Raw genomic sequence first — 128616 nt, 5'->3', positions numbered from 1 at the left:
GAAGGATGCATGAGAGGAAAGACAGTGTGTGTGTGTGTGTGTGTGTGTGTGTGTGTTTGCTCAGGGACAGTCAGTCTTGCGCCCTCTGACCACATTATCCACCTATTAAAGTGGTGCCAGTGTTTACCGTCCTCCTCTGCAGGGACGAGCCGCGTCCGGCTGATAAAAGGCCGCAGACTCGGCTTTACTCCAGAGACGATGACGACTACAGGCACTGGCTGTTGGCAGAGCAAACACCCCTGAGCACACAGGATCACACACGCGCACACACACACACACACACACACACACACACAAAACACACATTACACGCACGCGATGCTAATGAAAGACACACTTAGATACTGATAACCTAGAGAATTGCACTGCAAACTGAAGAAATACAAGAGTCAGAAAACTCTTTCAAACTCTATACAATTCAATTCCACAACACACCCACGCACACACACCCACGCACACACACACACAAAGAGAAGGATATCCATGGTTGCTGCGACGTCGTCTAATTCGGACAAACAAACCAAAACCCTGCCTGACTGCCCGACTGACAGACAGGTTGGATGTTTGTCATCCAGAGAGGAGGCGTGTGGAGGCAGCAGGAGGTCAGGGGGTCAGCGGGGCAGAGGTTTGACCTCTCAGCCCAGATACCAATGACCAGCAGGTGAGCAAACAGAGAGGAGGACACGCAGGATGATGACAGGGACGGAGGCCTCAAAGCTGGAGTTTGGTTTGATCCTAGAAATGAACAAAAAAAAACACTGAAACTGAATCCGTGATGCGTTCATGGTCGCCTTGTAAGTTCAGCCATCCAGTTTGGGTTCTGAGCAGGAATAAAGACACCCGGAACAATGAAAGGAAGTAATTAGACTCAAAGGAAATATGGAGAACTGCAGAATAATGCTGTATTAAAGTTAAAAAGAAAAATTGTTGAGCAATTACATCACAAAATGCAGCGCCACAGTTTTGCTGCTTCGTGAAACCAACTTAAGACAACATGAGGTCAAAGGTGATTATTGTACCGTTTGTTCATGTGTCTCGTATTCTCAACACGTCCTCTGATCTGCATGAGCAAAGTTCCACCACGTCTTCCTCACAGACGTCACCTCCGTCTTCATTCAGCTCCAGACTTTCCCGACTTCCCATCCTAATCTCATTTTCCTAATTAGTTTGTTATGCGTGAAACAGGGATTCCTGATCAGGCCCTGATATGTAACATGGTGACGCAGTTGTGGTGCTGTTGTGTGATTTCTGTGTGACTCTGAGGATTCTGGGTAAAATAGCACAGATCTATTCATGTCACTCTAAGCTTGTTTCGCCGCTTTTCTCCTACAAACTCATGTAAGACAGCACAAGCTCAACGTGCAAATCTAATTAAAGGTGGAAATCAGCTCAAACTTGATCGCTTTACCAGGCCGCTTGTCACTTGTGCGACGCCGCTGCTATGCGAGAGACCGCAAAGCCTCCGAGTCAACATCCACACTCGGCTCGCCCGCGTGTTTGCCTTTAGTTTCCCCACCTTCTTACTGACTATTGACAGGCAGTCAAGTAAAGTCACCAGACTGTTTTTTGGTCCGTCTTCACTGTGGTACTCAGACGGTGAAAGACGGTCCTCAGTGTCTCTCTCTCTCTCTCTCCTCCCCCCGTCGGCGGGCAGATGAGCCTGACTGACGTAAGTAGCTCGGGACAGAAACACTTTCAGCCTGGCAACGCAGCCTGGATCTGGCAACCCTTCTGTCTGTTTACCTAAAGGCTGAAGCGGCTCAGCACAGACCTCACCTGCTGGCCTCATTCGGTTGCCATGAATGACACACATAATCCCCCCCCTAAGTCCATGCAAAACCAGGGCCGCTTCTGCCGCTAAAAGCTCCCAGTCCCCCCCCAACCCCCTGGACCCCCCCGATCCCGCCCCCCCTTCTTACCAAGACCACGACTCGATTAAGAAACAGTTTGTGCCACGATCCGGTTTTCCATGGTAACGCTGAATATCTCCATTCTGCAATTAAAGTCTCTCACTTACACACACAGACACACACAGACACACAGACACACATACACACACACACACACACACACATACACAGCACTTTCGCTTCTCTACTGTTTCAATTTGTGCTGATAAACTTGAGGGCAAAGGTGTAAAGTCGTAATCATCAGACAATTTTGAGGTTGTCGTACTAAAATCTCCATTTCACTTTCACTTCTTTGTATTTGATTGTTATTTGACAGATTTGTGTTTCTTCTTTCCTTCCCTTCATTCTTCCTTTCCTCTTTCCTCTGTTGCTTTCTTGATTGTTTCATTTCCTTTTTCATACTTTCCTACATTTTCATATTTTCCTTCCTTTTCTTCCTTTGTTTTATCCCCTTGTTCTTCCCTTCCTTCCTTTTCTCCTTTCCTTAATTCTGTGATTATTTCCTTTCCTTTCCTTTCCTTTCCTTCTCTCAGACACAGTTTTCATCGGGTGAAAAACCTTAAAAATTCTGTTATTTCCTCATTATTTCATATAAAATAATGAAACTGACACAAACACTCACTTGATACATTCTTTACTGTTATAAATGTATGGACTCTTATCTAGAATAACACCTTTTGATGCTTTTCTCCACATATTAACTCTGGATAAATCATACTGCTTGTGTTCAGGCTATCAGATCCTCACACACTCCTGAGTAAAAACACAAATCCACTCCAGCTTCTGTTCCTATTGGACATCTTCTGCTGTGATGGCCTTTGTTTATCCAAAAATTCTCCTATTGTGTGTGTGTGTGTGTGAACGGATACTCTTACATCTGGAGGGATTAGTAGAAAAAAAACATAGATTGACCATCGGGGATTTATTAATGGAGGCCGTTTCCCTCCACAAAGGCCTGATTCATTTATGACGTCCTCGTGCAGAGAGGCGCTGAGGTCACTTTATGGATTCTTTCGGGGCTGGACGTCGGAATGAATGGTGAGAACATGAAGTGGTGCTCTGCCCCGCAACCCCTGTGGTATCATCGGCTGAGTCACACACACCCACACACACACACACACACACACGCACACACAAACACACACACGCATATATATATATATATATAGAAGAACCAGCACGGGATTCACACGGTCGAGCCTCCATCCAGTTGCTAAAATTTAACTACTGAGTAATTTTATAGTTCACACAGGACCAGAACAGAGGTCTGTGTATGTATGTGCATGTGTGTGTTGGGGGTGTGATAAAGAAGGGCGCTGACCTCTGTGACTTGGCTAAAATCCCCATGGGCCTAATTCAGCATTGGAATGGACCCCACAACGCAATGGGAAGATGCCTCCAACATAATGAACACAAAGGGCGATTGTGAGTCTTTTCTGTGCGGGGCAGAAAGCAGCAGGGCCCCGGGGACAGTAGGAGGGTTTGTTTGGGCTGGAAACGGAGAAGGAAGCCTGTTGCTCCGACACGACTCTGATAAGATTCAGACGCAGTGGTTGAAACGGTGGCAGTTTGTCTGTTTGATTTACATCCAGCCGTGTTTATCTGAGCTGGTTGGCTAGAAGTGTGGCTAAGTGACTCAGGTTTGTCTTTACATGACATGAGAGGGGGGGGGGACAGGGTGGGCGCGTGTTTGACTCCTGTGTTTTTATAGGTTGGTCCCATAATTCACCAGCTGAGAAATATAAAAGAATATGAGGGGAACAGGTTGGAAAAGAAGAAGAGGAAACAGGAAAACCAAATGCATCAAAACAGGAAACCAAAAAAGTTGAATGAAAAGTCAAATAAATGATTAAAATATTCAAAAGAAAAATAGAAATTGAATTAGATACAGGGAATAAATAATGGCAATAATATATGGAACTAAATAATGAAATAATCTGAATAAATGGCAGGAAAAACAAGGATTTCTGTCTAATTTTTTCAGCCAAAGCAACAACTAAGCCCTGATTCAAAACATTAATATAAGAATAAATATTCTTCTCAAACAAAACAAAAAAGCAGCTAAATTATTCAACATTCTGCTGCAAAGATTCACAGATCCTGATTAAATTTTCTTATAAATCATATTTTCATCTTTTTTTTTACCCATCATGCTTCATAATTTAACTCTTCACAGCCTAACGAGATGCATCCTGACAAACTCTCTGACTCCTGAGCACAATCTGTGTTTTCAGGGCCGACCCGAGGCTCTTTAAAGCAGCCGCCGCCGCCGTGCCAGCGGGTCAGCCTGAGCCAGGATCCCATCGGTTCCCAGCCTGAGCTTTCACGCTGCTGCCAGAGTCTTTCGCGGCTCCCACAACCTCAGACCCAACAGCTCCGCAACAGAGGAGACAGAGAGAGGAGGACAAAGCCAACGCGGCGGACAAGCAGGCGAACAAATGCCAACACGGCTGCAACCGCCAAAAAACACCCATCCCCACAATTTATTGCCTTTTCTAAAAGCTATTCAATGTTTTCATCATATACCGACGCGCCACGCCTCCTCAGATCCATCCTCCTCCTCCTCCTCTTCCTCCTCCTGCATGAAGGCCAGGAATGAATCCGTGAGATGAGGTGGGGGATCTCGACGCAACAAGATTGGATCCTTTCTTTATTTTTTGTTGAGGAGAGACTAGAAATGAAGCTTTGTGCACGTCTGCTGCTGCGGTGGCACATTTGACAGGTCGGGCCCGGCCGCCTTTGTGTCGGCCGTATAATGGAGTTTGAGGGAAAACACAAACTGAGCCACTGTGCCCGTTGTGGCTCTGGCTATTAGTCAACGTGACGGCCTTTGCAGATGCTAATGGGGTATAGTGTGTCCCGGCTGGCCTCCCTCCTCCCTGAACGTGGCTATCTGATAGCACAAAGGCCTTCTGCTGGAGCTTGACTTCTCCCCCATTCTTTACACGCCTGCTACAAAGTCATTAGGCCTTTTTCACTCCTTTCACCTGTTTTTCTTAAAAACAGGAGGATATAATAGCCGCACAGAAAACAGCGTGTTGACGTGAGGTCGCCCCCTCTCTCTCGCTCTCTCTCTCTCTGCGTGTGTGTGTGTGTGTGTGGAGCCTCAGGTGATGGCTATAAGCAGGGGCCTCACCCCCTCACCCGCCCCTCCACACTGCGGCTCCCTTTGAGCCATGTGGAGATGCAGTAACAACCAGGTCCTTGTGAAAGGAGAGAGGATGCCCAGGAGTGGAGGACCTCTGGACCCTGACTGATTAATCAGCCGGGGCCCTCGGCCGCCTGCCTGCCTGCCTGCCTGCCTGCCTGCCTGCCTGAACGTCCACCCGCCCGCCTGCCCGCCCCGGGGCTGCACGGCGTCTGCAGCCCGGTCTGGGATAACAGCCTGCAGAGAGATGAACCCTCTGATGGGTTTGGCCCAGAGCTGCAGCAGACGCCTGACCACATCAGCACACAGGTCACTGTAACCAGCGGCAACAGGCTTCGGGATAACGGTGCCGTGTGTAATGGAGACACTCAGATACGCGACTGTTAAGGATGAGAGCAACACCATGAATCTTCATCACCACAGGCTGAAGGTCAATGTTAAGAACTCTTCTGCCTGCAGGGGAAACTAACAACACATTATGAAGTACTTGACACGAGTGTGAGGTTCATCTGAGTATTTCAATTACATATTTGGTACTTTCTGCTTTTACTAATCTGCATTTGGCAGCTGTACCGACTTTCTCCATTATAACATTAAAATCACCATGAGATAAAATGCTGTTGTGCAGTAAATATCTCACATCTCCACCTTCATTTTACCCAATTTAAACATTCAGCTTCAGAAATGAAAAGAGCAAATTAACATCCATATATAATCCTTCACCTGACCTGTAAGCACATTTTTATAGTATGTATGAACGTTTTTGCTCTTGTTACCTCGTGTGTGTGTGGGTGAAAGACTTCCATCTTCAATATTTCAAGCATATTCTTTATTTCCACAATTTCCATGATTTCATTCCACAACCTGGAGTTCTTATTTGCATTATTGATGGAGCAGATACACATTAGAGCATTAATGATGTCACACTAACAGGGAACCACAGCTCACCGGACTGAAGTGAACAATTCAATTTACATTTATGCAAATAGACCTTAATTACAGAAACATCGTTGGTATTTGCACTTTGACTTCTTCTTCTTCTTCACGTGCTATGAAAGGTTTCTCAGTCATCTCTTCTCTTCTCACGGTTCAGTAAAACAAAGTCTGAGGTTGACACACGATGAAAAACAGCTTTTTTATTCATGTCAACTTTATTTGAACATTGTTTTTTCCCATTTAAACACAATAGTAATAAATAAAGCACATGTGATGAGCTACACCATGCAAACAGAATATTCTACAACATAAAACATTTGAACCGTCGCACTGATTTGCTGTTCCAGTGTCCAGCTCAGCATTCAGGTGCGTGGATCTGTGCCGTCTCACTTGTTTGGCCTCTAGATGAAGAGCCGCCGTGGATTATATATATATATGACCCTTACACATGAACATGAACAGGGCTAACACTCTAACAGACCATCTCACACTCCTACCAGTCAGTTAGGGACACACACACACACACACCCAGCTGGGGAGAGTGGGTGGATGGAGAGACGGGTGAGGGAGAGAGGAAAGACGGTGCAAACATGAGAGCAAACTCAAAAGTAGAGACAGCAATTTTTTGTTCATAGTTATTTCGATGAGCAATGTTTTCTTTGTCGGACCCTAAACCTTCTGTTCATCTGATTTCCCTGTGTGTGTGTGTGTGTGTGTGTGTGTGTGTGTGTGTGTGTGTGTGTGTTTGATCTCACGCCTGATCACAATCAACCCCTGTAATATGCACGTAAACACACCGAGCGACCAAATGCCACATAGATCTTGGAGCAGAGAGGGGAAACACACTGATGGGACCAGAAACCACGGCAACTGGACCGCCTGGGACAAGATCAGGATCAGGACCGACCCTGGACCAGTAAACACTGAAGCAAAGAAGTGAAGTGCAGGACAATACAGATAAGGTCTACATGTTGTTAAATGATGTGATTAAGTGCTCGTATACTTGCTGGATGACGTAATGACATAAAGAGTGATGTCACATTTTGATGGTGTGACGTATTAAGGGTCCTAAGTGATTCTGAAGGTGTTTCCGCTGCAGGTCAGGGCTGATTCATGTTTCTGCGCCCTGGTGGATGTACAGTAGCCTACAAAGTGACATGAAGCACAACAAGTGTGTGTGTGTGTGTGTGTGTGTGTGAGTAGGAAGCGTGGGAGGAGAGAAGTGTACAGTGAAGACGGCGAAGAACTTCTTATATCATCTGTTAAAAGCCACTTCCCCCGCCTGATAGAAACGGAGTGAATCTACTCAGAGGTGCGAGATTGGTCTTTAGCAAAATCTAATATTAATTTGTAGATTAAAGCTGAGATGTGGACTCACACACACACACACAGACGGACGGACGGACGGACGGGGGGGAAAGCTTGAGTTTTAGGTGTGAAAAGGGCGGTGAGTTATTTGGCAGAAATCTTTCAGGGATCACACAAAGGTCGCTTCTTCATCCGGTGCGAGAACATCCTCTGGAGCTAAACACACACTCACACACACGCAGCGTGAAGAGTGAGTCTACAATAGAGCTTTACTGAGGTTAACAAAGTGCTTAAGATACTATGTGAGGCGGAACGTGAAGTCGAGGCTCAAACTGTTCCAGGCAAGGCCGAGATATGAAGCCCGAGGCCTCATCAACCATCGGTTACCGTGCCTGTGGTGTTTCCTCTCTACACACACACACACACACACACACACACACGTGCATGCTCGCTCGCATCATCAGCAGCAAAAGGGAAAAAAGAAAAACATTAGGGGAGATAAACAAGTCCACATGCCTCATTTATTGGAAATGAGGGAGAAGAGGGAGAAGGAAAGGAGAGGAGAGGAGGAGGAGAGGAGGAGAGGAGGTCAGATGTTTGCAAAGCTTCTCCTCTCTGTGTTCATCAGTGTGTTTGCACTCCGGAGCACGAACCGATCTGACTCCACCGGAGAGTTACGAGAAACAAAACAGAAAATAAAAAATTGAAGCGAAAGTCTGGCGAAAAAAATAGTAAGCCCCTCTTCTTCTTCATCGTTCCGTTCAGATCCTCCTTCCCTTCTGCTTCCCGAGTGACAGGAAGTGAAGCGGGCGGCGTTTAGAAATCTGGTGTCGGTGGAGCCGGGCGGGGGGGAGATTGATCATTTACAGGGGGCGGGGCTGATTTAGTTTGTCTTAGTTCAGTGCTTTGCTGTGATCCATAATTTTGTTTTCAGCGATCCTGGAAAAAGGGAAAAACCAAACCATGAATCTGTTCAGAAGCTGAGATGTTTGTGGCTTACAGACACACACAAAAAAACATGAATACTGCAAACACGTGATGCGTTTACAGTTCATGGATGTGGAGATGAATACCTGCTTCTCCTACTTCTCCTTGTGTAGAGCTTCTATGAAGGATTCAAGTTTCTCCTGGATCTCCCGCACTTTCTCTGCAGACACACAAAACAGTTTGATCCGTCAATAACAAACAATACACAAGATAAGACTTCATGTATTACATCATTTGTGTGTTTTATCATAATAACCATCAACTTATCACCATGTTCTCTTTTAAAAACACACTTAAACCTGAAGTACATCAACAGAAATGAGCCTCTTCTAAGTTGAGATGTAAGAAATGAACCCTGGAGGCTCTGGAGGCTCTGGAGGCTCTGGAGGCTCTGCCCCAATCCTCACACTCAGTACTCAAGAGTATTTTTTTATTATTGCAATTAAAAAGGCACAAATGCAACTGAGCCGTACGGGTCAATCAGGGGGAGGGGCTTCATCACCATCATGGCGCACTTCCCTCTCACAAATCAATTAAGCGTTCATGTCCAGATTAAGCGAGTTTATGTAAATTCAATAAGGCGGCGGAGTGGAACAGAGGTCTGCTGAACGTCTCCTGTCTCCTGTAACCACGATGACATAAATACAAAACAGCAACACAAGCTGCAGCTCAACACACACAGAGCTTCAGACAGCAGCAGGTCTCGTCTGAGTAGAGAGAGCAGAGACCTCAGGCTGAGCTTCCTCACACATGTGACGGCGAGCGCTTGTGGACCGCCGCCAGGGCTGCGGCGACCACATCAAGGCCCTCACCCCCGCCTCGTCATGGTACGCTCCTGGCAGGCACATTGCTAATGGACAGAGGAAGATACCATAACAACAACATTTCCCATGAAAAGAGAAATGTACTGGAGGAACAGTCAGTCACTCCTCTCTGTGATTAAGCCTCCTTTGTGCTCCGCCTGCCTGAGAGGAGCAAACATGTCCCGTCACACGAGACGAGCCAGACGCAGAAAGCGCTCTTAATCGCTGATTAAACACTGGCTGGGAGGAAGTTTGTGGAGCAGTGCTGAGGAAAGGAAGCCCCCCCCCCGTCCCCCCAGCTGCACCTTGAGGTCCTGGCTGGATCTCCTGCCTGCGTCCCCCTGTCACCCTCGCTAATCTGTCTGGATCTTCCCCAAGCACAAACTCAAACAGAAAGCTCTGCAGAACAAACCGTGGCCAGCTCCATCTTGATCAATCGGCCACACGAGATGGACGGGCCACCTATTGTTGATTGTTTTCCTACACGGAGGCCCAGAGAGCTTAGAAACAGCTTTAAGGGGAAAAAAGGGAGAAAAGGGGACTGGACTGCATTTGTGGGGAATAAATCACAGAGGTTTAGACCTCAGAGCAACAGTGTCCCAAGTGTCTGTTTCAGGTCGGCACAAAGGTGAGAGCAGCGTGTGTGTGTGTGTGTGTGTGTGTGTGCTTCAGTGTGAAACAGGAGACGGCAGCACTGAGGGGCTGGTGTGTGTGTGTGTGTGTGCAGACGCTTTGATGGGAGCGGTGCAGCAGCAGAGCTCTCCTGTTCCTGAAGGATGAAAAGCTGGGAGAGGTGCAGGCACGCCTCCGCACACACACACATACAGACTCACACACCTCAAACACACACACACACGAACACTTGAAATACAAGCAGAACCGAGGAAAGCTGATTGACAAGAAGAAAAGCCTCGGCCCTGAAACACACACACACACACACACGCACAAGCACACGCACATGAAAACACCTCAATGTCGTGGAAACCAGCGCTGCTCACGCCGCCGTGCAGCCCCCGCCTCCGTCTGATCCACACTTACCACTGGCAGGTGGCAAACAATAATCCCCAGCCTTTGATACTCTGTTAACACACCGGGGTGAGATGGAAAGACGCGAGGCGGAGATTACAACACCTAATGGAGGCATTAAGGGGGCCTGAAGAGGGGCAACGCTGACAAGTCACTGCAGCAGGTGTGGGGCTGAAACATGAGCCTGCGGTGCACCCTTCCAACACACACACACACACACGCACACACACCCAACCGCAGGCCACGGCTCAGAGTTCAGCCGCGTGGGCTGCGTGCCTCCACCGCAGGACAACATAATTCAATCCAAGCCAATCAGAGCAGGATTACCAACATCTGTCTGAACTCAAGTTTGAAAAAAAGAATAAAGTGTGGAGAGGTGTGGGGTTGTGAGGAGGGGGGAGGGGGGAAGAGGGGGGGGGGCTGTCAGATCATCAAAACATGGGAAAGCCCCTGGCTCAGGCTTCAAAGCTTAGACTGGGTTTAGATGTGGCTGCAGATAAGCTCGCCTATGGAGCCTCACAGTTTTCGAATGCGGGCCGCTTAACACGGGTCAACAAATACGGATCCTGCCAACTGTCGGGGCAGAGACGCCGCGTTCGGCTCCATCACCGGTCACAGAGGTCAGAGGTTAGATAACGAGGCCCGGGATGAGAAGATGGCCGTTTGACGACAGATTGACGGACGACCGCACGTTCAGGTCGCTGAGGAACATCACAGCCTTCCTTCCTTTAAGGATCTGGACCTCAAAGTTCTTACAAATCATTGACGCATGAACATGAGGCTCCCACGTAACCTCTCTCTCTCTGACAGCACACACAGAGCCACACTAAGGTACCAAGAGCGGCAAAATCTTTCGCAAATGACACCCAGGAGCTTCCAGGAGAGACAAAAAACCCTGAGATGCTGCGGATAAAGAAAGCAGCAGAAACAGATATTTATTCTCCTCCGACACCAGCTGTGTTTCCTTCGTAACACAGCCGGGGAAGAAAAGGCCACAATAAGGGTTTTCTGTTCTGCGTCCCATAGAAATGCTACAGAAAACATTGGGCCGAGCACCGGCGCCTGTAGCTCACTGAGCGGTGGGAGTAGCCGTCTAAAACTCCATTTACAGCCTGTTTACCTAAGAGATGAGCCCCAAAACACAGTCATTCAACCGCTCGCCCCTTTATCTGGTCATGAATATTCCCATAATCCTCTGGCTTCTATCCCAGAGGCCCCCTTCTTTAAGGCGCTGGGTGTTGTGCAGGTCGCCGAGGGTGGAGAGAGACTCTCGCCTATTGAGGCGGGGGAAGACGGGGGAGCCTTTCCCCTCGCAATCCTCTCTTTCAAGGCCTCTCTCTCTCTCTATCGCTCTCTCTCGGCTGATCTCCACATGAAATGATATCTCATTCTCCGCTGCGCCGCCGAGTCGCCTGAGCCCGCTGTGGCCGGAGCGCCGACAGAGAAGTCTTTAATTGACCTGTAATTAGACTGAGCAACGGCGAGGCCACGGTGGAGCGGCAGGAGAGAGAGAGGGAGAGAGAGAGGAGATAAGAGGGAGAGGGAGGCCTGCAGGAGTCACAGAGGAGGAGGGGGGGGGGAGATAACTAATCCTCTTCATATGGGAGATGGCCGCTCTTCTTCACCGGCTGTGAAAGGGAGGCGACGGTAAAGGAAGAGTGGAGGTTATTAACAAAAAAAGTGGCAACAGCGAGATTTCAGCGCATGATGTTCGGTGCCAAGGTTGAAGCGGCTTCATCACGCTACTCTGACAAGAGTTCACAGCATGGTCACGAGAGAGAGAGAGAGAGAGAGAGAGAGAGAGAGGGGTGGAGGGAGGGAGGGTGGGGTTCCTGTCCCGACCTATCATCGTTGTGGAAGGAGCTTTTTATATCTCAACACCATCGCCAAGGTCGCGGCGTGGATGGAGGCGGCCCGGCGTTTCAGCGCTCTGGCGTTTCATGCTCTGAAAGCCGATCTCTTAATGTAACAAACAGAGAAGCCTTTTCCTCGGCGCGCTGCTTGATTTGTCACTATATCCAGATTGTCACGCTATAAAAAAGCGGGCCACGGGAGGCGGACGCAGCCGGAGCGCAGGGATGTCGACGGGCCCAACGCCGCGTCGGTGACACGGCAATGAATCAGGCCCCCGCACCGGTCTGGTTGCTCTTATCTAGAAACCAGATGGCGGAGAGACAGCGGCCCAACCTGAGGACAGGCACAGGTCTGAGCAGGTCAGACCTCGGGGTCGCTCAGGGGGCAGACTAAACATAAACAGCAAAATAGCGAGACAAATCCTTTGAAAGTGCAATTTGACGCGATGTTTCTTCGGCTTTGTGTCGCCTGTTGTGCATGGGTCAGACGTCTAAGCCTTTTAGTGCAGGCGGCTGTAAAGATGAGGGCTGTGGTCGCTGCTGTGGTAAGAATGCAGCTGGGACCCTGCAGGGCTCAGGTACACGCAGGAATACCTCCACCAAGGCCTGAGGGTCCATCCATTATGACTCCACATCTCTCTATGATGAAACTGAACAGGGTATCTAACATGAACAACAAACAGATCCTCTCATCATCATTACATCGTGTGATCCAGTCAGACTCAGCGTTTGCACTCACATGGAGTCTGAGCTGGTGTGTTGTGAGGCTAAGTGGTGATCAATCTGCAGCGGCCACAGTGAGCCCGGGGATGTGGGGCTGACAGGACCGCTCTAAGCCCAGGTTCCTGTCATAATCCCTCTGAGAAACTCCCTCACTCCCAGCTGTGCATGGACAACATCAACCGCTGCTGAACTCTGGCACCAGAACCCCCGAGGTGACGCTCACGAAGGCCAGCGTGGAAACGCAGCCGACACGTGACACGGCAACATGGAGCTGAACCCCCAACCGCTCCAGCAAACAAGACAAGCAGCAGAGAGAGAGAGAGATAAGGGAGTGGGGCTGAGGCGTACCTCCTCTGCACTCCTCTTCCCCCCCTCTGCCCTCAGGTAAACACAAACCTCCAGCTGCTCTGGATCCCACACACACACACACACCGTCACATCCATATAACGCAGAGGAGACGGCAAACGCACCTGGAATTCCTTTGAGCCACTTCATGAAAGCCTGCCCAGACCCATAGGATGGAGGATGCAGATAGACTGCAGGTGTGTGTTGCTCGCAAATACAACACACACACAGACGTTAGCGAGATGTGCATCTGCTCAAAGTAACCCTGGCCTCGACAAAAAAGGTCACACACACACACACACACACACACACACACACACACACACACACACGCGCACACGCACACGCACACGCACACGGTAGAGGCGTGAGAAAGCTCCATCCCTACATCTTGAACTATTGCCGGGGGGAGTGTGTGGTTTTCCTATTACCTCATCTCAACCGGCACCTGATGTCAGCTCTTTTGTGTGTGTGTGTGTGTGTGTGTGTGAGTGACAGGAGGTTCAGTGGGGATGGGTCCCTGAGGGTGGGTGCACGCTGTGTTGGAAACCTTTACACAGAAGCCTCGCTGAAGTTCCCTTCCCTTCCCCTCCTTCTCTTTTCCTATTTTCCCATGCTCGCCGCCGTCTTTCCCCCTTGCCAAGGAGAATGAAAGATGTGTCCACGCTCCCTTTCATCATTGCGTTTCCTCTTCACTGCTTCCTTCATCGCCTCTACACTGTTCCTGATCTGAAACACTTGCCCAATGTTGATGTAGTCCACTGGTTCCTCTCCTACGTCGGTACCAAGGGAGAGCGTTAAGAAGCCACAGAGGCAATGACCTTTTTAATGGATCGGTTTGGGCTGTATAATGCCCGATCCATCTCTGATCCTTTGTTTATTGTAGCCCATCCCTCCCTGGGTAGACCAGGAGTCAATAATAAAATAGGAAAAATACACCGTGAAGCTGTAGAGACGGAAACTTCAACAAAACATCCATCCATCAATCCAAACAACATGGGGCACCAAAGCAAACTGAGACTCCTCCTCTCTAATCTTTGTATACACATAAGTATTCAGGCACAATAGCAAGGATGGTAGGATCTCATCCAGAGGTAGACAGACTGGAGAGACTGCACTTATTACCGACTGGAGAGAGGAGAAGGACAGACATGTGGAGTGAAGGGAGGAAGTAAAGTGAGTGGGAGAGACGGGATGATGGGAAAGTGACAAGAGAAGCAGGTCAGGACTGGAGCAGAGAAGGGACAGGTGCCTGTTGGGGGGCTGCTACAAATGAGGTGGAGGAGGAAGAAGATGAGGAGGAGGAGGAGGAAAATGAGACTCCTGTCTGTTGTGTTTAGGGGGAAGAGATATTCCGATGGTGTGTGGCAGGAGAGAGAGAGAGAGAGAATAAACAGGAACGAAGGGAAACTGGGAGAGAGGGAGGGAGCAGAAACAATGGAGAGACAAAGAACTAAACCATTAGAAACTCGCAATAATGATAATAACCCATGTTATCTTTTAATCATAAGGGAAATACTATGAAACCTCTGAACACACCCACACACACACACACCACTTTAAGGCGATACGTCATCTCTTACAGCAGCGGAGAACAGAGGAGCACTTCTCACTGAGCTCCCACTAATCACTCCGGAGGAAGCTGCCCAAAGGAGGAGGAGGAGGAGGAGGAGATGAAAGGAAATGAAGTGAGCGTGAGGCTGGGAAGGCATTCCGGTGAGCAAGCCCAGACAACCAGGGCGTTATTGTATTCTGCTTCCACACAAGCATGAAGGAACAAAGTGCATCTACATGCAAACACTTTAGCCATTATCATTATCCTCAGGAGCATCTACTATTGATCCCATTAATTCCTTAAATCCATAACTTTCCTCACGTCGTCGCCGCCTGTAGCAGCGAGGACGGCACACTTGTGGACGAGCATGGAGGCCGAGTGCAAACACAAACTAGGCCTGCGCTGTTTGGCACGGGGACCAGGTAGCTTTTACGTCTCACAGCAGCAATTCAGAACATGTGACCTTTCCTTGTTAGTTCCTTCTCCTTTGTGTGTGATTGTATTATTAGTTGTGAGCGTACACAACCTGTAACACAAACACAAACAACACTCTTTGGCGTCTACAGAGACCTGTGGTTGAACGCTGCTTGTTCCAGAGATGGCACCGAGCCATACAGCTGGCCTGGCACACGCTGACACACACACACACACCAGCACAAGCGCACACCTAGGGCACGCTGTACCCCCCCCGACTTATGCTGGCTTCACATGCTTAACACGCTAACACGCCGACACACACCTGACCTGCATGTGTAACCCGAGCAGCTCAGGGTCTGTTTGCGAGTCGGGGCAAATAGCTCTTAACACCACACTGCCTCTGGGAACACATTTCTGCCTTTGTTAAGGGAAGTGCATTTATCCTTTCTCCTCCCCTCCTGCCTCTTCCTCTCTGCTTCCCTCACTTCCCTTTTCTCTCATAGGAACAGGCGGCCAGGTGAAAGTAGGGTAGGGCTTCCTCCCTGTTACCCCTTTCCTCTCTCTCCCTCCATCAAGGTTAGATGAGAGAGAGAGAGAGAGAGAGAGAGAGAGAGAGAGAGAGAGAGAGAGAGAGAGACGGAGCTGGACAGAGTTTTACATGGAAAAGAAAGCAGCTGGATCAAGTAGCCGGTGGTATTAGTTGGTTGACCTGTGGGGTCAAGCATAGTTTGAGCCTGAGGCACGCTGACCTGTGGTCTCTAAAAAGGGCTGGAGAGAGAGAGAGAGAGAAAGAGAGAGAAAGAGAGAGAGAGAGAGAGAGAGTGTGGGGGAACAACGGCTCAGAGGTGAGACGGTTTCATGATACATCAAGTGAAGTCGCTCGCCATGGAGACAAGAGACAAATCCATCTTCCCACCCATACAGTTTTAGCCCGCCAGTTGAAAACCAAAAACAAATAATCAAATTGTCAATCATCTAACATATTGTGAGTCCAAAACACTGCAATAGTGATTAAAAGGAGAGTGAAACTGCATTTTGGAGTGAGTGACAGCTGTTAGACTACCGCATCGACGGCTCCTATCATTTGTCTCGTGCAGCACTCCTTACACAAACTGTCTCTCTTTAACAACATTGCAGCTTCTTACAGTTTGGCGATCGAATGTGGCAAAATTGCGATTTGGATTTGAATGGGATTTCTTGTGCGTCCCTGGCTGTGAGGCGGTGTGAGGAGCTGCAGAGACCAAAGTCCTCCCACTGAAAGGGCACAGGCTGACACACAGTCCACCGCTGAAATATCTTTAAATGACCTTCAGAAAAACACAGGGACAGGGCGGCATAATGTCCACACTCAAGTCCTTGAGGGTGTTTGAATTGTTTTGAGACATCTCTATATGCGTTAGAATTTAGAAAATATAGATGGAAATAACGAAGCTCTCCTCTTATACCAATGGGAGCCATTTTAGACGGCCTGTGGGCTTCTGCTCCACAGTGCAGCAACTGGTCATGCCAACGCAGAGCTGAACGGAATGAGGCTACAAAACCTGCAACAGGATCTCAGCAATATCCACACACACTTTTATTCACCAACCGAGTGAAGAAAGTAGAAGCACGTCAAACTTTTTTGTTTCAAACTTTGCGCTTTGAGCGGAGTTACAGAGTGGACACAGAGTTAAAGAATCAGCCCATCAGCCATGAAGTTCAGCCAAGAGTGATGGATCCACATACCCACGCCCCACACACACACACACACAGACACACACACAGGTCTCGGCTGAATTATACAGGGAGGCCTGTACAGAGTGTCAGAGAGCTAATGATCCAGAGCCTCCACTTCACCCACTAACTCACACTGACCGAGTGGCATAACTGCAACTTTACAGCATTAAAGTTGGAAAAACTCTGACATCGCTATAAGATCAGTGCTAAGTGTTATGGACATGGCAAGTTTCAGTCTCAAAATGTTGTAAAATTAGATTTATGAATGACAAATAACTGTCGTTGAGTGGTTTTACCATTTGTTTACAATTCATCTTTTCTCTTAAACTCCTATTTCTTTTCTAAACATTTCAAAGCCCAAAAACCTCAGGTTGATAGTTTCCAGTTTTGATCTGCTTTGCTTTAGCCTGTGAAAACATGTGTGGGTGCACATACAGGTGTGTTTCCCTTCTGTAGATCTCAGCACTGATTCCCACATTCCCACATCTATTAATGAGCGGAGTCGAAGGTGGTGGGAAGTGGGAATGTAATGCTTCTTTGGGAAAGTTTGGGATCGGCTTGCCTTATAGGATTTGCAAGGCGAGGCAGGTCTAGGCATTGTTGACAAATGTATGGAATGGAAAGACCGGGAAAAAGGAAGCGAGAGAAAGACTGAGAGCAAGGAAAAGAGGTTAGTGTCAGAGGAAACCTACACAGAGGAAGAAGTAAAGCCTCTCTTAACCATAACCAGATTACCTCTCTCTCTCTTTGTGTGTCGCCCCGTTTTAGACTGGGCGGCCATGTGATTTGGCATTCTTCTGAAAATGTCAGTGTATGCAAATGTACATGACTCTGTGCATGTGTGTTTACACTGTTTAAATAAATGTAGTGGACTATCAGTTTGCATGTTTGAAGGCCTAGAAACGCTCATCAGTTGGACCGTAAAAAAAAAAAAGGAGAGAATATCTGGCAGCAGGATGTAGAAAGCAGGATGAGCTCTCTCGTGGCCAAAGTGCAAAGCTTTGGCAAATACTTTTGTGTCTACATTATGCATATAAAATTTATAGCCAAGGGAGATAGGGCCCATATTCTGTACAAGTGCACAGCTGCAGACAAGATATTACTATACAAACACCACATACTCACACACACACACACACACACACACACACACACACACACACACACACACACACACACACACACACACACACACACACACACACACACACACACACACACACACACACACACACACACACACACACACACACACACACACACCTCAATGCCCAGTGCTAATGTGAAATAGTCAGAAAGCTGTACATTTAAGATTGGCTTAAATTCTGCACCAGTCAGAGAAAAGAAGACGAAACGTTATATAAAATATGACGCAATAAGTCCTTGCATGAAGCCAGCAGATCGATGTCCACAAAAATAAGACTATAGCGGCAAAGATACAATATCAATATGTGTGACGCAACCCGTGTGCCACAGCCAACTCTGGTTTAATATTCAGTGAAAGTCCTTTAAGGTCCAGTAGTCAAGACTTGAGCCTAACAAACATCAGCCAAGATGCACAGGTCTGGACTTGCCACGTTTGGCACAGCACTTGACTAACATTGTCAGTAACTGAGGGGACAGTTGGTGTGCGTGTGTGAGTGTGTGTGCTGCCACAAACACAGAAAACATCTCCTAGGTTTCCGCTGGCATAAGAGCCAAGCTGGAACTGAGGCTGTAGCCGTCCTGGGTGTTTGACTCATGGTAGTTTCATCTAACTCATATACACAATAGATGAATCCCATCAGGCATCAGGGCTGTGAGTATGGATCTGGCCTATGGCCTTTGAAATGCAAAAGAGGTTTCACTCCAAATCACAATGACACAAGGGAGCTAAACCTTTTCCAGGTTTTCTTGCTCAACGGCTCTTTGGAAAACATTTGCCATGGAATGGAATGCAGCTTGTTTTGGAGTGTAGTAAAACCATACAGGCAGTTGTTATAATGCATCTTCACTGAATCAGAAACTCCCAACCTGCACTGATGCATACATACAGTACGTGTGCATACAGTGAGACCGAGCAAGCCTCAGCTCGTCTTACAGGCCTGTGGGATCCCTGCAAATTGTGCTGTGTTTAATCAGCAGGGTTGTGTTAACAGGGAGCAGGGCTGGTGGATCGACCTGACAGGCAGACAGCCGGCATACCGCTGCTACCAACCAGAAGCGCAAGCATACACACTCATCCCTGCCCTCTATGTGCCAATTAGATCTCCCAGTTAGTTTATGAATTATGTATGTGTATGTTGGACTCCAGTTGTTATCCAACTTATTTCAACTTGACTCTACTCGATCAGTTTAGTATACTGATTGGATTCTGCCGGTCCCTCTCCTTAAGCACCACTGCCACCTACTGACACGTTTGAGGCGCCTTACAATGAAGCCAAACTGCAGGCTTCTTGTAACTAAAATCATGCTTATCATCACAATACACTGCCTACTCTCCCCTTTTCAGAATGGAGTCACTGTCTTGGGCCACTTAAGTGTACACGTTTGTGTCGGATGTGGTTGTGTGCTTGTCTTACTGAGATCCTCGGCCAGCTGCACTCTGCGCCCTGTGATGAGCTGGATTTTCCTCTCCATGTCCTCACCAAAGTCCTCCAGTACTTCCTTCACATTCTTCTCCAGCCGGCGCACTGAGGGGATGAATGAGGGGATGAGTGAGCAGAAATATGCAGCACTCCAACATGCATCTGTCAGTGTTGTGATTGAATTATGTCACAAAAATGGTGGTGCATGGACTCACTGATGATTTTGATTCAAAATAAATAGTAAATGATGAAAATGTACTATTCAACAATGATCTATAACCACAAGTTACTTACCCTCTGTGTTTGTGAGCTGCTGTCGGAGAGTGTTTGCTGTGATGCCCAGCATTCTCTGGATCCTCCAGAACAGTACCACATCATTGCACTCCAGCTAGAAACACAAGCAGGCACCCAAGTTCACACAATGGTCTTTGATACAGTTCAGAAAAAGGTTGTAAAAAGAAAAACACAAATGAAGATCTAGTCTAGTCTATCCTCCCAGCTTACCTCAGAGTCAACAAAGTGTCTCTGGTAGTAGTAGAATCCTCTCTTGCAGAGGCTGCAGTGGGCCAGAGCCTTCTGCAGGAAGTGTCTGCGATACAGCTGGTGCCACGTGTCCTTGATCTGACCGAGCAAGGATGTAAACAATCAGACAGTTAATGGATGATACACAGTCACAAACATAAATGTCAGAGGAAGGCAAATATCGGCAGTGTTTGGAGCTCACCAGCACAGGATCAACTTCTACCCCTCGAGACTCTAGGTTCTTCCGGACTGTTGTGACCTCGTCGTTGGCCAAGTAGGCTGTGTGATCCTCATGGATCTTCAACAACCGCTCCAGCTCTTTTTTTGTTTCGTTACGGATGTGCTACAAGAAGAGAAGCAAATAAGCACCGTCTTAAGAGCAATGTTTACATGTGATTATTTACTGCATTTCCCTGCTGCTGCTGCTACTGTGGCAACTGCTATTAAAATGTAAGTGGGTCCATTCTTCTTACTAATACCAGGGTGTGACCAGGGTGGAGAAATTAACAGCAACATTTAAACGCAAGTGTATTCTTCTGTAGACTATAACTGCACCATTATACTCAAGTGCAGCACCATGAGTTGCTTCTTTTAAAGTGATGATCTCGTCAGACCCAGGAATTCTACTGCGACCCTTGGAACTCTAACCTGATCTGGTGTGCGGTTCAGCCAGTTAAGCCACCTCTGCTTCCAGTCTGGACCAACCATGTCGCTGATTACTGATTCAGCTACACAGAATGAGAACAGATAAAGGAGACAAAAGGGGGAGGAAATTGCATATATTAGCTGTTTCCTTCCATACTATGTATTTTACACTTTGAATGTGCAAAGCTTATGACGATGCACTTATGAACATCCTGACTATGAAATATAAGTCATCATAGAGTCTAGAGAGTGGGAGGTTGAGTTAAGAGAGTTTAACATACTGTCTTTGAGGCGTGACTGCAGGGTGTCTTCCATGAAATGAATGGCTGCATCCCACTGGGGCTTGTCTGTGATGGAGCGATCTTCAAGAGCATTGTGCTGGATCACCCTCTGACAAATAAACACACACACACACACACACACACACACACACACGTAGCAGGAAAAAGAAGAAAATAATCATGTACAAGGAGCTTTGACATGTCCATGCAAGTAACAACAATATTTTCTCTCTTGTCAAACCAAAAGCTACACACACTGCACATCTAGAACATCTTCCTCAGAACATTAAAGTGCAATGTCCATTGACTAAATTGGTAGTGGCAGAGGAAGTGTTCAGTCTATGTGTGCATTCTGTCTCTCTGCTCTGGGAGAGTGGCTTTGCTGTGTGTTTACCAGGCTGTCCATGGCCCTCTCATTCCACTTGTGCCTCTTAATGCTCTCATCCTTCACGGCCTCCTTTAGTTTGTCAAAAATGTCGTCCTGATCTTTGCCTTTGTATTCAGCCATGAAGCGAGCAAACTCCTCCTGCAGTGTCTCCCAGGCAACCTGATGGGGGAGCAGAGGAACAGAGGGGATAACTCACGTCATTGGAATTCAGCACCAACTAATCTATTTACAACTACATTTAGGCAATATCAGAAGGTAAAGCTTTAACATAGACATTTAGCTGTACCTCCAGAGCTTTGTGTGGTAGCTGCTTGTCCGTCCACTGTTTGAGCTTGATGTCTACAGTGGTGTTAAAGGTACCAGAGTCCATGGTCTGGGCAGCAGGCAGGTAGATGTTCTCAATGACATGGGTGGAAACACGCTCCCAGAGCTTCTTCTGCAGAATGGCCTCCCTGGGACAGTCAAAGATAAAACACGTCAGTTCTAGAGTTTGGAGTTCTCGTAAATGAATGATTGGCAACCTCACATTAGACTGGGATGTTAATCTAGATATCACAAATAATGTAAAAGAAGTTGCTTAGTGTGTATATTTAGTCAGGTCAGCTGGCTGGGTAGGAAAGCAATGACTGTGGAGGGTTTGCTCTTGGCCGAGAAGCTTTCACTCGTATAGTGAACTGCACCTGACTGTAGATTCCAATACAGCTCCTGCATGAGCCTGTTAGCAGCTAACAGCCTACGCACTCTCACTCCATCTCACCAGGACAGTGTGACAATGGGACAAAATCTTCCCCAATTCCCCATGAGACCACAGCAGAGTTGTGCCTCTCATTTATCATAAACACACGCTCATATTTCATTAGGCTCCCCTTTTGTTCAGGCCAGCACTCCTTGCTGTCAATAAGCAGCATCTCCAATAGACTGGCTAGCTGGCTGGCTGGCTGGCTGGCTGCCTGGCTAACAGGGCCACCCTGTTCCCATCCTTGGGCCATTCATCAGAGTATTGATCTGTGAGAGGTGATGGTGTGCACACTAGGGATGGCTACATCATGCATGCATCTCATTTAGCGAGGTTTTCCTCTTAGGGGTGAGGTATAAACTATACCTTCACACACAGAGAAATTCATTTGGCTCTAAAAATAGACTCCTACCTATTGTGAGGTGAGGGACTGACATGCTATAATTGCATTCACGTACAGGACCAAATAAGTTCTGAATGATGTTACACAGCTCAGTTTCTGCGGTTGCATCCCAGCAACTACCCATTACAAATAGAGGTAATGTTAAAATGCTGAACTACATTTTCATTTGAGACATTTGGTTGGTCTCTTTAAAAGGGGGTCAATTTCATCCTTGTTGCCATCAGCCTGTATGCTTTTCTGTAGGCATTATAAATGGCACTTGGCAGTAGAAATGCCGAGGCCTGTTTAGTCTTCAACCAGCTTTTGTTTCAACTACAGCCGCTAATGAACTCAAAATGTCACAGTTGACAAGCAGCAATAGTTCCACTCAGGACAGGTGTTATAGCACAACAAGCTGCAGCATACATAATGAACTCACCAGTGTTGGGGAGTTACTTGACTCAAACTAATGACTTCATCCAAGATTTCATTTTTGGCCTTCTCAAACAGTTCATTCTGTAAAAACAAACAAATAAACACAAGTCCTATTATACATAAAAGCCATTTGTGCTTAAAGTCTTTGTATAAAACACAACTGTCAAAGAACTGGAAAGAAAATACTTGATACAGGTTTGAAAGAGAAGGGTGTGTTTGTGTTTCTCACCCTGTCCAGCTCTCTCAGACGCGGGTAGTTGTTCTTCCATTCCGTCTCTAAGTTGAAGCGGGATGCTGGGGTGTGATGGGGGAAAGGTCATAATGAATGCATGATCTAAACAAACCTTTTCAACATGAAGATGAATAATAAAGTAAATATTTTCTGAATGTAAAATATAATTGAATAAATCCTGACAGGAACACACGACAAACGATTCAATCTAAGCCCCTATTACTTCTTCATAGTTTCACAACACTATACTGTTCGGCAGGTGGTCATCCTCAAGTCTGCTGGAAAGTCGATGAAAGTCCCTTTTGTTTTTTCATGCTTCATCAAACAATAATCATCCATAATCATCAGGTGATGACCGTACAGGAACAAGGCCAGCTTTGTTTTAGATTGGTTTGATATAAAGGAGGCAATCACAGCGGTAATGGTGCCCATCTTTTAATAAAAGTGGATCTTGTACACACACACACACACACTCTTAACTGGTCCCTTAGACGCAGAGCAGAGAGCCCTGATCACACACTATTTTATCGAAAGACTTTTGGTTCTCGCACACACACATGCAGACACTGAGACATGTGCGGATATGCACACCAGGCGTCCACAGTAGTGATTAGGCTAATTGCTGGTTTGTGGGGCCACAGCGGCATCAAGCAGGGAGGATAGGGGCCAGTTGTGTGTGTTTTTGATGGACTATGGATCAATATACAACACAATAGGCCGATGGGACCTGCAGTCGCAGGGCAATAAATCTCCTGCGCTGTTAGCAATGGGTCTGTGGTTGTCTAAGCTAATTGTCGATGGAAGGCAGGACTGAGGAAGCGAAAAAGCGTGGCAGTGTGGACTAACTACAACCAAGCACAAGAAGATAGGTGAGTCCAGAGCAGAGGAGTTCTAGCACCTGCTCTCTGTGCAGCCTAATGGATATACGCAGGTGCTGTCAAACACGCAGTGAATGGACATCAACATCCAACCGCAGCAATTCAAAGCTTCAATTAATGCTTGGCACAGGAAGGGCCTCTTTATGAACTAATTATTAACTCAAGTCCTGCACGTGTGTTTACCTTTGAAGACGTCAGCCTGCTGCTCAACAGATTCCCTCACCATCTTCCAGAAGCAGTCAGAGACAGCCAGACTCAAGTTCTTTGTGGTCACTTGGTGGGCTTTCAGCATGCCATCCCTATTTGGATACAGACATTATTTGTCTATTTGCAATGTATATGTTTGATAAAGCTGTTCAAGTTTGATGAGTGAACTTAAACCTGCCTCAGTAATCTGGAGTTCTGGAAGAATTCCTCCTCGTAGTCTTTAATGGAGTCTATACTTTCACTACTGCTTCCTGCAGAAGAGAGGACAACATGACAAGATGATGAAGTAAATGACATTCAGACTTTTGTTTGTTAGTTAGTTATGCTACAATTCATAAGGAAATAGTGGTAACAGTAAGTAAGGCATGCCACATGTACAGACATACTAATACATCACTAATGAAGCTGGCAAAGCTTGATTTACTAATTATTATTAGCTAAGTAAATGTTACCTCTTCCTGTCACAACTGCAAAGTAACCCAGAGCCTTCATGGGGAACAGCTTGCCTTCAACTATCTGCTGGATCTGAAAAAGAAAGACTTATCTTCTCAGGCTACTTCACAGCAGAACAAAAGACATTGCATGTTGAAATGAAAGCTGAGTGACCTCTTGTGGAGTAACTGCATATTACAATTTCTCAAAGTTGTGGTTTGGTACCTCTTCTGCTGATGTGTAAAGGTTTGCATAAGCAGCTATTTGTTGTTTAAACTGTTCACATCACCTTCGCTCACTAAGTGTGAGATTTCACCAATTTGTAACGTGGCTGTCAAGACAGAGCTGTGCCTTCATGTTACATAACACACTGAGCCATCTTACTCTGTTTGGGCTGGCCAGGTTCTTCTCAGCCAAGTCCACCTTGGTGAGGACAAAGATGGTCCTCTTCCCATGGGGGTCCATCTGGCTGACCAAGTCTGTTACAATGCTTCGCTCTGCATCCACACTGCCATCTAACCGGAGAAAGAAAATGTCACAGTCAGAAACGGATTACCATCTGTGAATATCTGACAAATTAAAATGATATGTACAAAGATAATAATGGTAAATAGAAGTAGGAAAGGTTTGCAAATAGCTCACCCTGAATGCACAGGATGATTGCGTTGGGGTTCTGCATGTAGGCTTTGCTGATGCTGAAGATGGTATCCTTTGTGTCTGCTGCCATGCCTGAAGTAACCGTCTGTGAAAGACACATAATAACAGCTTTCAGATTGTTAAACACCTTTAGGTTTTCAAGATGTCCTGGATTATTGGAGGTCAACGATCACACCTTTGACCATATAAAGCACTCTGGCTCTGTGTGTGTGTGTTTATTGCAGTTGCACTTGTAATATCTTCTTGCAGCTTAAATCAAATTTCAGCAGTGGCTGTCTTATTATACAGTATAAACTATGAGCTATTGGTTTGGAAATGTGGTGGCTGCATGAAGCACTCCACTCCACGCAAGTGTTTAAAAGTCTATAAAATATATTAAAATGTACATTAAAATGTGCCATGTCAGTAATTCCAATGATATCACTGAGTGTTTACTCACGCTGATGACACCTGGGAGATCCACGAGCACCATCCTCTGGATGCCAGGACCTTTTACACTCAGGGAAATTGTCTAACAAAAAAAACACATGTCATAATTCAGTCACAGCCTACAGCAGTGCAACAGCAAAGAGCAGTTTTGTTACCAGTGTCCAACCTCAGAGCTAACTGTCTGGCCCTCCTTCACACTCTTCCTCATCCTTAGCTCGATCTCATGCCTGAGGGCAGCAAGCTGCAGAAGGGAGGGAGGCAGAACAACTGTAAAAATACTGTAGGTTGTGTTGAGTTGTCATTTTAGACAGAGGGAATACATGACTTTTTGACTTACATCCTCCTCCTTAGTGAGGTCAAACTCTCGGCCACTGTCCTTGAACATGGCCACATGGTGGGGGCCTTCACTTAGTGTTACCTGGGGAGAGAAGGAGAATTGTCAAGGGCACCAGTGTACAGGAAAAGCCCATAAAAATTGGTTGCTACACATTTGTTTCCTCAAACCTTGACAGGAGAGCGAGTCATCATCTCTCCAGAGCCCCGGGGGAAGATCCTAGCCTGGGCTATCATCTCCAGCACACTTGTTTTCCCAGCACTCTGATCCCCGACCACAACGACCTGAGAGATAAGTGTGTGTGAGACATCGAACCCAGTACAAAGATGCAGTAACATGAGGCCAGACAAAACTGACAAAAAAAAGAATTAGAACATAATTTACACAAGAGGTTTTGTGATTTGTGAAAGCAAAAAACAACATCCTGCTCAAAAGCACTTTTAAAAACAGCATGTTGACATTTACTGAGACATGAGATAAATAAAAGTAGAAGTATCTTTGACTGTTCCTACCCTGGGTAAGTGGTCCTGGGTGTTGTAGTTGGCATCATAGTCCGACAAGATGTCCAGGACTTCAGAATACAAGTCAATAAGGGATTTCTACATGAAGGGATACAATGAGAAATTCAAACTCAATGAAATTCTGAAGTTTTTTCATGTACACTCTCACTGTGACAAAGACTGAAAGGGCAATATTTTTTGTTCAATTCATGAGTACAATAAAATGTGTGTGTGCGTGTGTCAGACCCACCTTCACTTTCCTCTGGTGAATCCCCTTATCATCCTTTTGCAGCACCACTTTTCTTAATTCTTTATTCTCCTTCTCCAGCCTCTCCAGCATGCGCTGATACTTCATCTATGGGACACACACCAGCAGCCAATCAACAATCAATACTCATACTAATTATTAAAAAAGTAAAATGTCAATTATTATGATTTGCTGCAAACAATAATCATCCATAATCATGTAATTTGATTACAAGTCTATGATTGATAAAACCTGAACTGAGCGTATATATATATATATATATATATATAAGATGTAGCTGAACAAACGACAGTAAATGTAAGTGGCTTTAACTCACACTTTTAAAAGACTCCAATATCCCTCTATTTTAAAGTATTGATCTTACAACCAATCTACTGTACCTGGGTACGGAGGAGTTCTTCCTGAAGCTGGTCTAGCCTTTCTTTGTCTGATGACTAAAGGTCAAATCAGAAAAGAATGAGAAAAACAGCAACAAAGTGGGTTAACACTCTTTTTCTAAAAGGATGATTTCCCTGTACCCTCCTTGTACAACTCCACAAGCATGAAATCCAACCAGCACCTGGGAGAGTAGATGCACACTCAGCATTGAAGAGAAATCGAATTGAGAGACGACAAGTTAATGTTATAGTAGTAGGACAAAAATCCGATCCTATCATAATACTCATTGGTCTTAGCTTAAATCACCAGGCTACGATTCATACACATGCACAAATCACAAAGTGAGGAACATACAGCTGAATTAAAACACAAAATCTAGTCACAATCAGTCATTGCAGTTTGATTTTTCATGATTTGTCAAACCTATCAAATTAGTTCTTGACTTCAGATGTCTGCAACACATTTGTCAGAATGTAAGAAAGGACAAACAGAAACAAGACATACATGAGCAAATGGGATTGGCAACAAGAAAAGGAAGTTACGACACAAACACACCAAAATGCTTTATCCTCAGCCAGATCTTCACTACATGGACAGGGACAGGAAGTGTCTGGTACCGTAGGCTTTCTATACGTGTAAAATGTAGCAATCTCAATGCCTTTCAGCTTTCGAAAAATTGGGTCCATTGAAGTGTGGCTTACAGCATGCAGTGGGGGTCCACTCCACTCCATGCACTGTCCATACAGTACTAACGCAGGAACAAGGCCGGGGGTCCATGCATGGCCTGCGATAGCTCACTAGCAAGCAATCTCAGCAAAGCCTAACACGGTGACTATGGAATGGAGTGATAAACGGAGAATAGTGTTTGGTATTGTTGGAGGTAGTGGCTTGGCAATGTGTAACAAATTACAATCTATTGGTAAAGAACCAACAAAAGAACTTGAAAATGATTGAAAACCCCTGATGCCATTGTTTAAAGTGAAGGGCAGACGCACAACACAGACACTTGGCAAATGTAATGCAAAGCTCATGCAGTAAAAGCAACCTCGTGGACAACTTATCTTCAATGTCTATTGATTAGTAGTGGTTTTAAATGGCGTATCGTTTTACTATGAGAGGTTTCTGTTATTTTATAAGCCAGGAGGGCAAAGTAACAGACAGACCTTACAGCTAAAACAACACCTCAGTGCTGACTTAACATAATAAGCACTGATCTCGTAACAAAGGTTTTAGTTATTGCATGGCGAGTATTGCATTACACTCTACAGCTGTTCATGTTGCTGTTTTAACCCCTTTACGGTCATCATACGATACTTTGTTTACTCTCAGCTGTAACAGACGGTAATTATTATTATTATAATTGAAATCTCTATTCTGTTTTGTCAAGGCAGCAGGTTGACCTTAAAGGGGGCAGGGGTCTAAAAGGTCCTTTAGTGTCATTCCATTTGTCATATAGAGCTATGGTCAGGTTGGAGGCGTTGTTGGAGTTGGGGAGGGATGTCTACGTGGGGTGGCACCTTCACCTTGCGTTTCTGCTGAGGGGGGTCGGGGTTCGGAGGCGGACTGGGAGCAGGCGGTGGTGGTGGGGGACGCGCACTAGCGGCTGTGGCAGCCCGTCGGACCTCCTCCTCGTGCCGCTGGATCTGCTGCTGAATAAGAACGAGCTCCCCGAGCAGACCCTGCTGGGGTACGTCATAGTGAGAGAGAGGCATGGAGCAGCAACAACAGTAACAACCACCCACTGCTGGGCTGGTCTGCCATCCAGGCCAGGGCTGCATCCACACACACCCACACACAGGACCAAACCAGAGGCCTGTGTGTACAATCACTGGCTAGTCACTATTCGGTCAAAGCTAGAGATGAACACAATCTAAGTCTAAGATACATTTCTGCTTATCTTGCCACCATCATCAGTGCTACACAGCAAAGTCTGTCTCTCTCAAACATAAAGGGGAGATGCAAAACTTTGCCAGCCTGACAGCAGAAGAGGCAACTGATACCACAAACAGTGCCTCTCGGCTAGTGGCAACCACAGTGGCTACGTTCTGTTCCCTCACCATCATGCATCACTGTGGATAAAGGTGTGCTTGGAGTCTGGTAACAGTATCCACTTGTGTTTCATGCAATATCATATACATTAACAGACGTAGTTCATCGATTTCATTTCCATAATTATCAATTCTTACACGACGTTTGCGTATTCTAACAGGGCCACAATATTGTGAATGTTGTAATATTTGACAGTTCTCATAATCGGTGTGGGTAATTGTGCAGAAGGTGAAGATGATAATGAAATGAGCAAAGCAGGCTCTGGAGTACAGCGAGGGTGAAGCAGAAAGCACATAGCAGGGAATTCATCTTTAGTCCAGTGGCCCCCGACATGAAGCAGTCCGTCTAAACAGAATACATCAAATAGTATGTATTCAACGTAGACATCCATATATTCATATATAGCATCTGATGTATATGTGTTGATTACATTTCTTGATTAACATTCTCATGTTGTTGTTGTTGTGTGTATTTTGGTATATTCTTTAAATTACTTTATACTTCATGTTTGTATTTCAAGCTGGGGACAAGTTTGGCCTAAAAGCAAAGCATAAGGGAAGAAAGCAGTTATTTGATGGAGCCCTTCTTAAAAGCACTTTGTCCAATGTTTATATACATTTTGGGAATGCTCACGTTTGGGAAAAGGACAAAAAACAAAAAGAACATGAAATCCAGACAGAAGAAGACAGAGAGACAGAACAAATGAATGTGACAGCTGGTCCCCGTGAATGAGGCTTCTGGAAAAAATGTGGATAAGCATGACAAAGGTAAAGGAAAAGCAAACATCTGTGTGTGTGTCTACAATAAGCCCCCTCTCTCAGAATGAGTCGTGTGTGGGATCAAACCTGATAACTTGTAGAAAAGCTCACTTGAGAGAGAGAGACTGAATGACCTTACATCATACTATTGTGAGACAAAGGTAAGAACCATTTTCGGACCATAGTATGTCATTTTACATGACAAGCATGTCATGTTCAGCTATGTTTATACTGAGTATGAGCTACTCTAACAACAGTATGAAGCTTACTTTAGCGATTCAGTGGAATTGAATGAATCAAAACACATGCTGATTTTAAGTGCTTTACAGTACGATGTGGGAATTCAAAGCCCAACTCTGATAATGTTTGCACAATTTGAACAATAGGTCATATTTTACTTTCCGATTCTTTGATTGAATTTTGATTCATTCGCCAATTCTGCTCACTGAGGTGACAATGAGCCAAGCTACAGACATGGGCTGAGTAAGACCAAGCTGTGGCCCAACAGAAAGGACAAAGTAAAGCTAAAGGAATCGGGACGCCGTGCAGACTCGGACTTGCCTTCTTGTATTGCTTGTCACTGCCATCTTGTGTGGCCGCAGCAGACGGATCCACCGCGCTCAGTGGAGGATCTCCTGAGGTTTCTACCGGAGGAAGCCCAACAAGGCAGAAACACAGTTAGCCACAGAAACACATTGCTAAATATGGAAGTTTAGAGACGCAACAGTTCCCACAGTTAAAAAAAAAAGTGCCAAAAGAGGGAGCAGTCATCTACTGGTTGCTACGGTGAGAGAGAGCAACACCCATGTGATTAAAATTCAAATGTGTGGAAAATCTTTGCACCATAAGCAGTTTTGACTACTACTGCCCAATTTCAAACACACACAGAAATATATAAGGTACAACACATTTAACATTTTAGGGCTAAAAGCTTAGAAGAGGCTGCCAATTACATCACTACATAATGTGTATCCACTATTCATTTCCATTACAAATGCAGGTAAATCATTGTGGATGCTGTTATGTGTTATCCGTGCATTTTCCAAACATTTGCGTTACAATTAGTAGTTGGGGACAAAGGGACAACACCAAATGTGAGAGAAATTAAGGAAAGCAGGGTACGGGTGAGAGAGGGAGAGGGAGGAAGTCAAAGGAGGCAAAAACCACACGGGGGCAGCCAAAGACACTCAGGTAAAAGAAAGAACAAGAATCACAGAGGACATACTAAAGACTGCTTAAGACGTCACATGTGACCTGCTCCTAAAAGCACCGCAGGTCAGGTGCAGGGGCATTCACCCCACTGGAGAATTACACTTCCTGCTTTTGTGCTATGATATGGACTATGAAAGAAACAACAAAGGTATAAGTTGAAATTTGAATGCAGTCATAAAGGGGAGTGTAAGGGAAGAAAACTCAAGAGAGACATAAGAAATAAACTTGTATCTTCTGGAGAAGACAGAGTCACCATTGTATTGACAGGTCATACACTTAACACAATAACAAGACCTGGGTTCTTCACCAACATTGGTATCGTTGAGAGCAGCGCCGGTCTGCAACCTGCGAAAAACTGCGGAGGATGCCGTGCCACGACCTCTAAGCGCCGAGATCGTGGCCACCGCTCTGCAAGCAGGACTACCAGCACAAACGGGCAACCATCGTAGGATGATGGCGCTCTAACAGTGGCAGAAAGAAAAAGGGGAGTGGAAGGAAGGAGCGCGGCACTAACTGAGTGCAGGGTTTACACACCTAACAACAGATGCAGACCGGAAGCTCCTTTGACTTCACTACCCAAATTCCCACCTGTAAAGAATGTGGAGGACAGGAGGGCGGGGGAGGGGGAGAAAGGAAGAACAACACAAGGTGAAAATCATAAAAGACCCAAGCAGAGGGATGATGGACAAGCAGGGACACGGCTGGATCATGTGCGTTAACCTAAAGCTGCTCTACCACGCTGTGCTCTGCAAGTCCAGAGTGAAATTCTGTAATTATGGACTATCTGTGTTTTTATACGCAAAATCAGCGACTCCATGGAGGTTTTTTGCTCCATTTTTGTCACTTGCTAAACTGTAATTATAATCTGGGCTGTCCTCAACACAGGCAGACCATGTTCACTGCAAATTAGACAACACAGCAAAGGTTCCATGGCAGCAGGAAACACATCAAATTTTTGGATGCAAAATTGCATAAAATCATGGTTTAATCTTGGCAGCAGAGAGGAAAGCCAGCCGACGATGCAGATAAAAGCTAAACCAAAACATAATCTCAAACTTGCTCCTGCACTTATTTTCAATTGGTTATTGGTGCATTTCTGGTTACACTACACTCGGTGAAGTCACAGCAGGTATTCTGCCTATGACAGTGTCATTAAAAAGGCAATACAAATCCAATTTTCATGTAAAGTGAAATGTTATCATGATCTCATTGCAACCACAGGCAGAAAAGCTGCAGCAGGAAAGAGGCAAAATAGAGTGAAGCAGCAGCATTTTCTGTTATTCTGCTGAGGTCGCTGTGAGGTGTGTGCAAAGGCAGACACCATATTACATCATAATGTATATGGAGATAGATGAAGATGTGGGAGACAGATTTGCTGGTGTGTCTAAAATTAATGTGGCCACTGGCCTGTCTGGAAATGACATAAACTCAAACTCGAGACACATTTATTAAGGCATTGTTGGTGTGTAACGGATGTGTACATACCAGGGGACAAGATGCTTTTCAGGAAGGTGAAGTTCTCTCCTATCTTATCAAAGTCAGGCATTAGTTTGGCTATTTCCTCCATCTCGGGCAGAGCTTTGGCCAGCTTCTCTGTGGTCAAAAGACACAACATGGTTAAGAGGATCAGAATGAAAGAAACAAATCTATTACAAGTAAGGTCTTGAGATGTGTAAGTTCATTGGGTTTCTGTTCCTTCGCGAGGCTAAAATGAAACACTTACCGAAATCAATTTGGTCGGCGAGTTCCCACACAAAATCAGGAACGACCCAGTTGTATTCACTAAAATCAGGCAGCATGTCTTTCCACTCCTCGTAGGTCTGCAGGTATGATTACAAGCTTCAGTTGGACGTACACCAGGTCAATTAACTAGATAACTACCTCTAGGTTAATGGAAAATCTTATTTAGTGAGACCAAGCAGTATTAAAGGTAAACATCCACCGATTCCCACCTTTTTAGCTGTGTAACCTCCTCCCACTGCCGAGCCCAGCAGGATGTATCTGAGCTTGAGCAGCCTGGCAGCGAGGCGGGCTACCCAGAAGTTCCGCTGCTGCTGGTAGCCATGGCCACCACCACCACCTGACCCCGGGGGAGGCTTGGGCGGCCGCATGGGCAACCTGGACATGGAGGTGAAGTAGCGGGCTGCGGTGCGGTGAGGGGGTCGCTGGGGGTTCGTGTTCCCCGAGTAGCGGTGGTGAATGGCCCGGGACAGAGGGTGCAGCTTCTGCAATGGCACCCGGAATCTCACTCCCATGTTCGAATTCGAAGCAACCAGGCTCCTGCACGCAATGCTGGGATGGAGTCAGAGAGAGAGGAAGGTGACTAACACTCACCATGACACTCTGATGGTTTGTTATGAAGCTTCAACATGAAACAGCTCCGGGTTGTTAACACATTGTAGGAAAACGACTCAACCAGTGCGTCAACAAGCCATTTATAAGAGCAAACACTTCTTAAATTTACACCTAGGAGCGTACAATTAGGATTTTCCTGAATGACGTTAGAGCTGTAACCTGGTCCCCGGTTTACCTGGAACGCTAGCTCGTTAGCTAGGTAAGATCGTTACAATTACTCCAGGAAACACTGACACACAGGCCAGTTCCTTCCGGCGGCCGTGTGTGGATAAAGTGTGTAAGTAGAGTAGATTAGCCTTCATTCTAGGTGTAATATGGCGCTTTTTAACGTATGTCGAGGTGTTACCTGTCTAAGCTGTCAAACAGACCTCCGTTACCTGCGCTTTCCTCCTAAGCTAACGTTAACGCTATCTTTGTTAAACGGAACTTACCAGGCAGCTCTGCTCCCGACACGCAACATGGCGCTGTTATCGACAAAATCTCTCGGAAATTCACACTTCAGGCGCTCTTTAATCCATCTTTACAAATGGTACACATCTGCTTGTCTTGTTTGCAGGCTAACAAGCTCGTTAGCTCACAAGGACACAGCGAGTCTCCAGAATGACAGTCCACTTCCTGTAAGGCAGTGCTACATTCAAATCAGTACGGAGCAAACAACCGTCAGTGAAAGTTCCTAGCGCTTCCTTTCAGTTTCTGTTAACCAAAGGCGGCCAGGGTACACAGTTTCATTACTTAAGTAAAAGTACAGATACCGCTTGTTAAATTGTATTCCAATACAAGTAAAAGTACTACAGTCAGATGTTTACTTAAGTAAAAGTACCAAAGTACTTGTTTTTAAAAGTACTTAAGTATCAAGAGTACATTTTTATAAATATTGTATTATTACTGCCACAGTGCTTACCTTTACCTATAGAAAGCTCCTGGATGGAGTTTTTTTTAATGTTGATACCTTGAAGAATGTAACAAATTTAGAAAATAAAATCATTGACAAAAAAGTCATTTTCATATTTTTTAAATGTTACTTTATTCAACATTCCAACTTGCTCTGATGATTTAATTAATAACTTTGTGATTTAAAAAGACCAATCTAGGCCTTCAGGTAAAGTACATCGTACGTAAAAGACATCACCAGTGGTCAAATGGGGATTATAGTATTCTTTGTGATGTTGTCATAAGAATAGCGTTCCCCCACTTAAATATGCACATGTACACAAATAAAGCCATATTCGGATGGGATTAGTTTGACGTGAGGTAAAATAATTTAACTCAGGACGTCTGACTGCAATATAAATGACCAATTCGCACGGGATTAAGAAATCCCTGTAGTCTACCAGAAATGGGAGGGGTAATTTGATTTACGCACTGCTGTCGCCATGAGCGTGTTACATTGCTTCCTTATATCGTGTTCAAAAATTCATCAGCAGGAGGATAATAATAGCAAAGAATATGCATATAGGGACTTCTATACACGCTGATAATAATTAATGAAGACAAATCTTACCCATCAACAGTGGTAGTAAAGTCTCGGCCTCTGATAAATTTGACTTTCTTTTTTTATCGGTGTTCGTATGTCCAGAACACTTCGGTTTTGCCCCAGGCTATTATATTTCGACTGCCAACGATACCGAGGGCTTCTTTAAGTGCCTCCATGCACGAGAAACAGTGAAAACTAAGTTTAAACAGGGCATGACGGACTACCTACATACGTTTTTACAGGGTCGTATTCGCACGGGACTTTTATTATCTGAGGCCGTTTTTCCGAACCGTTTTACAGAAGGTAAAAGTCCCCGTAATTTTTTCTGATATTCTCCAGAATATCTACTGTCCGATAGTGATGGGAGTATCGATTACGTGGTTATGTTAAAGAATAGAATAAAAGTTCAAATTTTAATAAGTGCAACAGTAAAAAATGAAAGTTGAAAAAAGTTTGGATAATTCTAAGTTCTAAATTCTAAAAAAAAAATTCTAAATTCGATGTTCGCAAGTATTGACTTGTCTCTTGTTTTGACTGAAACTCTCTGTGATTCCTTTTGTTTGCAGATTTATTCTATGTATCTTATTCTATGTTAATGAGGCACCATTTATATTTCATTTCACAAATTACTGTTGTTACATTCAGCGTAACAAGCTTCCTGAATCTAATCAAGGCTATGGTTTAAAAGACGGGGCTCTTCTATTATGACTGGCGCCGCTTTCACAGTTTTTACGGTAATGGCTTAGCGAGGAAACCGCAGAGACCAATTGCATGCGAGTTTAAACCATCCCAGGTGATAGTACTCAAGCCAATCAGGTTTGTGCCTTTTAACGGTAAAAAATGAGACTCTCCACGCAGACAGGTGACGTCTACGGTAATAGTTCAGCGAGGAAAAACTCAACGAGTTAAGCCATCCCACGTGATACTCCTCAAGCCAATCAGGTTTATGTCTTTTGGCGGGAAAAATTGTGGCGCGCCAAGCAGACAGGTGAAGTCTACGGTAATGGTTTAGCGAGGAAAAACTCAGAGACCAATTGCATGCGCGTTAAGCCATCCCACGTGATACTACTCAAGCCAATCAGGTTTGTGCCTTTTGGCGGTAAAAAGTGTGACGCTCCACGCAGACAGGTGATTGCTGAGTCAGAGCCAAGTTGACGGAAGCGGAAAAAGAAAGAGCGACACAGGTAAGTGAAAATGCTGTTGTGCTTTAGCTTGTAATTCTCTGCTTTAGCATAAAGTCGGAACATTTTGCTGACGTGTGTTAAAACTAAGAGACGACTGAGCCGGAGAAAGTTGAGAAATAGGAGTGTGGCGGAGAAAGGGAGACAAAATTGTGTAGTCGACATACTTGTTCAGAATCGGTGTTCCGTATTAAAAGTGCCAATGTGAAACAGCATTATGAGACAAAACATTAGGGTTTTGAACAAATATAGCCGCTAAAATCTGAAGTGAGATCGTAGAAAACAAGTGGTCTTAGAGCCCAATATGAGCAGAGTCCACCGGGATCCGCACATTCAATGTTCCCTCAGAGCTGCTGGTATTATTCTTTCCTCGTTTTGTGTTGCGATTTATTATCTGTGAAATTAGTTGAGTCAAGATGTGAAACAGAAAATGGGAGATTCAAGCATTTGCTTCCTTTATTTTATATAAGTTGAGCATTTTGTTTGAACATGCTGAATTATATTTTGAAATGCAGCCCTGCTTTAACTACTTTGACTACTTTGAATCGTACTAAAATTCATTTGATTTGACAGTCAGGTATTGATTACAAGCAGATGTGGATACAGCGGGCTACTTAAATATCACACTACATAGTTAGATTATGATTATGATCTTTCAGACCTTTGCTCCGAGAATTTTTCTCTACTGGCGCTCTTTAAATTGTTGTTGAATCCCCCTGCTCCGTGACGGAGCCGAATCCAAACGATTTTATTGCATTGTTTTATTTTTCATTTTGTTTTATTAATATATTTATAACTTTACTTATATGTAGTTTAATGTATTTTGTATTTTATTGTATTGACTTGTGTTAACTTAAATGTCTTTTATTAGATTAAATTACATTTAAATTACTTTATTTTCATTTAATTAATTTCATTTCATGTGGCATGTTGAGCTTGAAATTCTCTGCTTTAGCATAAAGCCGGATCATTTTGCTGACATCTGTCTGTTTTCTTCACATTTTCCAGGGTTGGTGGTTCGGTGACCCAGGGACTGAGCGGCCGTACATCGGTGTGATGATGCTGACGCTGACACAGAGGTAAATGCTTAGAAGTCATGACGTCTGGTGGCTAAGCTGCACCATATCTCACCATCAGCTTTGACACGTTTTCTGTGTCTGTCATTTCACTCCAGCATTGTTGCCGAGCTAAAGCCGAGAGACCCGATGTCCCCGGACGTGGCTCACAGCATCCTGATCCACAGGGTCATGATGGGCTCTCCAGCCAACAGGTTAGCATGTTCACAGATTTGTTTACATTGTTTAGATTGTTTACAGATTTGTTAACGTATTAATTTGTTAACGTGTGCATCTCTGCCCTTTAGGCCGACAGGACCTCTGCTTCCCCATGCTCAGATTTCAAACTAGACTTGGTTGAGAAGCTGTTTGCCATTGATACACAACCCAGGACGCCAGTCACCACACAGGTATGTTACGGTTAAGACGACTGTACTGAGGACATCCTTGATCTAATGTAGGGAAGGTTTCCTCATCCCCCATTCACTCATTGTATCTTTGTCTGTGTCTCAAAGGCAATGGGAGGCTTGGACCTGGACATGTTGGCTCCCTACATCCCCATGGACGATGATTTCCAGCTGCGCAGCCTGACACCGGAGGAGCCCATGTCGTGTGGATCCCTCACATCTATTGAAAGCTCTTCTGCTCACAGCACACAGGAGGTGCACAGCTCCTTTCCCAGCTCGCCATTCAGCGGACAAAGCAGTCGTGCAGCATCACCGGCCAGGCGCCGCCCGAGTCGATGAATGCTCCCGATCCAGCCGCAATGATCGCTAAGAGGTAAAGTAGGTGTCAACAAACTTTACTGCATTTCCTGAGGCAGATCTAATTTATGTTGCCAAGTCACTGTTACTGTGTTGCAGGGTGTCACCGTTAAACAAAGAAGCGTCACTCAGGACCTTGGCAGCTCAGAACCTACAGCGCAAAAGAAAACTGTCTGTCTGTTCTTGGACAGGTGAGCCAGACATTGTTCACACATCAGGCTTTACATCTACACATGCAGGTTTGAGCCTCTGTGTTTGATGTTATCCCCAGGGAGCATTGCTCAACGACCAACAAGAGCAGAAGAAGATTTTGAAGGTCTCCGAGTCAGAGGCACCGGCTGCAGTCTCCCATCGGACCATGCTTCTACTGCCCACAGGTGAAGTAACCCATCGTCCTGACAACGCTTTACATGTTTCAGCAAAGCTCTGAAGAATCACAGTGATGATCTGTGTTTTCATCTCTTTCAGATTGGGCGAGTCGTCTGCTGGGCAGCACGTCAGAGAGCAGCTCCCTCTTCACTTGGCCGCACCTCGACCAACAAAGACTAAATTAAGTAAATAATTCGTGTCTAAGTTCGGTGTGTTATTAACATTTAGATGTAGTTATTTATAGTAATATTGTTGTTAATGTTATGAAAGCTATTGGCACCATAAGAACAAATGTGTGTGCTTTGAATGAGCCCCTCGCCTGCCCCTCTACAGTTGTAATTGTAATCCGGGATGCCCATCCCCTTCCCTGAAAGAAGAATAGTAATAATAACAACAATATTAATAATTCAGACGTCACTTCCGAACCTGCGCAGACGCGGATTTGACTTCTGCGCAGGTCCGGGTTTTTTTTCCTTTAGAGAAGGGAATGGGCATCCTGGCTTCCAATGACAACTGTAATGGGGCAGGCAAGGAGGTTATTCAAAGCACACTTCTTTATTTCCCAGCCTTTATAGACCATAATACATCTCTACGCTCAGGAAGTTCCCGTTTCTATAGGTTAGACCCATTTTCAGATTGTGTGACAGTTTTTGTGTGAGGCAGTTGTTGGGACAGGTGGTTTCAGGCATTTTCTGCCTTCAGACTGCTCGGCTCTGTCTCTCTACTTAATTTCTGCACCTGTTGGTTATAAATAATCGGCAGCTTCAGAGGATTTGAGTTTTAACATGTCACTCAAACTGCTTGCCACTTCTCCACACTTTTAGATGCAGTAAGCACTCCAGGCTTCATTCTTTTTCTAGCATTTTAACATATTTCATGGTTGTGTCGGATAACGCCAGTGTAGAATACTTCTGATTTTTGAGATTTTGCATCCATTTCCAAATAAAACACATACATTTCTTCTTCCAACTCAAATATTTTTCAGGCCGTCAATCTTTCAGGAACTTATTCAGCAACATTTTTAGCAATTGCAATCACAACACCTTTTATTCAGGAACTGATGATAGATAATTTAGCTTTAGTCTTTATTTGAATTGTTTTGTTACCTGTCATGTGTTTGATGTCTTGTTTTAAATGCATGGCCTGAGCATTGAGGCCAAAGCCAATTTTCCTGAGTGTGGACATTGATGTGTGTGTACTGTTGTGTTGTATACTAGCATTCAATAGGGGGCATTGTAGGGTGCATAGCTTTGTTTATGTCTGTACACAGTTCCACACTAAAGAGAAGAGTTAACAAAGCAAACTGCCGACTTGTGTTTTTGTATCATAACCTTCTACAGGTTATTGGGTTTCATATTGGACCTAAAGGATGTGCACAAGAATGTATTATCTTAAAACTACCTGAAGACTTTGAAAGGCATTCATGAATCAGAGCTTTCAGTTTTCAATATAGTTACATATAGCTCTATTTGTGGAACAGGACAAGGCCCGTCTCATCTTATTATGCACCTTCTTGGTTGAAGCCCGAACAATGAATGACACAGGCATTTGCTCCATGTTTTACTACCACCGTCTCAATTTTGTACTTTGACTCTTATGGAACACGAGGATCTCTGGCTCTTACAATTCAATTTGCTGCAAAATCAGTTGTAAAGTTTGTTGAAAGCACATTTATTGAAAAAGAAAAATCAAGCCAAATCAGATATACAACCTCCAGGGGGAAGAAATGAAAATAAATAAAAAACATAAATTATGAAGTACAAAAATTTGCAGAAAATGTACAATCTTTGCTTGTAATAAAAAAAGTACATAGACCCCAGATTAGCCTATTGCTGAGGTGTGGGAGACGCAGATTTAAAGCACGCCAAAGGTTTACCAATAGTATAATTTCATTCAGTTTAGGTATCAACTTTCAACAGATTTTTCTATTCATTATAAATACACACATTTCCCTGAGGAAATACTCACATACTCACTGGCTGACTCAATCTTTCTGCTGTTCAATGGTTTATTTTGAATAAGTGGCTGGATAATAGGCAAAGTTGTACCTGTAGAAACACAGATGCTTCAGCATAAATCCCTCGCTTTTGCTTTCTGTGCCAGAATAAAAGGCAGAACTGGAGCATAGGAAGGAAGAAAGCATCAGTATTTACAGTTAGGAACTATGGGGACTTTCTGTACAGAGGTGCACAGTTATGACACACAGCTCTGAATCCTTTTGTCCAAAATAGAATCACTTCTACAAGAGACCACTGACATAGAACAGCAATGAACATTCCTTTTGCCAATTATGTTTTCATTTTATATGGATTCAAAAAAAAAAAACCCCACCTCAGAATGTAAAATATGTACAGAGGATGATGAGACAGAACAAAGCAAAGAAATCATAAGATTGTCAGACATTGCAGCTCAAAATCAGAATTACTATGATGAATACACTTACAGAAGTTCAATTCCCTTTTTGTGTGCGATTCTTGGTTTGATGCACAGCGATGAGGAAAAAAAAAACCCAAAATGAATCTGAACCGGTTTTTGGGAGGCAGAGGAATCACAAAAAGAAAAAGAAATCACCTTTCCACTCAAAAATGATAGTTTGAGTAGCAGTAGACAGAAAGGAGGTATTTGCTGCATTTTGCTGAACCAAGATAAAACAACCATAGATCCAAGTGCCCTGATTACAATAAACGCTTTAGATTTTTAAATAATTGCCCAAATCAGGAAGAACCAACTTATTCCAAAAAAAAGGAGAGAATGTACAAACAAACCCAGAAAGAACAAACAAAAGTTGACAAGACAACCAATTGTGACACAGTACCAAAATAGTAGAAAAAGACACACCAGCCCTTTGATAATTAAAAAAAAAAAGAAGACATTTCCTAAATCTTTCTCTAATGCCATTTTTATACACACATCCTGGAAGTGTACACTACAAATATACAGATAGAATCCAACATCTAATATTATTATCAATTATAATCTATTATATTACTTCGTCAGATCACAAGTCGGGAGGTTTTCATATAACTGAATGGGCGACCCCTCCCTTCCCCTCCCCCTCTCTCCTCTCCCCCCACCACAAAAAAATAACGACTATGCTTATGATAAAATGTCTTTGGAAATCTAAATTGTTAATCTTTGTCCAAAATCAACGACAACAATATTGCAAACTGCTGTGTTTGTTCTTCACACAACATTCAACTTTAGCTCCAGCAGGAATCTCGACAAAAATGAAACCTTAAGCAAAGGAGAGAGAGAGAGAAAAAAAAAGAAAGAAATGCTTTTGACGAATGAGAAGCAAAACCATGAAATCCTGCTTGGTCACACAAGCAAGACTTAACTGGAAAATGTCGGAATATCAGTACTGCGATTTGGCACAAGACTGTCCATGTGAGCTACCTTCAGTATTAGCCAGAATACTTTCTCAGCTCTGCTCTGATACTTTTGACTGTTGACAAAATCCCAATACAAAACATCATCGATAAGTCATCTTAATGAAATATAAAGTGTAATGTCACATTTGAGGTTTGTCTAATCTCTCTTTTCTCTCTTCTCAACTGTATTTGTAATCCGACAGACAATTGCATATGATTGCTAAATGATCACTAAACATTAATAATCAAATCAATACACCAAATGTGTTTTTGTAATGACAGTCCTGTGCGTTACACTGACTGGCAAATAACAGATTGTGCCGTTACTACAATGTTTTTGGTTTACGATTACAAATGACAACGACAAAGCAACCAAGTGAAGCAAAAGTTTGTTCCTACCCCCGACCTTCACTTCACACTTGAATCTAAACACTACCTGCCAAGTCTCCTGCTTGATATTGTCATTGTGATATCCAGTCTGCAAAGACTTTGAAACAGGCAACAGGTTTGAAATGAATACCTTATGACACAATGTTTTCTGTTATGATGAAAATGTGAGCTAGTTGTGTTGCTGAACACAAAATATAGCCCTTAAACCTTCTCTCGTCTATGCAGGTTGCCCGTGCATAACACAAAAGAATACTGTTAGCGTCCATATTATGCAGTGTGTGCCTACAGCTGATACCACTCACAATGTCTAGACTTAGTTTGCTATCACACTGTCGGTCTTCCACAGGAAGAAATGCATTATACAGACGAGGACCACAGGATGTTGAAATATAAAAATGATAAAGAAAAGCTTTCAGATGTACAGTAAGATGCTTTGATTTGCATGCGTGTCTGTTCTATGCAGTCAGATAGTGGCATGCTGCCTCTTGAATCACTTTCCTTTCAAAGTACAGTATTTCTTTAGTAATGTTGAATTTGTAGTGCTTAAGCTCTCATTAAATGCTGATAGGACATGGCTCATTGGTGCAAAAATGGATTTCCTTTTTTCTTTTTTAAACATCTATTTTTTTCCTAAATAAGTTTCTTCGGTAAAAAGTTTCTAAGCTAAGTCTTAGCTTGTTAAAAAATGTGCATCAGGCAGAGACAAACACTCAATGAAACGCCCGCCACAGGTCCCAGCCTATGGTCACCACGCAGATGAGTACAGAGCTGTGATTGTGTGTGTGTGTGTAGGTGGGTGTCAGCCTCCATCTCCTTTTCCATATTCTTTGCCCAATATATCATAATTTCATACTTTTGACAAACTCCTGGTTGATTAATGAAAGTTCTAATATAACTCTCTTGTGAGAAATCAATTCTTCTCTTTTGTCCCTAAACCTGCCATGCCTACTTTGAGGTCATCAACAATTCCCTACATCTCTGAGAGACTGTTCCATAAGTTATGTGTGGGTCTGAAAAACAACGGCCAAGACTGAGGAAAAGAGCAACAGATAGTTAGAACAGTGTTAAAACCCAATATTTGCACAATAGCCGCATTAATGCCTGGAGTCGATTGGTAAGATTGCCTAGTTGTGATCGACAGGTTGCTGTGTTACCTCATTGAAATTACACTTTAATATTATAATACCAGAGTGGCAAAACTACGTTTGCTTATTCAAAACAGCAATGAATACAGCAGCGATCCAACCCTCTCCATACCGGTTAGCATGGGACAGTTGAGGGTGAAGTAGAGTGAGGTGGTTGAGGGCTGTGTGGGCACTCGGACATAAGATTGGACGCGTTTACCTGGAGTGACTTTATCCACCTTCAAACCCATCTGTAATTCTGCTGGAAGAAAAAAAAACGTTTTAATCTCTGTCTTAATATGGAATCTTTCTTTTTTGCTGTATACATTAACCCATTCTAGACTCTCGTTGTCACACAATCCTCCTACCTTCTTCCAATTCCAGGCCATGTTTGCACCCGGTGATGTGTTCGCCCCACAATCCATCATAAATTCATTTCTTATATAATGATAAAAACTTGACACCTCATATATCTTAACAGGTATAACACCAAGTGTTGTGTAGCAGCTAAACCTGCCATGACATTGGAACAGTGTGACATATTAAACAATAGCTCATAGATGGCGTAGGAGTGTGAGAGTCTCTATTAAAATGCTGGCTGCGGCAATGTAGGATTGCTAGGAGATCATGATTTGAAAGTTGGAGCCGTTTTCTGGGAGGGGCTTGGCTTCGGTGGTGGTGGTGGGCTTGGGCGGCCAGTCGGGGTCAACGCTGAGCTCCTGGGCCAGATGCATGTAGCGAGCCTGGGGTGTTTTGTGTGGGCAGCAAGGACAGGAAAGGAACTTGTTGGAGCCCTGCAGGTCAATACCCCCCTAGAAATACCATGGTGACACACACATATGAGAACATGAGCAGAAAAAGGGAGGGTGGGGAGGAATGGAAGGTGACAAGAAGCGGTGCCTTCACTTGCTACGTATATACAGGTTCCCTAAAACACTTAAGGCAAATTAGACTGTGGCATGCACGACTACTTTGTGCTTCAGCAGGCACATCTTGCTTTACAATGGCCAATTGCTACAAGTGGGCATGCAAGTCATTTCAAACAAAATTTAGCATGTTAACAGTTTGATGGGGTTGGTGATCGCTTACCAAGTGAACATGATGATCATGGAGTCAAAGATGAACAAACAAATAATGGATTCCATTGCAAACATTTTCACAAATTCCATTTCCAGTTGCACTGAAGGGGAAAGCCGTCTAAGGCTGAACGGCTTGGAGTACGTTAACATACTGCACTTGATTGGAACTACTGAGGGTCAGGGTCATGGAGATACAAAGAGACACGTGCAGCATAGAGTAGAGTGGAAGCGAGTGAGTGAAAAGTGGAGGTGCAGTTGATGTTTGATTGGAAGAAGAGCGATGAAGTGGCAAGCGACCACGCATCCAGAGGAAAGCAGTCACAGATATCCAAGGCTTAGACATTTGAAATAAAGAAATATCACATGTAAAAAAGGGAAAAACAAGTAATAATTGGCCAAAAGAGTGGAATTTCAACTGATTCATGTTGATAACGTTTTTGTCACCCAGGTCCTTTCTATGCATTTGCCATTAGACACACTTCACACACTTTACATTTCTATCTGGCACAAACTGAGCCCGTTGAAGCAAAGAGGCTTGTGTGAAAATTATGAAATTAATTAAATAATTTTTTAGATTTGAAAGCATTAATGCACATGATGAAGTTTTACGATACACTGTACATTTGTGCAAGGGCTGTACTTTACACAAAGTGATGTGCGCTTTCTTAAGTATTTAACTGAAAACCTTTCGTCTACTGAAATTTGACAGATTTTCTTTCCTTTCCTCCCTGGCAAATAAAAATGCATGACAGCTGAGTGTTTGATTTTAAAATTCTAAATGAAGACCATTTTGGTGATCAACATCACAACGGTGGCCATCAGTAGCTCTAACTGTAGTGAACCCTATGGAAAAGAACGTTACCAACCACAGCACTTCGTTCAAAGGCAGTATAGAAGAAAGAATAACTTATGAAGCCCCGAAGAGTGTGCCCCCATCCGGGTGACATATGAAGAAAGATCAGAATGAGACGGACGTCTGGCGCATGCGAGAAAGCAAGGTGGAATGGAGAGAGGGAACACCACAAAAGAAGGAAAATCAAAAGGCTTAAGAAGAGGTGTCAGATTTTCCCAACCTGTGGTGTAGGGGCGGTAGGTGTGACGCCAATGCTGCCATGTTTGTCTCGGCTGAACACAAGCTTCCATAAGACGATGTCAAGGATGAAGGTCTACGGAATAGCGAAGTGGGCAGGAAGCAAAGAATGACAGTGAGGCTAACTTGATTTCACAAAACTGCTGGTGGTTTTGTGCACAGATACCAAAGATCAGGGTTTCTGCGAATAGATTCTTCCATTAGTGTGTGAGTTGATCATCGACTGAGGGGACATTTTTGATTTATAGCAGGAAGAAGGTGCGATTAACATCATTAGTGACGGCTGGGTTACATTTAGGTGTCGTCTGCATGAACCACTCCAAGACACTGGCTACATGGGAAGCAGCCATTGTTAATAAGGCAGTTCATTATAATCAAGTTTTATCTATCAATCTACACACAATGATACTAAAATAATTTCACATTAAACTGAACACAAATAAACACACATTAACATCAATAATTTCATATAATCAATAATAATATTAGTTATACATAAGTGTCCCTACTACTGTCTGGCATAAGGGAAATGATCTGACAATAATAATATTATAACAACAACGATGTCATCATGGCGTCACTGGAAAAAACGTAAAGGTTATTAAACGGTCAAATGTCCCTAATTAGAAGGTGTATTGTGTGTGTGTCTGTGTTTTTTCATCCATTTAATTTCAACGGAGAGGTGAAAAAGTTTGCTGTTGTGGGAAATAGTGCCATCTGAAGTTTGTGCTAAGTACTGCGTGTATGCGATAGAGCAGTCTAATAGTTAGACAAAGGCGTCACGATTCTGTGGAGAGACGGTGCAAACTCCCTGCTGTCAGTGGGTTGAACAGCAATGGATGAATTTGTGAAAAACAACATCTCATCCATCTGTTCACAAGTACAAATCAATGCAAATGTGTGATGCGTTTAGATGGGTCAACAAAAAAGATTTCAGTGAAAAACTCCTATTCTGCCTCTTTACGGAGAGGAATTTGGCCGAAGTACATGATTCTCACAACACAAGCTTGATCCAGCTGTCCGGCTTAATGAGACACAGATGAGCACACTGCATGAGGGTGGAGAGAAACACTCAACGCGAGACAAAGGCGATCTGTCGACGTGTGTTTGTGTGTCTTACCTCCACCAAAACAGACAAGGCAGCGTTGGCCAACGTGATGAGTATGAGTTTAAGCCTCCAATCAACTGGGATACACACAATCTGGATGGAGAGAGAGAGAGACACATTCAAGCGTAAACCGCCGTTATAGTTTGTCTAGTTTCACCGTTTGTCCTTTCATAAAAATATTAAACTAATATCTAGTTCACATAGAGTATTGAGTTCTGATGTTGCCTTACCTCTAGAAATTCATCAATGGCTTCAACAGGGTAGAACAGGATGAACAGCAGAAATACATACAAGCTAAAGGCAGACACCATGAAGGGCCCTGGAAAGAAAATATACACAAAACACACACACACACACACACACACACACACACACACACACACACACAAACAAGAGCCGTTAACTGCATCGAACGCTAAGCAAGCATCTGCTCCTGGCCATCAGATCTTTACTGTGAGGTTTGCCGGACAGACACTTACAGTTCTTGTAGCTGGGCTGCCTAAAAGGTTTGCCCTTTGAGAAGACGATGGCAACGATGAGATACTGGAAGGAGGAGACGTAGAAGAGGCTGGTGTTCTCATAGTTTTGGATGTTGTGGTCATCCAGCTCGGTGGAGTTGAGGTCAGAGATGTTTACGTGCAACGACATGTTGCAGGCACTGGGCAAGGGCAGATAGTATAGTGTATGGACAAATTAGACAATCAGAAACAAGTGTGTAACTAAATGACATTGCTTATCGCGGCAGGCACTTACTTGGAGAGCGGCGTCCAGGGCTCGTACCAGGGCTGCTGTTTAACCCAAAGGAATGTAAAGATCTGGAAGCCAAAGCAGATGAGGATTTGGGTCATCACAGAGAACAGTAGAGGCCCCGAGATCAGACCTGGTGGGGGGCGACGTGACACCAGCTCCTTCCAGGCTGGGTTCAGACTCACTGAAGAAGAGCAGAAGCAGGAGAGACAACAATGGTCGGAGGTTAGGAGGACAGTTAGGCAATCAGGCTTTCCCAATGTTTCCATATCACGTCATCCTCCAGAGTCCTCTTTTACTTACTGGTGAAGACGATGATAAGGATGATGGCAATGTCGATGAAGAGGAACTGGAAGTCGCCAAGGTTACTAAGGATCTATTAATAAAAAAACAGGCGAGGCGGGTGTTAGAGCCAGCTTGAATGACGAGGCTATTCAGTGTGTCTCATTAATGGAGTCTTGCATGCAGGGGATACGTACAGAGTAGAGGAGAGTGACGCTGATGTACTGGATGATGCTGTAGAGGGCCATGAACTTGAACACACAGAAGGAGGTGATGAGAGCAGCACGTCCCTCCCTGTAGAGCACAAGGCCAAACTGTCACGCATACTCCATCACTTTGTCATTTCATTTATTCCTTCCATTGATTTATAAATACAAACGAATGAGGAAAGGAACCTGATGAGGCTGGGCACGCAAGAGATATTGGGGGTCTTTGAGGTAAAGGGGGAGGCGACAGAGGCCTCCAGCTCAGACAGAGAGATGCCGCCGTGAGCCCGTTTCAGAGCCTGAGTAGCAAAGAGATGGCTTATGAGCAAACTGGCTTCACATCATCTTATTGTTGCACCAAGATATGCAGTACACATCAAGTGGCTCTACGTACCCCACAGTCGTTCGCTCCGTCTCCACACATCCCCACAAAGTAGCTGTGTGCAAATGATGAAGAGCAGTAATTACAAAGTTCCCACATGGTTAAAGCAAAAACTTACAGGCTCGTTCTCATCATTGTTTGTTGTGGGTGTAGGCTGACACTACTGCTGATACAATCCTGACTTAACAGACTTTATCATTGGTAAAAGGTTCATGCTGTTGACATTAGCGCTCACTCACTCTACGTCCTGCAGTGCTTCAATGAGTTGGGTCTTCTGGTTTGGGGCCATTCTTGCAAACACAGTCCCATGCAGCACCAGCTGTAAGACAGACAGAAAACACTCATTAAATGTGACAGGGCTATTGTGATGTCCATTTTGGGAAAAAAACAAAACCTCTCATACCTTTTGAAGCATGTCAGGGAAGTGCTCATCGATGACAGCAAAGGACTTGCCGCTCATAGCAAAGTGGTACATCTCCCGAGTCTCAGGCCCGTCATCATGACCCACATCGTCCAAGTTGATGTCAATGTGCTGTGTGTATCAGAGCATTAGTGTGGATTAGAGCCAAATCAATACAGACAGTTTTTTGACAACAGTCCAAACCTGCACGTTTCTAATGATTCTCTCTATTCAGGAGCTGATCTCATCCATTAACTTACAGATATGATGACTACTGCTAATTACCTAATATCTATCAATAAAACATCACTTAGTGTAAGCTGACATGGTTGAATCACCTCACCTCCAGCCGTGACGTCTTGCTGGGCTTGTCAGCGTATCTCCAGGAGATTTTGGCAGAGTGACCATCATGGGGAGGTAGAGCATCAGCGATGATGACCGTGTCCTGGGGTGGGATCATCCCACAGTCCCTGGCCACTGAGATGGCTGTCAGCATGTTGTCGCCTGTATACAGAAGGGACTTGTATCTTGATAACGGTTGTTTCAGAGAAGGGGGAATGTCCGTTTCCCACACTGAATTTTTTACATTTTTTACTCAAACTATCAGCCATCATGAAAAATCACAAGACTTCGATTATTTTAAGTTGTTACTTCTTTCGAGTTGTAAGTTTCTTTTAAACATTTAGTTTCATGTTGCTTTGCTCCCTTTTTCATCCACTCTCCCTCTCAAACCTACTTTTATAATTACAAGCATATCGATCAAAGCTTAGAATATTGTCCAATGCGTGGCCCAGACATGTGTAATCTCTCCTGATGACTATTCTGACTATTATAGGAATGATAATGACTGTGTGTGTTCTCACCAGTAACCATGACAGTACGAATGTTTGCCTGGCGGAGGTCCTGCAGCACCCCTGGTGTTTCAGCCTTCAGCTTGTTCTGCATGATGATCAGACCCAGGAACTCCATGTTTACTTCTATGTGATCCCTAGATCCAAACACACACACACACACAAAAACATGCATCTTTGCTTGAGTGCTCCAAAAATGGCATCTAAACCACAAACAAGTCATAGGTTCCAGTACTATTCCAAGCCTTCAATGGCCCTTTGTTAGACAAAAAAGTACAGCTGTTCAGTCTGTTTAATTACGACTTGATGAGTTCTGACAGTCTTAAAATAAGACAGGAACACCTGCACCACTTAATTTCCTTTGTGCTGAAACAAAGAGCCCTTGTGGGCTTGAAACACAGGTTTAATTAAAAACTTCATGGAGCACTAGTGTGCAATTCCTTAAAATACAAGTCTTGAGAGTGACTAATATTATATTTTAGGCATTCAGAAAGCCTGTAAAAACAAGCAAGTAGAAGTGAAGCAGCTGAGGTATCAGTTTTCTTGAGAGCCTTTTTGGACTAGCTGCGGAATGGACAAGCCAATACTGCCATCCCCAGGGCTTAAGCGCGGCTACAAAGTACATTTAAAGAAGCAACAACAGGCGATATATAAATGATGCATGCACATTACCTGCTAATGTTTTGGACTTTGTGCCAGGTGAGTTTGGATTCAAGGCGGCGGCGGGCCAGAGCAATGACCCGGAAACCCTGTTTGGTGAAGTCCTCCAAAACCTCTGCAAAATTTTCTGGTACTGCAAGTGTGTTAGTTAGAAAGAAGGAGAGAGAGAGAATGTAAGAATTACAAATACAGTCAAACAACGCGTATTATAACTATTATCTTCCATTAACACCAGAGGTGGGCTAAGATAAAGAATTATCCGGTGCTGGTCACCATAGTGGTTAACTTGACAGCTCACCTGTCTCTTTCTTGCAGAGACTAGCCACCACCTCTGGTGCTCCCTTCATGTAGGCATCCATCCGTTTTTCCCCCAGCAGACGAGCAACCACACTCATTCGCTGGAGTGCCGAAGAAAATGGGAACTGCCGTACAATACCTATCTCATATGCTGACTAAATAAACACAGAACAGAGGGCTGCAGGTTTATGTTAATGCATAATCAACTCTACAGTTGCTGAGTTATTTGAAGAAAGCTTCTGAAGAAGTTGATGAGATGTTCAAAAAAGAAGCAGGTCACTTACCGACAGTTCATAGAGTTCCTAAAATGAGACAAGAGCAGAGAGGAATGAGTAAGTGACTACATTAAATAACCCAACTGACTGAATAATGTTTTCTAACTGTAACATTGCTTTGTGTAGATTTGGCTATAATTAAATGCTCTATACTCTTTCACTTATGAACATGAATGGACCAGGTTGTATGGCCCTTTTAGAACATTGTACATACCATGTCCTGTTCTGGTGATATTGCAGGCTCAGGGGGCAACAGTTGCTTAGGGGGTTTAACCACAGTGGGCATGATACGGTTGTGGAGAGATGTCTCCTCCTCAGTGGCCTCTTCCAGGATCTGGACAGACAAAAGAATGGGATGAGAAAAATGACAAAGGACCGACTGACAGAATATTCTCCAAATGCGAGATCTGGGCCTCAGTGTCATCTTCACCAATCAGGCAAACATTTGGACACAATACATAAATTAAAAGTGTTAAAAGTTTGTTTATTTAATTTATATAAAAAGCACATCCAGGCAATGGCACGATTGTCATTCACCTAAATGAGACGGAAATTTAACACAAAAAAGGAGCTGCCAACAGGGGTCGCTATATCAAACTAAATTGGCTAAAGAGTAAAAGTCTGGTTCCCTGTGGTCAACTGAGTTGCTGTGTTGGGGCTGAGGAGTCAAATGTCCATTTTTTTAAGGTTGAGGATCCAAGAGCTATTTGGAAGGAGGCCATTTGAATGTATTGGCACACAAAAGATAAACAAAGGTTAGGAAGAATCTAACAAGTAAACAAACGACTGAGTACATGACATATTAAAATCTTGGTCAACTGTATTGCATTGTGGGGAAGGCGCTTCACTTTTGCCCTGGACACAGAGGACTCTAATTAATCACCCCTATTTAAGCATTTCTTCAAGTTTAAGAGTGGTCGGCTGTCTAACTTTTGTTCTATAGTGCCTGGTTTCACGTTGTGGCATTGGGATAGATATGCAATAACTCACCCAGCCTGTAGCTTCAAACATTTTGAGGTCCAGAGGGTCTCCAGACAGCTGGCCCTCTATTTTGGTAAGTGAGTGGCAGGTGGCCATGCAAGCCACAAACTGGGACTTGACAAGACTCTCCTTATAGGCATTTTCTTCTGACAGGTGGAAACTAGAGAGGTGGGAGATATAGAGAGGTGCAGGAAGAAAGACGTACATTTCAGTCAGACAGAAAACTGTGAAAAAAAAGTGTTGCATCTGTGATGCCGACCAGCAAAATGGTGTTCTTCCATATTTGCTATTTTAGCATCTTACCGGCCATTCTCTACTCTTTGGACTCCCCACAGGTCTAATCCATCTTCTGTTAGAGTTCCAGTCTAAACATAGAAAGTAGTAGAGAACAGAATAGCAATTTTACAGCAATATCAATAACAATGTATCTTTTTACAAAGCCTGAGCACCACCTCTAATACATCTTAAAACAGACAGAAATCTCAATTTAATCCCCATGTTACACACTATGAGATGGTGCTATAACTTGTCCAACCTCTTGCTATTATTGCATTTTTTTCATTATCAGTGTTATAGCTTTTATTTTCTTTGTATGTATTATATTATTTACGTGTGTACTCTGTTTTAAGCTTAGTATAAATCATCATCAGCTTATCCCTAAGGGCAAACGGATGTTGAACTTGACCAGTAAAACACAGCAGTCACTCCCCTAGTACCCACCTTATCAAAGCACACCAGATTTATCTGCCCACAGATATTGATCCTCTGTGGGCTGATGCAGAAAATGCCTGCACTCTTGAGACGCCTCTGGGCATACACGATGCCAGCTGTCAGGGCGGCTGGCAGCGCTGGTGGCACAGTGATAGTGATGATGTCCAGGGACTCGATGATGATGGTCTTAACTTCCACCTGGGGCAAGTGGATAGAATACATTTTGAGCAAACCTTGCACTTTGGCATTTGTTAATTGCTTCTCTTCTGCCTGCCATTCTTCCTGGGCACACTTGTCAATATTTTCCCTCAGAAACACTATTTTGAGTCCTGTCACTACACTGTGGCGTTGGATTACCTCATTCATGACACTCAGAACGATTGAGTAGACGAAGCCGATTCCAGCCACGGCTACCAGACACAGCAGGAAGAGATAGGCATCACGGTACAGCTTAAAGTCGGTGGGTTTGGGGTAAAGGATGGAGCGCACCAGCTGCCCTTTGGCTGTGCTGAAACCTGGATGAGAAAGGGGAGACATTTATTTGAAAATGATTCAAAAGCCCATAATCAAACTGACCCACAATTATGCATGTACGCCACTAAACAGGCACACCTACCTGTACAGACCACAACAGCCTTCACAAGTTCCCCAGTGTAGAAGCGAGTCTGGATGACGTGAGTGCCACAGAAGAGTGTGTGTCTCTTGTGCTCTTCTGTATCGTAGGCACCATCGTCCTCGTCCCTTGCCCCTGGTGATGGGTTTGGGAGGTTGGTCTTCGTTACTGGAACACTTTCACCTGATTGAGCCGAGAATAGGGTAAAAATATGTCCAGGTGCACCGTGGTTTTAGTTTGTTTGTGCAGGAAACTATCAGGAACATGCTGTACATTTTGGTTGTGGAGGGAAGGTTTGCCTTGTTTTGCAGATTCTAACATCTAAAGCTTTTCATCAGACTTCATCTCTAACCTGTGAGCATGCTTTCATTGACGATGCACGTGCCGCTGACCAGCACTGCGTCACACGGCATGATGGTCCCATTGCTGGGGATGATCATTACGTCACCAGGCACCAAATCAGTGGACAGAACTTCTTCGATTTCTGTCGGGAGTGAGGTGCAATGAAAGTGTAGGGGAAGACAAAAATGAGCATTAAACATAGACGAGTAGAATGCTGACACTTGTACACAAATGAGAAACTGACAAGTGAGCGAGTGCAAAGAGAAGCGTGAGAAGTGTGAGAAGTATAGCAGATGGTATGGGGCGTTGTGGAGGGAGGGAGGGAGGAAAAAGCAGGCATTGGAGTCTTATTCAGCAGATCTCTTATTACCCATAGAGACTAGGCAGCAGGGGGAGAGCTGAGGCATCACAAGTATGGGACTTCGTAGCAAATGGATATATAAACACACACGTATAAGGCTGCTCATAGTTAATGTGTCGCCAAAGCAAAAAAAAAAAAAAAAGGTATGCGAAGACACATACAAGGACAAGCACTGAACCAGAACCCACTGCCTAACGCACAAAGTCCCTCTCTCATCCAACCCTCCACTCTCTCTCGCTAACACTGCAGTGTCCCATCACAGCAGCCACCTGGAGGACAGCCAAAGCAGTGGGGTGACTATGGTATGCAACTGGGTCTGGACCAGCACAGAGGCGGAAAAATGTCTACAGTCAGTGCGAGTCATGCCGCAAGAGACACTACACAAAGGCAAAACTGCAAGAAGTGAAACAGACCGAAACATAACGGAGGAAATGAAGGCAAAGACGAACCGTTGTTGGATCGGCATACGGACACTCGGACAATACTGTGAGCTGCCACCATGTCGTGAAGCATGATGTATTGCTAAAGGACACAGGAACACAAGGTCGTGAAGAACATACAAACTTCTGACAAACATTAATCCACTTTTTTGCACAGTGCTTATGACTTGTGCACAGATGAACCTTGATGTAGTTCAAGGTTCCTTGATTTCTTGTGACCTGAAGTTCTTTTATCTACCTTTGTTGAACACACTTATTGTAAGTCGCTTTGGATAAAAGCGTCTGCTAAATGACCGTAATGTAATGTAGTTGGCAGTGGAGAAAGGGTCAGGGTTGTAAATTATACACAGTATGCAAGTGTCTCGGCCTTTCCCATAGCTCACCTTTTTGATGGTGTACAGAGAGGTAGCTATGGATATGACTGACATGAAGACAATGGCCATAGCATAGTAGTAATACTCGTCGGCACTCCACAGGATCACACTGAACAACTGGAAGATGTAGAAAGGGTTGAGGACCTGCAGGAGGAGGCACAATCAGGGACACATCAGAGAGGTGAGACATCAAGCCCACAGGGTCCCCGTGGGTCAGGCTCAGTCAGTCTGTTTCATCTGGGGCCAACTGTGCTGTGTCAAACTGGAGCCTACCTCTTTGATAAGCAGCTTGAAAACAGAAGGCACTTTCACTGCAATTTCATTCACGCCAAAGAACAGTCTCCTGAGAAGGGAAGACGACAAGAACGTGAGGCAAACTGCCCCATGTCACACACCCAAAGTCATCCTTCAGACAGAGACGTTACCTGTACTCCTGCTGGTTCCTGGTCAGGCCTGCACTGTGCTCCATATGTAGGGTGGAGCAGCTGACCTGCAGATCCTCCAGTCCACTGTGGGGGGAAAGAAGAGATCCATCACTCCAGCTGACAAAGCAAACGCTCACTTTGATTTCCTTCAGTTATATAGTCGTAAACAAATCCTGCAATCATTGCTGCCATTTGTTACACATGCCATCTGATAAAACCCACGCTCAATTTCACTTTTTATATGCACAGCTTTCAGTGATTGAGTGACTAACTGAGCTGTAAAAACTTGTGCACCACCAGTTTACTAATCAAACAATACTTACTTTAAAACTTCAAAGTTCTGCAGTTCGTCATTCCAGAAATACTTTGTGCTGTGGAGGGTAAAATAGCGAATCTGAAGAGAGAAGAGGAGGGGGGGGGGGGAGGTTCAAGGGGACAGGTACAGTGTGTAAGTGTGTATTATCCATAAGCACTGCTGATGACGCATGTCTAGGTGTCTTGCTGACCTGTGTGGGCTGGTAGTCGGCATATCTCATGATGAGCTCTTGATCGGGGCTGCTGTCCGAGGGGTGCGGTGTGTGTCCGTTGGCCAGAGACGGGGGGGAGAGGGGGCTGTGGAAGGGGCATGAGGAGGAGGAAGGGGAGGAGGGGGAGGTGGTCTGGGTTTCCAGGCTGTGGAAGGGGTTGCTACCCGGTGCCAGCATCACTCGTACCTTAGCAAGGAACCAGCGCCGAAACTCGTCCTAGTGGAAGAAGGAAAACAAATTCTTGTACGAGTCGAATATTTCATACTCAAATTGGGTAAAAACCTGTGTGTGACCTCCCGATAAGCTTATATCACACGGGCTTGTGCAAGGGCTTCACATCTCACTTAGGCACAGTAGAGACCAAGCTGTGCTATAGGCCACTAGAGAGTGTTCTGATACCATCTGCAACAGTTTAACTGGCTGAAATCTCTTCATAAGAAATAACAACTGGACAGGAGCTGCTAAATTAAGAGTTTGTAAGTGTAGTGCTTGAATACAAAGTGTTATTTTATTAAAAGATTAAAAGGCCAGTGCATCAACTGGTCCTTATGTGTCAGGAAGTAGCATCTAGTGCTTGACTGGAATCATTTTCCAACCAAGCCAAACATTACCTTATCTCCTTCCTCAATCAAATGCCTTCTAAATTAGTCCTTTAAAGAATAGGCAATGGCTAAATGTTTTAGTTTTAACATTTTCCTTTTACAATTATCAGGCAACATTTATAAACGACACTTCTGCAATACAACACACAGGGAAATAGACACATGCACACAAATGTCTCCGTGTGCATCCGCGTTCCAATTTCTTCCCCGAGCTTTTGCATATATCCATAGCCCCAAGCAGCGTCTGACAACACTTCAAGTTAGTTTGGTTACCTGAGTGTTTATTGAAACAGAGCAGCCCTTCCCATTCAGTGTGTTCACACATCTCAAACATGCAAATGTTTTGTTCCACTAGACAAAGTGGATGGTGAGTCATCTAAATGATTACATTTTGCACATGTATAAGGGCAAACAGATTTTGCAGTTTGTACCCTGAGCCTTAAAAGAAGATGTCCATCAGGTGAACTTTTGTCTGGTTAACCTGCTATAGATCTCCCTGATAATAGTTTGTGAAAATGCATATTGGCTATTTAATAGTTGGTGTTCTAAAAAAGGTTGAGCTCGGGTTACTGCTCACCGTGGAGCGCAGCAACACCACTTCGGCATCACGGGCTGTGGTGCGGGTGCAGGTGGATTTGACACACCACTCTGGCATCCAGTAGAGCAGCAGGAGGAGGAAGCCCCCTGTACACAGCACCCCGAAGCCCACCAGGGCCAGCCGCCAACGGCACACACGGTAGCCCTGCAACTCCTGTATGGCGGGGGAAGATTAGATTAGTTCAGGTCACATTCATCTTCACTGACATTGTACAGACTACAGGCACAGAAGCCAATGGAATGCAATAATAATAATTCAATAATTGAGGAATATATACGAAATAAACAACAGCGCAGGCACAAGGACAATCTCTCAAGGGTAGGAATAAGATGAAGTATACCATTTCATCCTCTTCCCCCTTGTTGAGGACCTTCAGGTCTTCCTTCTCCATGCTGCAGAACAGTTTGCAAAGCTCTGTCCAGTCACTGCAAATGCAAGAGACAGAATGTCAGGAAAGGCACAAAGGTAGAAAGAAAAAGACAAGAAAACTGTGTGACAGCCACACAGTCCACCACAAGCATCCACATAGCTCTACACCCAAGAGATACTTCAGGCAGGATCACAAAATGCTTCCTGGGGATAGGATGCAAAAAAATGTGATAAGAGACCACCCAGGAACAGAAGATCTGTAGTTCCCAAATCATCTTGAAGGTTCTCTGAAACAGACATCCTGTTCAAATGTCTCATTTCAAAAATCTAAATGTTTATATTTGTCAGTCTTGTTGATTTAACTGCTTTGAAAATATCCACAACTTTGTTTTGCGCAAATTTGTCTCAGGTAAAACAGATAAGAACCAGAGAAAGTATTGCTGTAGATATAGCATGCAGAGACAGCTATCCAGAGCTCAGTCATCCATTCGGTTGGCACAGCACGGCTCTCCAGCCACAAGCAAGCGCAGCAATTTTCGGACAGCAGCTTGACCTCAGAACACCTGAGATTACAGTATCTCCTCAATGTGTGTACACGGGCATACACACAGAAACAACTGAGTCATCAGATGCGTGTGTTACCTAATATCAAGCATGTCCCCTCTCTCCTCCTCTCAGCTGTCCCCTAAGACTAACCAGCTGCCAAGGAAGGCAGATTGTGTGAGCGTGCTGGTGAATTCTGCACTGACAGTGACGGAGAGGTGCACCTGGGTCAGAGAAGTGACGCGGCCCGTGGAAATATCGATGACATTTGTCTGTTAAATTTGTCAGATGCTCAACACTTCATCGTTGACAAAATACAGCACATTTTGGCATCTCTGTGCACATCCGGGATTAGATTCCATCTTTGGCTGAGAGCCAGAGCAACACTACCTTCAGCAACCGAACATGTGAGCACACACACACACATTCAGTCACACCAGAGCCAAGAGTTTGTACAACACTCGACAAGTCCTACTGCAATTATGTACACTGGTAATGGAATATACACACCTCTAGAATGCATGGACACATTATACACCAGGATATATCTTTGTAACTCAGCTTGAGTTTCCTTACATGTGCCATACATGTGCCGATGCAAACTATGAGCTGTGTATGGTCACCTCTCCCACAGGGCCGCCCTGGTACTGCCACCACATCCCAGCAGCCCCTCATCCTGTGTCACAGCCCTCTGATCTTATCTGTCCGCTGCACCCGGCTGGACTGATTCCCTGGCATACAGCAGAATATTTTGCTTGGGGCCAAGCCCTTCCTAGTATTTTACAATAGCTGCCGTCTGAATACTGCTAGGCACTGTGTGACAAGAAACCTCTCCATTCTCGGAAATGCTGTACATTATGCATACAGACCTTTATAAGAAAACTGTCCTGGTCTGGTGGGTCAGACAGACAAACCAGACAATCTGACTCAGTCTGTTATTTAAGGATCAGATAACAGAGGGCTTTCCATAATTATAGACTCCAAGGGAGCAAGAGGTTAAAGTTGAAAGTTTGTTGCTCACTAGCCACACATTATACTCCTTGGTGTTCAAATGCCAAAGTTAAGTATTAACTGGGGAACACAGACAAGTAAGTCTCATACAAGGGTGGGGATCGTGTTTTGATCCACTGAATGAAAACAAGATATGTCGCAGGTTGGTAACTTGCTTGAACATGCTATTCTGTGCATTTGTGCGTGTGTGTGCGTGTGTGTGTGTGTGTAATTGCAAGAAGTTGGCAAACACTTTGCAATAACATGGAGCTCGGCATGATTTACTCACAACTAGATCTGATCTTCATTCAAATAACAATTGTAGACAAACAAAAATTGCACCCACCTTAAGAGCCAGGGACACAATGTCCCAGGCGGTCTTCCTCCCCACAATTAGCTTGCTCTCTCACCACCCCAACCTGGAACCCTGGAAAGAAAGAAGAAGAAGCACAGGCAGCATAAGGCAAAAGCTTTCAGTCTACTCACAAAATCACAAAGTTAACAGCCATGGTGGAGACGACGGTAACTACAGAGGAATCAGTAACTTTTCACATAGGAAAACTGCATACTATGGTTAATGTGTAAAATATTGTGTGCTAAAAAAAAATCTTAAAGCTAAAATGAAATTACGCTATCGCTCAAAGTCGAGCCTGACAAATGGATTGGTGATTATCAGCTGATACCGGCTCATCAAAGTAACAGAGGTTACTGTAATCTTTTATGATGCCGTTTAATATACAACAATAAATGACGTATTTTTCCCCCTGCAACGGAGAATGACCGCTTCCTATTCTGGACCTCTACATTTATTTTCTATAAAACTATTAGGACTTAAATTCTCTGACTTATTCATTATAAAAAGCAATCGTCAGCTGCTTCCTCTACAGTCTGTTGGCTTTTTCCTCCCATCCAGATGTCAATGATGCAATGTAACGTTGAGTGCCCATGGTACTGCGATGTGGATGTTTTTTTAATCTTTTTATTACATCTGTGCAATCAAATCTGAACCATTCATATGCAGTAAACCAAAGCGCAAGGTGTCAGCACTCTGTCACTGTGGGTTAGAGTTAAGTTTCACATTAAATGTATAACAGCACGCTCATTGTTACGTCATCTGATACTGTCTTCAATAAAAATACTCTTAATACCAAAGTTCACATTTCACTTCATTCATCTATTATTCATCAGTCAACAACGGTGAACAACATTAAACAGCTAGGGGAAGTGCTGCAAAGTCACCGTTGATACGTTGTTGGCCCATCAAACATTGACATTTTTGTGTTTTCTGTCAGTGGATTGATTTAAGAGGGGAATAAAGGGTAACAGCACTGATATTCCAAATTCCAACCCTTTCTAGCTGGACACTGTAGTCAATAAGCAAGAAAGAAAAAAAAAGAGCAGTCACTTGCATAACAATGCTTCACAGATTGTCCACCATGGTCTTGAAACCGCCTGACAGGATTTTAATGAAAACCTGGAAGGCAAAGCAGGATAATAAACAGGAGAGGGTGGATGCCCTGTTCACTTCGCCATTCTTCTTAAGCACAAGGAACAGCTGCCGGTGTATTCTTATTTGTTCATTGTACCCTTTCTAATCTCTAAATGCTGATGCTTTAACAAAGCATGAGGGCCTTTTGTGAGATTAGAATCAAAATGTGTAAACAAACGATTATTATCATATGTTTTTGCTTGTGGTTGATAAGGCTCTGCCAGTCTCTTTGGCAACTGAACACCTCTCATAGAAAGTTAAATAAAGATAAATTGACGAGGGATAAAAGTGAAATGTTAACCTGTCCTGATTATGAAGATGACACGAAAAGCCAATATGGTTGTCGGGACACAGAAGACCCCGTTTGAGGCCTCTGGGAGTCGGCATGACCTCAGAAATATTTATAGACTCCTCCATCACAGTCTAAACCCACATTGTTGTCTGTCATTTGATTAGTCGGCTATTGTGTCTCACACTGGCTATTCTGTGTCAGGAGAAGGGGAAAAAAAAACAGCTGCTGCAGCTGTTGACCTCAGCTCAAACCACAGACTCAGAAACAACAATCTCCAGGAAAACACTGGACGCAAGTCGCCGTCAGACGAGAAACTCTGGTTGAAAGCAAGGTGGACAGTGAGCGCTATTTAAGTGGTCAATCTATTACCTGTGCTACTGACATATCCGAAAGATGACGAAATCAAACCCCAAATCTGATCTGGCTGTATGATTAATACAGACAATAGCACATTAGTGGAGACAGTATATAGAGATAGATCTATAGTGATGTACAGATCTAGTTTTCTATTCAGCACTCTCTAATTCTTCATCCCTTTTCATTCTATATTGGGCAATAAATTTACTTAATTCTATTTCTCATGTACTTTTGTAAGCTAAAGGACATTCACAACAAAGACATATTCTGCATTTCAGAGTTGTGGAGAAGCCAGTGCCTCAAAAGATCATCTAATAAATGGTCATGGTGGTAAAAGTAAATTTTGCTTGCGTTCAAAAGAACGTGGACATAAACAAAACAAAAAGTTGGAAAAATGACAGCTACGAAAAGACATTTGTCTTTCTGTCCTGTTCTTCGACACGCAAACAAATAGGAAAAGGTGAACAATGAGCCATGACCTACGGACAGAGGTCCATAATTCATGGAAGTATTTGGAGGAAAAGTGTTTTGTTGTCATCGTGCTCTCCACTCATTGTGCTTTCTTTATCACTTCCTCTCCTACTCAGGGGGTATTATAGCCAATCAAACAAATCTATGACCACTTGCCCTTCCTCTCTTGGCTGAACAGCCCGGGAACAACCTCTTCCTCAGGCAGCTTTTAAAAAGGTCCCCACTGTCCCCAAACAATTCCCTAAACAGCCTAGAGAAACCAGACGTAACTGTTTTATTTTCTCTTGCACAACTACATACAGTATACTGAACAGCTCACACAACACGTTTAGTCATTGATGTGATGTTTTCTGATGGCAAAAGGTCTCGGCAAGCTTCCAAAGCCCAGGCTTAACAGGGCTGCAAAGGGCAAAGACCTACATGACCCAAGTGTCTTTCATGTGAACTTCACACTCGCTTGGAGCAAAGTGAAACATGATGCAGCCACACAAACCGGGTAACTGACAACAACCCGAATCCAAGTCTATGAGATTATACACAACTTTGGGCACGTGCAGGCGTTAGATATCAACCCAATCCGGATAACGAGGCATTATAGGCAATTAGCCACCCGGTGAGAAAGAATGGTCAACATTGGTGAGATCCTGCAGTGGAGTTGGGGGCTTAGGGGCTCTACAAGGACACAGATGTCACAATGGATAGAGACATCCCAACTGTGGGCAACGTGCCGAGAAAAACCTGGAAGGAAAACGCTGGAGAAAAAACAAGAATCCCCAAGATCAAATACAGTAATTGAAGTTTTAAATCCGACCACATGCTTGTGGATTAACAGGAGTTGTGTCATACCACTGCCCAAGAGATTAAAACCAAGCTGCTTCATGGCACTAAACCACCTCGGCGTGGGTTTAGTAGATTCTGATGGCTGTCATCATCCACACAATTAGAAATATTAAAAACAAAAGAGAGTTTTTCAGGCCAGTCACTTGAAACTAGTTCTGCCACAGAACTCATAATCATTCTAGACGTTCCTGTCTCAGAGCCTCAGGCTGTGCAGAGGTTCATTACGAATAAACTATACAGAGACAAGCGAGCAATGCAACGCAAGCATGCAAAGCCTTAGAATTACCTAGACAAAATGTTATCAATTAAATATAAAACAGTTGATTGTATAGTGAGTGTCTAGAGGTGTGTTATTGCTTCAAATGTCAGTTTGTTCTATTTAAATTCAAAGCACTAAATCATAGAGTAATTGATGCAGGCGGTTTCGGTTGTGTGGTTGAAGGCAAACCACTGCTCTGTAACCAGACAGACCAGTAGAAATGTCGTTCTGTTGCTGCTCTAAAGCTGAGAAACAGAGACTTTTACTTGTCAGGATATTTTTCACTTAAACTCTGAATCAACACATCCCGGCCTTCCAACATACTACTGCTGTCTTCGAGCTAAACTGTGAAAAGTCTTCAGGCACTGGCTCAAAGGCTCGTGGAACACCTGTGCCTCGCTTATTACACCGAGACTGAACTGCTTCCAAATCGACAGTCTGAGCAGTATCAACGTTCAAAAGGTCACAAAGACAGTGTGACTTTAGCCCTGGTGTTTCACTTCCTCCCACTCCAAGTTACACTTCACCCTCAAAGAGGTAAATCTGACTCACTCGCTGATCACAACAAGGGCGTCTTTTATTAAAAAAGAAAAATGCTCTCAGTGGCTTACCCAAGTCAAATGATCAAAGTCCTTATGTAACTCACACTAAGTGCTATATTGATCTTTCATACTGTAATTATACAGTGTGTTTCTCCTGCATGATAGAGACAGTCTAACCCATCTGAGGGAAAGTGGATAACCAAAAACCCTTTAAGCTACGTTCAAAAACTAAACAATAATCAAAGGCTGCAAGCATTCAGGCTGGCAAATCTGTCAAGACTTCCAACCAACAGGAGCACTTATCAATGATTATTCAACAGTCTTATGCTTGTTGTTGGTTACTTTTAATACATTACCAAGTCTCTTAACAAACGTTGAAAGTCATGATGAGTAAGGGATTTTGTTGCGATATCGGCCTTCATATCTGCAGATACGGTGTGAAAGCAAGTCTTTAGTCTCTGTAACAGACTTTGACAACTGAAGCTCAGGTGAGGTTTGTGAACCATCAGGGCTGAATCCCACCACCTGGTCAAATCACACAGCTATCCGTTAAATCCAGAGAGATCTAATTCAAGCAGAGGTTTCTACTTCCCAGTCTGGTGTATTCTCTGGGTGAGATTAATAGGGAGAACCTTCAGATCTATGCCCATATTACATCTTAAACCTACGGTATAATAAGAGGGTTTCTTTCATTTCAATCCTGCGCCAGAAAGAAGAAAGCACGACTGAGTGGATATCATTCTGTGCTTTTAACTGAAAGGTCAAGTTCTCATTAAAAGTCACACAAACTAATTATCTCCTTGGCCTCACAGCAGCAACCTAAGGGAGAAACACACAGCCCAGGCGCCCATGCAGTGTGCTCATATTTCTGAAATCACTAAGAGAGAGAAAAAAAAGGGGTAAAAATACTGTTTCTAATAAAAACAAAGTTTCTCAAATTCCAAAAATCAATTCTTGTACATCTATAATGAAATGGTTTGTCCTTGTGTACACACATTATGTAGAGAAAAATGGCAGAGACACATCTTATATTATTGACTATGGCTCCTGAAGCAGCACCAGTACTCCCAACTCCTCAGACTGACGAAGAACAGCGGGGTTGACTTGGCACCGGCCCTGACAGTGCAGGAGTCGGGGGTACTGGTGCCGCTTCCCGAGTCGCTTTGTTTATTCTCAGCCTTTGCCACCTTAAAACACACAATCCAAAAGAGAAAGCATAGTTTGTAGCTCATTGGTTTCATTAACAGACAGAAACACCGAAGTCTTGTGAAATACTGCTGAGTGTTTAAAAGCGGTGACACTAATACTGGGTCACAAGTTATTGGAGCAAAGGAGCAGGATACAAACGTATACTGGTGTGGGAGGTAAGAATGAGGAAGAATAGACTAGTCACACTTTATTCGGATGTGTGCTGATTCATGCTTTTAGTGCTATTTGGTGTCATGGCAGTGTGTATCATTTTCTACAGAGCCAGTCAATGGAGCTTCATGCTGACACCGGTACACAGTCTGCAGCCTCCATCCTACTCTTAAATGCAACGTACTGTACCTGCAGGGCCTCGGACTGGTAGATGCTCTAGTCTAGTAGTAGATCCACTAGATCAGTGTGCAATGTGTGTGTGCTTCAATAATCCCTACAACTAAAGCCGTCTGTGCAATGTTGACACACTAATCAGAGTGCTACCTACTGCACATTTACCACTGACATGCAATCTATCAGAAAGCATTCAATCAAGGCAAAATAACAACAATTAAGTCAGAGGGGTTGCATTGTACAGCTCTCAAACAGGGACGCCTGTCAACTTACGTCACATTACTCGCTTTATAATGTTACTACTAGCCGAGTAGCTAGCTAACGTTAGCGACGCTTCATTGTTAGCCGTTATTCTGAGAGCAGTTTGCCGACATGCCGACATGTGCGAACCGCTGCCCGTCTTCCTTTCGCTTTCAGACACCCAGGGAGTCAAACCACATCCCCGCTACAACCGCGGCTCGATTCCCCACACCAGCAGGACGGCTGCACCTAGCTGAAGTTACCCGTTTAGCTCGTAGCCCCGGCTAGTTAGCGGCTGACACATGGGTGATGAGAGCAGCGACTCTTGAGGAGACATTTGTGAATCAAAACACTCACCCAGAACCACCGGGATACTCTGAAGATCACCTCCGAGTCATGGTGAAGCCTGGGCAGCTGTTATCTGAAGGGAAACGTCGCTGAAAAGGGGGGGAAAATCCGTTGGTTTCGAGGGGACGTGTCGGTGACGGAGCGGAGGAGCGGGAGTGTGTTGACAGCTCGCGGGGCAAAGTGAGTGGCGGCGGAGCGGTGAACTGGCCTGAACTGGATGTGTGACGGCAGGAAATGACACAAGGACGACGTAAGGTGAGTAGCAACACCTACTCATCCGGGAATCATCATCAATGTCATCCCAAAGCTAATGATACGCTGTTTGATGTCCAATCATGAGCTCTTATTTACACCTAAATATGTAAGATCCGCTTGTATTGACTTCATATTTACAGTGAACTAAATGGCAAAAGTCATCACAATAAGTACTACTACAGAAATGTTTGAGACATGATTATAATACTGTATCTATATTCATGCATAAAGTCAGCCAAAGTCCAAATTAGAGGGGCTGTCATGATTGCATACCTCTGCCAAGGCTGAAAAGAAGAAGAGGAAGAAGAAGACCCTTTATTTTATCCCAGCAGGTTGGAAAATTTCAAATTCAACTACATGCATTTACATTTCATGCAGTTTATACAAACATGCTTCACACAATGTTTCACACTGTTTCCTACACTAATCACACACATCTGAAAGTTTGTGCCCCTTCCCACACACACACATATGCACTGGAGGGGGCACCAGGGCAGCCAGCGCCCGTGGAGCAGGTTGGGGGTTCGGTGCCTTGCTCAAGGGCCCTGGAGGCAAACTGGCAACTCTTCTACCCTTTACCCTCTGCCGCCCCCCCAAAAGCTCTCTGTTACCAATGTGGCCCCAAGCTGGGACCGGATTAGTTTGTTCCAGTAATATAAGTGAATGATAATCGATCCAATACTTCCATGGTCCCATGCAGGAGACTGAATCCAGGAATATTAACCTGATTCAAACACGTGTTCTTTAATAGTGGGAGAGGGTGGGGATGAAAGAAGAATTACTATCATAATAAGAGGTCTTTTGTCTTATTTGGCAGAAGACAGTAGTTATTTGTCCAGAAACCAGAGCAGATTACACCTGTAAATAGTCTGTGACAAATATTCCTGATTATCTTTTCTAGGTTAGATGCACCCCCGCAGTCCGTTTGAAGAACCTGACAAAAGTATGGAAAAATGTCCTGTTTCTGCAATGTTTACAATTCATTTTCAAAAATTCCTGGATCCACTTTGACACTATATTCCGTATTCTTAAAGAGGTGTCAAAGTCATATAACATTTGTAAAGGGTTTGTAAGGATAGAACATAATTTTACTAGAAAAGATGAAACCCTTACAGGATGTTTTGGATAGTTAGCTGAACTACAAATTGCTGAACGATGTCTTCGTTCAGATATCTGCATTACTCTCACAGGCCGTATAGCTTGAAACGATTCCTGAACAGCATGTCCCCTCACTCCTCTGTCCAACCGGCAAAGTGGCCAAATTGTCCCGTCAGCTTAAAGTGTGTCCGACATCTTCCGTGTCCTCTGCAGTGGAGTGATCGCTGACGCACAGGCCAAAGAACACAAAAGGCCCATTTGTCACTGCTGCTTCAGATGTCCTAATCCTCCCTCTTCATCACTTCTGAAAACAGAATTCCTCCTATTTATGTGGGGCCGGACTGTTTGCTTTCCCTTGGCCTGGTCTCAGATGGGACATGGACCAGGCAGAGCAGTGCTGGCTCAGCATTCATCCAGACATCGACGGACGTCATATTTTTCTGGTTTATTCTGCATCTGACAAATGTATTGGTTTAAAAAAAAAAAGGCATATTGAGAAGTTATTTCAGATAAATAATGACCACAAAAAAGCTTCAAATGACAAAAGTTTAATGTCTATTTATGTATCACAGTTAAATTGCTATTCAGGATTTTCTCATATCAAAGCATCTCATTACCAGAATGCACACCAAGGAGTTTCTGTTCATCCATCAGCTACATTGTTTGGCCACAAAGGTATTAAAGACTCAGACACCAACCTAAATTAACTGGTCACAGATCTGTCATCATAAATGACATTTTATATCAGAACTATATGCCACATCAGGTCAAGTAACACTAATTTCTTGTGTCAGTATGAGCTTGAATACTTGTTTCGCACTCATTTGTCTGAGGCAGGCATGTCACGAGAGGAAATGTTACAGGGAGGAGACAAATATGCTTCAAAACATTGTGCTTATCTGTCTATTGTCCTATTATCAGAAGTCGGGAAGTCCCTCTATTGCCCCTCAGTTAAAAATGCCCTGGGTTGTTGCTCCAACATCACTGTCAATGCTCTGAAGTAGACAGATGGAGAGGAGACTAAGGGGATGATGGAGAGGACCGAGGAGACCTGGTCATCTAGTCTGGTGCTTATCAGCTCCACTGGCCCTTTTCCCAGTCCAGCCCTGATAACCCAGGCGGACTAGCAAAATACAGGATATGACCCAATAACCTCACAAGGCAGCTGGGGAGCAATATTGGTTTATGAGGAGAGAGCTTTGCTAAACAGCCATGATGATTTTTAGTTGTCGGACGGTTGTGGAGTGCCGACAGTCACTGTATTCCTCATAAAACCAAGAGAATAAGAGAACAGGGTCAGAGCTGCGCTATGGACCCGAGATACAAGCGATAACAAGTCAGTCATTGCAGTTTTTATTACATTTCAAATATAAACACTGGGCGTATTTTGGAAACATCATCAACTTCATTTATCCAAGCTTACAACACAGCCACTGGTGTTCTCCAGGTCAGACACGGGCTTCTGTAGGGGTCCAGATGTGGCACAGGTGCAGGTGTTTAAGGGATTCGGGCTACTTGTCCACTCCTGCAGGGGAAAATCATTCCTTTCTTTTTGCTTTGATGTTGTGGCTCTGCTCTGTGAAGTTGGATCTTCAAAATCCCACTGAAACATTGAACAGGTTGAGATAGTATGATAAACCGCAACAGGTATATTACCATCATCATATTGTACAACATTTACATAAGAGGAAACCTGCCTATACGTCTCTCAGTGTTTGTTAGTTTACAGGAATCTCAAGTTATTGAAGCTCAGCTAAGGTTTCACCCGACTGCCTACATTTGCATTTCCAAACATAACCTTACACGTTACATCACCACAAACATACAGTATGTCTTAGTTTCTGCCATTCACTCAGGTTATTATCGTTATAAGACAATTCTTTATCATACTCTTTATCCTGTTATCTAGGATGACCATTTGAACTGGTTGTACGTGATATTAGACATCCTGGAGTTAATGGTGAGCCTACTGCTACAATGATTTAAAGGTATATGGTAAAAAACCATCAGCTAAATCCCTGGAATGTGAAAGGTTGAGCAATGTTCAAACACAGGTTGAAATCCCTGACCAGCAGGCATCACACAGGAGCCCATAAACATCTCTCAAAATAGCAGCGTGAAGCACAAATCCCCTATAGACAAGGCAACCATTTTGTACTACTTCCTAGGCAGACAGGCCCAACCCAGTTTGAGTCCTTAATCAAAAATCTTTTACAGCAGAACAATCGGGCGACAGGCAAATCTCAAACAATCCCCCTTACACCCCCTCAACCTCCACCTCAGCCTCACCCCAGCAGAGAACCGGCTCTCAGCAGAAATGAGCACCGAGCTCACAGCACAATGGACATTCCAAGCAGCCGGCTGCTCTGACGGCTCAGTTTAGTCAGGCAGTAAAATGCAGACGACCCTGTGGTTTTCTCACGGAACTCACCAGTGCAGAAATGTGATTATAGCGATACGGCAAGCAGCCAATCTTTATATTTGTGTACAAATGCTTCTGAACTAATGCCATGACCTTTGTTTCTGTGCTCAACTTCCTTGAAACATTCCACTCCTCAAGGTTTGAATGTTGCAACCACAAAAACGTAACATTTTTCCACTACAAGTCCAGTATTCATCACTGAGTGTTGGGATTAAACATTAGACACAATGCCAACAGTGTCAGGAACAATCTGAACTTGTGCCACTGAGTAAACAGCCACTGTTAATTCTAACTTGCATGTGGAGGAGGAGCGCCAGAGAGGGAGAGGCTAACCCTAAATTACCCATCATGCTCTTCGCCATCCACAGCACATGGTTTAACACTGATATCACCGAGCTTATCAGCCATCGTTGCATCATATTTTCCAATCAGCCATCTACCTTAACTGGAAAAGTATTTAGTAGTGCTAGCTAAAAGCCTGATAAAAATACAATTCTATTCAATTGAAACTCTTTATTATACATAAAACTTATTGCGATTCCTTTTGTCGTGATACAGCAGGATGAAACATAATTTCAAAAACAATGCCAGCTTACTAGGAAACCAGAGAAGATTGCGGAACATGACTAACTTGATTACTTAAGATATGTATTGGCACTAATATCATGCTCCATTTTGAACACTGACAACATTCCTTCTCTCCTCGCATAAAAGCTTGCAGACAGCATTCAAGTCATTTGCCCTATCCTGTTCAGGCAGTAGTATTACATTTCAATTGTCTGCACTCACAGCATTTGCCTTTGTTTCTGATTAAATGGCATCCTGAGTAACTTAGCTTTCTGCAGCAGCCAGAGAAAGAGAGTTTCTCCCCATGGCTGTGAGACTAAAAAGGAAAAAAGCTGAAAAAGCTGCTGATGTCCCGTTCGGAAAGCTGCAATACACCTTAAATAAGAGGGAGATTTATAAAAATGTCATCACTTTCCTTAATGAGAATCATTTTGCTACATGGCCAATATGAGACGCTGGGAACAACTGCTGACTGTAGGGTGAAGCCAGAGCCTAACAAAGTGAATACTGCTTCTTATATAAACCTTTGTACCCCTTCACACAAACATACTCCTCGTGTACCTTTACTCCAACACATGCATGCAGACACAGTATCTGTCTTGTGTCTCTCTGGGTTTGGAATGTACACACACTGTACATTTTCTCAGCCGCTGGACTGAATGCGTTCTTTGTTGCCCATAAAGGTCCCATATAATATTGCATCCGTAGTGACATTAGATCGTCCTGCTCTGGTTTGCTGTGACACTTAGACCGATCCTAAAACAACATGCCGACAGTTGACTTTGCACAAGAAGCTTGCATTGGCTGTCCGACTTACTTCCCTCAGTCATGCATGAAAAGCGCAGAGATTGGCGTGCAGCATTCCACTGCCCTCACAGCTACACAATTATAACTCCTAACGTTATAAACAGTGCTATGTACAGTTATATGCTTCAGAAAAAAACTGTCTCCACACTCAGAATGACTGTGAAAAGTATCAATTTTAAAAAGTCAGACCAACGTTTTGGAAGAACACAATTTCATGTTATTATCTATACAGATGGAGATTTTCCTACAACTTCTTCTTGGTTTGATCAACAAGGGAGGAAAAAGCAGCCACATGTGAAAACAGCAACGCTCTTTCAGCAGACAACACAGCTTTGTTGGGTCCATATAGGAAGTTCATACGAGGTGTCAGTTACTTTACAATGGTCATCAAGTTACCCATTCCGAAACAGTCATGGGCCAGCCAACGCCAATATGTCAGTATGATATCGCCACCTAGTGGTACACTGCAGGACTGACACTTGATGCACTCACAAGCGCAGTGGATTTGGGGTCAGAGGTCAGAATGGAGGCCAGTCATTCCTAAAAGTATTTCAGATTTTTAATTTTTTTTACAGATAAACTGCATAGAGTAATCACAGACATTGGCCTGGATAAAAACCAATGATAACTCCTTGTTTGTACTTTAATACACTTACAACAGCTCAGTGATGGAGGCTAGCACTATAAATAAGCACACAACACCTCAAGACACAATCACAGACACTACTACAAGTATGTCACAGTGTTATTTATTGCCTCTTTGCTGTTGGATCATTAACATGGACGTGTGATGAATTAAAGGTTCTACCCACCTCGAGATCTTCAGAGTCGCAGGATGAATCTGAAGAACGAAAGCCTTGAAGTCTGACCACTTTCACCATCCTGTTTAGAGCTTGTTTCTCTGTCGTGCTCCCACACACTGTCACCTCCTGCCGGCAGACACAGAGAACAAGATCCTGCTAATCAATATTTCATACTGCGGTTGAAATCATCATTTCATAGATTTCATTACTTTGGTTTAAGTGCAACAACGGATGATTTGCTTACTTTTCTTGAAGGTTGAACAGTGACGTCCATATAATCGCCCATCTCTATCATCTTCTGGACATGTTTCTTCTTTTAAGATATCAACAAACAGTATCATCTTCAGACTCACAATAGTGAAATGTGAAGAAAAACAGATATTACAATGTATTTTCAGGAATTAGGGAGAGAAATAAGACTTAAAATGCTAAATTATAAATAATTACCTTTATGTTAATCGGTAATCGAGCTTGCGGTTCTTGTTGCCTCCTGGAGGAAGCGTCCCAGTCCTCTAACAGGTTCTCCGTGTCTGGGAAAAAGCGCTCAGGCGTCTCCTTGGTTCCTCTCATGCACCAGTGGATGACTAGAATCTGATCATACTGGGTTAAAGGTCATCAGATGGTGGTTTTCAGAGTGTGTAATATACAACATGACCCTTACCAGTACCAGGCTCTCCAGTTCCTTTTCATAAGGATACAAGAAGGTCCAGGGTGGCAGCACAAATTGCTGACAGCAGCCAAGGCAAGACCCTCAGAACAAACGTAAAGCCAGTGTTGTAGAGCAGTATGGCTGAAGCGAAGAGGGCGCTGGACAGGGACCATAACACTCTGGAGAACACGCCGACCCTCGTCATCGCATCTCCCCTGAAACACTGAACACGTATTCAGCGCTTAATACAGTTTCGGGGGAGCGAGGAGAACGTGGAGCTGAGGGAAGTGAGTGGTTCATGCGCGTCACTTACAGATCTGTTTAGCGAGGGGAACTTGGAGGTGCAGGTAATGACAAATGAGAGCAGGCCGAGTGTGTAACCCAGGATTTCTGTCTTGTCCTGGAAGAAGACAGAGAGTCCTGCAGTATTCATCATTCATTACATTGCTGGGCTGGAAAGGTTCACACTCACCAATTTAATGCAGTCGATTGTGAATTAAGTACCTGCATGGGGATTTGCAGCAGTCTCCTATCCCTGACAGGCCTCTCTGATGGGATGGGATCTAACCCGGAGTTCAGAAAGCCTGCGAGGACCATCAGCACGCACACGCCAAGCAGCTGCTGTCTCCTCCTGCCCTTCCTCATCGTCATCATCACCCGCCGCCGCCTCTCTGAGGAGAGAGGCCATTGAGAGAGAACTCATTTGCTTGGTTATCTATGGAACTCTTCAGATAAGAGCTTGGTCTCCTCACAGTTTCACCTGCAGCCTTTAACCAGCTGAAGCAGAGTTAGAATCAAACCTAAGTAAAACAAAACATTGCATTGTCATTTTCCTTTACCTCACCTTTCTCTGACCTCCAGCAGACAGGGAAGAAGGAAACATAAATGACCCCATCCAAGGCTGCTGCAAATGCTCCCATGACAACCTGCAGACAAGAGAGACAAAGGCCTGAGCTGGGTGGATACCACTGCTTACTGAAGTTGGGCAATATTTTGAGTTTAAACGTGATACCAGGATGTGCAGCTGTTTGGACAGAACGGCCCCGACTGTGCTGCACAAGTGTCCCAGGAAACAGTACAACCAAGTGCTGCTGTCTCCTGGATCCTCCGCCCGCGTTCTGCACCTCTGATACGTAATCAGGCTTAAACAATAAACAATAAAGTTATAAATGTTACTAATGCGCATCTACACACTGATATGATCAATGGAAAAACTACTTACACGACATTTGAAAGCAGAAGGAGCAGCGCAGAGACGCAGCCGAGCGCGATGGAGACGCAACGTTGATCTGTGCCATTAGAGAAACAGGCGGAAAATGAGTCGAGGGTGAAATCTAAAGTGCTGGCGATGTGACCGTCCGAGCTCTGTGTGTGTTCGGACATATTAACACGAGATACGTTCACATCCCGCGGCGTTGGAAGTATGTCCGCTCACGCAGCTGTTACCTGTGTGAGGAATAGTGGGAGGGACTGATGCGTTCAGGGACTCAGATCACCTGTTCACTCTGCTAAACACTGTGTGGGGTTGAACTTTGGCGATTGTTTCGAAATCTTTCAACTCCTTTTCATCAGTGTAATCAACCATATATTCTGTTTGAGGTTGAATTTGACAAAATATCCTGAATCAGAATTTGTCCTTAACTGACCAAAACAAACATCTACTTATGTTCACCCACAGTTGGATCTGTTCTGGGACAGATTTATTGAAATGCATAATTAGAACATTGGTACAGCAAATATTTAGTTTTATAATATATAACACAAGCTGTTCCTATGAAGAAGGTGGCAGCTAGAAGCGAGAGCTGAAGAAAAGTCATTTTGTAAGCAGGAACTTCCATGGGTGGATTATTTAACTAACCAACCAGGCAAAGGCCCAGGAGCCCAAGGATGCATGATGTCATTCATTTCACAATTTCACCCACAATGCACTTTTGAAGCCAGAGTGTTTTAGAAGCTGGACCAACATGTAGCCTGAATCTTAAAGTAAACTTTTAAAAGTTAGAAAGAACTGCTGACCATTAAGCAACGACAGCAGTAATACAGAAAAGCAGCAACACAGACTTTCATTAGATTCAACAATCAAATTTAATGTATGTGGTTGATGGCAGTATAGAGATTATCTGGTTTCTGGTTGGTGAAGATTTTGTGTTGTGCCTTTTCAAAAACCTCAGCCTTAAAATAAATTCTTTCCAATGACTGAATTACTTCTATTACAGAATACTTGATTATGAGCTGATGCACAGCTGATGATCCAGTTTATGGAATGCATTGCACAACGACCTTCAACCGTGTAAATCAAGGGACACTGCATGTAAACTGTCCGTCAGGGTTTCTCCATTCCAGGTGAAAAGCTCCTTGATTGTTAAGAGTTCTTTACTTCAGAAGAGTTCAGATCCTCATCAGGCATCGAGATGCTTGGTTAACCGGCGCACTTTCTCCTTCTTATTCTTGTTGCCGTGTTTCTTCCAGGGTTTCCCTTCCACCATCTCTGCGTTGGCTTTTCCTGGGCCAACAGGTCCGCTGCCAGGTTTGTAGCCCATGAAGGACTGAACTCCTTTAGAGAGCGCCCGCACGTTTTCCTACAAAAGACATTAAAGCAAACTCATTAACCGATAGTGTCTAACCACTTTTCACCTCTTTCATTTCCTCACTATTAGGATTATAGTAGATGTACCTGATGGAAGAAATTCTTGTCAACCGTGTTTTCGATTCTTCTGACTTTGTGTTGCGTGTTTGTTGCGCCGGAGAGGTCGCCGTCCATTTCGTCGTCTCTCTGGAACTTGCTGTGTTGCGGCTGGAAGTCCTCTGCATTAATGTGAGGAGGAGGGTGGCAGTACAGAAGTTTCCCCTACAATGAATCCGCAATGGCAGTAGTAAAAGGTGAGGGTGAGCAGAGATACATAATGTGCTTAAAACTGCAATCTGTCAAATCTGAACTAGGTATCAAACTTACGCAGACGTAATCCTTCAGGATGTAACGGGCTGACCTGGACTGATCAGGCTGACCGTGTGACGTCATGAAGCCTCTCATGTCTGAAAACACACAGGAAACGTTATGGAGCTTTGATCTTTACTCAGATCAATGCAGTGCAGTAAAGCATCCAGACTATTGGTGTTTCTCTATCAACAGAACAAACAAACAACTCACATCCGTAGGCCATCAGCACTTCCTCGTAGGTGGGGGTCCTGTCGGGGTCTTCGTCCTCTCGCGGCCTGATGATGTTGATGCCGTAGGTGCCTTCCAACACATGCCGAGGGACCGTCTGACACACGTGACCAAGACTGTTAAGGACCGTGCACACATGCAAATACAGCAGCCCCGCCATGCAAATACATGCTCTCGACTCAGTGTTAAACACATGGCAAATATTAACAATGGGGCAGATTGGCTTTAACCAATGGAGACGATGGTCGGGCGCCTGTATTTGTTAGGTAGGTGTGAAGATATTTGCTAAAGGCACATCTATAAATCCTTAAGCCAACTCTTAAACAGTATCTATGAAACTAAAGATCAGATTTCCCATAATTCCCCGTTGCTACTGCTGCAATTGTTGGTAGGATATGAGGGAGACAGCAGGTACATGGTCTCTCATCTGGTCAATGGGCAGAATCCCACAACAGATCATCTCAGCTTTGGTGGACACAAAAGAAGGCATGACCAGACCCGGGCAGTCGCAGAGGCACAGGCCCGGCTCCACGTACAGAGTCTGCAGGTGGGAAACAACAAGGCTGGTTTAAGGCGTGCTGATGAAATGCATGTTGGGAATTCATATGGAGGGATTTGGAGAGCAGATCTGAACCTGAAAGTGCTTGGTGTGTCCTGGGGTGGCTGAGACAGACACCTTCTTGTTCCGTAGAATGGTGTTGATGGTGGAGCTTTTCCCCACATTGGGATACCCAACCTGTTAAATGCATACATGGCAAAGTCATTAAGAGTAGTGATACACACACACGGGTAACTGAATGTGGCAGCGTGTCTGTGTTTTACCCACCAGCCCCACTGTGAGCTCTCCTTCTTTACACTTGGAGCCGCTGTGTGCAGCTTTAAACACGGACAGCAGCTCATCCATGTGTAGCAGACGGCTGGAGTTGCGGAAGGAGGGTCCGTTACATGGACCAACGGCCCCTTTCTCTCCCTCTCCCTCTTCCTCTTCCTCTTCCTCTGAGCAGGACTGCCAGTCCTCTTCCTCCACGATTACCTCTGGCCGCTGATCTTCTTCATTACCGCTCTCCTCTTTCTCTGCCTTCGCCTCTCCATCTGCTCCTTTTTGGCTGAAGTCTTCACTGGCTGGCTCCTCTTCTTCCTCTGGGTCACTCTCGGGGGGTTCCTGATCCTGATCCTGATCCTCCATTTCCATGCCCTGTTGGAAGAGACCATTTCCAGCTTAGAAACTATTTTCATTTGGGCGTCAGGCAGAGTCATAGTATGTTCATGTTCATAGAATTAACACGTATGACTCAGAGGTGATGATTTGGATACATGTCTTTGTTAGATGGAGCCTCCTCACCTTCTCTTCCGCGTCCAGCCTGTCGGCCTCGGCGAGGGCGGACCAGAACACAGTCCTCACCCCCTCCTTCTGGAAGTGTCTGGCCCAGACTCTCCTCTGCTCTTTGGTCAGCAGGTCTGCCTTGTTCACCAGCAGCATGTTCACCTTGTCGCTTGACACCTCCTTCACATACAACTCCTGAAACAGCATGCAAAGGCAGCGGTGAAAAATAGCAATAGCAGACATTTAATGTTTTTGCCGCTTGTGTAGTTGTGGGAATTTTACCCCACATTATACCTGCAATACAAGTAAAACATATGTATTTACCAGGTCAGGACATCGGAAGAGCAAAGGGTTTCTGGCATCAACAATCTGAACCACAACGTCACTGGAGAAAGGAGAAGAAAACCGGTATGATCAATCATCACGTACGGAGAAGACAATCACCATAACAGTCATGTGTGAAGTAAAGAGGTGTGCAGCGTTTCTACCTCCTCTCGATCACTCTCCACAGTTGTCTCCAGAACTCCAGGTTCCTCTCAAATGGGGTGAGGATCAACTTCTGCTCCTCCTCCAGTCTTCAGGGAATTATAGCATAAGAAAAGGAAAATGAAGAAAAATGCTGAATTACTGATGTGAACTGTAGGAAATGTGTATCAAATGAGCAAAAACATGCAACACCACAAGCACTTCCTGTTAAGATCATCCTTAACAACACTGATAACTTTCAGACTTCAGAAGAACATCTACACACTCTGCAAGTTCTCGTCTCCACTCCAGGAAGCTGTCTCTCTCTGTTTGCTGAAGAGCTTCTGGACTGGTGCTTTCATCCCAATGGGGTCTTGACATAAAGGGAGACATAACATCAGGATACCAAAATAATGCACAAAAGAAATAAATAGCCGTTTCGTTAAATCGGTAAGATGCTTTCATCTTACCGTCGAGGAATTCTGAGGAAATGCTGGTTTTCTTCATGCAGCTTCTTCAGCCTGATTTGCTCCTCAGCAGTTAACAAGCCTGCTCGAGCTTCCGCTGGCACAAACTTGATGTTGAGCTTCTCTAAGGAAACAATGCAGGAAACAGTCAGAGAAAAAATACAAGAATAAGACAAAATTGATGAAAGAAGAAAGTTAAAATGTGTCAAATGAGATAATCACGTACCTGCTACAAACTCTGTTCCTGCCAGTTCAGCAGTGGCCAGAAAGTCATCCATGGAACTCTGCTCAGTCACTGACTGCAGGTTCAGCCGTCCCCAGTCATAGCCGTCATTCAGTTCACTGGTGTGGAGCTGGACATTGACAAAAACAAAGGTTAATTCAACCTGCATCAATGCCATGTTCCAGAAAATAGCCTGTTCCAATCATTTGCCAGTTCCAGTTTCTAAATTTGTGAAACTTTAATCTGTTTTAAGGGTAATTCAGTCGAAATAAGCAATTTGATTATGTTACCTTGGGATTTGGGAACTTGTACCAGGCATTTTGTCACTATTTTAGGGCATTATGTGGAGCTAATCGGTTTCTACGGCTAAATGTACGCAATAAACAGTGTCATTACTGTAACTGAGCTTCCTAATGTGTTTAGTTCATGTTTAGATATCTACATATTCCCTAAATGATCATCAACAGGTTTTAGAGATACTTATCGTGTCTTACCCACGAGTCTCCCCTCCTGCTTCCTCGGCCTGCCTGGAGTCTTTCCTTGATCAAAGATCTGCCGAGTGCGCCTCCTCCGCCGGCCTTTTTCTTACCCATGTTAACGTTGGGTGTCTCTTCAGACAAATCACAATGTAACGATTAGAAATGACGATGTAATAACTATTTCAGCTCGCATTCGCTGTTTCACATGTGGGGTAGGTTGTTGTCGTAAAAACCGGAAGTGGAACAAACGATTGCTCTCAGAGCACATAATACATTAGTGAGAGGGGTTTTGCTGATTAAAACGTTTAAGTTAAGTAATAAAATTTCATAACATTATATTACGACTAAAACAATAGGTAATGTTTTTTTATTTGCTTTGTTTGCCTTTATTTGTTGGTTTCTATGGCAATACAAAATGGTACATTCCACTTTTTGTGTCCAGCTATCAAATGTGCCTTGAAGGAAACAGCGCAGTGCAATGTGTTCCTAATGCACGGTAGGTAAATTTAGTCTATTACTTCAGTAACTTAAAAATTAAATATGCGTGTTATGCAAAATAAGAATAAATCCTATGTTAAAAGTCTATTTGCGCGAGCAAAGTAACGGGTATATTCTCTTTCACCGACCAACTAACACTCAATGCACGCGTGACTTTAAAGAAGCGATAGATGGCAGTATAAAACAACATGAGGGTGGCCACAGCAGCCAACCTCTCATTTCTTCCTAAACCAATATAATCATTTGTCATATGTCGGCTGTCGGCTGTCTACCCCCCATTGAAAGACAAAGTAGGTCAACAGTCCGGTGTTTTATTTATGGATCATTTTACACTTTTCTCGGTTATTTCAAAGGGATGAACACACGAGGACCTTTGTTATGAAAATATGGGGTGTCAATATATTTAACACCTTGATCAGTATGGACTGATGATGTTCAAAATATCAAAGAAGAGCTTTAAAATATACCGATACTACTACTCTTTTCTTTTATAATGTCTCGTATGAAATCACAATTTTTATGTTGCTATGGTCGTAGTTTACATAATTATGTTCATTCTCCCTGAAAGTTTTTCTACCACACAACACGAACTGTCTGTAATTACTACATTAATTAATGTATATCACCCCCTTGATTTATTTGTTCATTAATTTTATTTAAATTTAGCAGTAAAGCAGTGGTCAGATACAGTTTTGGTATAATTCATTTGGTCTGTTTTCCTACAGACATGTGAAAGCTCCTCACGAGTACACAGTTTTTCTCATTTGGTTCAGTCCCCCCTTCAGCCGCACTGAATGGTTTTCTCCAGTATATAAACCACGCTCACCGTCCCGTCCATCAGCAGACTGACTGTAATCAGTACTTCCAGTGCAATAGAATGGGAAGTCACTACAATGGAACAGAGCACTTTAACAACTGGACAGACCAAGTACGAACTCTTTACCTTGACTTATCTCAGAGAAGCTCATAAATGACTTGAGTGTAGTGACTTTTTATAGAGTTTTATTTGTAATAAAACACTTTTATTCTCTTTCTTTTCCTCTCAGAAGTCTTTGTTGCTGTTGAGCAGGAACAGCAATAAAATGCTGCCGTGGAAGAAGAACAAGTTCGACCTTATTGAGGAAGACAAGCAGTCCAAACAGAAGGGCTATGCGGTGAGCCTCAACTACTCGGCGCTCACCTCCTTCGCCAAGTCCTGCCCGGAGAGCGCGCTCAACCGGGTGGGCAGCATGTTTAAGTCTAAGAGGAAAAAGGTGAAGATCACCAGCGAAGACCCCACGTACACGGTCCTCTACCTGGGGAACGCCACCACCATCCAGTCCAAGGGGGACGGCTGCACGGACGTGGCGGTGAGCAAGATCTGGGGCAAGAGCGACATGGGCAAGAACGGCACCAAGATGCGGCTGACCATCAGCTCGCAGGGCATCCGGATGGTTCACGTGGACGACAAGGCGAGGAGGCCGGGACACTTGTACCTGCTGCACCGGATAACGTACTGCGTGGCCGATCCGAGGCTACCGAGGATTTTCGCGTGGATTTACAGACACGAGATGAAGCACAAAGCCGTGATGTTGCGCTGTCACGCCGTGTTGGTGTCCAAGCCGGAGAAGGCGAAAGCCATGGCGCTGCTGCTGTACCAGACCTCCGCCACGGCACTGGCCGAGTTCAAGAGACTTAAACGGAGGGACGACGCCCGTCACCAACAGCAGCAGCTCATCGGGGAACAGACCATCCCGCTGGTGCCGCTCCGGAAGCTCCTCAACGGACAGTGTTACTACAAACCACCGGTGGAGCGCAGCCGGAGCGCGCCCAAGCTCGGCTCCATCACGGAGGACTCGGTCGGGGAGGAGGAGGAGGAGAAATCGATGCACTTTGAGTGTGAGGACATTCTAGACACTGACGATGATTGTGTGAACGGCAAACAGGAGTTGACTCAGATCATTAACGACTTGGGAGAGATGAGCATAGGGAACGATGTGCAGACACTGAAAGCGGACCTGAGGGTGACCAGGCTCCTGTCGGGAGAGAGCACAGGGAGCGAGTCCTCCATAGAGAGCAACCAGGAGCCCGCGGTGCTCTGTAACGGATTCGAGGAGAGTAAGATGCAAGAAATCTCCTGAAGAATACTGACTTTTTATAGACATTATCCCGTTGAGCCAAGAGGTCAATGAGAGAAACATTTCCTCTGTTGTTTACTTTGTTTTTGGAGCGTGTTTGTCTACTTTGTGCCTCCATGCAGACTTGAAAGGGCCCCCAGAATAAAGAACCTCAAAGGTTCTGGGACAATAGTCAACCTCTGGGGACACACTATTAATGAGTGTTGCGTTTAAGTGCATGGCCAGGACCCTCAGCTCTAATTCCATCGCTTTTATTTAAGAGGATTCATATGTTTACCCACGTTTGTCTGTCGCCATTCAAAAATGATTCCGTTTTCAAGCACGTCACCGAAATGGTTCAGTGGGTCGAAACAAACATCCTTCATTTTCCCTTCAGGTCTCATTTGTAGTCGCCGACTCCTTTTATTTTTATTTTGCACTGTTGTGGAATTCTTTTAGAGTATTATGTTGACTGCCATGTACATATTACATTTGTGATTATGTTGTCTAAAACATAAATGTCATATCTTTGCTGTGCAAAAGAAAACAACCTTTATGTAGGAAGATGTACAGAAAGTAAGATGCTTTAAATATAAGTATACAAATATTCGTTATTTTTCAACAAAAAATGGAAAATGTGGTTTGTTATGTGACATTGCCAATAAAAAAAACAACAACAAGAAAGTGATACATGTGTCATACTTCATGTTTTCATGTGGGGGAGTTGTGTTGGAAAAAAAGCAGGAGCATTTTTCCATCAACAAAAATTGAGGTCAGACTTCTGTTCACTGATAAGATATAGGGAAAAAAATCACACAGGTTGAAAACAGACACACACATTTCCAGCTTTATCAGTGAGACCACCTGAGCTCCTGTGTTGTCGCCTTATTTTGTGTATTTATATCCCCTTTTCACCTGAATCACTCTGGGGAATTGGCTGTGGCGTTTATTTATTTAAGTTAAACTAAAAGGCTCATTCATTCTGCCCGGCCTGAGGAAAGGAAGGCCACACAGGACGACGTCACCACAGGCAGTCAACAACATCACAGGGGTCTTTAATGACGAGGCAGCAGCGCCGCCGGAGACCCTTTAACAAGCCGCTGTGTTTGTTTGCTAGCATATCTGCCCTCAAGTCACATAACGCAACATCTGAAGAATCACACGTAAGCAACATACATAAGTTTTGACCCATCTTGGATGTGAGGTCAGTACACATGTAACAGCTGCACAATAACAAAACTGAAGACATTAACTTGTAAACGGCAGTAAAATAAGAAAACAAGATCATTCGTCACCTAAGTTTTTCTTCTATAATGTTAAAGGCCGGTTGTTCAGAGGCCCAATTGGAACTCATTTTTTCCAATTGGGCCTCTAAACAACCGCAGTTAAGACTTGACACAGTCATCCCAGCACACGAGGCCTGTGGTCAGTGAGTCGGCAGTGACAACACTTCTTCTGCCGCTCTTGTGTGGAGGTATGTCACTGTCTACTCCCTCTTCTGTTGCTGTCAAATCTCCCCTAGCAACAGGCCTACGCAGGTGTCAAAAACAGCACGCACCTCTCCCCGGTTTGAATGCTGAAATAGATACAGCAGCTTTGATTGATAAGTTCCGAGCAGAGCTTACAGTGACAGAACAGAGGTGTCTTTGTCCTTTTTCATCCATCCGTAGCAAAAAATATCCTCCCGTGGTGCTGGAAGGACTTTAGCCTAGTCCAGTCAATCTCAAATAAATAAGTACAACACTGTGCCCTAGTTTGTCCATCTTGTTCACTTCTCAGAGTCGCTAAAGCGTACGATCGCAAAAAAACTATCAGGCTCATAACTTATCAATCAACACGTTTATGACAATTCGATTTCATAACAACTGTCCTTCAATCCTCAACCATTCTTCCTTCTTAGGCTCATTGTTGAGTTTGTGATGTCATCGCCTGTGAGATGTCCAAAGTCCAGTGGATGTGTGGGAGTTTGTGTATTGAAATAAGCATTAGCATTATTCCCCTGACTGCCTGGGCCACACCCCACACACACACACACACACACACACATATGCAGCCACTATCACTGGCACAAGCAAACTGGCACTGCACACTAACAGGGGCTGAATTAGACATGAGGGGTAAAAAGTCAGCTAGGAGGGAATATGGGCAGTGAGATGACATGTTCACTGACAGCACAAACTGTCTCCTTTCATGGATTCTGAGTGAAATCCAGAGACGGAATGTGAATATAGTTCAGCCAGTGGTTAGTGTGTCCTATGAAAAGCTTCACAGCAGCCTGTTATGAATCGATGTGCTCCCAGACACACACACACACAAAAACCCAGAGAGAGACAGAGAAAGAGAGATGGACACAAACCACACACACACACACAGAAAGAGACAGAGACTCTCTCGCTGTTTTCAAGGTTTGCCAAATTGAGATCATGCATGGGGGTGGAAACAGAAGCAGAGCACTGAAACCCACACAGCTACTCTCTGTTCCTAATGTGGTGAGATGCCCTGTCTGCACCCGGCTGTAACCACACACACACACACACACACACACACACACGCGCAAGCTACCCTGACTATAACTCCAGAACCAAGATGACATCATCAGCATGAGCTCTGTATCACAAGGAGAAATGACAGTGTAATGTAATTAGAGGACAAGCAGTGCAGCCACATATTGACAGAGGAGCGGCCCGCTTGTCTGCTGTTTCTCCTCCCTTGATCAATAGTTGAATAATTCTGACTGACCTACATTTCTTGTAGCCTCTCGTGTCCCACCAGTGCAAAAGCAATCACAGCCCTGCCTCCTCCCGAGGTGGTGTGTGTGTGTGAGTGTGTGTGTGGGTGCCACATGGGCAGCGTGCCTTTTCACACAATTAATGCTTCGATTGGTTTGTTGACAATAAGTGCTGGCGGAACACGTTTCAAGCTGCCAAGGGCAAGAGTGGAGTTCCTGCCTGATACAGAGAATTAAAAAAAAGGAACCTTTCTGATATTCACACGTCACCTTCACTTTTCCCTTGAACAAATAGTAACGTGTTTGCTCAACCTACTGTCAGGCATGTGTGAGTCAGAGAGGAGAAAGTGTTGCTCGTCATAGAAGCCAGGGGCATCATTGTTTTCCTTGCTCTGTTCTCAGTGAAGAAGCTGCTAAGTGTTTGTCAGGAATGAATCAACTATGTTCTCAATGCTTAACATTGTATTTTGATCCAAATTTATCAGGTTTTTCCTTGTAAATACGATTTGATTGACGTTGAGAGTAGAATGCTTTCATGTGACTAATTTATACTGTATTTTTTTATTTCTAACACCATCAAAATGTGTTTTTAAATGACTTAAGTACCACCGAGGCCCCCTGACCATCACTTAACAGCTGCTTATGTTGCTTAATATGTAGAGCGTCTCTGTAACAATACACAGTGGGTGCATCAGAAAACACTGGAGCACAATTTGCCACCAAACTAGCTCTGAATATTTGAATATTTGAATAGTTGAATATGTGACAATGAAGCAGGAGAACAGGGTTTCCTCATTATCTGCTGATAGAACACAGCTTCAGGCCACAGCAGCAGCGAATCATCCCCTGCGTTGGATACACGGCTTTATTTTGCATTAAGCAACAGAATCTGTTCTTCTATAATGCATGAAGCTAACTAGGGAAGCACCAGAGCCATTAGAGTCCTGGTGGCAGGCAGGCGGGATCTTGTTACTTGTGCGGCACCAGAGACATCCGAAAGGTTGAATCAGAGCACAGGGGGACAGAGACCTTCCCTTGGCTGTCAAAATTATAAATATACATCTATAGGGACAGTAGCGGAGTCGGACCTGTCCCAGCATGCACATGGATAATAATTAGATGCCCTGAATAAACAATTCCTCAGGACTCGTGGCAGGGTGGGGACCAGCGTTTGATGATCCAGGTCTACTATTTAAAATACGAAGGTGTATTATAAACACACCCTTCAATTATAGAAACCATGCCTTAGGTTAATCTCACACACACACAACCTCGAATTAGAAGTAGAGCAAATCACATAGGCCAAGTCTGTGTTGCATTCGGTCCTTTCTTCAGACGCTGGCACAGAGTCCATCTTTCATTTTCCCAGGATGCTGAGGGAGAGAGAGAGACACAAAGAGACAGATATGCATTATGACACCAACATCAACATTGTTTAGTTTGACATTGATAGCTGGATGTCAGAGTTGTGTGCTTGTTTTGCATTTTTAAAACACTTTTCGTTTGCCTCTTCCTCTAAAGTTAAATTGGAGAAACAACACCACAGACAGAAGAGTCGTTTTAATTCATTACTGAGAATTCATCGAACCATATCAGTCCGATTTTACGCAACAGCTGAATGTGTTGGATTATGGAATCTGAGATTAACCACTTGAATGAATTAAATATCCGTGTGATAAAAGCTTTACATCAGCTTGGACTCGTCCCCTCTGTGCTTCCTCAGTTCACCGTAAACACAGTTGCAGGTGCTTACAGAATATTTCATCACTTTGCACTCAGCTGTCATTCAGCCTCAGACAAGAGTCTCACCTACATTTTCCCCTGTGAATCATAGATGCTGAGAGTCTCACACAGCCCCTTCTCAGTCGGTTTCCATAATGTCTGCTCATGTAATGAGCTGCGCCTGTCTATGAACCGAAACCCCAGGAACCTGTGAAACTCTAGATATCTCAGTGTCCTATTCAGCCACCGCTGCTCTTGTTTTCCAGTTGCTCTGACACAAAAGCTTTGCCCCTGGAGAGCCATAGATTTCAGCAGGGTTATTTCGGTCTTTCCGTTCACGGGGAGGAAATGGAATAATAACAGAGGAGAGAGAGAAAATCACGGGGTGACCGTCAGACAGGCCGTCTATGCACCGGGCAGGATGCAACATGGAAACCCTCCACCACGCTTTTAATGTTTTTAATGAGATATCAGTCAGCATGTTTTGTGTGAGGGGGGATTTGGGATACACTGACGTCTCCAAAATGATTTGCTTTTCTTTTTTTCTCTGGTGGGAAGAAGATCATGAGAGTGAGATTTGTGCAACTTTATTAACCACATACTGTGGTCTATTTTCCCAAGGTCGGATAGGAGAAGTCTAAGTATGAGAGGACTACAGTGAGATCCACATGTGTTTCCCCCTGTTTGGAACACAGGCAGGAAACAGATGCAATGCTCAACACCTCACTTATTAAGGTTGCCTCATAGGATTAGTTTGTGTTCAATAAAGCAGAGAGGAATATAACAAAATATAAACAAAACCCTTTCCCAGAAGTTTAACTCCAACACACAAATTCAACTAAAACCATCAGTCCTAGATTTTCCATTGGCGGGATGATGTGACAGACCTTATGATTGATCCCCACCGTCTGTGTTCTGATCAATGGTGGGCAGTGCCACTGTGTTCCTGTCTGTTATTGACAGAATGTTCAGTCAGGGTCCCAGTTTTGATAGAGCACATATTCGATTAGTCACATTTTCCCACCATGTCGTCTACCGTCATCCATGGGCTGGAGTCCTATTGATAGCCCGGTTCAAAGCTGCCTGGCTGGGGTGCAGTCACCTTTGAAATGGTGGAGGAGGCAGTTTTTCCAACTACTTTGGTCTGGTGAAGTGTTCCAGCTGGAGAGGATGGGAAGATAATGCTGTCGTAAAAAAGTGACAAGAGCCTTTTTAATGCTTTGCCATTTATCATTGCTGTATGTAAAGCATATGCTTTGTTATATTTTATCCATTTAGGTTTAAAGGCTAAGTCAAGATATGGGATCATTTCTCAGCCCACAGAAAACTATGAAATCCCTCAGCTGCAGTAAAAGCATGAGAACTCATGGAAATCAGATTGACTGTGTTTTCACATGACACAGTTATGTCCCGTGGCAAGGATACACAGAATCCCATCTATTACTGACCACAACTGGGAGATGAGTGCCTTGCTCACGGGCAGGGGTTAATGCATTACAGGGCCTTCATTCTCTCTGTCTGTTTTGAATGAGAAGCTGACGTCTCTTGGCTTGAAGTTGACTGAGTTCTGCGGCGCTTTTCAACGATCAGGAGGTTTCAGGTCAAAAAGAAATTTACATGAAGAGCGTAAAGCCTCATGAGTCTGTGCTGCAGGCAGGCCGGCTGATGCTGCTGCTGCTGCTGCTGCCCAACAAGGAATGTAAACAAAACAGTCTTTTGTCCACAGAAATGGTTGCAGTGTTTATGTGTTCACACTCCATCCCAGAGGCATTCCTCAGAATCTCACGAAAACCAAACCACGGGTAAGAATCTGACTGATTGCACACAAATGGAGACGATTGGTCGTGTTTACACTGTGCTTTACTTTGTTTGTTTGTAAGTCTACTTTTCAATCAACTAGTACATTCATCAAATTGGTTTATGTCCCTCAGTCATTCCTCCATTCAACCTTAAATGATGTTTGTTACAATGCATGATTGACCGACCAGAGAGAGCTGGATTTAGTGTGCAGATTTGCTTTTGTGCGTGTGTGTGTGTGTATGTGTGAGAGCTGTAATTGTCTAGGCTGTAACAGATGAAAGAGCTTTGACAGAGTGAGATGAAGCAAAGTGTCTCACGGCCCTCAGTAGACTGGTTGGGTAAAGGCGGCGTGCCAACGCGTTCACTCCCCCGAAGGGTTTGTTCCTTGGGTGACACAGATGTGATGTGTGTGATGGCATTAATGTGTGTCTGTGCACAGGCTCTTAATATGGGTGACCTGCTTCACATGCTAACATCCAGCCAGGGCCACACCTGCCACATGGTTTCGTTCACGCCTGCGGCAGGAATTCTTTTTCAATAACAAACCTAACACAAACGCTACATCTTCCTTCTGTAGGGAGCAAATGTATTATCTCCTTCTCTGTCGTCTTTGCCTTCTTAATTGCTAAATAAACTTGAACTCATGCCAGCTGTTCTCTCCTGTTTGTCAGCCACAGGGACCTCAGCAACCCTCCAGATCTACTGCATACAGTGTTCCAGGATGTGTTCACTGGCCTGTTCTAATTTTTGTCTTACATCTTTTGAAGTATTTACATGTACAACCATATATCTCTGACACTTAAAAACTATTCTGACATCACCCTTTCAGAATTGTGATTTATTTATGAATGGAAAAAAGCCTGGGCGCCTGTAAAATCTGCAAGTGTTACGTTAACTCCTCGGTTAAGGTCAGTAAGTCTATTAACACCTGTGTTTAGAGAGCACATACATGTTTATGTGTTGTAAACAGCTAAAAGGCTCAAAGTCAGCATTAACTGAACTCCTCAGATGATTCTACCTTCTTCAGACCCTGGAGCATGTGTGGCTGACTGACTGTTACAGATTTAGCAAGGTGGCAGCTCAGCTCGTGCAAGCCTCTTAAAGCCTCTTAAGACTCAGATCAGGAACATCAAGAAACAACAGAGCAACCTTACTGGACTGCAACTGCTGCTAGACTTTGATCTCAAACTCCCACAACTCCATCCGCCTCCTCGGTTTCAGCCATCAGTCCTCCTGTGTCCATCTACACCAACTAGGAAGTGTCTGGTGCCTGTTGCTATACACACTTTGTTGCCTGGCTTCAGGCTGTGGTGCGTTTCATCCGGTGGAGGTGGAAACCCCCTTTTCCATCCGGCGATTTGGGAGAGACTGCATCCGACAAAATCTGTGACTTCCCACTCCAACAGGCCTGAAGTGTGAAAATCAGGAGGGGCGACGTTTGTCTCAAAGCGCTTTGTTTTCTTGTGTCTGCGCTCCTCTGAGAGAAGTGAAAGTGAAACTGTGTGCTGGTGTATGGATTTGTAGTAGAGTGGAGAGGATGGAAACAAACACAAGACACAGTTACTGTCAACAACCTCTCCTCTCGCCAAACATTTGTGCTGTTTTCCCAATTTACACGATTAATTGGGTTGAGATTACACACAAAGGCACACACACTCACACACACACACACACACACACACACACACACACACAACCTCCTCCCCTTTCTGTGACAGCATCCTTTTCACGCCATATTCTTGTGTGAGCATCTGTCAAAGGTGTTTTTCTTCAATATATTTCCCACAAACACAGGCTACAGAGACACATTGTCTACTTGATTTTCTGCTGATGAAGTCGGTGTTGAGCAACAGTTGGCGCGCACTGCAATTCTTCTTCAGTTTATCCCAAACAGAAACGTGTTGCTGCCAGGAACATAAAACACACTGTATCCTTTTCACCCGAGGAGGTTTCCTGGTTAAGTGCTACCTTACACTGCTTGTTTAGAATGTGGGAAACATGGAAGCCATAAAAATCCTTTTCATAAAATGTAAATAATTGCTAACTACTAAGTGTGACATTAATGGCGATATGATTTATGTTGCAGATTTTGGAATGTGTTGTTTATAAGACAACACAAGACAGAGAGAGAGAGAGAAAGAGAGAGGTATGGGTCACAGAGTTCATTTCATTCCTTTTAGAGCCATTCATCGCACATTGAACGCAACTACAACAACAACAGTAACACAATTACACCAAGGCTTTGTTTACATGCAATTGTGTTTGTTCTCAACTTTATGTTTCTCTATTCAAATATGAACCAGAACATAAAGTGCCAGATCTGATCAAAAGACACACCTGCTTGTTTGTCTGAAGTGAGGCACCTGTATAACACCCTCATTAGCTGACGGTCCAGATTCTTTTCATTGTTGTGAGCAAAGCGGCTGCTCAGCTAGGCTTCAGTGTTTAGGTTGTTTCCTAACAGTGAAGCATTTGCTCAATGTCAAAGTCAAATTATGTCATCAGGCTAGGAATTTAATATTTTCAAGGTTCCAAATGTTTCTGAAACTCAGATAATTACTGTCAGACCAGGATTCAAACACACACACACATTCACACACACACACACCCGCTTAGCTACACGTCTGTGTGCAAATATGCAACAACAAAGACTCTGATGACATTCCTGTGCTGACCTTTGACCTTCCCTCGGCATTCCTTCCCTGTTATTTTTGTTGTTGTTTTCCCCTCGAAAACCGAAAAAAGGGTCCCTCAATTGATTAAAGCTGCCTGCTTGTGCACGTTTTATCATGTAAACATTCTGCTTCTGCGACCGCCGCCCATCTGGCAGCGCACGCCGGGGTTAGAATAAACGTTGGGAAAACATCATCTGATCCTGTTTGATCCGCTCCTGATGTTGTGGCGGTGGTGATGTTTGTGTCGCTCCTCCAGCTTTCTGCCCTGCGGGTTATCAGCCTGGGAAAACTGGTTTCCTCTTCTGCATAACTCCTCAGCTCGATGCTTCATCTGAGCACAATCACGTCTTGATCACGATGGATTTATCGCTCTGAGGCTTCTTTTTAAAGATGACCGCCATCTTCTTGTTTTGCATGTGTTGTTTGGTAGATTTTGTTGTTTCTTTTACAGGCATTCTTGTAGCGTCACACCCCCTCCTCTTTCTCCCCCCGTTTCTCTTCCCTGAAATCCACTCTTTACTATCCTGTGTCGAAGATCCTGTGTACTGCATTTTTCAAAACAATTACAACAACAAACAGTCCGTGCATGTGTGTGTGTGTCTGACTTTCCGTACATGATGACAAAGGGAGAGTGGCAGTGTTGTGGTGCCAGAGAACGAGCCTTCGTCATTTCCTTCCCGTTTCCTTCATTTCATTCTCCGCTCCCCTGCTGCCAACTGCCCTCTCTTTCCTCCACCTGAACACACACAGACACGACACACACACACACAAACACGATGGCACACATGCCTTGAAAAGCACATCCACTGCAAGCACAAAAGATTTTTTGCAGGTGCGCAGAGAGGATATGAACAAAAGCAAAGCCAACAACAACCTATTGTGTTAAACACTGTGTAGCATTTCATTCATATTCTTACACATACTTATTAATCTAATCATTAATGTTAGTCTAAATCTGAGTCATAAGCATTTAATTAACAATTATTGCATACCATACTAGACACATCACACACTGATCCTTGATTACCAGTCTGTGTGTGTGTGTGTGTGTGTGTGTGTGTGTGTGTGTCTGTGTATGTGTGTGTGTGTGTGTGTTTATGGGTGGAGTGCAAATGCTTTCACTAACAGCCTTCAGACACCTTTTGTAAAATATGTGTGAATGCGACTGTCGGTAATTTCTCATGGGATTCATCGGATCAAATGAGCAGCAAGTTGTTAGAATAACAGAGCGACGCAGACTTTGTCACACGAGAGCAAAACAGAGGACGTGAATACTGGCTCGTGTCTTAACCCTTAACTGTCTCTTGCCCACGAGGACGGTGAGACCCATCTTCTAGCAGGCCGTGTGAGAAATGGAGCAACCAGAGTGACAGAAACCATGGTGCATCTCAGACGTGGGAAAGCAGAAGAGCTGCAGAACTGCAGAGCTAGAGCTGCAGAGCTTGGTTGTGTGTACAGAGGCTAAGCACGCTGTTATCTTTCAGCTTATGAAAATGAAATGGACAGATACCATTGTTTGCTCTAATGAGTGAATCCTGCTCACTCAGGAATGCTCCCAGTCAGGATCCTTTGGACATGGGACATGACCTTGTGACTGTGTGTGCGTGTGTTTGGGTGTGTGTGTGTATGTGTGTAGAGGGTTGCCATGTGTCCACGCCTAAAAGCCCGAAGGTGTGTGTTTTGATCTATTGCATTCGACTGCAGAATATCATGAGGCTGAAGTGTCATCAATAAATTAACCAATCATAGTCTACAGATCTGTAATCACACAGCTGACTGACACGCAAGGATCACAACCTTTTATTCCTCACACAATCATTCTGCAGCCATTAGAAGTATCAACATGAGTGTAACCTTTGTGATTTTGCAATTGGTTACATGCATTATTTCTTCTGCATAAATATATGATGGAGTGTGTGTGTGTGTGTGTGTGTGTGTGGTGGGAGGGTGTCAAAGGTGGATTTCTGGGCTTCCATCTGTCACCAGTGGAGTCGATTGCTAGTGCCTGGCTGTCTAACCTGTCCACCTCTGCATTCCAGATCAGACTGGAATGCAAAACCTCTCATATCTGACCTCGGCATTCCTCCCATAGCTCAGGAGAAAAGAGGATGAAAGAGGAGACAGAGAGGAGAAGAGACTGAAAGAGAGGGAGGAGTTCAGATAAAGAGCAAGATAATGCTGACAGGTTTAAAATATTAAAAGTTTTGAGTGAAAAGGAGTTGTTTTTGAACCATCGATACAGAGCTGGTAGAAAATCAATAAACCAGGGTTTATAGGGTCAAGGAGTTAAGAAATTGTGTTTTCCAGTCTGGAAAAGTCAAAGCCATAGAATCATGAAAGATATTGTTGTATTTGTTCATATTCTGATTTAAAAAAAAACGGTATTTATATAAGCCATTTAATTTAACTAGACTATTAGACTATAATTGGATGAAAATCCAGATAGGCTTAGGCCATCTCTGGAGTCTGTCACCATAGCAACGTAGTCTCGGCTCATCTGTCAGCCATGGGTTGATGCAAACTCATTTCGTTCACAGACGGTATGAAGGAGACGACGCTGTCTCGCACAATTAGGCCTGGAGTACGTATGGAAACATCACACACGTGTCCGGCTGAACCAGCTGCCTTACTGAAACAAAGACAAAGAGGTTATTTCACCTAAACATACGTAACTTTGTGCAGCACTGAGGTCTACAGCAAATATATAATGAGTGCTTGGCTGTTTTGTTTATTCGATTCAGCAACTTCAAAACCTGGAAAAAGTGCAAGCTGGTGAAATGTGACGCTGCTGGTCTGATGTTTGACATCACTTTGTGAAAGTACAAAACACTGTGAGAAATTTGCCTCTTTACTGACATCACATTATACACAAACACACACACACACACACACACACACACACACACACACACACACACACACACACACACACACACACACACACAGCTCATTTGACATAATGTGATGAGGCAGATACTTACTGCCCCTCTCTCTAACATTCTGATGTCAGCAGAACAAAATGCTCACACAACGACAAGGACGCCGCGTTGTCACGACGAGGAGCGTGACTGCGGTTCAAGCAAAGGGCACGAGTTCAATCCCTGATTCTAGTCAGGCGAGGACACTTTGACCCATCACTCTCCAAGCGTCTGACACAGAGTATCAGAAGTATCAGCTTCTCTGCTGTGACCTCAGATGAGAGGTTCTCAAAGTGCGGTACATGTGCCGTTTAACCGAGTGCCCTCTGGTAGTACACCACATGCCTCTGAGAGAATTTAGTAGGCAAACAGACTTCTTAGATGCAGATCTAATTTGTAGCTGTAAATGTATATTATTGCAGGTAAACACACATCTCTGCTTTTCTTTTTACCTGAATGTGTTTGCATCCTTGTTTGTGTCAGCATGTATAAGGATGGGTAACACATTTGTATCCTTGTATGGTTCCTTGGCAACCACATTCACAGGTGACCATTTGTTGGTGTCACAGGTGTACACATGTGCAAGTGTGTGTTTGTTTGTTCATCCTCTCAGTTCCTCTCGACAGGCGATAAAAATGTACAAACAATGCAGCCTCCCGGGTCTGCACTGACACGTTCACAATGCTGTGATTTATCAGCTGGAATGTGTGTGTAAGTGTGTGTGTGTAAGTGTGTGTGTGTTTTTCCGTACATAGAAGTGAGGGAACAAGAAGTGTGTTGGTGTATTTATATGTGAGAGAGCAAAACAAGGAAAAAGTGGTAAAGGTAACAGCAATGTCTTCACACACTCACACACACACACACTCAGGCAGACACAGGAAGTGTGAAGGATAAACAGGCGTCATGGCGGATGGAAGTGGGGCCAGTGCGGAACGCTGCAGCGACTGTTTTCCCTGATTCACTGACCTGCACTCACTGCAGCCTCCCTCTCCACCTCTGACCCAACACCAAATATAGAGACCCAATGTTTTCCTTTCTTCTCTTTTTAACAATGTCTGCTGCTCGCCTGCTGCATTGTTAGCTACAGACACAGATGAATACAAAATAGACGACAGGAGCAAAGCACACACACACACACACACACACACACACACACGCACCAGTTTAGGAGCAAAGTAAAGAATGCGTTTGATGGGTCTTCAAGGTTTGGTCGTCTCTATTGCAGCGCTCTTTACTTAGCACCTCATTCTATTGTTACCATGTGGAGGGTCTGAGTTCAAACCTGTGGCGGACAAAAATAGCAATCGCAACGCCGTAAACAGGAAACAGGACAGAGTGGTGTGTTTGTGTGTGGGTATGTGTGTGTGTAAGCCTCATTGGAATCGCTCTCTTTTTGTCTCATGTTTTCCACCCTTGTCTGTCTCTCGCTCCCTGTGCTGTGTTGCTTTGTCCCAGTTTTTTCAGTCCATGCCTTCCTCACGCGCTAACTGCCCTGTGTGGGTGTGTGCGTGTTGTGTGTGTGTGTGTGAAACTGGGAGTATAATTCACCCATTTTCTGGATTATTACTGGGGCCACCACTGAAAATATTTGTATAAAGCTTTACATAGAGTCGGTGACACTGGAGGACAGCCAGTGAGGAAGTGCGAAGGAGCTGTAAACACTGGCCCTCTCTGTTTACATTTCATCGCTTAGCTGACAGTCTTATCCAGAATGATTTACAGCCAACCCTGCGGTGGAATAAACTTCAATTCCTAGATAACACCAACATGAGTCACATAGAGAAACGAGTATTAAGAGTGAAACCACAGTACGGTCAAATAAGAGAAGGAGGCAGAACAAATCACCTCTCGCCTTGTTTTGACCTTTAGTTATATGATGTAGATAACTTAGTTTGGATACAACAAATCTAAAGTCTCGAAGCAAATTTGCCATATTTTCCAAAACTTTTACTAAAAGAAAATGTTAACTTTGCATAGAGACATAGAGCCTGGCTGCCAAAACCAGAATTATTGGAATCTGGTGTTGGCAGCAGGTAACAGCAGGTAAAAGCTGCACAAGAGCCTCAAAAGCCCTTGCAGACATTTAGCAATTCTGCGAAACTGCACAGAATCCAAGCAAATATCCTCAACCAACACATCCAGTTACATTATTATAGTTATACTTTTATTATTAAACATGTCTCTCCTCTCCAGTTTGACCTCTGATGTCCTCATGTTAATGCATCAGGTTTGCGTTCTGACTGATCCTTTACAAACTTGATTGGTTGCAATAGCTGATACGGTGGAATGATGTCACCCTGTAATACAAGCAACACTGATGTCATTTGAGTCTCCACGGGTACATTGTCTTGTCATTTCAACATCTGTTTGCTGGTTGTGGTTGGCTGCTGTCGCTCTTTTTGTCGTTCTGTTTGTCCCTTTGCCTTCCTTCACACGTGCGTCTCACACCATTGCTCTCTTCACTGCGTTCGTTCTCGCCTCTGTTCTTCCCTTCTGCACGTATAAAATAATCTAACAAAACCCATAACTGGATGCTCATTGTAATGCTAGATGCTTTCGTCAATACAAATATTCAGCAAAGTCCTCTGGTAAAAAAATAAAGGTCTTCATTTCCAAACAAAGCGGAAAGTTCACGTTGAAACCGGCGGCATTGAGACTTCAGTGTTCTGCCTTCTGAGAGTAAAGGTCAGGCAGGGTTCAGCTAAAATCCTAATCTTTATGGACAGATCACGTTTGTGGACTAAAACGTTTCTATCAAACCTGCAAGTGCCTGCAGGTGTTAGAAAGAGGAACTGAACAGGATCCAAAACAAGCTTGAATAAATTTCCTTATCATCAACATGTCATCGTATGTCAACACATCTATGCGCCTTTGCTAATCCTTCTGTTTGATCATGCTGCTGTTTGCTCTGAAGGCATGGGCGGAGAAGCCCAGAGTCAAATCTCATCTGATCAGTTGTTCAAATTAAGGAGCAGTTGGAAAGTGTTTGTGGTTTGATTGCTTGAGAAGTAAGAACATCACATGCTTCATCACATGGATTTCATATACCTGCAAACCTGTCGCCTATTGGTGAGTTTCGTCATTTTGAAATATCAAATAAACAGTGAATTTTATTGATCTGAAGAGAGAGAGGGATAGCCCAAGACCCCCAAGGTAGACTGAATTTAAGGTGGATTTAAAAAAAGAAAAGAAAAGAAGTTCAGTTTGTGTGTCATACTGATTTAAGGTGGACCACATTTAAGGTGGATATGAAAAAAAGCGATGGTTTGTTTGCAATATGGCTTGTGGGAGGTGAAAGGGCCCCAGCTGACTCCCTGCCCCTTCTGTACAATCACACGTGCAGTCATGATGCACGCACATTGGTTAGCATGCACGCACATAAGCTGCACATAAGCCCAAACCCAAATTTACACTCTTGCAGACAACCACATAGACACACACACTCCTGTCGCCTACTCCACCCTGAATAGTTTGAACTATTTGGCTTCTGTCTTGCATCCTCCTCCATCTCAGCTGATTAGCAGGGGGGGAAGTCTTACAGCCGACGACACCAGCAGTCGTCTGCTCACTTGGCCCGTATGTTTGGTTTATTTCCAGACCTCGCCTTGTCTCAGGATATGGCCTCAAACAAGAAGAAAGGAGGCAGAGGATCTGGACTCCTATCAAGCCCTGGTTCTGGCTCCGGAAAAACCCTCTAGACGTGTTTAAATCATCACAGCCTCTGAAGACGACAGCCTGGTCATGAACCTCAGGGCTTTGTTTCAAACAGGAAAATAAAGGCTCACATTTCTGATCAAATTCAACACAAAGAGCCATTGACGTTACTCAGGATGTTGTGCGTTCTAATACTGTTGGCAGTGTAGCTGAGTCAGCATCTTAGTTCCTATTATGGAGACAGTGTTACTGCCAATATGTTTGTTTAATTTCACAATAGAGTACACATAATTGGGAGTAGTTAGTGAGGTAATGCTGCATACTTTATTTAGTTGGACTGTGGAACTGGACTGTGGAATCTTTCAATTAACAATGGAACACAAATATGAACAGAGAATATTACATCCATAGACAAATCCAATTCACTGCTTTACTGAATAGAGCTGAAGTGGAAAGTAATGGTGTGGTAATCATGACATAAAGGAGCATTCCTATAAATAACTTCATAGAGGCTTCCACCCACGGTTGATCTGTAAGTGGGGTGGCCCACTTTATGGCAAGCATTATGCTATTATTATCTGAACACCTTCAAAAATAACTTCCAGTTTCAGAGATGGAGATGATACACAACACACGTACATGAATACTGCCATGATTCATCAATCGTCAATCTTCTGGTTGTCATGGATACTGCCCTAGTTGATGTTTTTGCTGCCAGGATTTTTGAGTTTTCAAATGGACTCATTATAAATACCTGGGACTCTTCACTTTAGTCACTCTTTGTGGGACATTGACTTGCGTCTCATTTGTGTGTGTGGTCCCTGACAGACCAACAAGCAGATCCTAGTTATTAAGTCATTCTGTTGTGGCTGCAGACACTTAACTTCCTTATCAAACTATTACTCATGGTCACACGGTGTCACAAGGGTGTCAAAGGATATTTACAGGCACTTAATGTCTCACTTACTGTCCCAACCCATAATTGTGTCATGGGGTTGAAGAATCAAACTGGCAACAGGCCACACAATGAGCGTCACTGAGGTGTTGCCCTGTTGCTGTTATGAGTGGTTTCAGTACACAGACACTAAAACATCAATTCATTTCCTGATGTCAGATCACTCATCACAGGAAAAAGGTGTAACGTGCAGTTTCACCAGCATCTCTTATTATCTCCAGTGCAGTGTGTGTGTGTGTGTGTGTGGCAGTGGCAGTGTGTCCCTAGGGAGTGTGTGCGTGGTATTTTTAGCGGCAGAGAGCCGTAAGATAAGCACAGGGGTCGTGACACCTCGTGCTGCCTCTTGCTCTTAACCTGAGCTGGAGGAATAAACCTCTAGAGACGTGGAAAGAGCTCCGGCCCCTGAGGGAAGTGGCCTGACTTAAACCTGAGAGTGAAACGTGAAGGGTTATCTTCTTCCAGCAGAACGTGACGTTTTATGAGGCTTTCGCACTCGTCACGTATGACACTGGGGGAATAGTGATCTCTTCTTTGATTTCCCCGCAGGGATTCAACAGCCGCATGCTAATGAGTGAACCTGCAGGTGGAGTTCAGCGTCGGCGGTTGTGGACGCTCCATTAGGTCACTTAGCACCGGATGACCACATTGGATATATCCAGGGTCAAACACGTGCTGTTTCAGTTACTGCTACATTGTGTTGTATGTGCTATGTCACGCTACCCTTCCTGAAGAATGTCCGCTATGAATAGAAGGAATTTTCACTTAGATAAGGATGCCATGATGCGTCTCTTGGCATAAAGTCGAACCATAACTCACACCTAATGAGAGTTTCTTCTATTTAGAACTTTTTCCTATTTTTCCTCCTCCAATTATGGTTCAATTTCCTCATGTGCAATATTATGACAGTATGTACAGTATAATATTTTCTGTTAATGAAACTACATGACACATTATTGAGTTCTCCGTCTTATATTTAATTCCAGATATTCAACATAATGAAAGAAAGTCTCTAAAATAATTCTAAATAAAATCAAGAAAGTTGGATATCAAACTCAGAAGGTGTGTGTGCTTGCGTGTGTGTGTTGGGGTTTTAGTTATTTTTCGAGTTTGGAAGTCTTATCATATGTGTCCAGGCAGATTTTGGCTGTTTATTATGTTGGTGGGGGCCACAGATCCACGGGTCAGCTCTGAAAGCAGCAGATGCAATTTCACCTGCTGGTTGTGAGTGTGTGTGTGTGTGTATGTGTGTGTATGTGTGGGCTGTCCTCCAATTACAACCTCCCCCCCCCCTGTGCCTGCATGTTGCTATGCAGTTTGCTGATATATCTTGCACCTGTGTTGCCGAATTCCAACACATATATTTTACTTGGACAAGCCGTAGTCGAAATTCTTCTGTCACGCCAATCCGGTAAATGTAATACTTTCATAACTTTGGCTCTTACACATAGTGAATAATGCTAATGCGAAGCCCTGCCTGCTGCTGTGAATCTTATTAAAATGACTCATTCTAGCGCCGCTGAATAAAGTTCTCATATGTTTGGAGTCAGCGCTGAACTCCTGCCGTTCACCAGGAGGTTTTGCTGACGGACTGAAAACTTCTGGACGCAACGTGACCGGCTTCGTTCTCTGTCAGCAGGGTGTCGATATACTACACGGCAACACACACACACACACACACACACACACACAGTAACAATGGACAATGTTTGTTAAAAACTCTATTAATGTGGAGAATGTTCACTGAGTTTAAACTTCTTACCCAATCTTCTTACCCACACCCACACCCACACACACACACCTAGAAGCCGCCGAGTGCAATTTAAACGCTGGCCACTCAGCATTTCCAGAGCAGTTAGGGGTTAGATATCGTGCTCATGGGCACCTCAGCACTCCCGTGACGCCGGTTTTTAATTGAGAAACGGAGAAACTGCAAGAGCAAGTGTGTGTTAAGAGAACTGAAAATGAGTGTGACTGACCAGAGCTCGACCTGTGACACAGTGATCACATGAATGGGTGGAAGGCAAGTTGAACGTATGCTGAGCAGAATGCGTCATACAAGGGCTTCCTGTGAGAAAGCGATGTCATTTATTTAGAGCACTAACACAGTTTCAGTTAAATAGGTTACACACACACACACTCGCAGACACACGCACACATGCACACACACACACACACACACACACACACACACACACACACACACACACAGGCAGTTTGCATTTAAAGGGTGAATCCATGAGTCACTGTCTTAGTAGTGGAGTTCTCTGTAAAGTGCAGCTCCTCTGAGTAACAACACATTCACAGGAATTAGGACGTTTACGTTTGCTGATCACCAATTTGCTCCGACGTGGATTTAAGTTAAGATTTATTATTTTGTTCAGATGCGTTCAGGTACACAAAAGTCAAAACCAGTGAGGACCTCAGGGTCAGTTGAGTGTGGATTCGGGATGTGATCCATATCTGACACATTTCCTTCGTGTCCTTCCCCCGTATGTTCATTCCACCATCTGGAGGAATTCAGTTGAACTCTTTGTTATACTGATAAAGTTGACCTTTTAACCCTTTCATTCCTCGTGAGCCTGTGTTCTCCTTCACCCTTTGACCCTTTTGTGGTTTTGTTGTTGCTTACGCTGTCTTTGTTCCTCTCAACCTTCCTCGTGATTCTCTCCGATACGACCACACAGCAACAAGGCCTCCTTCATTCTATACTTCCTGCTTTATTATAATTCCTTTTACAATATCGATCTAGTTGCTTCGGCTCCACACAAACTCAGTCACGTCCTCACTTCCTCGCATAGATTTCTGAGACAATCCACCGGTGAAAACACGTCCCCACAAAATTCCTATTTTTGTCCTAAGCGGATCCAGAACAACAACAACAACAACAAGGACTTAGCCGCCGTCCCGCCAGTGTCATTTGGATTAACGGTGATTATGTAATGGCGAACCAACCAGGCAGAGTCTCTGTCCTCAGGCTCTCACAGGAGGCCACTGCTGTAATTGCTTGAGAGGTGATTTAATGGTCCTTCACTGCCGTCCATCCGCAGGGCTTACAAAGAAACGGTGTCATTTATAGGCGAAGGTGAGTGAGACAAAGGATGTTGGAGAAGAAAAAGAGAAATTTTGGGGTGATTGCTACAGAAAAATACGATGATAGAAAACTCAAGTCTTCCATTGCAAGCAACTTAATCAAACATTCAGCTTTTGAACGCAGAACCGACAGGCTTTGAGATCACATCAGACTTGCGGGGGCCGTGTTTTGCGGGGCTTCTCGCTCTGATCTGATCGCTCTCATCTCATCAGTGCCTTGCCCCTGAGCAGCGGGTAAGCCTGGGACAAAGTGTGACAGTAGTAGCGAGGCTTTGTTAATCTGCGGCCGTTTTATCGCCCATATCTTTACGATACCGACAAGCGGCAGTGTGGGAGGAGGGGAGCATCTGCGGCCACACCTAAATCCATTTTACTGCATCGACGATCCGCCAGCAGTCGCACGTGGGTAACGTTGCCCGAGGGAGAGGGACGTCAACTCCCGGTAAGATGGAACGTTTGAGGTCTGCCTTTTATGGGGTCGATCTTACAGTAGGAGAGGCACCGCTAGCATCTCCCTTTGATAGTCACGCTTTTGTAGTCACACTTAAGTTTTTTTGTTTTTCACACTCCTGTCTCTACGTCTCATTATATGGAGGTAATAAACACCCTGACAGGACAATAAGAGAGAGGGAAAGTGTCACGCAGAGGAACAGTGAACACTCTCTCTCTCTTCCTCTCTCTCTTCCTCTCTCTCTCTCGCTCCCTACACGTGAGAGTCATATCACAGGTTCATATGATCTGCCACTAAGTGTACGGCGAGCAGGGATTTGAAGGTTATCGCTGCAGGTGATAAAGAAGTAGGAAGCAGCCAGAGGAAGAGAACAAGGACAAAGCTACTCTGATGCTGATCTACAGTGTCTTCACCGGCAACAGCACTCCGGTTCCTCCTCTCACACTGTTTATGTACATTTATGGAGAAAAATAGACGGCAACGAAAACATGGAGGTGTGAACTGAGCTGTGAGCTGTAATGAAAACGATACTTCAATGGGATAAGGATGGAGCCAAAAACAGCAAATGTAAAGTATTTGACAGCAATCTGCTCGTTTAAATCCGATCGGAAAGGTCACCAAATATAAACTCTCTGTAGTAGACATAGTCTCAGCATGTGGCGCTGTAATCCCAGCAATCAACCCACGGCGTCTGTAGGTGCCATCCACACAACACATGGCGGCGCAAACAGATCACACTGACACACACACACACACACACACACTGTCTGCGTCTGATGCAATCTGGGGAAACCTACTGTTTATACTTTACCTGAGCAACCACAGCAGGTGCAGATATGGCAACAAAACAAAAGGCAGAATTTTTGGGAGGTGAGTCAGAATCCATGGGATATTCATCTGTGAGAACATAGGAGAAGAAAATGGGAATAATTTTGCTTTGTAGAAAATAAAAACACAATAAAAAAGCTAAATAAATGACTGTGGCGTGTGGACGATTTGTTATTGACAAGTAATGATGCGATGCTCAGTTGAAGGTCTCCTATTAAAACATCTTCTGACTTGTGTAACTACCAACAAGTCCCCTGGTGGCTGTGTGTGTGTCCATCTATCATGAGAGTGGACACCTCTCTGCTGTGGGGTTAAGCAGTTCGGCGGCTGTAAATCCAAACACACAGCTGTGTCATATCAAAATGGGAGATAAACAACGGAGAGAAACGGAGCAGAAAATAACCAAAGCTCAGCAGGAAGCCTTGAGGCACGCCGAGAACCAAAGAAGAGTCGCTCGTTTCATCTCGCGTCTGCAAATCTTGCTTCTAAATGAAACAATTTCATATTCACAAGATTTGTCTGGAGGATGAATTTGTCAGAAAGCTCCTCAAGAGGATTTTTCAGGCTTTTTTTTGTTGCATGCGTTGGCTGGCTGATAGAGAATGACAGGAAACAAGAGAAGAGAGAGTGGGATGTGATTAAAGTCTCCAGCTATAAGGGACCAAGGATGTCACGGTTATGCAGTGTGTATGTGTGTGTGTGTGTGTGTGTGTGGACGCATCTTTCCGGTATTTTATCGAGCTTCAGTCTTTCCTCTGCATCAAATGTGAACCCGATGAACTGAGCTCATTATAAGTAGCCCACTGCTGAACCCCCGAGTCAGCGTAAGTATCTCAGCATTACAACGCGACCTTCACATTTTATTAGCGCATTAGTTTGCAATACACTCGATAGTTCTCAATACACTCTTGTGGATTAAGTGGCACCTGGGCTGTCGTTCACTCCTCCAGGGGCTCGTGGGCATTACTAACAAGCATTTTTTTTATATGGGAAAATTCTCATATACCGAGCCAAATGAAGAAATTTGGGATGAAATACATTCTTTCGTAAAACTTCCACAGGCAATTATACACTGCATTATTTTTGTTAATGCATACTTGCAGTAAGAAAAAGCGAAAGATGATACTTTGACTTCCCTCAGGATTTTATAACTATCTATGAAAATGACATCATATTGCCGTCTCTATTGTGTCCTTTACTTTTGTGTGCTGTGATTGTGTGGTTACTTTGTCTCCAGGCTGTGTGAATAAATAATAAAAATGGTGGACGGATAAAGACAAATAGAGTGCATACATAATTCACACTCCAGGTTTTAATATTTGGTCTGGGAACTTCAGCTAATTTCTCTAACCTTTCAGCAACTTCAACCACCTGTCCGTATGTGAGGCTGATGTTTGGTGTGAACGTGTCAGTGGATTGTGCAGAATGCCCGCTGGGGGTGTAGAAAGTGCAGCAAAACAGCACAATGCACCGCTTAGTTGCAGTATGTCTTCACATGGGGTCCCAAACATGTGGCCCAGGGCCATGTTCTGCTAAAGACTACACTTATATAACTCTCTCACACAAACACACACACACACACACACACACACAAACACACACGCACACGCACACACACACACACACACACACTCATTTAGTACATACAGAAATCTTCTTCCAGACACTATGTAAGCTCTAACTGCCCATAGCTGAAGGCTGAATCAAAAGCTATGGCTCCTCAAATACGTAGTGATGGCAGCATCACACAAAGAGAGTATTGAACTGATTGGAAACCCCCAATGTCTCAGGAAATACAATGTACATTTTTTCCATATGTCACTTTGGTTTCCTCTGCAAATTTGTGTCTGGTAGTGTTTTACTTCATTTCATTGGTTACATGCTTAGATTTAGATTTTAGATGTAAATCTAAAGAGAAGTATGCATGAGTGTCACCATATGTAATGTAAATGCTTTGTATAACAAGTCAAAGCATTAGCAGTGGGTGTGAACTTGAATTATGGTCTAGCAGCCGTTTTAATAATTCATCTATTCTTTAACTGTGCATGGCAGTCATCAATTCAAGACCTGGAACGGGAAATAAAAATGTGAATTTTCAGTAATGTTATATGGCAGAGAAAGTCTGTTGGCAGTTTGTCATCGAGGAACATTTCCTCTGTGCCCTGGAGCAAGGCACAGAAACCTCCCACAGTATCATGTGTGAAAAAAAGTGCTTAGTAAAGAGAAAATGGGAAATGTGCAATAAATGTTTTCTGTTTGGTGAGCTCAAAGTTTAGTCTTTCTAAAACATTTGTATTTATTGCAGTGCTAATCCATCCTCATGTCAAGATGAAAAGATGTTCATTAGACATCTCTGGTGATCTGCACTCTGGGGACGCACTCCATCTTCACGGTGAGAGCACATTCTTCTCTTTTTTCTTTCCTTTCTTACGTGCGTCATTGTCTGCCCTCATGCAACCCATTGTCTAACCCCAGACAATGGGACTGTTTTTAAGTGTTATTGTCTGGAAGAATTGGCAGTAATGTCGTCTGATGATCAGGGTCTGATTAGGATGAGTCTTCTTTCAGAGGCTCAGCAGGAATCTCCAGTTTGAAGACGTGTGCTGGCACACGTGTCAGACTACCAGAGGTCTTGTGATGAGCTTTCTATTGATCTGCTCATTTCCTGCAGAGTCCAAAAACGTGTGCAGGGAGCCCCACTGAGCACAGGGCTGGAGTCTTCTAGTTCACAGTAAAAACAAAGCCAAGTCCAAAATGTAAACACTCTCACAATATGAGCCCGCCCTCCTACTCGGCTGATGTAAGAGAAGCCCAGATACCTCCACTGCAGATGATCAGTCTTGAATTGAGGAGGTGTTCCAGCTAACAATAATAACAGCAATGCTGTTCTGCATCAGCATGCTTCTGAAACATTCTCTGAATAACAGCTGAATATTGGGGCGACTTATACTGGAAATCTGGACCCAATGTGAAATTGTTTTACTTCAGTATGTCACTTTTCAAAAATACTTAATTTCTATAAATTGCTGAAACCCTATATCCCTGAATTTCCCTTTTTTTTTATATAGAAATCCATAAATGGAGTGCTCTATGATTACTATAATGTCTCTGTAGCGCATCCTACTGACGGAATCTGATTTGGAGCAAAAAATATACCTGCATTTCCCACAGCCAGATAGTCCTCTGTAGGAGAGGCTGTGGAGGCAGAACTTGAGAACTAGACTATTTACTCAACCGAAATATAATCATTGCATCCAGGGGAAAGTTGTTTAGTGGCATATCCAACACCATGAAACAATTCTCCCTTGTAGTGGTGCTGTTGTGTGCAGCTACACAAACACTCTCTATTTGCTTTTCAGGCTTGCAATCACATCACGTGCCACTGATCTCATTTAATACAACTTTACTGGGTCTATCCACAGAATTAAATAAAAGAATGATGAGGAAATGATGAATGACGACGATAGCGTTCAATTTCAGAGACGTGTAAAACATCTCTGGGATGGCTGGTCCCGGTACGAGGTGTTACATCTATAAAGTCTAACTCAACTTCTCACAACAGAATAGTTCATATTTCAAACAGGTACTGGTTGAGTGAGAAATATCCCACATATCCCATAGTGGGATCCCAGTGGGCCTGTTTGTAGGTGTGATTCAGAGCACCTCATTACTCAAGCAGACTTGGTGTTTCCTATCTTTAGACACTGCCCCTCTGCTTTGAGTGCTGCAGGTAGAGAATCATTCATATAAATACCTGAAGCTGGCTAAATGACTCCACAGAGACAGGTTTAAATCCAGAGACATACTGAGCCTCATTATAGCGGCACACTTAGGCACAAGACCCGCTGTGCTCCATGCACATGCACGTGATATTTAAAAGGTGAGACGGCGAAAGGCCACGACGTCCTTTCCACGGGAATCGCACATGCAGACACACACACGCACTTTCATATACATGAGCGCACACACACGCATCACATGAGAGGTCAGGATAATGCCCCAAGATCTGTCCTAGATTTTTAGAAAGAGGTGTGCGTCGACAACGATGAAGAACGAAGGTCATTTCAGCCCCAGTCTCCAGAGCCATAACTCAAAATAATAGATTTGATTAATGATATCACTGGACCCCTCGGTTGGTATTCCCTTTTAGAACATCGACAGCAAAGACTGATTTTAATGAAGTAGAAGTGCATTTCCTGGAGAAACTACACTGTGATCGCAACTGCTGAAATTGGTGCCGAATGCTCTAGTGTGAAGGGTGAAGGGCTGAAAAATGCTTGAACGGTGCCTGTAGCATGATGAAGACGTTCAAATAGACTGAAAGTATGAAGGGCCTGAAGGAAATTTTAATCTTTAATAAGGATCAGCCTTAAAATCTTAAAAATCTGCTGCATCTCTAAAAGTATTTTAGAGATGCAGCCAATTAAGCAGAGACACAGAGCTGAGTCATGCCTGAATACCACATGTCCAACCACTGGCTCTCAAGCAAAACACATAACTCCAATCCTAAAATGGATTGAACCGTGAGAAGCAGGAGAACATCCTGAAGGTAGGGATGTATTATGGTCTCAAAAGGACAAAAAAATAAAGAAGAACTGACGAGTTGAAGAAAGCTTTAATGAATCATAAAATAGCTAAATTAAAGTTTAGGAAACCACCAGCAGCTGTTCGGACAGTAACATCCTGTACCAGTGTGGAGAAGATGGCTGCCATCCAATCATCAGCCATGAAGTAGTGCAGATTTAGGCAACACAAAAACACACTGAACTGTGTGAGTAAAGAACAAAACCCCCCAGTGTTTATAAAGACCGCTAATCTGGCCGCGAGCGGAGTGGGGGAGACCCCAGGGTGCTGAGGGAGAACAACAACAACAGAGAGAGGAAACATCTGCAGAGGGTCAGCGGCACACTGTGGAATTTCCGCACATAGAGGATGACTCATAAAATCAGTTTTGTTCCATCTTTGACAGAGAACATCACATCCATGGAATACTTCATAATTACATGATAAAAAGTTTAATATTTTTGACCATCAAGTTTTTATCCAAATTTAAATCTGTATTAGTAAAATGTCAAAAACAGGAACATTTTCTTCTAAAGTTGTATTTTTTTCTTAACTACATTATACATTATCAATGCATATTTATCAATATACATGTACAAATCTGTTTTAGCATTTGTTATTGTGACAGATTGCAGGTGTCAGGTCCTAAATACTGTAGCTTCAGATGCAGCTGTAGAAAGATATGAAAATAAACAAAAAAAGCAGAAATAAGTATCTCCTGAAATAGACACAATAGACGCACCGTTATTTGTCTTATTTTTTTTAAATAATTATTTTTAGAGTGAATGACATGTGGTGTGTGATCCCAGCTGCACAGAGGCATTGTGTAGTTTGATATTTTTAGCAATTCTCAGTTTTAAAGTTATAAAAACATTGTGCAGTGTTGCTTCACACATCCAAAATTATGAAAATAATGTTTAGAAATGCATGAACAAGGCAGCAAATCCCTGTTAATCTCTTCCACGCAGACAATTAAAGCAAAGACAAATTGGTGTGTGACTGCACGGAGTCCCTGTGGACGTCGTATAGGCAGGTCATCACTGGGTCAGATACTACATTTACTGAATTAAAGTCAGGCAGCCCTGATTAACAGCGCTTGCTCATTTTCTGTCTGTGGCGTGACTGAGGAGGGTAAATGTCGCCCCTGAGGTTAAAAATGATCGAGCGGAGGACAGAAAACCAAACTCATCATCAAAGGTTTGCGTCAGACAAGTGTTTCAGACCAATTCATAGAAGCCACGGTATCAGCTTTTCACTCTACAACCATGCAGTTAATAGAATTACTGTCTTTACTAGTGAAATTCTCAATGAAATATATGAAATTAAGCTATCAAAGGAAGAACCTTGGACTGCAGCAGTATAATTTAATTTACTGGATGGGGTTTCAAATGATCCAGGAGAGGAAATCATCTTTGCCATCACCTTTTTGTGACGTTGAAGCTGTAATGCTTTCATCTTGATACAACGTGATAATCCAAACAGCTCACGGTTCCATCAGTAAACAATTCATGCAGGACACTTTGACACTAATTTTCCTGAAACAAACAACAAGATGTGTTTGACTGTTGACACTGTGCTTCCTGTCGATTCAGAGCCGCTCCACCACAAATCAGATAAACGCAGAGCTTTTCTGCAAACCCACTTATCCAAACTCAATTACCTGCAAAATGGGTTTTCCCTAAATAAAATCGAAGACTTTATCTCACATGTTATCTCTGATCCTCACAAATTTGGAGGAATGATTGGAGTTGATGTCAAATTCTTGAAAATCACATGTTCATTTATATTGATTTCATAAAGGAAATGGAGGTCAAAGCGGCTTTTCCTTTGTAGTCATGACTTAAACGTGCATCACCCACATACAGCAGCACCTACTTGCCCCCCCTCCCCCTGTGGCCTACATACCTCATCCAGTCAGGAAATCAACATCACACGTGAGCATGGGATAACCTCATATTCACACACTGACTTTCCTCCCACGCCAATCACGCGACCTTCACTTGATAATTGGTTTCCATTCTTATCAGTCAACTACACATTAGCGTGAGCTGGGAGGTAAAATGGCAGAGATAGCACAGATACCGGATGCCCCAGTTAATAATGAATGCAATGTAGAAGATAGAAGTTATTCACGTGATCAAAAACGTGACAAAAATGATCAAGATAATCTGAATAAACAACATGAACGATAATCTCACATAGGAGGTATGTGTTTGTCCTTCGCCATTGTGTTGCTGAAGCGACTTCTGTGTGTCTTTGTTTGTTGACAGGTGCGGCTGTGTTACATAGTTTAAAGCTACAGCCCACACACCTGTTGATCATTACCTCCAGCTGCAGACGATTATCAATCACGCCAAACACATATATAGATAAAGGTGAAGGTATTTAGCCTTGGTCTGGCCTTTTTTTAGTAGGTCATTCTGTTTAGTCATGCTGTGTTTAATGATTGAAGTATGTTGTCAACACTGTTACATCATGAAAGAATTGAGAATTTACACAGACAACATTTTGAGATTTGGTTACAATAGGAAACTATAAAGTAGGTAAATAGTGTCCAAACCAAGGCAAAATGAACTACTAAGTAAAAAATCATGAGGCTCAGCTCAGCCACCCTCTCCTGTTTATGTCAGATTTATTCGACTCACCCTTCTATCAACGCCGCGACGACGTGTCCTCTCTCCTGTCATCACCCTACTCAACTCATCCCTCTATCTTCCCATCACTCCATTCTCCTCCTCTGCTCCGAGGCCATAAATAGATTTGTGTAAACATCTTAGTAAGCCATCACCACATGCATTCCCTCATCAGGCGAATGCTCAGATTGCAGAGCACATCCTGCATATTCAGCTCACTGCAGAATCCAATCAATGTCACCCATGTAGGCGTCTTTCTCGCACTTGTAACACAGACAAAACTTCACCGTGACAGTGTTGTGAGGAGATAAAGGTCCATATGGTTGATATGTATACCCAGCCTACATACAGTAATACTCCATCCCTCAGATATATATTAAATAATCCTATAAACTCTTCAGGTCACGGTGATCCAGTGATTCGACATCCTGCTGATAATTGTTGTTTCACACCCCCATGATGTGGGAACCTGCTGCGGTTTCATGTCAAGCCTCTGCCTCTACTTTTCCAGTCTTTCCTCCCATTAAACCTGGACGCTGCATTCACTCAGATGACTCAGATGAGAGCCAGATGCCATTTGATGCACAAAAAGGGAGAAAACTACATTGAATGGAACTTCCAACCTGGGTCAATACAGCAGCTCTCAATGGGCTCTCAATGACCGAACTGTGTGATCTGGACTCTGGTTGCGATGATCCGGCTCCTCCAGGACTTCCTGAGCAGGCAAGGTGACCTTGCTCGTAAAAAAGAAATACAGCCCTCGCTAAAGAGGCTTCCTAACTGTGCACATCCATCCTGACTGAGTTTGGCCTTTGGCAGATTTAGACCTTGTTCTTGTCCAAGGACTGAAGGACTGTCAGAGCAGGGCTTGCATGGGGACACACACACATACACATATACACACACACACACACACACACACACACACACACACACACACACACACACACACACACACACACACACACACACACACACACACATGCGCAAACAGAGGAGCAGCTGTTTACTTTGTGTGGAATGTATGAATGCATTGTAGAACAAGTCCATCATCTTAAACACGGTTGCCATATTTGCACACACTAATGAACACAACACATGATGGCACATAGGAGAACACACAACAGAATGGGGCCATGTGAAAAACACTCCAGCCCTTAATTACTCTGTGATTAATGCAGTGAATACTTGAGTTGTGCGTCCCACACAGCGTCATCTGTTTATCGCTGACAAAAGCATGCTTTCTCTAGCCATACCTCTGATAAAGTGCTCAAAATGGGACATTAAATCTTTATCCTGACAGTCACAGGATGGAAACCGTGTCAGTGGACCTTTAAAGGCTGCACGTTTCTGCAGAGCGGCCGTGTTTCGATGCAGCTCATGACATTTTCACATGTCAGATAGTAATGGAAGTCATGATAAGCTGCGAGCAAATGAGACAGCTATCAAGACAATAGGCTGGGAGGAGATTAGACAGGCAGCAGCCTCAGCATCATCCCCTCCCTCCGGCACTCCAAATTATCTGCGGCTATGAGGCTTTGCTACATTTACCTGTAGGCTTTATGATGTTGAAAATGATTTCTAAAAAAGTAGTTATTAAAATGAAGTAGCGCAAGATGGAAGTGATGAAACTGGAAGTCTCACACAATGAGAACAGGAAAAAAAAGTGCCAAGTGTGTGAAATGTAGCAGTTTCCTCACATACACACACTAAGAGCACCCATCACCTTCAGATTTCTTAAAACTCTTATGACTTCTAAAGTCTACTGGACGCTGTGAGAGATAATAACATAAAAGTAAACGCTCCCTGCGGGGAGAGAATACATTTCAGTTCTATCAGTCATAGCGGAGCCACCTGTCCACCCCTCAAAGAGAGCTACAACCGCAGCACCAACCTTATTAAAGTGGAAATAACTCATGTGGATTACTAGAGCAACTTTGATGGAGGTAATCTAGCGGTTTCAATTTGAACCACCGAGAAGCCTGCATGGTCATTTTGAGCGGAGATGATTTCACACACCAGTAGTTCATGCACCTCTCAGCTGCAAGTAATTGAGCCCCTAAATGATAAAAAAAAAGTGCTATTTGGCTCCCTGCCATTAAATGCTGATAACCTCCGAGGTGCAAGACAAGTTGAGAGAAGTTCACTTTTCTCACAGATGTCAAGTGGACAGAATATTAAACTCTTTGAGAACATTCAACTTAGTACAGAGATTTTTTTATGGCTTCTCAATGAGGTAATCGGTTCATTGCAACATAACACGAGAGAAATACAGTACATGACTTTCAGATTCCAAATGAGAACATGTTGTTTTCCAGCCCAGCAGCATACTGTGCATAATTCAAATGACTGTGTTATGATAGAGGAGTTAAATAGTGAAAATGCTTTGATGAGATTGTGCTGATCGTGCATGCGAAAGAGACAGCTGGTGTGGAAAGTAACAGAAAATATTCTGGGGTGACCTCACTGATAAAGGCCCCTCTGGAGGAAAAAGTGACATCATCGAGCAGTCAATCTATTGGCTGGGGCCGCATTCTGTTCACCCGCAGAACGTACCTACACAGTATGGGGGCACTCGTTCCAGATTTTCACAGAATTGTAGTTCCAAGAAAGGATTTCTGCACACATGTGGACAGAATGTTCAAGTTTTGGCTGAGCTCATCGTAAACAGTTCCTCCTGATGATGTGACATGCCGACTGGGAATGTTGTGTCGCAATGCTGTGTGAGGAAATTCCTGTCTTACATTAAGTTTGAGGTAGATTTGCTGCAAAAGGGTAATAAACACTTTTAAAAACACTGACCACAGTTAAGTGGTGGCTCTAGTCTCTTTGTTCTGTCCATCCACATATAGAGTGATTTCAAACCCAGGCTGGTCTAATGAAATGGAGTTCATCCTTATATAAAGTCGGTAATGATGAACTGATGAAGAGCAAGACAAGAAATAACTCCTGGGATGCAACGTCTGCCGCATATTAATGAGCTAACAGTTGGAGAGGGCAGAGTTGATCTTATTCCTCTCACTTATGGTTCGATCTGATTCCTGTTCTGTTCTCCAGTTTGACAGCAGCACATTCAGTAATAATCCCCCAGAGCTCATCCAGAAAGTCTCTCAAACAAATGAGAAATGAGGCTTTTTGTGAGGTTCTGACTGAATTTCACGGAGTTCCACTTTGTCCCTCAGATCAGCACTTTTGATTCCACAATACAAACCAGCTCTTATGTAGCTCACATGTCAGATAAGAGAGCCAAAGTTATGGAGGCTTCAGATGTTGAATTGTACCTAATTTGATTTGACTTGTTGGTTTACTGAACGGTCCTTGACTGGCTGAACACAGACTGTATCACATCTTAGAAAACTGAACCAATTCCAGTTTGTATTTGTGAGTATGCACATATAAAATTAACAAACACTCTCTGAAAATCTAATTAAAATGGATGAAGTTTGGTCATTATATTTAGATGTAAAGTCATGATTTTGGTTGCAAAATTAGCATTTTTAAAATGAATTTAAGATCTTGGCTATGGAAGATGAGAAACATTTTATATGATTTTTTGATAAAAGGTCTGACTAAGCAGTCATGCTTTATTTGCTCCATGCTGATTCACATTTGGGATCTGCTCTGTTACACTGGATTCTTCTCCCCCTGCACACCAAGCTGACTCAGTTATAAAATGATTTATGGCTGTAAGTCACAATGAAACAGCATTATTTTTGCTTTTTTTGCACTATTTCTTTTAATAATGATACACACTGTTAGGTTGGTGCACAGCACAGGAAGGGGTGATTCAAAACTGTCACTTAGAGAGACTCAAACTTCCTACATCACAGCGAGTGTGTTAATACCTGAATGTCAGATGAGTGTTTTGACTGTACACAGTAGAGACACAACAACAAATATTGCTGAATACATCAACTAAACAGCAAAGTTTTCAAATTGAGCCTCAAAAAAGTGTGTTGATCCCCATTATAACTGTGGTGCTTTGCCATCAGGTTTGTTTTGGTCGTTCCATACTTTCCAAGCAGAAGGTTGTATTTTTCCAAGTTCCAATTGAAGGTATCCATGTTTCTTACTATCGAGTTGGCTAGTTGCTCTTGGTGTCATTTTAATTATGATGCATAGACAAAGTAATAGATCTCACTGAAACATGGACTTTATACTGGACACTCTTCTCTTCTGTGACTGAACAACTCAACTGCTTCTTTTTGGCAGCTCCACCTGCTTGCTGAATTTAAAGGCTTTTTCTTCATCGCCACATTATGAGTGCACATGAGATCCCATGAAGAGTCACACTGTGTGTAGCCTCCAGCCAGAGCCGCATTTAAATTTAGCTCGGCACCTTGTAGTTGTAGTTAAATCACCTTAACCTGCTGTTGGAAGCTAAGCTTGATCTGAGGGACTCTATTCTGCCAGGGAGCAAAGACATTGAAGCTAGTGGATGAGGTAACACACTGTGGCAAACACAGCAGGATCGCGCCTTTGATGCCACTACAAAAGGAGTCAGATCAACAAAATGTGGTCTAGTTTGTGGTTTGATCTGACAAAGGCCTGAGTAAAAGCTCACGCTGCATCTTGGCTTGCTGAAAGAGAAAGCGTGGGGGAAAGAAGGTCCTGCTGATTAAATTCTATGATGCTTGAACATGTATCATTCATATCATATCATCAAAGTCTAACCTTAGGGAAATAAGGGTGTATTTATGTAATGTGTTTATATAATAGCAATGATATATAGCAGGTGTAGAGTGAGGAGCAACACACAGCTCGAAACAAACTAAGCCCTTCCATAACGATGTCACATGGCTGATGTTAGACAAACTTTCCAACCATTTTAAATAGATCCCAAAATCATTCTGTCATTTCTCAGAACATAGATAGATACTCAGAGAAATATTATGGGATTACTATCAACCTATTTAAGAGTTTGGTTGGAACGTCTCTGGTGACTTTGTCTTAATGTCAACCAATAAAGAATCCTCATCATTCGACCCCTGCACTGTCCTTCGGTCGCCTCAGCGCGGTCCTTAGATCACATCAGCACTGTCCGTAGATCATATGGACACTTGTGTGTGAGAGGGTCTACGTGAAGAACCACATTTCTGATGAAATTGTGTGCGGTGTCGAGACCGAAATTGCAAAGACGCCGCATGAAATATTGACTTGAATTGCAAAGATCACAGAGAAGTGCACTTTAAAACAAGTTTAATCAAGGCTGAAACAATGTTAGGTGAAAGTCAGTGATTGATAGAGCAAACAAGACTACCTTTGCTGTAAAATGTGTATTTTTATAACCCAGATGTTCTGAGTGGAAGGACAATGGAGGGCGAGACTGCCGAGAAGGAGAAATCCTTCGAATGGCTCCATTAGGAAGTCATTTTTTTTATTATAGGACAAGATGCGGTGATGATGTGTTAGGACAAAGATAAAACAGAAGGTCGATTTGGACAGTGTTTTATGGAGGATCATCTTACTTTGTTGTTTTTCATTGGGATATATTGCTTAGTCCTTCTGAGATTCTGTGCTTGTTGCTTCCTGCAGCCAGAAATCTGGATTAAGGTTTGATTTTCATGCTGTTTTTATGCTCCCGTCAATCCTGATATGTTTGAACGTCAACCAACAGATTTACTCCTAATAAGCCATTGCAGTTGTATCAAATGAATTGTTATGGTTATGTAACATGTCGTATAAAAGGCAAATTATCTCGTATTCAGTGTGGATGATAAAGTCGCTCAATGTGAGGAGACTGAGCGTCTGTGTCACCTTTCCAATTATCTATGAGACTTTTGCTTTTAGGGCCTTATTTTTATTGAATGTGTTGAAACTGAGCAGACTCATAATGACTAACTAGCCTTTCCTTGCAAAACCTTCTGACTTCATTGTATGCGACTGTATAATCGAGCTTTGTGTTCATACAAACTGAACAGCGGGCTGCTGAGACAATAATTAGACATGGTAGTCATTGTCAGCTAATATGGTCCCACACAGAAAGCATGCAGAAATATCATCAACCAATTAAGGCCTCCAGTGAGCGGTGAACCCCCACGTCTGTGAACAATAGTGTGCATTTTGTCCTGCAGAGAGACCATCTGACTGACTTTCAAATGACTCTTCTAAAGCCTCTCAAAAGACTTCACAAGACTCATTTATTTGGCTTCTCATCCTCTTTGTCGATGCAAACAATAGCAGGAATCGGCCTAATCTGGTGCATGGCTGTGCGGATACGTCGCTGACCCATATACATAATAACTACAGGGCCGAGCTGGGGCCTCTGCAGCCTCTGTAGTTTGTCTTCGTGGTTCATCCTCCAGGAGGCCCAGTCTCTGAGCTCCCTGAGGTCTCTGCCTGAGCCAGAGAAGATGGATGCCCTCCCACCTTCATTTGTGTTTGCCGTCATTTCCATGGAAGGTGCGGAATCAATAATGACAACCTGCTCTGTTGTGACCAGATTAGCTGCAGTGAGCTGACATTTAGAGCAACCTGAATCACTTAGCAAACAATGGAAGGAGAACAAGTCTAAAACTAGGGTTGTCATGCTAAAACAATTGGAAATGAGAATCTTTTTTCTATTTTAAATAATTTGGATTAGAAATACACATAATTCGGCAGTCAATTATTGCGCAGTAAGACCCCACACTCCAGCCCAGATGGGGGCAGCAATGTGCTATAAAGGTTGACTTGACAACCATGGATGAGGGTCAGAGCAAAGCTTGTTTGGGAAAAGTTCACATTGAAACCTGAAGATAATGTTTCTGTTTGTGCACACCGCAAAAACAATAATTAGAAGATTATTATAGAGAATAACTTCATGTATAATCAAAATAATCTGTAGATTAATTGATTATCAAAGTAACCAACTGTGACTGTCCCATCTTGCACACAGGGTATGGACTGCTGGCTCTGTGGACATCTCTCTACCTTGTCTTACCCCTCTGATAAGTTATGTTGAATCAGGAGAAAAAAACAAAAATGTTGTTAACCCCAAATAATATATACATACATGGATCATATTATAGTGCAACGTGTAAAAGGTGGCATATAGGAACTGAGAGTTGTGTCAACTGGTGTTCTCCTAATCCTTTAACCCGATTAAGAGAAAACCTGGTGTCTCATTTACGGGACTTTAAAGAAATCAGGTTACTGGATTGATTATATTACTGAAGCATGTGAGAACACTGTGTGTGTGTGTGTGTGTGTGTGTGTGTGTGTGTGTGTGTGTCTTTATGTGTCAACTGGGAGGTATCCTAATGGGGGCTTCTCCTGGTATCATGGAGCTTTGCAGCATAAAGTGCAGATCAGGTGTGTTGGCCCGGTGGTCATCTTGAGGAGCACGCAGTTCCTCAGGATGACCACCGGGCCGTCAGAGTCCCTCACAGTGGGCTCCTTGTTACATGATGTAACTCATACGGCAGCCGAGCATTCCTGAGACACACTGAGAACCACTGCAGCCCAAACAGGACTGTAGTCTAAGCACAATGCTTCTTTTTCTCTCACAAAATACAGTGGTAACGACGAGTGTGTGTGGTGAACGATGTTGTGATTGGACAGAAGGAGCTTGAAAGTAAGCGATGTTGTCGATTATTGACGTTGCTTTGGAGCGTTGATTTGCTGTTGATTAGATTTGATGATTGATTATTTTGTCTGTTAGTTAAGTGTACGTGTAAATGTTCTGCCTGGCACATTTAGCAGCTCAAAGATGTTATTCAGATGTTAGTCTTTACCGGTTCAGTGACGCAGATCTTTGGCCCTGAGTGTGTGACATTTTCCCTCATATTCATTGCTGCGAGGGTGCATATAGAGTACAGCTTGATGACATGTCTTTTGCCTGATGACATGCCTGCATAACAATCTGCACAGTGGAGCAGTGGTTAGTACTGTGGCGTGATTGAATTTGAATGCCACCCTTCCTGTTTGACGTCTCTGAGTGCTCCAGATTCCCCAATCATCAAGCACGCCAATGCTGTATATTCCTGTTGGACGGACACTATGTAAGAGGCACAGTATGTATGTGGATGTATGCGGGTCACATTCATCCTTTCCTGATGGTTCTGATGATGTTTTTCTGAGGTCTGTGAAGATTAGATTAGATAGATATTACTACTGTTGATCTGCTCAGAACTGTCTAAGGCAGCACAAATGTCAAAATCCTAAATGTTCAACGTGTTCAATATTTATGACACAGTCCGACCTGAGAATCCTGCAGGGAACACAGAGGCTCAGTGATGTGTGCTGTGTGTCTGAAACCAAGGAGTTCTACATTAACAAATTGGTAATGTGAAGACTTTTGCTCTGCTCGCACTGCAACATACATTCACTTCATTTGTCTCCATGGTTTCGTCTCTAATTGTCCCTGCTCACGGACTGCGAATGGAATCGTTTGAGTGGTTATGTATGGAGCGTCTCACATGTCCAACGTTAGACAAGCAGCCATTATAAGAGCACTGTTACTGTTTACTTTGTCTTCTCTTCTGGCCATTCCTGTCTTTCTGTCCGTCTTCCGCCTCTCTCTTTCACCTTGGCTGACTTAATGGGGTTGATGAGGAATGGCTGCAGCGCATTCGGCCTCCGAGCTATAAATATGAGAGAACAACCTCTCATAAATATTTGAAGAGGGCAATTACTGTTGCAGTCCACTCACAGGTGCACACACACACACACACACACACGCCCCCACACACACTCACATACGACGTTATAGACGCCGTCACACAAGATTAACCCACAATAGATTTCTGTGTTTATACCCAGAGATACTTACACGCGCCCTTACGCTTGTAGATACATACAATAATGGAGCTCAGTTCCATATTATCAGCTTTCAGCACGTGTAGGCTCCTTCATAAGCGTGCTTGCTGAGTGATAAGAGGTGAATAATGCACGCTGCATAACATGTAAGTTAATAACCTGAAAATGACGAGGAGTTGAAGGGGGATAGAGAGCGAGGCAGAGGAGGAAAGAGGGAAGAAGACCAGTGCCTCCTTCTCTCCTCCTCTCCGTCACCTTGGCGATAAACACCGGAGCTCGAAACCGATGCATCAAAGCTTTTATTATTCCATCTGGCTATTAATTTACCTTTACAATCAGCACCTCAGGAGTGAAGAGAAGTCTGGGAGGGGAACGTGAAAGTGTTACTTAGTGACAAACAAACACGTGGCTCCATAGTTTGGCAGCTTTGGTCGGAAACTTTTGAGAAATCGGACCAATAGTTGACTTTCATTAAAGTAGCTATTTGTTTCCTCCTTTTCCTCACTTTGTGCTCAGTTGTAGACATTTGTCACATTTATTGAATTGACTTAACCAGGATTATGTCTCTGGAGTAATCATTCTGAATCTGAAGGAATGAAGGTTGGATTTAATTAAATTAGGTTTTTTATCAGATTTCCTGATGAAAAAAAAACATTGATTCGCTGTCATTAATGAAACTTTTTGCACTTTTTCTACAGCTGAAGTGTCTGATTTATTCGACTTTGTTGCCAGGGCTCTGTTTCCTCCTGATAGAACAGGGAGCCTGCTTGATATTTTTGGCTTTGAGAGTGGACGGAGAGGCAGGACGGTGGCAGGATTGGTGGGGCGGCTCGTTGACCCCTGGACCCTCTGCGTCTGCTCCTGTGTGATATGAGCTGTTTGAGGATTATGGGTATACAGAACCAGAGGCCTTTGGCGACCAGGTCAGCTGTGTATTAAGTCTGATACAGTTACCCGGTAAAAGAAAAAAAAGCAGCTAAGCTTTTGAGGAAATGGCTGCGAGGGTCTGTGGCTACTCAACAAAAAAAACAAAACACCTCAGAAGCTTTGGCCTTGTTGCTTTTGGAGAGTTACGCAATTGGCAATCGAATTTAGCCGCCTGTTGTTGTCATTTAATGGTCACCTTATCTGTGGAGTGAAAGCCTGGCACCTCCATTGGTCCTTTCATTATGAATGACCCTATTAGTACTGGGGCTTAGACCGTTCCATTTGCTGGATGTGGGTTCGCTTGCTTTGCCATGCCTCTGAAAGGCAGTTTGTGGTTTGGGTTTAGGCAAAGGAAGCTCACTTAGGCCACTCTTCTCTGCTTCAGGCTTGAATTTGAGGCTAAGGTCGGAATTATCATTAGAAGAAAGTGATCTTAGTGGGTAAGGACTGTGTTTACAATGAGTATAAATTGTTATGGTGTGTGTGAAATGTGAGTACTCGTGTGTGAAGAGAGAGAGAGGGAGAGGGAGAGTGTGAGGGAGAGTCTTGTCCAGGATCAGGATCTCACCCCACTGGGTTAGTCTGGGCGCTGAAGCCAACTCTCCTCTGGCCCTGAATAGGGTTCTGACCCCATCAACAGGAGGTGCCAGCCTGTCCACAGACATTTGCATTGGTAGAATTATCAAGCAGCTCTAGTCTGGGTTTGTTCATCCTCAGAGTACTAATCAAAACACATTTGTATTCACTGTATTCAGACATTATTCAGACACATTCATCTCGCTCCTGATTCTGATACATTACAGCTTCACTCTCGAATTCATTCAATTCATTTCGCCTCATTAATTTAAACACAATACTGCATACAAGTGTTTTTTTAGAGATATATTTTACCCCCAACTGTATTAAAAACATAAACACTGAAATATCACATTTACATATTTTGATTTGATACAAGAACACACACACATACACACACACACTCCAAGCAGGAATGTCACTGCTTATGAACAAAGCATCTCAATGTTTCTGTCTTGAAAGAACTTGTATATGGACAGTGTTATTGTTTGTCGTTATAATATCACAGTGAAGGGATGTGAACAATTTCTCTCAATCTCAATGTAACAATCTCTAACTCTCCTCTATGATTGCAGACTTGATTGCACATGAACAAGCTGGAGTAGCGATTCACCTTCACCTCACCATCACCTCCCAGTGGTCAGAACACAAAGCAGCTGAGACGGACACAAAACATACAGCGTCTCCACAGCAACATCTCAACATCTCATCTTTATCGTGAATTTCTGGATTTAGCCTGTTTTTTTTTCAATGGCTTGGTTTTAGAGTTTCACTTCCCTGTTGCAACTCGTCTGTGTTACATTCATCCAAATTTTAAGAGTCACACACATTCACACATAAGCAAGCAGGAAGTTTAAAAAGTACGTTATAATTTTAATATTCCTCATTTGACAGTGAAAAAATTTGAAAGAGGAACCTTTTTCAATATTTGTAAACGCTGAAGCAGAAGTTTGTCATAGATGGGGCTTATTTTAAATGATACACACATATCACACACCATTACAGTAAACACACCACTCAATTCTGAGGCGTTTCACATGAGTATCAAAGGAACCCATTCTAGAATGTGGACTTATCTTTATCGGGTTGTGTGGTATAGAAACTGTTCAACCATTGATTAAATTATTAAATTCAAAACCTCTCGTTTCCATAACAGCACTGAGCCTGAGATAGTGAACTTGAATGAATTTTGAATATCTTCGACTTTCACTGGGCTTCCAGGGCCCATTTCATATACTGGTTGTACAGTTTTGGTTGTGTCTTACTGGTGAGGTTGTGTCAGGCAAAGCTTAGGGTCAGAAGAGCAGGAAGGCACTTCACAGGAAATGAAGACGAAGAACAGAGAATAGTCAGAATGGCCTTCCTGTCGTGACCATTTAGCTTGTTGTTTCTTGTTTGTTTTGCCAGTGTGGGTTTATTTTTGAACAGCGTGCTAAATTTAGCTGTGTGCCTTTAATCTCATTCCTCTAAACCAGGTCCACCGTGGACACACACATGCACACACAAACACACATCTACAGCCAGAGAAGCAGAGGTGCAACAGCCTGACTGCATTCTGGGGCTAAATCGACATTTGAGGTCTGATAGATAGATATTCATATTACATTTGTGTGTGTGAAGACTGAAATACATGAACATGTCTGTGTGTGTGTGTGTGTGTGTGTGTGTTTGTGTGTATGTGTGGTCTGTCAGCAGCTAGAAGGTAAAGCTCATTAGGGAACCCCTCAGGGAGGCAGCGAGCAGCTGTGCGTCATCCTCCCTGTGTTCACACCTTATGCCCGTTACACTGTTACACACAAGCACGCAGAGAAACACACAGTTTAAAAAAAATGTATGTCAATAAAAAATCTAAACTACCTAAAAGAAGAGAAGATTTTAGGGGAAGAAGAAGAAGAACACCTCTTTATTAATCTCACAAATGAGAAATTCCCAGCTTCAGACCCATGCATTAATTACATGCACACACACAATGCAATACACACACACACAAGTGCTCCTACACATACATGCACCGGAGTGGGCACCGCAGGCAGCCAGCGCCCGTGGAGCAGGTTGGGGGTTCGGTAACTTGCTCAAGGACACCTCGGCAGTGTCACTTTTTGGCAACTGGACTTGAACTGCCAACTCCACAGACAGAGACAGACACACAGACAGAGAAGTAGACGAGTTCAATAAAAATTGTACAAAAATAGAGTAAAAGACTAAATTATGTAATTAATTAAAATTTGGTAAAATGTGATAACAATGTAACTTATTTATCAATTCATTTTTGATTGACATTCTTCATAACCGCTTCTGTCAGTAGTCCAGGGTAACAAGCTGAGGCCATTGCTTATGTATAAGCTACATTCTATTCAAGTCATGATAAACAATTATTTTTTATGTGAACCAATGATATGCATTTGCACAGGCAGAGTACACAGTACGTCATCGTACAGGAGGAACCGCAGACCTACTTTGGCCTTGGTCAAACACTTTAACCATCACCTTATTTTTGCTTGAATAACAGAGGATGTCGTCAAGAGGCCTCTCAAGACTCTCAATGAAAAACCAATAAGTAGAGGTGTCATACTGGACCTTGACTCCTCATAAAGGCTCTGCTGAATGAGCCACGTGAGGCACGAGCCACTGACCCATTCAGAATAAAAACGTGTTTTTCTTTTTAATAGCCTTGTTTATCCATGAAACACTGTTTAGCTGGGCAGACATGTTGCTTGCAGACGCACATCACACAATAGAGTTCAGGAAGGAGCTTCATTATAGAGGAGAAAAGGGTAGAATTAAACTTATCAGTATAAATGCAGTGACGGCCTTAACCTGCACAATGACACTGAAAAGTAAGGCGATGACAACGTGTTTTGGCCACAAATCCTGTGAAACCTTATATGTACGAGATGCCTCCATGTCTGTTATCAGATGCTGCAATAGAGGCACCAAACAACTGCAAAAACCTCAAATCCTCCGTCATCTGCTGCATGACCAAAGCTCAAACTCTCTGCAGGTCAACAAACAACTTCAATAAATTTCACCTTTACATTTTTTCTTACTCTTCCTTGTTGGCTGTTGAATAATGTGTGTCAACTGATGAGCGTGAGAGAAACCGTGAGGCCGCAACGTGATTGTGGGCTATAATTCTACATCTGTCATCTGGTAACCATGGCAACGCTCGCATTGTTTTTCACGTCTCTTAAAGAAAATGACAAGACTAAAATCAAGCTTTGGTTGATAATATCCACATTTACACAGACTGCCTTTATCTGTCAGAGGGGGACAACTGATGATGACGCAAATGAGTTTAGAAATGAATTGTAAATGTCCAGCCTTGATTATTTAATTATCAGCTTCTCCTGCTGCAGTGTGAGGACGGTGAGATGTAAAAACATTCCAATATCAAGTGTGTTGTGAAGAAAGCACTTAAAAACTGACAAGGATGAGCTGTAAATTATTGTCAACAGCTTTGACAAGTTGGATTTGATTAGCTGTCAGAGGCCTCCGTGTTTTCGGCAAAGTGCGTTGTCTCCAACTTAACAAAGGAAATGCACAAATCACATTATATTCCTCTCTCTATTCTTGTATAAGTGCTCCCAAACTCACAAATACTTCCAGAATTTCACCACAATTTGTCTCTGATGCCTGTCAGCTGCGTAGTGAAGGCTGTTTGTGTGCTACTGCAGGTAAAGGCAGGACATAAACTTACTTAGGTGTGTGAAGTTTACTTGCTTTGTAAAGATTTTGCATTAAGATGTAAACATGACGTATGAAAGACAATTTAAAGTGGATGAAAATGCGTGAGTGAAAGACTAGCGGAATGGTGTAAAATGTAAGGCACCCACACACACCCATCAGCTTGCTCTAATCCTAACCTCGCATCTCTGAGCTGTTGGAGAGAGAAAAGCTTGAGTAACACAAGCACAAAGCCTGCAGTGTGCGGGTCTTAGTCAGGTCTTTATGGGGTTGTAGATGTAATTTCCCAGATCAAAGTTCACGATATGGCTGTGTAACATGAAGATGTTGTGAGACAGCATTGATGGGGGGGTGGGGGGGCGGAGGGGGGGGGGGGGGGGGGTACACAATAGTCTCATTTAAGGCGATTGGCCAGTTCCAGGAGCGCTGGGAGAGGAACGGGAGCAAACCACATGCAAGTTACTGCTCAGTGTGGAGATCGGCGATGTGGTGAGGAGAAGGTTCACACACACACACACACACACTGCTGTTTATGTGTTGCTCATTAATTCGGGTCCCAACACTTTGATCTTCACAGTTGTCATAGGATCACAGCAATCAGCGGCATTCACTTACACCTGGGGAACACGACACACTCCTGCTGATTATTAGCTAAATTGGACTTTGGTCTGTCTGTGTGAGACCCTGATAGTACTTAACCTCAGTGCCTGCATGTTATCACGACTTTTCAACGTAGTATCTTGGTTCTTTTAGTCGTGGAATTGAAAGTTAGTTCACACATGTATCCAGCTCTGATTTACCCCCTATAATGTTTGTTTGTCTGCGGATTTTATGGCTTTTTCAGTCGTTGGTCACAGTTATGGAAAGGTTCTATAACATCTCTAAAAGACCACAAAGCTCCTTCAGCCCTTCTGAACCGACACACAAAACCTAAAGGTCCAATACAAAGTCCCGAGACAAATTTCACTACAGCAAAGAACAACAAGCCTATTGTGATGGCTACGTTGCTGTGCTTACAGACACTCCATCACTGCGGTACGCTAATCCAACTCATGCGATCTGTATGTAAGCGCTCAATAGACAAATCCCACAAAAAGAAAGGGGTCCCTTTGTTATGCAAGGCCGGTCCTGCTGTAATGTGATAATGTAATATTGTGTTCATGACACTGTAGAGCATGACTAATACATTTCGGTGAACTTAACTTGATTAGTTCGCTAACATCATGATTAACGACGCATTGGGGGAGAAGTTTATTTGTTCTTCTTCCATTGTTGCCAAAGGCCTTCAGTGGCTTCATGTGATACCAGCATGCCAGGAGAGCAAACAGTCAACAGGTTTGAATCTTTGGAAGCTTCTGTGCATCCGGTAAGACCTGTTTGCAACATCAAAGTAACGGTGGACCAAAGAGATCATTCACAAACATGTTAAGGTGTCTGTTCACACCAAGTCTAACTTTTTTGAACAGTACTGCTGCAGATTATTCATTATGCTTTTTTTCCCCCTGGAGGTTCGGTTCTTGTGGTTTATTCGTGTCGGACTCAGCGTGGAAAGGAAGAGTGGCTGAGAGGGCAAGCAGAAGATCAAGAGCATGACAGAGAGACAGAGAGAGAGAGAGAGATGTTATCGCCACACTCAATACAGCTAGCAGCGTATCTCTACTAAACATAAACCCTCTTAATGAAATAGGAGAGCAGGGGCTGTAGTTCATATCACTCAGAATGAGGTCACTCTGAACCTGTGCAGAAAAAAAAGAAAGCTCCTGTAATAAAATCTATAAGTTACTCTCTCATTACTTGTGCTGAGAAGTTCCAGGCTGCTTCGCCTGCTTTCTCTGAATTCCAGAGACTATTGATTCTGGCGCTCTAATGCAATCTAGCCCCCACTGGCCACTTATTGATGTAGGGGATTTAGACTAATACCTTTTGAATAAGCACTGATGTACACTGATGTGACTTGGGTACATTAAAAAAACAACAACAATGGGGAAACACAGGCTGTGCCAAAACTAACTAACACCTGTAGAAGAGATGGAATTCAGTGTGATCCACGGATATAAGCGAGGATGGCGAGGCAGAACCTTTGAGGATGTCAGAGATAAAAGTGTGAGGCGAAGGTATTTGCAGGGCATCGCTTCGACCTGCTCCAGTCTGCTCCATGGTAACCTCCAGGGACCATTTTCCTGTCAGAACGAGGAGAAATTAGCAATAATAATTTCACTCAGATAGAGGAAATCATCTCCGTGTAATTGGGTTTTTCAGAGGAGCTTCTATAGGTTCGATAGGTTGCTGTCTAGGAGGATGCAGGGAGGATAAGAGCGTAGCTGCCAGGGTCTTGTAAGGCTTTCTCCTCCCAGCCATCTAATTTTCCAATTAGATGGCTTTCCCTGTTCTTGCTGCTCCTCCTAGACAACGGGTTTCTGCCTCCCTCCAGGTCAGTGTGACACCCCGGAATCTAGTAATTTGGGATTCAATCATACTCAACATGAGACTAGCTGGGGCCAGCCGTGCTTCATTATTTACCAGGAGCCATTAGAGCAAACACAAGGCCCACTCAGGACGGGAAACATTAGCATGGCTCTCACTCTAGACATACAATTGATAACATTGTCATTCATATAAGCAGAAATTTTGCTAAATTGAATGTGGATGGCGTTGGTGACCTCGCAAGAAAGACGGGTCAGCATTGAGTAACGGTCTCTGGCCTCCTCCCTGTTGACTGAATGATGTGACTTACGGTAGATTAGCGTCGCTGAAACACAGGCTGGTAAAGATGCGCCAGGAGCAGGACTTAGGTTTTGAAGATAACCGATTTTAATTCTGGGCCAAACCTGGTGCTAAAAAAAGGCTGACCTCCCTCTGGATCCCACCTGTTTACAAGGAATATAGACGGAACTCTAGATTGACTCTTAGGCTAATGAGCAATTGGGGACACTGGAATCTTCTGTGACTGTGTTCGACCAATATAAAGTCACTAAATGTTGAAAACTGGCACCATCCCCCTGTTAACATGACGAAGTTCATAAATATCAGATCTGAGTCGATGACCTCAGAGCTGCTGGGCCTCAATCAGACCTGGCTTAAAGATAATAATGACTTCATGCCACTAAATTAAGCTTCCCCTCCTAGTTAAATGTTCCTCATGCAACCTCATGCTGGTTGTACTTCCAAAAGCATCAATTTTCTCAAACAGCAGTGCAAAAGAAACTTAAGTCATTTTGTGGACAAAATGCATGGAGGAGTTACTTGGTTTCATCATGTGCAGAATCTCGTATCCAGAAACGACACTCATTACATATATTTATTAATAATTAAACAGTGAAGCACCAGTAAGCAATGTGTTACATCAAAAATTTCCATACAATCGAATAAAGTCAAATAAATGCATTTTACTCGTCTTTTTCTTTTCTTTTATCCATTACAGTGTTCATAGTTTCAGCGTCATTCATCAGTGCTGACAGCTGAATCGTCGGTGGCAGTTCAGAGGACGTTCAGCAGCCTGTGCACTGGGTTGCCTTTGACTTTGCCAGTGGAGATTAAAGTGCCATGCTGTGGAGGGATTAAGATGATGAGTAGATGCAGTTTAATGCCTTTAGAGTGAGAAAATTAATGGTTTCCAACTGTTCTGCGTCACTTCAGGAAGAAGAAACTTCATATGTGGCAGCTGCCTCAGACGAGCCTTTTGCTGATGTCTTTTTATTTACATTTTTTGCATTCAATTGAGTAACATTTCCCAAAGAAACATGCTGACATTTGACCCAAACTGCTGTCACATCAACGCCACATTCATGTATAAACAGACACGGAGGAGTCAGAAGCAACTGAACTCTGTCTGCTCTCTCTGATGGATGGAATCGGTCCAAAATGTAAATATATAGCACTGAAAACAACACTGACCCTGTAATAAATCACTGTTGAAAAAAAAACCCTGTTATGTAAGTGTACTCCTGCCTGACGCGGGGTTACAGCCAGACAGAGGAACAATGGCAATCAGAAAGATGTTTTCACAATGTTCATTTTTAACCGGATTCTTTGATTGAATGCCAAAAAGATATAAAGGGGCGACCCGGGAAGAATGCTTTCCCTCTGTCTCTTTACCTCTTCTTACCTTCAATTATCACCAGGTACTTCAGGTCTACTCTTTGAATTTTGGAGATTTGCTTCATCGTGTGTAAAACACCAAGCAACACCATCAGCGTTTGGGTGGAAGCTTGCGGGAAGCACATTTTTGTTTTTATTTTTCAGAAACTGCAAAACAACATGGAAAAAGCTCCAGAGAGCTGCCACAGGCCTCAGGGATGCTTCAGATGAAACGCCTGACAGGTCGTGTTGTACTGAAGCTTCTGAAGGCCGCTTTCCAACTGTCAAATTTTGGAGGATGAAGGTGAATGAGCTACTGGCACAGACATACACACTAATTACAACTCTTCCTCTCTCTGTTATGCAGCTGCAGCCTTGAACGTGTGCAATCTGAATAGTCAGAATGAGAATTGCAGCAAATTCTGGAAGAAAAGTATTTTAACAAGATCCATACCGGAGCTTTAGGATTGATTTCACTGCAAATACAAACAGGAAATGCTTCTCTTCCGGTGTGGAGGCTCCATTTTGATTCATTGGCTCAACTTGGAAATCTGATCAACAAGCTCTCAGACAGAACTGCATTAAAAGCTGTTATCAGTGATCCCGTGGCTTAGCTGTGTGCATTGGGGCCAGTCTGAGTTCATGGAGTAATCCAGCGGTCGTCGACTGCCTCATTCATCGTGACGGAAAAGGAAAAGCAGATCCGCTCATCTAATCAGAGGAGTTTGATACATATTCACCTGTAAATATGAGAGAAAGAACTGTGGCCTTAACTCAGTAAGTGTTTCTCTATGCCTTCACAGCAATCAGACCGTATTCATGATTTAAAAAATATCCGATTTGAAATTACATTACATTACATTACGAGCATTTGGCAGACGCTTTTATCCAAAGCGACTTACATTACATTACCACCCTACGCAGAGGGGGGAGCAATTGAGGGTTCTGTGCCTTGCTCAGGGGCACCTTGGCAGGGACTTGAACCGGCAACCCTCCAGTTCCCAAGCGGAAGCTCTACCCACTGAGCTACTGCCTCCCACAAAATGAACATCTATTTACAGCCTGTGTCATTAAAGAGCACTCCCTTAGTGAGGCAGAGACATAATGAATAATAGCGCACAGCTCCATTAACAACTTGTTTCTCGTCTGAAAAGTGCCATTACATTGAAAGAAACAATGGAGACAACAAAGATGCACGAATCCTGGGCAACAGAAGATGTATGACGCACACTCGGCACAGAGGTCAACTGCACACAACCAACAGTGGGATAGTGAGGTATATTATATTTGTATTGAAAAGCCTATTGTGCTATAATCAGATCTTCAAGCTCCACGTGCAACCCACTGAAACGTGACGAGAGAGAGGCTGCTACATAAGAGAGACACTGAGTGCTGCTCCTTAAAGGATTTATCGATTATTGTGCTGCCACTGGCCAATGATTAGTAAACAGGGATCAGTGGTGGACTTGATTACATTCTGAGTCCCTCTGCTGTGGAGGTGCATGTTTACAAACGGCCCTGCGAATCTCAAGAAATCGTCTGAAAATACATTAAGTGCTTATGCTTTGTTGATCAAAGCCCTGCAGTAAATGCAGCTGGTGCTGGAGTGTTTGACACTGAGGAGCTGCAGCAGCTACAGTAAATGATTTATGAGGCTTTGGAGAAAACTTAATTGAAAATCTTAAAAAGCTCTGTGATTTATAGTTCTATAGGCTCTAATAAGCTTAGTTTATCTGCACAGTAATAACCACAAAAATGTATGCATCAGCACAAAGACAATAACTAAGAGATGCAAATTGTTAAACATTAGGAGGAGAAATAATAATGGATTTTAGGAAAAACATAGAAATTTAAAAATTAATTAAGCAATAAACATTTCCTGAGAAGTGACAGGTCTGCGTTTTCCTTTATGTTGAGGTTCTAAAGAGGTGTGACGCTGTGTCACGCACTGACGGCCTGATCAAGTCTGCTCTTCTCCCATCAAAGAGGCAGAGTCCACTGATGCCTTCAAGCTGAGTGCCACCAATCATTTGCCTCCCTTCACTGCACCTGACGCCACTTCTGCCAGCCCAAATGACATCTTTTCATGCCAAAATACTTTCTTTCTGCGCACAGAAGGAACCACAAAAGCACATACAATGACAAATGACAAAATGAGTCGTCTAGCTATGAAAGTTACCAAGCACGTGCCACGTGAGCTCCGACACAGATGAAGCCACAAAAAACAGCCAAAAAACGCATTATCAGACTCACCAAGGAAGAGGCTGGAAACGGGAAGGAGGGAAGAGTTTTATAGGATAAATACTATTTATTGATTGAAATATTCAAAAGTATTAATCCGCTTAGGTCTATAATGTCGTAAAAATCAATGTTACTTAATTTGGCTCAGGGTTTAAACGTCGATTAGACCCAGCGGCTCATTAATGTGTTTGAGAAAATTGACTTTCTGCCTCATTCTGTATTGACGTATGTCGATTTTAATCTGATTCGGCTGTTCAAGTGTCTCACAAAAAGGTTTCATCGCCTTAATCAGAGCACAATAGATTTGTTTG

At 43.7% G+C, this 128616-nt stretch overlaps 5 protein-coding genes, 1 long non-coding RNA gene and 1 pseudogene across 11 annotated transcripts; 3 read left to right on the top strand and 4 right to left on the bottom strand.

The window, feature by feature from the left end:
• Positions 1 to 8168: 8168 nt before the first annotated feature.
• On the bottom strand, positions 8169 to 33995 carry opa1 (OPA1 mitochondrial dynamin like GTPase). Of its 4 annotated transcripts, XM_076151247.1 has the most exons (31): positions 33805 to 33995; positions 32971 to 33310; positions 32742 to 32838; positions 32504 to 32611; positions 31553 to 31606; positions 30368 to 30450; positions 28523 to 28678; positions 27002 to 27055; positions 26604 to 26708; positions 26366 to 26452; positions 26024 to 26137; positions 25857 to 25937; positions 25686 to 25760; positions 25530 to 25601; positions 25076 to 25175; positions 24818 to 24948; positions 24454 to 24526; positions 24180 to 24252; positions 23978 to 24093; positions 22914 to 22978; positions 22689 to 22765; positions 21418 to 21583; positions 21138 to 21290; positions 20744 to 20852; positions 20466 to 20545; positions 20020 to 20160; positions 19800 to 19916; positions 19590 to 19683; positions 19290 to 19400; positions 8376 to 8449; positions 8169 to 8241 (listed from the first exon to the last, which is right to left on the bottom strand). In XM_076151247.1, exons 1-30 carry the CDS (start codon positions 33831 to 33833, stop codon positions 8385 to 8387), a joined length of 3126 nt encoding a protein of 1041 aa, XP_076007362.1. In that variant the 5' UTR covers positions 33834 to 33995; the 3' UTR covers positions 8169 to 8241; positions 8376 to 8384. The 4 variants fall into 4 exon arrangements, with proteins under 4 accessions (XP_076007362.1, XP_076007365.1, XP_076007364.1 ...); XM_076151250.1 differs by lacking the exon at positions 28523 to 28678; XM_076151249.1 differs by lacking the exon at positions 31553 to 31606.
• A 1953-nt stretch (positions 33996 to 35948) lies between these two features.
• Positions 35949 to 39774, top strand: LOC143001563 (hypoxia-inducible factor 1-alpha-like; annotated as a pseudogene).
• A 998-nt stretch (positions 39775 to 40772) lies between these two features.
• Positions 40773 to 64954, bottom strand: atp13a3 (ATPase 13A3). Of its 2 annotated transcripts, XM_076151206.1 has the most exons (34): positions 64735 to 64954; positions 58701 to 58781; positions 56793 to 56877; positions 56432 to 56605; positions 55232 to 55468; positions 55049 to 55119; positions 54726 to 54809; positions 54574 to 54643; positions 54310 to 54444; positions 53936 to 54008; positions 53136 to 53267; positions 52787 to 52966; positions 52528 to 52685; positions 52180 to 52368; positions 51763 to 51824; positions 51469 to 51619; positions 50693 to 50812; positions 50488 to 50505; positions 50205 to 50358; positions 49919 to 50039; positions 49259 to 49383; positions 48739 to 48899; positions 48399 to 48527; positions 48235 to 48314; positions 48008 to 48050; positions 47803 to 47912; positions 47605 to 47701; positions 47429 to 47501; positions 47132 to 47309; positions 46858 to 47036; positions 46609 to 46697; positions 46391 to 46471; positions 45254 to 45346; positions 40773 to 43913 (listed from the first exon to the last, which is right to left on the bottom strand). In XM_076151206.1, exons 3-34 carry the CDS (start codon positions 56841 to 56843, stop codon positions 43719 to 43721), a joined length of 3813 nt encoding a protein of 1270 aa, XP_076007321.1. In that variant the 5' UTR covers positions 56844 to 56877; positions 58701 to 58781; positions 64735 to 64954; the 3' UTR covers positions 40773 to 43718. The 2 variants fall into 2 exon arrangements, with proteins under 2 accessions (XP_076007321.1, XP_076007323.1); XM_076151208.1 differs by lacking the exon at positions 45254 to 45346.
• A 2231-nt stretch (positions 64955 to 67185) lies between these two features.
• On the bottom strand, positions 67186 to 72775 carry tmem44 (transmembrane protein 44). Of its 2 annotated transcripts, none has more exons than XM_076151202.1 (10): positions 72549 to 72775; positions 72339 to 72468; positions 72171 to 72252; positions 71831 to 71997; positions 71640 to 71726; positions 71376 to 71549; positions 71125 to 71268; positions 70922 to 70990; positions 70687 to 70803; positions 67186 to 67681 (listed from the first exon to the last, which is right to left on the bottom strand). In XM_076151202.1, the coding sequence occupies exons 1-10, from the start codon at positions 72707 to 72709 to the stop codon at positions 67484 to 67486; spliced, it is 1329 nt and encodes a 442-aa protein (XP_076007317.1). In that variant the 5' UTR covers positions 72710 to 72775; the 3' UTR covers positions 67186 to 67483. The 2 variants fall into 2 exon arrangements, with proteins under 2 accessions (XP_076007317.1, XP_076007318.1); XM_076151203.1 differs by having other exon boundaries at positions 70922 to 70987.
• Positions 72776 to 73495: 720 nt separating this feature from the next.
• Positions 73496 to 77678, bottom strand: lsg1 (large 60S subunit nuclear export GTPase 1). Its single transcript, XM_076151374.1, has 14 exons — positions 77466 to 77678; positions 76975 to 77101; positions 76752 to 76872; positions 76568 to 76654; positions 76305 to 76391; positions 76141 to 76201; positions 75835 to 76011; positions 75319 to 75687; positions 75127 to 75228; positions 74891 to 75033; positions 74475 to 74599; positions 74280 to 74359; positions 74001 to 74174; positions 73496 to 73905 (listed from the first exon to the last, which is right to left on the bottom strand). The coding sequence occupies exons 1-14, from the start codon at positions 77562 to 77564 to the stop codon at positions 73726 to 73728; spliced, it is 1932 nt and encodes a 643-aa protein (XP_076007489.1). The 5' UTR covers positions 77565 to 77678; the 3' UTR covers positions 73496 to 73725.
• Positions 77679 to 78754: 1076 nt separating this feature from the next.
• Positions 78755 to 80377, top strand: fam43a (family with sequence similarity 43 member A). The gene is made up of 2 exons (XM_076151413.1): positions 78755 to 78876; positions 78995 to 80377. The coding sequence occupies exons 1-2, from the start codon at positions 78826 to 78828 to the stop codon at positions 80066 to 80068; spliced, it is 1125 nt and encodes a 374-aa protein (XP_076007528.1). The 5' UTR covers positions 78755 to 78825; the 3' UTR covers positions 80069 to 80377.
• Positions 80378 to 94803: 14426 nt separating this feature from the next.
• On the top strand, positions 94804 to 119409 carry LOC143001682 (uncharacterized). The gene is made up of 3 exons (XR_012963711.1): positions 94804 to 94956; positions 103171 to 103257; positions 118879 to 119409. It is a non-coding gene; the product is annotated as an uncharacterized LOC143001682 (long non-coding RNA).
• Positions 119410 to 128616: the final 9207 nt, after the last annotated feature.

Source organism: Genypterus blacodes, unplaced genomic scaffold (assembly GCF_046128005.1).
Source record: "Genypterus blacodes isolate CSIRO-AG114 ecotype Tasmania unplaced genomic scaffold, CSIRO-AGI_Gbla_v1 ptg000054l_1, whole genome shotgun sequence".
Classification (NCBI taxonomy): domain Eukaryota; kingdom Metazoa; phylum Chordata; class Actinopteri; order Ophidiiformes; family Ophidiidae; genus Genypterus; species Genypterus blacodes.
This window is presented reverse-complemented; position numbering and strand designations above follow the sequence as displayed.

Coding starts and splice junctions, on each gene's coding strand:
- opa1 (XM_076151247.1), bottom strand. CDS start 33,833: ATGTTGCGTGTCGGGAGCAGAGCTGCCTG. Junction 19,917..20,019: donor TAGAAGTTGATCCTGTGCTG/GTGAGCTCCAAA, acceptor TTGCTCGGTCAG/ATCAAGGACACGTGGCACCA. Junction 8,450..19,289: donor GCAGCTGGCCGAGGATCTCA/GTAAGACAAGCA, acceptor GTGTGTCTGCAG/AGAAAGTGCGGGAGATCCAG.
- atp13a3 (XM_076151206.1), bottom strand. CDS start 56,843: ATGGAGAAGGAAGACCTGAAGGTCCTCAACAAGGGGGAAGAGGATGAA. Junction 48,900..49,258: donor TCGTACTGTCATGGTTACTG/GTGAGAACACAC, acceptor TTCTGTATACAG/GCGACAACATGCTGACAGCC. Junction 47,502..47,604: donor GCGTCACTCTCCTCTACTCT/GTACGTATCCCC, acceptor TTTTATTAATAG/ATCCTTAGTAACCTTGGCGA.
- tmem44 (XM_076151202.1), bottom strand. CDS start 72,709: ATGTCCGAACACACACAGAGCTCGGACGGTCACATCGCCAGCACTTTA. Junction 71,998..72,170: donor CTGCTGGAGGTCAGAGAAAG/GTGAGGTAAAGG, acceptor CTCTCTCCTCAG/AGAGGCGGCGGCGGGTGATG. Junction 70,804..70,921: donor CTGTTCAACCTTCAAGAAAA/GTAAGCAAATCA, acceptor GTCTGCCGGCAG/GAGGTGACAGTGTGTGGGAG.
- lsg1 (XM_076151374.1), bottom strand. CDS start 77,564: ATGGGTAAGAAAAAGGCCGGCGGAGGAGGCGCACTCGGCAGATCTTTG. Junction 76,202..76,304: donor TGGAGAGTGATCGAGAGGAG/GTAGAAACGCTG, acceptor TCCTTTCTCCAG/TGACGTTGTGGTTCAGATTG. Junction 74,600..74,890: donor CATGTACCTGCTGTCTCCCT/CATATCCTACCA, acceptor CAGTCTTGGTCA/CGTGTGTCAGACGGTCCCTC.
- fam43a (XM_076151413.1), top strand. CDS start 78,826: ATGGGAAGTCACTACAATGGAACAGAGCACTTTAACAACTGGACAGAC. Junction 78,877..78,994: donor TTAACAACTGGACAGACCAA/GTACGAACTCTT, acceptor TTTTCCTCTCAG/AAGTCTTTGTTGCTGTTGAG.